This window comes from Channa argus, chromosome 2, assembly GCF_033026475.1.
Source record: "Channa argus isolate prfri chromosome 2, Channa argus male v1.0, whole genome shotgun sequence".
Lineage (NCBI taxonomy): Eukaryota > Metazoa > Chordata > Actinopteri > Anabantiformes > Channidae > Channa > Channa argus.
This window is the reverse complement of record NC_090198.1, coordinates 1,009,188-1,153,366: the sequence shown is the minus strand read 5'-3', so window position 1 is coordinate 1,153,366 and position 144,179 is coordinate 1,009,188. Positions and strand designations below refer to the sequence as shown.

Below are 144,179 nucleotides of genomic sequence, written 5' to 3'. Positions count from 1 at the left end.
AGGACGGTGAAGGATATGCCAATCATCAAAATCCCAGATTTCTATTTCATACTCTTGATATGCTGGTTAACCCTCTACCCCCTCATGCCAAGTGTGATAAAAACTTATTACAATCAGTAACACAATTGGCAAAGTGGAGAAGATTGGGGGTGGTATCACTCAAAGCCCTACATTTCTGAATGTGGTCTGTCCTTATCGGGGCTTCCTGAATTATTTCTCTCCCAGTACAATGTCTAACCTACTGCATACAATATCTCATATGAAAGCATCAACTATTCCACTTGACATTATTCCAACAAACGTTTTACTGGAAGTGTTAAACTGCATAGCACCATACCTGCTTATCATATTTACTACTGGTTGTGTCCCTGATTATTTCAAAGTTCCCTGCATACAGCCCATTTTGAAGAAAACTGTTTGTAACTGCTGTTAACAGCAGTTATAATGTTTATTGTTTTGGTTAAAAAATAAATAATTTGTGTGTAAAAAGGGGAATTTCTATGATTAAGAACAAATGTATTTTGTTATTATAAGTGAACTTCCAGAGCACAACTTTGCAATGCTAAAACTTATCACAAATACTCAACCCGTTATAATCCCTGAACCGGCCATAAAGAGTCCACTGCCGATGTTCCTAAAAAGAACAGCAGTATTTGCTGAAGCAATAGCAGAGTCTATCAATGTAAGCCGCCTCCCATTATCAGAACCTTTATTTTCAGTGGAGATCCTCTAAGATACACAGACTGGAAGATGTCTTTTTAAATGTGATAGACAAGAAGAACATTCCACTGAATGAGAAAGTCTATAACCTTTGCAAGTATGTAGAGGGTCCTGCATGGAAAGCTATAGAAGGTTATTTTCTGTTAGGTACTGACACAGCTTATGCATGGAATATCCTAGCAGAAAGGTATTTAAGCTCCTTTGTGATCGCAGGGGATTTTAGGGATAAGCTCGCTTTTTGGCCAAGGATGGGACCCAATGATTGTTTTGAACTAAGAGAGTTTGTGGATTTTCTCCGTGGCTGTTGTACAGCATTGTTACAGATCAAAGGTCTTGAAATCCAGAAATTGAAGAAACCAATGAAATGTTTCGTTCCCAAGTTTCAAGCAGTGTGTTGACTTTCTTACATTAGTAGCTACAATGGCTTGTAATCCAGTCACGCCATTACACGCCCTGAAGTCCAGTCATGGTGAGAAGCCAAGGAGAGTAAAACCTCAAAGTGTGGGTTCATGTGTACTGTTAAACAGCACAGAAGAAACTCTGGAAGTGAAAGGGTGTGTTTTTTGTGTTTGGTATTCACACATGTTCGAAATTCATGGATAAGTCAATTACAGAATTACCCCCAGCATGTCAACAATGACGCTAAACAATTTCATATATCTGTGGCAAACTGCATTCAGAGTACAGATCCAAGTCAGTGGAGATATGTAACCTCTGAAGACAATCCTGCAGATCATGCGTCAAGAGGTCTTACAGCAAAAGAACTCAATACATCCAACTGGTTTATAGCTCCAGCTTTTCTTCAGCCGGATGAACTTCCCAGCATAGATGTTAAGGTGTGAGACATTTCAGTTGAAGACCCAGAAGAAGTTCACAAGACTGTGTACACAAGACTTTGACCATGGAAGACTCGTTGAATAATCACTTTCTAAGATTCTTCAACTGGACCAAATTAGTCAAAGCTATTGCTAGACTCAAATAGCTGAAAGGCTTGACATAAAAAACCAATGAAGCCACAAGTCTACAAGAGAGAAAGGATGCAGAACTTACCATCATTGTCATACTTAGGTGTGTATTTAATGTTCTGCTGACCTAGAAAGAGAGACGGCACCAGGGAGTTAGGAAAGCGTGAATGTTTATTTAGGGGAAGGTATAGTAGATTGGGTCGGGGGACAAGGGGAGCGCTGCCAGGAGGCGATGTCCGGGGAAAGGAGAGGCTGGTCCAAGGAGCTTGATGCCCGGTGCTGGGGGGGGAGCGATGGGGCGGCAAGTCACAGGTGGAGGTGGAATGGTGATCGTGGGGGAAGGAGACGAGGAACCAAGGGGATCGCTGAACACAGCAGGGCGGCCGGAGGATCTGAGGGCAGGGAGACAAAGAGCAGGTTAGCAGTTTTTCACTAACGGGTCTTTTTCTAAGAGAGTACAAAGGAGGTTACTGAGACGATCTGGCGACTTGTGGCATGAAGGAGACCGGTATATGAGCTGCTGTTATTAGGATGAGTGATTGCCTGCAGGTGTGGCCGCCGCTGCGGTCCAGGTGCTCTAGGAGAAAATACACAACAGACAGGGAGAGAGAGAGAGAAGGATGGAAGGGTGGATGCTGTGACAATCATAGGGATTGTCCAAAGTGCATTTTTCTCTGTAGAATTAAAAAACTTGCAGAATAACGTTGAAATGAATTCTAAGGATAAGAGTAGCAACCTTTACAGAATCCTTTCTGGCACAATAGCAGCTTCCTCAGATTGGGGGGTGAGTATCACACATCAAGCATCCAGTGGTTTTACCAAAGATTAGTCACATATCAAAGTTGCTGATTGAGCATTATCATTAGCGAGTGCAACACCAAGATCGTGGCATAACACGTAACAAATTAAGATCAAGTGGTATTATGGTACTTGGTGGCAGTCATGCTGAGTCATCTTGCATTCACAAGTGTGTTAAGTGTAGAAAGTTTAGAAGACCTACAGAAACACAAAAATGTCAGACTTAGTACTTGAACGGATGGACGGTTTTTGCCCATTTTACGTCAAGAAGGGAAGGAAAGAGTTGAAATGATATGGTTTACTATTTACTTGTTTGTGTTCTCCTGCAGTACACATAGAGCTGCTGATTTTCCTACAAGGAAATGTTTGACAACTTCGATTTGATCAGGGTACAAACATTGTTGGTGCAAGGCGTCAGTTCTTGAAAGATGTAAAGGAGATGGACCAAGAATACCTAAAACAACTAGGCCGGGGGTCTCATACTCGCAGCCTGGGGGCCAATTGCGGCCCTCAAGATGATATTTTGTGGCCCGCAGGACAATATGAAAGTTTAATGTTAGTGTGGCCCGCAAGTTTTATATGAATGGCACTTTACTGAGTTGTGTGCGGAAGGTTCCCTTTTGTGCAAGCTGGAGCTGAACGAACCTACCAATCACCGTGGACTATATGGCTCCCGAGGGCGGGCCATCAGCCGGGGTTGATGCAAGCCGAGAAACATTGCACAGTTATGGATGCACCTATGTAACATCACATGACCGTCATAAAATTACTACTTGTTACGGTGTTTGAAATAAGTATGTTTGACTTTGAACAGGACAAAGTCAACGTTACTGGCGTTAACGACCAACACAGATGCTCCGTTGACGATGTCACCGAGGGGAGTGGACCTCCGATGGGGACACTCAGCCAGCTTCCGCCTGCTGTCCCGCTTCTGACTCATCGGGGGCTTACCCGCCTTCGTTATATAGTCAAAGGAACATCGGTGTTGGGTAGGACGTACAGCTGAATCCATGGGGTTATTATCGAAAATAAAAGCCAGTGAATAACGCCTCCATGGCTGCATCCCATTGTTTTATATAATAAATATATAATGGTGTCCCACTGTCCCAGCTGATAATGAACAGTTCCCCAGTTTACCCTTTTTTGCGCTTGCTATCCTGGTACTTTCTACCATCTACAAATGTTATTATGTTCATGTCATCATGAAAGACATGATCCCTTCTTCTTTTATACAAGATGCCCCTCCTGTGCTTTTGTGCAAAAAACTTTTCTCTAACTTGAACTTCAGTAAGTCCAAGTACAGGTGTCAAACTTATTGACGATCATCTTCAAGCCATACTGAGGGTCTAAACTGCTTCCTCCCACAAGCCAAATGTGGCTCAGCTATGTGAGAAGAAGCGCTGCCAGGTCTCTGGCAGCAAGAATTAGGCAAGAGAAGCCATGCTCAGAAGAACCATTCATGTTTTTGTTCAGAAGAACCCACTGAAGTTAACGAACTGTTAGTAGTGAAGTTTGAGAAGATTAGATTTTTTTTTAATAAAGCTTTTTTTGTGGAATACCCGATATGTCCAGCCTCACCCAGACACCGCCTCTTGCGGGCCCCAGGTAATTTGAGTTTGACACCCCTGATCTAGGCTGTGAATTTGTCATGAACACTCCATCTGCAAGTCATATGGGTGGAGCTTGGGAAAGATAAATTAGGACAATAAGAAATGCGCTAATGTTCTTTCTAGATTAGTCGTCCCGCAATCTGGATTTTCCACCATTGCGAGCTTACCTTTATGAGATTAGGGCAATCATAAACTGCAGACCTTTAATGGCACACTTACTCATTGAGCAGGGCCACAACCTCTTACACCTAATCACCTAATTCTGACAATGAAGTCTTCTATTGTCTTGCCATCACCTGGAGAAATTGTAAGAGAAGATTTTTATCATCGCAAAAGATGGCGTAAGGTACAATACTTACTGGATGGAAGCCATAGTTCTGTTGAGCCTACTATTCCCTTAATTTTGAGCAACAATGACTTCATGAACTTCTATGTACCACAGGCCTATAAGGTAGCTGTAATTAAACCACTACTTAAAAAACCCTGTCTTGATCCAGGTGTTTTAGCCAATTACAGACCAATATCTAATCTCCCCTTTATTTCTAAAATAATTGAAAAAGTAGTTGCAAAACAATTATGTGATCACCTTCATAGGAATAATTTGTATGAAGACTTTCAGTCAGGATTTAGAGTTCATCATAGTACAGAAACAGCACTGGTAAAAGTCACCAACGATCTTCTCATGGCCTCAGATACTGGACTCATCTCTATACTTGTTCTGTTAGATCTTAGTGCTGCATTCGATACTATTGATCACAACATTTTATTACAGAGACTGGAACATGAAATTGGGATTAAAGGAACTGCACTAGGTTGGTTCTTATCTGTCTGATAGATTTCAATTTGTTCATGTTAATAATGAATCCTCCATGCACACAAAGGTTAGCTATGGAGTTCCACAAGGCTCTGTGTTAGGACCAATACTTTTTACTTTATATATGTCTCCTTTAGGCAACATTATTAGAAAACACTCCATACATTTCCATTGCTATGCTGATGATACCCAGCTATATCTATATATGGAACTAGATGAAAATAATCAGTTAATCCAGCTTCAAGCCTACAAGACATAAAGGCCTGGATGTCCCACAATTGTTTACTTCTAAACTCAGACAAAAATGAAGTCATAGTATTTGGGCAAAAAAATCTCAGAAAAATGATGTCCAACCATATTGTTACTCTAGATGGCATAAGTCTGGCCTCCAGTACTACTGCAAGGAACCTTGGAGTTATTTTTGACCAGGATTTGTCCTTTAACTCACATATAAAACAAATCTGTAGAACAGCCTTCTTCCACTACATTTACATTTAGTCATTTTATCGCTTTTATCCAAAGCGACTTACAAGTGAGGTACAAGGCAGCAAAAATCCAAGTCAAGGAGAAAACATCAAAGCAAAGTCCTATCAGAAAAGTTTTCACAATTTACAAGATGCAAGTGAAAGAAAGAGCAGAAAGATTTATTTATTTATTTATTTAAGAGATTTAAGTGCATAGGAAGATGCGGAAGAGTTCTGTTTTCAGCAGTTTTTTCAATATTGCGAGAGAGTCTGCTGAGCGTGCAGAGTTTGGTAGCTCGTTTCACCATCGTGGGATCATTGCGCTAAAAACTTTTGCTTGCTGTCTTCTGTGCGGTGCTGGGACCACCAGACGTCGTTCACATTGCCAAAATTAGGAGCATCCTGTCTCAAAGTGGTGGCGAAAAAGTGGTCCATGCATTTGTTACCTCTAGGTTGGACTACTGTAGTTCCCTACTTTCAAGATGCCCCAGTAACTAAAGAGCCTGCAATTAATCCAAAATGCTGCAGCAAGAGTGCTGACTGGATCTAGCAAGAGAGATCATATTTCACCTTCACTAGCTTCTCTCCATTGGCTTCCCATTAAATCTAGAATAGAATTTAAAACCCTGCTTCTTACATATAAAGCTCTGAATGGTCAGGGTCCATCATATAGAGAAGACCTCATAGCACAATATCATCCCAGTAGACCAATTCAATCTCAGAATGCAGGCCTACTTGTGGTTCCCAGAATTTCCAAAAGTAGAATGGGAGGTAGAGCCTTTAGCTATCAAGCTCCTCTCTTGTGGAACCAGCTCCCAGTTCAGATTCGGGAAGCAGACACCCTCTCTACTTTTAAGTCTAGGTTCAAAACGTTCCTCTTTAATAAAGCATACAGTTAGTTATAGTTATGCTGCCATAGGCTTAAACTGCTGGGGGACCCACCCCCAAATGCACTGAGCTCCTTTCCTCCTCTTGACCCTCTCTCCTCTCCTCTCACCCCGCAATTGTCACCATTGTATGACATTAACTCTGTGTTTTCTCCTGTAGTTGTCTTTCTCCTTCTCTGTCCCCTTCTCTCTGTCCCTTTCTGTAGGTGTCCCCAGCTTTGAAGCTGTGTGTCTTCCAGCGTGCAGCTACTGGTCCTACCAACCTGCCCGATGTTTTGTTGTTGCTTTTTGTTGCTCTGTTCCTTTCTCTCTTCACTTTCCACTCACCCCAACCAGTCAAGGCAGATGGTCGTCCACCCTGACCCTGGTTCTGCTGGAGGTTTCTTCCATTAAGGGAGTTTTTCCTCTCCACTGTTGCCTATGGCTTGCTCCAGGGGGAATTGCTGGGTTCTCTCTATACATCTTTATAATCTTGACTTTATTCTGTAAAGTGTCCTGAGATTACTTTGTTGTGAATTGGCGCTACATAAAAAAAGTTGAATTGAAGTTGAATTTAACATACAGGGAAAAAAACAGACACAACAGCTACTCAACCAACAAGTGCATACAAGATGGACAGGATACGGACTAGACAGAACTAAATGTAGTGTTCACCCAGGGACCAGAGAAGACTGTAACTAACATTAACACAAAGGTAAAGGGATAAATTAACAAGGACTAATGAAAAGAACTAAACAAACTGACAGACAAGGATAAATAATAATCAAACTAAGTGTAAGGCAGGTAGAAAAGCGTTATATAAGTGCAGATCAGAGAGTGAAGGGGGCTGAACCCCGGACTGGAAGCCGGACTGGAGGGCGACGGCTGAACCTTTTTGGGGTATTCGACGCCAGGGCTGGAACCAAAATTGGAAGAGGACAAGTGGCTGTGACCTCTGCAAAAGAACCGCAACAGGACAGATTCCAAAACAGGGAACAGGCATAGCAGAGATGAGTGTCCAAAGGGGGAAGATCCAGGAGTGTGAGCAACAGGTGGCTACGAACAAAGAACCTAGGGGATACAGAGAATACAGAATAAACTGTCTGGAAGCATTGGGGAGTGCTGGGTATAACAGGACAGGGGAACAAGTGAAACAAATCCGGAAAACGAAGCCTAAGAGGAAGTGGCAACAAAATAAAAACCTAGGACAGAAAATACAGCTGGGAAAAACAGGGACAACTAAACACAAGGTACAGGACTGTGACAAAGACAGGTTACTATTAAGTGTGACAACATGCTACACTTGTGATACCGAGTTGTCGTGTTCAGCCGAAGATACTGTTTCAAGTTACGTTGCTGTAATAATGTTTTCCAAGGACTGGGACAGAGTACGACTTGTTAAGCTGAAGTTTATTTTCTCCCCATACGTTAATGCAGCATATGTTAATGTAGGTTAGTCACCTGCATCTTCTATCTTATATTTTATATTTGTTTATGTCAAAGAAGTATTTTGTTTTATATTTGTGTGTTATTTATATTTTGAACTTTTAGCTCTCACGGCATACTGAACATATCATCATGTATATGAAGGATAACATATGATCCTTCTGTCCTGGACAGCTACGCCCCATTTCCAAACTGCCATTTGTCTCTAAAATTCTAGAAAAATTGGTGACACAGCAGTTGCTGACAGTTTTGGAAACAAATAACAGTTTTGAAAAGTTCCAATCAGGTTTTCACAAAAACCACAGCACAGAGACAGCTCTTCTACGTGTCACAAATGACCTTTTAATTAATTCTGGCTTATGCTCTGTCCTAGTGTTGTTGGATTTAAGTGCTGCATCTGACACAGTACATCATAATATTCTGTTGGATAGACTGAGGCACTGGGTGGGTATATTGGGCACAGCGTTAAACTAGTTTGATTCATATTTATCTAATAGGACATCTTGTGTCTCCATTCACAATTATATGTCATCCCCTCCCCCTCGGAGTATGGTCAGAATCAGTCAGAACAAGGATCGATACTTGGCCCAATTCTTTTCTCTATCTACATGCTTCTACTGGGTGATGTTATACGCAGACATATTTAATTTCACTGTTAAGCTGATATATATATGATATAGCTGACACTATATATATATATATAAAGATATAGTAGGATGAAGCTATTATGAGAATCAGAAATTCTCATAATAGGACCTCAAAATATTTCCAGTAATATACTGCCATCCTTAGGGCCTCTATTAAAATTTGTTAAGCCAGTTGCCAGGAATCTTGGTGTTTTAAATGGTAAATGTTCTGCACTTATAAAGCGCTTTTCTACCTATTGGCACTCAAAGCGCTTTACACTGCTTCTTATTCACCCATTCACACTCACAATCACACACACACTCACACACCGATGGGGGAGCTGCTATGCAGCTGGCCAACACTCACCGGGAGCAACTAAGTTGGGGTTCAGTGTCTTGCTCAAGGACACTTCGACATGTGACCGGAGGAGCCGGGGATTGAACCAACAACTGTGAGATTGGTGGACAACCGCTCCACCTGCGCCACAGTCTCGTTCACCCGTTTACTTGACTGCAACTTGAGTTTTGAGCGTTACATAACTAAACTAGTTTGGTCCTGCTTTTATCATCTTAAGAACATTGCAGAAATCCGACCTATATTCAATTTTAATAATGCTGAGACTAATATTCATGCTTTTATCTCCTCTCGTCTAGATTATTGCAATAGCCTATTTTCCTCACTTCACTATTACTCATTGTTTTGCATCTCTACATTGGCTCCCTGTTCATCTTAGGATAAATTTTAAGATTTTGCTGATTACTTATAAAGCAGTCCATGGTTTAGTGCCATCCTATATTTCTAATCTTTTAATTCAATATGTGTCATTGCTAAACTTTAGATCATCAGACAGTGGATTCTTTTCTGTTCCAACTTCCTGATTTAAAAACCAAGTGTGGATAGAGCATTTTCAATCATGGCTCAGACTGTGGAATGTCCTGCCTGAGGAAATCAGGCTCTCTGACTCAGTGTCATCTTTTAAGTCTCGTCTGAAAATGCATTTTTATCGAATTGCCTTTTCTGAGATGTGAGATTCTTGTTTTAGTATAAATAGCATATTCTATCTATGTCACTTGATGTAGTTTTACTTTCTGATTGATTTTATATTTAACCTGATTTTATTCTCCTTATCTATATTTTCCTTTCAATGTACAAGCACTTTATACTTTGTTTGATAAGTGCTTTAAAAATAAAGCTATTTTTATTATTATTATTACTATTAAAAAGCCTGCAATTAATCCAAAATGCTGCAGCAAAAGTGCTGACTGAAATTAGATCATATTTCACCTACACTAGAAGTTGAATTAAATCATTGACAAGCAACTCTGATCTGTCTTCAAGGCTATAGTAAATGCTCCACTATTTGCATGTATGTTTATGTTAAACCCTAAGCATATTTTTAGGCCTCTAGTCGAAATTGCATACCCATAATTAAATGAGTAAATCTCTGCAACCACATGGGCTATTTGAATACTTACAGCGTCATAGTAAAGGGAACACTTGTGAGATTTGTTAAGATGCATAACTATTAGGATATATGTTACTGGTGCAGGGCGACTGTGGCACAGGAGGTAGAGTGGTCGTCCACCAATCCCCCAGTCGTTGGTTCGATCCTCAGCTCCTCCGGTCACATGTCGATATGTCCTTGAGCAAGACACTGATTCCCAACTTAGTTGCTCCCAGTGAGTGTTGGCCAGCTGCATAGCAGCTCCCCCATCAGTGTGTGTGTGTGTGTGTGTGCGTATGAGTGAATGAGAAGCAGTACAGTGTAAAGCACTTTCAGTACCAATAGAGTAGCAATAGGTAGAAGAGTGCTAAATAAGTGAAGAACATTTAAAATTAGTGTGGCACATATACTAGTAGCTACTGTATAAGCAGCATCTCCCTGTTTGACTCTGTCCCAAGGTTCAATGGGCTTTTAGAGCTGTACTGGGTTTGTATCTCTAAGGAGATCGGAAAATGTGTTTTGGCTGCACTTTCTTCTTGTAAGAACTCAGGTCTTGATGTGGCTGCTTAAGCTTAGATTAGTGTCAAATTTAAATAAAATATCTGTCTTGATACAGTTAGGTTCAAAAGTTTGCATACCCGTATTTTGAATTGGCAAAAAGAGTAAAACAAATAGCAAGTATAAATGTTCCTTTATCAAACATTAATCCAAAGTGATTTTAAGAAATGTGTCAAGGAGGATGCAAACTCTTGCAGATATAATTTTCATAATCATTCATTTATTAGCATCACTAGTTTTTTTTTTTTTACCAAGGGCAATATGAGAATAACTTTTTTCAAAGCCAGAGCGCAGAATCTCTGACACTAAAAAAGTTACTTAGATCAGATTTTCTCATAGAAGTGTAAACAAACCAAATTATTATTTTTCATCAGGTCTAGCCCACGTACGGTGAGCTTGGCCAGCTGCATAGCAGCTCCCCCATAGGTGTGTTAGCGTGTGTGTGATTGCAAGTGCGAATGTGTGAATTAGTAGCAGTGTAAAGCGCCTTGAGTACAGAACATTAGGTTGGAACAGTAATTGATTTATTGAACAATATCAATCCCTCTAAAAGTTAGTAATGTTGGAAATACATTTAATTTAACATAAACAACTTTGCAAGACACGTTTTTAAAACATTATTATTTAAAAAATCTGTCGCAAAACCAAAGCAGATCAAAGCATCCGGTTCATCCAGAAAGCATCACAAGTGCTTTTTCCCAGTGCTAAACTCTTTGATGAAGCAGCTTTAGCACCAATTACAGCCTCAAGTCTTTTTGAATATAATGTTACGAGCTTGGCACAAATATTTTTGGGCAGTTTCTCCAATTCTACTCTGCAGTGCCTCTCAAGCCCTTCAGGTTGGATGGGGAGTGTTGGTGCAAACCCATTTTCAGATGTCTCCAGAGATGTTCAATTGGGTTCAAGTCTGGGCTCTGGCTGGGTCACTCAAGGACATCACAGTGTTGTCCCATAGCAACTCCTTTGTTATCGTGGTTCTGTTCTTAGGGTTGTTGACCTATTGAAAGATGAATCGTTGCGCCAGTCTGAGGTCCAGAGTGCTCTGGAATAGGTTTTTATCAAGGATGTCTCTGTACATTTCTGCATTCATCTTTCCCTCGATCCTGACTAGTGTCCTAGTTCCTGCTGCTGAAAAACCATTCTGTCCACCATGCGTTACTGTAGGAATAGTATTGGCCAGGTGGTGAGGTGCCTGGTTTCCTCCAGACATGAAACTTGGCATTCAGGCCAAAGAGTTCAATCTTTGTTTCATCAGACCAGAAAGATTTGTTTCCAGTGGTCTGAAAGTCCTTAAGGCGGGCAGTCATGGGCCTTTTACTGAGGACTGGTTTCCGTCTGGCCACTCTACAGTACAGGGCTGACTGGTGGAGTGTTGCAGAGATGGTTGTTCTTCTGGATGGTTCTCTTCTCTCTACAGAGAAAGGCTGGAGCTCTTGACTAAGGCCCTTCTCTCTGGATCGCTAAGTTTGGACGGCCAGCCCACGCTGGGAAAAGTACTGGTGGTTACAAACTTCTACCATTTCCGGATAATAGAGGACACTATCCTCCTTGGGACCTTTGATTCTGCAGAAATTTTTCTGTACCCTTCCCCAGATCTGTGCCTCAATACAATCCTGTCTCGTAGGTCTACAAACTGTTCCTTGGACTTCATGGCTTGACAGGATAGACAGGTGTCTGCTTTTCCAAATCCTGCCCAATCAACTGAGTTTCTCATGGGTGGACTCCAATCAAGTTGTAGAAACAACTCAAGGATGGTAACAGGAAACGGGATGCGCCTGAGCTCAATTTTGAGTGTCACAGCAAAGGCCTTGATTTCGAACTAACTATTTTCACATTGTCATTATGGGGTATTGTTTGCAGAATTTCGAGGAAAATAATGAATTTGATTCCTTTTGAAATAAGGCTGTAAAATAGCAAAATGTAAAGAAAAGTTAAGCACTTTAAATACTTTGTGGATCCACTGCATATCCCAAAAAACTTGCATCTGTAATTACAGCGAAAGGTGGTGGTTCTACAAAGTGTTGACTCAGGGGGGGCTGAGTCACACTTTTCAGATATTTATTTGTAAAAAAAGTTTGAAAACCATTTATCATTTTCCTTCCACTTCACAATTATGTGCCACTTTGTGTTTGTCTATCAAACAAAATCCCAATAAAATACATTTACATTTGTGGTAACGTGACATAATGTGGAAAACTGTTTCACTGTGTTAGATTACAATCAGCCCTTTTGGCCAAGCATGTTTTGCTTATATAGAGGTGATCAGAGAAAGAGGTGAAAAGAAAAGAAAAATTTGGGATTTCATGCTCCAGGAGGTATGAATGACACCTTCTAACAATAACCTACCTCATTGTTCTTCTTTGTGTTGCATTTTTTATGGCTTCAGTCATCATTGACATATTCATTTTTAACAGTTTTAGTGTAAACCACACAGTCAGCAGCTTCTCCTTTTTTCTTTCTTTTCTATCATGTTTTGATATACAGAAGCTGAAAAACCCATCTGTTTTGATATAGTGATCACTTCACAAACTGCATTGCAATGACTGGTTTGCTGGTTGCAAACAAAAAATTAACACCTTGATTTCTCATTTATTATTTTTAAGATAACAGTTTGAATTAGTTGCTGTACCATTTTACAAACCTTTTTACTGCATATGCTTTAAGACATCCATATAACAAATCAATCAAAATGCGGGGAAAGGTGTGTATAGGTATTTACTGTAATGAAAAATGACAGGTTCAACCATTAACCTGTAAACAGCAAAGACATGGAGCAGGTTGTGAGTTCATGGACCGCCACTGTCATCATCCTCATACAGGACTTCATCAATGAGCACATCATTGTCACTCACAGGGATCTCCTGACACAGCTGCTCTTTGAAGGCTAAAGCAATGGTGTAGGGCTTTCCTTTTGGGTGTTTCATGCAGCGGTCCAAGTAGGTGTCGTAGAAGCCCTTCCCTCGTCCTAGCCGCTTCCCTAAGCCGTCAAAACCCAGCCCAGGCACCAGGATAAGGTCCAGACCTCCTGGATATGGAGAGGAGATAGGGTAGACACTGGTTAAGGTCTTGCAAATGCTAACCGTGCCTGTAAATTTAAAAGCAATGTGCTAATTCCATCCAAGATGGGCTTATTATCTTATCTATATCTATCTATATAGAGAAAGTGCATATTTCAGCAATTTACTAGAACTATATATATTCCCTTCATATCAACCCATGAATTCATTTTTAAAATTATATATTAGCTTTTTTGTTGCTAATATATAAGCACTATACACTAATAATGTGCCTTATGTCCTTTTTCTGAATTTTAAGAAAACAGTTCATAACCTTGTCAATTGTCAATACCCTTTCCTCCAGCTTTACCAAAAAGAGCTGAAAATCGTGACCCCAGAGCTGTAATATAAACTGAACTAGAAATTTGTTGAACTGTTGTACTTGCTTGCCTCCATCTAGTGCTTCCTCTCTGGTGTTGTCATCTTCAGCAGGCTGCCGAATGTTCCAAGATGTCAGAGGCAGTGTCTCCATGTCCTGCAGACTGCTGAGCTGCAACATGTCCATATGGATCCTGCTGCTCTTATATCTGGGGATGAAGCAATCTTTTCCCCGTTTAAATATGTCTTTGATGATTTGCTCAGTGCGCACTTCATCATCCATGGTGAGAAACACTGCAATCCGCTTACAGGACACATACTTGGGATGTCTAAAAAGCTGGCATAAAACAGGGAAAGCAAAAGTTTGAATTTGTGACAGGAGTACAGCAGCACAAGTCAAAGCAAATATAAAAATAAATGACTTAGTTCAACATGAAGCTATAAGAAAAAAATCTGTAACACCTGTAACCAATAGTAGATTGTGTAATGAGTGGACTCATTTGAAATATCAACACAAGAAATGGGCGAATCATTTATTAGTCCTATTGGCCTCGCTGTACGCACTTTAGAGACGCTCCCTAACTTAAGATTAAGACTGGATACACTCAAGTCGTCTTTTTTTTAAATAACTCCGCTTTAAATACAAATCTTGAGGTACAGAAAGCACTTGAGCAGCATTAGAAACGTTTCTGTCTGTAATGAACATCAACTCTGACGAGGATTAGTTTGCTACCTCAAAGTCAAGGATTAACTTTTCCCAGTGTCTGAATATCCAACAGCAAGGTGCCTACACCACCTGTGCCTCCCACAGCTGAAGAAGTGACAGCAGGAAAAGCAACGTTTGGTGGCTGGTTACTGTTTCACTGACGCCTCCAGCCGCCGTCAGGGTTCACTCACCTTCTCTGACACGACTACAGATTGTCGTCGTTTCTCCTCGGCGCTCAGCGCTGCGACCCGTCGCTTGATTTCTTTCCTCAGGGCTTGTTTCGCTGCTCGTACAGCAGCCATCCCGCCTTTACTGACGGTGAATTAAGACGAGTAATGAGCATGAGGTGGAGCCATGACAGCTCCAGCTGTTAGACTGGAGTCTGCACTTTGACACATGGGACAAAAACCCAAACACAGAAAACGCTCTGTTTCTTTTTTATTAGTTGGCGGATCAGAAACCAGCGAAGAAGCTACACAGCGCCACCTGCTGAACGGGAGTGTGAACCGGGGGATCGGGCTCAAACGTTATGTGTCTCCCACATCAGGTCAGGTCAACACAAGTTATTTTTTTTTCATATTTTTTATTAATAAGAATATACAGCATACTCCATCACACATGTGGTTCTGTCAGGTCTGTCGAAGGTCTGCTTCAAAGCCATCAGGTGGTATTAACTGGTGTATTACATTATACAAAGTTACGAGGATGTAATGTGTCAATTCGATGTTTAAGCTTTACCTTAATCTTTGAGAGGTCAGATTTTACATTTGGACTTATCGGTGGGGACATGTATAACACTGTCGAATGTCAAGACAATCTTTTGAAAACTTGTAAAATACATTTCTTGTTAAACATGTTTTAAGCCTCCTACAGAGCTGTTTCTATTTCAGTTGATGACTGTGTTCAAATGATTTCCTTGGTATAACTGCTTAACCATACTCCTTTCTCCTTTGGTGTCTGTTGTAAATGAAGTATACCACATTTAGCCTACAAGGAACTAACAGCTTGGTTATTTGTTTAATGTGGAGATAGAGAAAATCCACACTATGTCTTTTTAAATAGGTCACTCACCTCACATACCTGTAGTTTTAAATACAGATCTCATTGGGCAACTGTGGTGCAGGAGGTAGAGCGTCAATTCACAACAAAGTCATCTCAAGGCACTTTACAGAATAAAGTCAAGACTATAACTATAACTAATACTCTGAGAGGACTGCAGGGGTAAAGGCAAACTGATTTTGAATAACCTAAAGTTTGTCTGTTACAGGCCAACTCTTCTGTGGCAAACCAACTGCTATAGAGAACTAGCTGATTACTGACATAATGAATAAAATGCAACACCAAATTGATGTATTGATCAGTAAACAAGTTTATAGCCAGTAAACTCTTTAGCTTTAGATTTCTGGGCAGGCTTTGTGTCATTTCTGAAAAGGGACATTGGCCAGGTTTAAATTACACGGCCTGGTTACTTTTATTTGTATTTGTATTTATTTCTTTATTTCCATTTTTCCCATAAAACCCATACAAGTGTATCTTGATCAACATTTACTTATAAAAGCCGTTTTTCTTTATCAATGTGACTTATTTTCAGTTGTCAGGACTTGCTCCCTTCCCCCAGCCAGCTGTTTACTGAAAACAACCCCCCGCCCTTAAAAATGATTGACGTGCCTTTCAGCCAATGAACTCCGGCATGTGAGGTGGTTTAGGTAACAACCAGCCAATGGTGGCTCGCTGTGGGCTGTTATACTGTGGATTGACGCTTATGATGTCGGATGTTGTCTTTATAGAAACGAAGAAAAAGAAGTGCAGAGAGCGGATTTGGGACAATTATTGAGGTCGGTCAATTCCAACTGTCACTCCAATTAAAACTATTTTTTTTTATCTCTTCCGACTGATAGGTGTGTTGTTTCTGTGTGGAGCGTGTGTGGGGATATGTTAGCACACCGATGCTGGTATTGGAACAAAAGGGAACAGGGAAGCAGGAAATGAGAGGTTTGTGTTGCAGGAGATTTAACTGTAGAGCTCAACATGTGTCTTCTCTGCTGGAAAAGTTTCCAGGGTCGGACACTCATTTTCTGTCTCCTTCAAAATCATCTACCATGTCAATATTTGGCCTCATAAATTAGTGGTAGCTCAACAGTTTACGTTAAAAACGTCCAACACGAGTTTAGCTGTGTTTAGTTTAGCAGTTTAACAGTGAGTTAACCAGAGATACTAAGTAACTAAGTACATTTACTCAATTACTGTACATTATATACACTTTTGAACTTGTAGGCTACTTTACTGGATTATTTCAATTTTATGTTACTTTTATTTTGCTCCACTGTAGTTCACATACTATGCTGTACTACTATACTTCTCACTCCATCACATTATTTAGAGAGTTTTAGTTACGTTGAAGATGCTGATTGTTAGTTCAACATATAATCAGTTAATAAATGCTGATGTTTCAGCTGCACCTTTACATGCTGCTGGGTTTTGTTCCATACACATTCACACATCCCTTGTAGAAGTAAGCTCATTATTATCTAAACCGAAAAAGGAAACTGATAATCAGATCTGCCAGGTCCAATTAACCCATTCTACTGCATCAGGACAAGTCACAAGCAAACCTCTGCAGAATTAATTAATTGGATTCTAAAGCAGCTCCAGGCAGATGGCAGTAATACTTCTTGTGAGGTAATTTCGCCCCTCAATTAGAAAGTGTAAATCTAGTTCAGGACATTTCACCATTATTAGTTTTAATTAATTGTGTCATTATTAGACAACTGCTTTGTCTATACAGTGTGTTGTGTAATATAATATAACAAACGAGTGATTGTCCGATACATCAGTTTAACAGCAGTTAATTGAAAACAATGCAAGAAAGTACAGATTAGAGAATTGTTCAGAAAATGTTTACACAGTGTGTGAGAATGAAAGGAAAGGTGTTCAAGACAGTGGTGAGACCTTCTGCTTAGAGACAGTGGCACTGAAGAAAAGACAGGAGGCAGAGCTGGAGGTAGCAGAGCTTAAGATGTTGAGGTTCTCTTTGGGAGAGACGAGAATGGACAGGATCAGGAATGAGGACATCAGAGGGACAGCTCATGTTAGATGTGTTGGAGATAAAGTCAGAGAGGCCAGATTGAGGTGGTTTGGACATGTTCAGAGGAGAAACTGTGAATATATCGGATGAAGGATGCTGAGGTTGGAGCTGCCAGGCAGGAGGTCTAGAGGAAGAGCAAAGAGGAGATTTATGGATGTAGTGAGGGAGGACATGAAGTTAGTTGGTGTGAGAGAAGAGGATGCAGAGGACAGAGTTAGATGGAGGCACGATTCGCTGTGGCGACTCCTGAAAGGGAACAGCTGAAAGGAAAAGAAGAAGCTGTGCATAAGTTGCACAATGTTTCTTCATCCCTACAGCTCCTCAGATTAATGTGAGGCTCATGAGGCCTGACCCCATATACGCAAATACTGCACTGAATTCCCAAATAAGTAGTTAAAACCTTGCTCCACTTTGACCATCTACAACTTTATATTAACAAATGAATATTGTTACAGTACTGCTACTGCACTGTCAGTAGGAAACTAAAGTTGTTTCCATCAGACAGGCTGCACTGGATTCTCCTGCAGAAAACTGCACAAAGTGTGTGAGTGTTTTCATACATAATCACACCACACAGAGTGTTATACTGTACATGTAGGAGATTGAGTAGCACCAAGCCAAATTCTACATGCTCACCACTGTATTAGCATGAAAACAGCCTATGCTGGCCATATTTGTACAAACCCCATTTCCTGTAGACTTTTGAGTATATTAGTCACTCCAATAAATTTCTTCCATCAAATATCTAAACCACAGTCCCAGATGTCATTGAGTGAGAGATGGGGTCCTCCCTGGACAGATTTGCCAGCCTATCACAGAGCTGATGAGTAGACACAGAGAAACTATTCTCCCTGAGTCCAACAACATGCAGGTTATTGGACTGTGGGAGAAAACTGCTGTTTTACCTGGTGTTTACCACTATTCATCAGTGCACTGCATTGAATCTGAAACCATCATCTCACCGTGTGAATCCAGGTTTGCTGATCAAACTTCTCCAGTAGCATCACGTCTTTCAATAGTGCTGACCTGTACCCTTGAACTTCTGTCTTCCCACAGAAGGGAACATGGCCCAGGAGACCAACCAGAGGCAGGATCCTCTGCTCTGTTCCACAGGCTGTGGTTTCTATGGCAGCCCCAGGAACAATGGCATGTGTTCAGTGTGCTACAAAGACTTTCTCCAGAGACAAAACAGCAATGGATGTGTTGGCCCACCAGGTAGGAGTTACAAAACACAGCCTGTCTGTGTGCCAACAGTCACTCATGATATATTGTATGTAAACAGAGTAAATCTCTTCATTTTGACTTTGAAACTGCACTTATATAATAACCGGTGGTTTAACTCCTCAGCTTTCTGCAGTGATGTACATGTGAACCACAGCAGCCAGTGACATCACTTTTCTTTTAAATTGAAGATTTTTTTTTTAGGTAAAGTCATGAAACAGCAGGTGAGAGAAAGGAGGCTATTCAATGATTTGTTTTGTCTATGAAATGGTAAAAAGTAGTGAAAAATAAAAATTCTAGTGAGCAAGGTGATGGAAATTGCATTCGGAGGGACAGAAATACTATTCCATTAATGGATTTATCTTACCTTTGGTAAGTTTTAAAATAACTAACTTTAATTAATTAAATTAAATACCCGAAGCTCTGATTTGCTATAGCTTTGCACAGCACTCTGAAGTAGTGCTGGTGAAATTATGGTGATTCAGAGCCTTTGGAACAGTGTTGATCAAAAATGTCCCCATCATGTGTTTTGGCAAAAACATGTGTGAGTGGTTTGTCTTGGTAATGTGTTTTGTTCTTGGACAACAACTGAGGTCTTCAGGATGATTGAGTAAGTTAATAGTGACTGTATGGAGATTGGTAATTTTCTAAATTAATCAAATTTATAACAAAATTATCTTTTTATTTATTGAATTTAAATTGTGACTCCATCACACATTATTATATCAAACATAAAAACCAAAAAAACCATGTGAAATATGTTTTTTCATTCAGGTTCATCTAGTGAAAGCAGCATTGGAGAGTGTTTCCTAGCACAGTGCTCTAACAGTACTACAGTCACATCCCCAGCAGACGCAGAGTCTGGACCCTGCAGGTACTGCTTCAGATATAATATTATTGGCTGTCAGTGACTTTCTCTACTGGTCTCTCTTGTCAGAGAAATACGTTAAGAGGTAAAACCCAAAGTTAGTGTGGAACAGACTATGTATTCAAATGAAATATCCACAACTGAGCAACAAACAATCCATTTCTTGATAGTGTATTAACATTCAATACGTTTTTATTCTTCCTAATTATTTCATTCATGCTCTGTTTTGTTAGTGGACTAACAACAGCCTCAGCAACCACAAAAGAAGAGAGGACCTCAGGAGCAACGACCAATGTGACAGTGGACTCTTTACACAGTATGATTTTTTTATATTCTCAACAAACCGAACACCAATCATCAAAGTTTTAAGCCTGTTTCACTTATGAATTTCGGACAATGTCATGTATCAGCCTTGGACCTGGTCCGAAGTTATGTTTCACACATGTAATACACAGCAGGAGATCACTCAAGTAAGAAGTGTCCTTACATTTACATTTACATTTAATCATTTAACAGACGCTTTTATCCAAAGCGACTTACAACACACACATAATACGGACACGATAATGTCGGGAGCGTTTCATTAGGGCATTCTCACATACAGCCCCTCCAGAGAAAGCCAGGAGACTGTCAGAATTCCAGGGCATGTGTTAAAGGAGCTTTAATGTTTGGATGGATCTTACTGCTCCGTCAGCTGATGTAAAATGAAAACATACAAGATAGTGGTAAACACTTTTCTCCCCATCAACCTCATAACAAGACCAGTAGTTTGTGTGCAGGTTGCATGGTTCCATGCAAACATACCTTTGTCCTTTTATGTTTCTACTTTGAGGTATTGTGCAAGTCAGCTAATTAATAACTAAGCTGAACTAAACTTTTCACATTATGCAGCTGCTAAATCAAATGGAGCAAAGGGATTAGCCTGCTCGCATTGATATTTCAGATTTTTAGAAATAGTCAAAGGAAATGGTATGGTATTATAATACTCCTATGGCTCTCACTCGGGCATAAAGTTCATTGCTCAACCAATAAACGCTGATGAAGTGCTGGGGCTGACACAAATTGTATGATTGGATTTGAATTGGATCAGCCATGTCCTATTTGTGACATTTTTCTTTGTTTATCCACCAGTTACCCAACTTGAGGATCATTAAAACAAGAGTTGTGTTAACATGGACTTAAATATTACACTAATAAGATTAAGAGCAAAATCTGAATAAAACCTCATGTAACTATGCAAATCAGAACACACTGGCATAATCAGAATGAATTTTAAACCTGAGTGAGAGCTGTGGTTTGTCCCTTGTTGGAATAATATAATCTTCCTGGGCATGTTTCCACATGCTGGGGGGTAACATAGGTGACATGGCAAGTTTCTTTTCCTTTAATTCTTTTTTTCTTCCTTGATGAGACTTAATGGTTACAAATTTAAAGAGATTCCACCTTGGTCTTCTTTTATTACATTTCCAGCATACTAAATACTTAGCAGTGGGCAGAACCACATTTTGCATATCATTAAAGTTCTATTGTGATTAATACATAATTGTGCACATAAACACACATCCTGTCAGATTAGTGTCTGTGTAAACAGTTAAGTTAAAATGTGTAGTCTGAATGATTTCAATCTTATTAAAGAAATATTGTCCTTGTAACCACAACTAATGAAACATACTACAGCTAATGGGACTATAATGCTTAAAAGCTGCATTATTTAAAGAATTATTGAAAGAATCTTTGCCTTAACATGCAAGACATAATTTAAACATGACAAATGTAAAAGAGAAAAGGTCTTCACCACATTCTGTCCAGTAGGAAATATTATCAACTTGTTAAAGACAGCGTCTGATGATGTTTGAGGGAAGCAAACTCATCGCTCTGATGCTGAATAGTCAGTGTCCAGGAACCAGAACCTGGACACTGAACACTGAACACTAGAGGACAGTGACATCTTGTGGCTTTATGACCTGTTTCTCTGTGTGTCTGTGTTATTAATCTAGTCTTTTAGGTTCATGCATGTCAGACAGAGCAAAGCCTTAGTCAATGAGCAGGGGGGGTCAGTGTTTGGCAGGTAGCTTAGTTTCCTCCACCAGGACGGTAATGCTGGTGAAGAAGCCTTAGAGAGGTAACTGATGAGCCATAAGGAGCAAGCCAGAGTGCAGCCATCTACTTTGGGTAATAAACTATGCTTTGTTTTTTTTGTTCAGTGACAAAGAGGCTTGGTAATTTCAGATAAAAAGGATATGAAATGATACACGAAATGTCTTTACAGTAAGCAGTAACCCTCCAAATGTGCTTTTCCTTTACCATATTTACATTCAGAACTACCAGTTTATCTTTGCTTTAATCTAAAAGGAGGATAATACAGAATGGACCTGACACACCTTGAGTCGACACATATTCAGTGTAGATGTAGTGTCACTTCATTGCTGGCTGGTTGTTGTGTGAGTGTAATTATGTGACTGATGTGTTTGTTCTTCAGCATCAAGGTCTGAAGTATCAGTGGACACACCTGCAGAGACGGAGGAGAAACCTAAAGCCAAGAAAAACCGCTGTTTCATGTGCCGCAAAAAAGTTGGTCTTACAGGTATGAGACAGTCTGCAGAAAGAACTGGATCAAACACTTCCACTGGAATCATTAAAGAAGGGGGGTTTCAGTGCCCTGTTTTACCACTTGGTGTAGGCATCTACGTGATGGAGATGTGTATCTTGCTCTTTAGTGTTGTTCCACACATAACCAAAGTTCCCTTTCACACATAGCTTATCAACCACTTACTCTGCCCAGGATCATTAGGAGATAAAGTGACACCCAGGACACCTCGGCAATCAGAAAACCACATTTATATCTGTCAATTCACCAAACCTGCATGTCTTGGACAGTGTTGTGTTAGTGTAAATATACACTAAACTACTGAGCTTCATCTTTAATTACAAAATACATGATTAGAAAAGTTAAACCACATATAGAAAATTACATATTTTGGTCTCCAGTGATCATTTGCATCATTTGTGTTTATTAGAAGTTTGAGGCCATCATTGGGTTAGCTGTTTTATAATCCTTATAGACCTATTTCAAGGTCTGGGGGTGTCTGTAGATCAGCTGGTAACTCTGGGTAAGACACTGAACCTCCAACAGCCCTTTCTCATCCCAAGATGCCCGGTAAAAATTGGGGAGGGTTGTGTCAGGAAGGACTGTGCCAAATCAACATGGTGACCCTAAACTTACGGGATAAGCCGAAAGGACCAAAAAAAAAAAAAAGACTTTTGCCTTTTTTGCGCAAAATTTCTGAATTTTACATTTGCAATAAATATGCAGAGGGACTGTTTGAAATGTGGTCCCTGCAATTGTCACAGGAGATGTATTACTGCCAGCATTCATCACCAATCAACCACCACCCCCTGCTATAAAATCTGTTTCTTCTTCTGATCCTGTCTGTCGAGAAGAGAGTGAGAAGTTGATCATTGGTTGAGACAGAGTAGTTCCTAAAGTAGACCTCCCCTTCACTTTGCACATGAATTCTTTCGGAAATGCTGTGTTGATGTTTTCTTAAGTAATCTGCTAGTTTATTATAATACGGTTTCTTCTTCTTTAGACTTAGGCTGACTTTTATGTCTTTCTCTGTCCTGGTGAAGATATACTGTTTCATATTCTATGATATTCAAGTCTGGACTGTATTGTTGACTGACTTCACATTCACTTAAGTAACCAGGTTGCTAAGAGGAATCCGCTTTCTCAGGCAATCGAGCAACAGAGTTTACATGCACTTACTGTAAGAAACCTGGTTACTGGAAATGCACGTATGCAGGCAGCAAAAGAGTAACGTGATTTCTCATCCACCTCTGATTTATTTTGAAAGCACAGCTCACAGGTTATAACTTTATAGTGACAAGAAATGCTGCTTCTTGACTTCTTTCTTTTTTTAGCTGCTGCAGCATGACAACACTGGGACAGAGGAACAAAGAGGGGAGAGAGATCCACAGCTGATCCACAGCACAAACTGTGTGAATTTAAAAAAAATCTCTGACAGAAATCTACCTGGGGAAATCAGGTTTCACTAATCCCCTACTCTGATTTTCGAAACCAGCTTTCCCTTCACATGACAGTTAAGAAAACTGCCTTCCTGAGAAAGCTGACTATACCCTGGTTACTTAAGTCGCACTGCATCATTTCCTTAATTCACTATCACCAACACAACTGATTGAAATGCAGCTTTAACTAAGACAAACTCTCCACCACGTTTCACCAAAGAATACAAGCACTCGTTTGGACCCGATCATTTCAAATGTTCAAACTTCCACTCATCACTACATACACTCTGAATGCTCTGCATTTCTATAGTGCCTTTCTACCTTTTTGCTACCCAACAAGCTTTATACTGCTTTTCATTCACCCATTTACACACTTAAACACTGATGTGGGAGCTGCAATGTGGCTAACTTTTATTATTAGGTGAATAACATCTGGGCAGAGTGGGGTTGCCAAGCAACAGTGCCTAGCCTAAGACACTGTGCACCTGAGCACTGGGCACTGGCTGCTGTTAGCTGCTGTCCACTGTGTGCTCACCACAGTTCATTGTTCATTTACTTGTTCAGTACTGCACACCGATTGAACAGGAGGGTCATCTTGAAAATGGATAGTTTCCAGGTGGTGAGGGCTTATTTACACTGCTTTACACAGTCTGTGCTGCAGTGCTCCTGCAGCTCTCTAACTGCCATCCACTGCTGAGCTCTGGGTGTGTATCTATAGCTTACTCGCTTTAATAGCTCGGTGAGTGAGTGTTATTTCAACAATGCATACTTAGAGGCAAGCAGCAGCGATCCTAGAGTCTGTTGGGGCCCTAGCAAACCTTTATGCAACATAAAACCACTATCTTTAAGATATAGAAATTACAATAATATACTTACCACACTACACACAGTTGTACATCATTGATTTATAGTACACTTTTCCAAATTTTACTACAGAAAAAGTATTGTCCATGTTAACTGATTATTTGCAGCCTGCTAGCTGAGCGAACCAGTTAACTTCTGGTGACTCCAGCAAAGCTGGACACAAAGCTAACGCTGTTTGCTTTATTATATTTAATTGTTATTATCTCTACTGCTCCACTTACCACTATCTTGCATTTTCTTCCCCTGTTCTTCTTTTTTCTCCAATTTTTTTTGCTCCCAGAATTAGAAGATGCTGGTTTCATTTTTTCATTAGACCTGTTTGTCATGTGCTACTTACAGAGTAATAAGAGGCGGGGTCCTCTGAGGGAGGTCTCCGACTGGTAGTGTCGTTGCAAACTTTGTACACATTCAGTGTTTTTACTGTCCTTAATATTAAGACTTTGTGTTGCAGGCTTTTATTGCAGATGTGGAGGAGTTTTCTGCAGCACACACCGGTACTCAGATGTTCACAACTGCACCTTTGACTACAAAGCTGATGCTGCAGAAAAGATCCAAAAAGAAAACCCTGTTATCGTTGGAGAGAAGATCCAGAGGATCTAAAAGCAATCACAGCAGAAGATTAACCGCTTCAGTTCCCAGTGTCATTGTTTTGTCATCTTCTGAAGAACCCACACTATTACTCTACTTAAAACAGCATGCCTCTCATAAACATAGACACCTTTTTAAAATTGTACTTTTATTCTTTTATGATATTTTTCAAGTTGTTAATGTTTGCGTATGTGAATTCTTCAGTAGTTTTTAACTAAATTAATCAGAAATTATCAGAAATCAGAAATGCAAAAGTAAAAAAATAAATGTTGAGGGTTTTTCTAAGGGCTATGCTATTTATGCATAATCTAAAAAATGCATGTAATATCAACATCTCTCATCTCTGTATGTATCCTGATCTCATAAAATTTGTAAGAAAACAGTTGTAAGTGAGCTTCGACAGAGCTGTGTGTGTGTGTGTGTGTGTGTGTGTGTGTGATGAGTGATCACTTTGCTCTTTATAAGAATATAGTTATGGGTACACGAATGGAGGGCTGAAAGTTTTTTTGGTTTATTTATCACAGGTGTTTGTCTGTTCACTGTGTTTAATAATTATGGATATTTGTGGACTAGAAGCTAAGATTAAATGTACAAGGATTGATATGGAGACTCCAGTTAAATATGCTATTATTGGGGACCTTATTTTGAGTCACTATGACATAAAGGGCATTTTAAAATTCTAGTATTGTTATATAGTGATCACAAATTTTTCCCGGGCCACTTTGGTGGAGACTGAGCCATTTTGTCTTGAGTCTTTCAGCGTGGTTTTTAGGAATGTTTATATATTTAAGAAATTAATCTTTCAAACCTAGTGATGTTAACAATATTTGTACTTGATTAGTTTGAAATTTTCTGCAATGACTTGCTAGATTAAACAAATGCAAATGAGTTTTTCCTACATAAACCTCCAGAACAGCATCAGTGCTCCTTGTTAATTGTATGTTTGAAAGTTTGGGGAAAGATAATGGTCGGGTTTTAATACTGAAATAAAATAATATTCCACAGATACATGTTTAGTTACATTGGATGAAAATAATCCTACTACGTTAACAAAAGTCTTTTGTTGCCTGAATCGAACCACAGAGAGGATTGTGGATGTGAATCCCAGTCCTTGTATTTCTGTTATATGCTCAGCAGATCATCTAACCTCCCTCTGGAACCTCAACTGTCGGCTGACCTTACATATTGCGAAACACATTTGTGCTGCCTTCAAATCTTTATTCTTGTTTGTATGATAAAGTTGAAGCGCTTTCATAAAACCAATCAATGTTGACAAATGCAATGTTGAGACCCAGTTTGCCTTAAACCTTATTATGATAAATTAAGATAGATGATTTTTGGACACCTACAGTATGAAAATCTAAAGTTGTGTGTGTGTTGATTGGTCTTTTGTTTTAATTCAAACACAAAAAAACCTTTGGTTTAGTACAAATATGTATCACATGTGTCCATTAATTGACTATGTTTGCTGTCAACTACTGTATATGTCACTGATTGATTTTAGTTTAAAATGCATTAGCATCAGCCCATTTCTTTTAATTAAAGTTTGTTTTAGTTTATCCGTCATTAACTAAAATAATGTCTTTTCTAACACATATTAACCCTCTTGTTTGGGTTTCTGGGTTTTTTTATTCCCCCTCTCCATCTTCCATCCATGCTGGAATGCTGCTGAGTCATTTCGCATGCTGGATTGCATTAAAGCCCTGAGGTCTGCATTGGGGTGGATACTGTGGGCAGCACGTGATTGGCCGTGCAGGGGGAGGCGGGCCTGTCCAAAGTTAAACATCTGGAAGCTCTTACTGCTGCTGCTCAGTCACTCAGTAACTCGCTAAGGCTGATTGCTATACAACTGCTAAAGACAAAATGTCCTTTATAAAAGTAGATGAAACTTCGGATTTCTCTTTCCACAACCTCCCTTATGGAATATTCTCCACTCCTGATGATGTAAGTGCACTTTCCTTTATTATTCTGGGTTTGTAAAGAGAAAAAACTGAGCATTGCTTCATTAAGACACTGGGAGAACGTTTGGTCATGATTCTCAAAAAGAGAATTTCAGGTCAATGATAAAAATTGTATTCTTTTTAGAATAGTCATAATTTGCTGATGGTTGAAATAAAATCCTCCTATTAAATGTCTGGCATTACCCTTTAAATAATCCAGCTTCAACTAAGTGCACCATTTATATGTGTTATAATGAGGCAATTGGAGCAGCTAAAAGTACAGTAAAAGTCTGAGGAGGAGATCAAATTTTGTGTGTGATGAGATAGAGCTGGACTTTGAGATACAGCTGTTTTCTTAATGGTTTTAAAATGTAAGCATTGTTACTTCAGTACGTCCTTATCAGGACCGGGGCGAATGTGCCGCAGGAAGGTAAAGCGGTTGTTGGTTCAATGCCTTAAGCAAGGCACTGAACCCCAGCTTAGGTGCCAGCTGCATAGCAGCTCCTCCATTAGTGTCAGAGTGTGTGTGATTGTGAGTGCGAATGGGTGAATAACAAGCAGTGTAAAGTGATTTGACTACCAAAAGGTAGAAAAGGCCCATATACTTATCAGAACCCAAACCTCAGCTGGTTACAACATTTTTCTGAGGTATAAAATAAACATGTTTCACATTGTAGCCATGATGGCAGAGTCTGGAGCATGATAACATGAGGTGTAACACTTGAGGTGTGTTGAGGGATACAGTATGTCCAGGTGTGCTGGCAGCCAGTGCAACTTGGGTGCCTTTCCACCTTTCATTTCAAAATCCTCAAATGTTATATCCCTTACCAAAATAATTTATGAAGTATAATTATTAAATCAAATCAATCAAATTGAAATTATTATCAGAGGGAAAATATGTTTCATCCTGGCAACTGAGTAAAATAAGTAGTGACTTGAATTATTGAACTACTAAAGACAAAACTCTACTGCAGACGATTTGTGTAAGACTTCGTGTAAGAGTGTGCTTTATTTCCCCAGCCCAAACATCGTATTGGTGTTGCCATTGGAGACCAGATACTGGACCTCAGTGTGATCAAGTCTTTGTTTCGAGGACCTGTGCTTTCCAAACATCAGGATGTCTTTGACCAGGTTAGTTTAATCACCAGGAATTATCTGAAAAACAGCTCCACAACACACTTTACCCGTTTAGTAGGATACACAAGTACAGTGCAACATCATAGTGGTGTAATCATTGTACAATATCAAACACAGTATATTATGCAGTATATATTGCTATAGTGCTATCACAACTGGGCTAAGTGAATCTGCTCCTTACTGCAGTTGTGTGCACATTTTGCACACACTAACGTCTGTACATGCAAAACATTATTAATATGTCATAAAGGCATGGTGGTCTCTCAGACCTGCTACTTATGTCATTTTATGTTCTGGAAATATGTCAGCTGATAGTAAGAAGGGATGCTTCATGTATCATATGTCAATTCTTATCCGTTTCCTTACAAGCCCACACTGAATGCTTGCATGGCTCTTGGTTATGAAGCTTGGAGGGAAGCTAGAAGGACCTTACAAGTGCTGCTATCAGCCAATGAGAGCACACTGAGAGATGATGTCAGCCTTCGGAGCAGGTCAGTCTGTTTAGAGCCGAGTAGTGAAAAAACGTACCCAGTCTTCAGTTGTCTCTTGGCCATATTGCTGCTGTTGTATTTACTATAGTAAAGTATAGTGGTTTTGTGGTTATCCATAATAACTTATCTGCCATGTTTGCTAGTTATTGGTCACTTTTAACAACCGTGTTACTTTGACTACTTTGCTGGAATTTTACCTGCAAGTCGACTTTTCATCCAAGTTGGTTTGCACTCACCCTTCTGTTTAACTTACAGAAAAAGGGACATTTCCTCTCACTGTATTTACTGCTGTCATGCACATATATGGATGAGTTAATAAACCTAAAGCTGGACTTCTCTGCTGTTCAGTTATTGTCATTTGAATAGGTGATTTTGTATTTTCTATTGGCCTCTGAGCCACACAAAAGATTTTTTAGATGCAAAGTCACATGGTGGAGAGAAAAAGAGAAAAACCCTTAAATTTGAAATCTTGAACTTAGTCTCATTTCTCGGGTCATTTTATTTCATCCAAGACTTCTTTTTTTTTTTTTTTTTTTTGTCCCCCACAGAGCATTTGTCCATCAGAGCACAGCCACCATGCATCTTCCTGCAGACATTGGTGAGCCTCTCCCAATATCAGGGCTGTTCAGCTTGTGTAGGCTGATTTATAACCGTAAGGCACATCAGCACCAGGGGGCAGTGTTTATTCACACATTTCTGTACCTTCTAACTTGCTTCAGGTTTGTGCTGATAGATCTCAGCCAAAAGGGCAAAGGCAGTAGATGTAACTATTTCAGTCTTCAGCTCCTCTTCTAAACTCTTCTAACTCTTTTTCACAGGCGATTACACTGACTTCTACTCTTCTAGAGACCACGCCACTAATGTTGGTATCATGTTCCGGGGGAAGGAGAATGCTCTGATGCCAAACTGGTACACATCCATAAAACTGACACATTCCTAGTGTTTTGTGTGCATCTAAACACTGAAACATGGCTGCAGAAGCATCCTATATATATGTAGCTAACTTTTGCAAACTTTGCTTCAGCAAGTTTGAATCTTTGACACTAAGAAATTGTTGCTCTTGCAAGGCTGTACTTCAATCCCTGGGCAGGACTGGGACGTCCTATATGGTGCTTTTGGTGTTTCTGCCTGAGCTCATTGCCAATACAGCAAAACAACAGTGAATGAAACTAAGTCAGGCTTTGCAGCCTGTGTGGTTACTGTTGGGGTTTGTGTTTTGCAGGTTGAGGCTTCCAGTCGGGTACCACGGCAGAGCATCATCAATAGTAGTTTCTGGGACTAAGATCCACCGTCCATCAGGCCAGATGAGACCTGACCCAAGTAAGAGCCTGCATGTATATTCACCATTGTTTGGTTCTGATGTCTTAACATTTTGCTCACTGAAACATTGTGAAAGGATGAACAAATTAATACAGTACCAACCATATGAATGCTCCCTTAATTGACATCACATTGGCAGAGTGGACCCTCCTCATACTTGGCTCTGAATGCATGTATCAAGAAAATGTTTATCAAACAAATTAATAAGTCCTTACTCAAATTTGTGCACCTGATATTACCAGGAGAAGAAGATTACAACTAACCTGGAGAAAACCAAAATGCTCTTGAGAATAGTGGACCACCGCTCTACCTTCCTGCACCACAGGCACCCTGTACTGTAGCGTCACTGAAAGGACATGAGATTTGTAACTTAGGGGGGCAGATCACTGATACTAGATCTAACTCTAACCCTCAGCTTGTTCTTAAACCTACAGGAACTGATTTTATGTCTACTTAGATGTGGCAAAAAAGTTGTCAACACAACATTGACATATCATTGATATGCAGATATGCTAACAGCTAATCACTAATTTATTTTTCTTTGTTTTTACATTTCACAAAGATTTGGGTTTTCGTTTTGACATGAAAAACATCCGCTGCATTTATATTATAGTATTTTAGTAAGTCAGACTCCTGTTTATAAATTATAAAGTGGTGTAAAAATCAAAACTAGACAGTACAAGTTATTAGAATTAACATAAAATGGACAAAACTTACAATTTACATTGAGATAACTACAGATAACAAGCAGGGAGAGCTGCAGATTTGTGTGGCGATTCTTTGTACATGAACAACCCCCATTTGCATCAGATGAATTATTACAAAAGTAGAGCTATATCTACTTTAAATCGGCCTCAATCAATACTTCCCCTGGCCAAGACACTGCATGCCCATCAGCCCATCCCCATCCCCCAGGAAGGGCATCCAGTGTAAAAACTGTGCTAAATCAACATGTGGATTATTGATCTGCTATGGTGACACTGAACCTATGGGTGTTACCAGCTGGCTGGGTGTGTTAGTCGAGCAAAATTCAGGATTGAATGTGACGGGTGTGAATGGATGGAATATGGTGGTGGGTGGGTGTTGAAAAAGATCAGCAAATCAGGAGGTGGGAGGTAGACTGAGGACAATCCCAGACTCCAGAAAAGACAGAAAAAGCTTCAAAATGGCTGCATTCTATGCCTTTTTAGAGACTCCGCCCATTTGCCACAGCAACAGGCAACCAGCCTTCCAAATCCACCCACCAGCTACCTGCTCATTTGAATCAAACTTTTTGAAAAAGAAATTCACTGGACAGTCAACACCATTTGCATTAGCCTGCATTAGCACTGCACCAGCTCCAACTTTACTGGCATCCACAAATAACTTCAAAGGTTGATTCAACTGTGGATCTAACAAAACAGGGGCAGAACACACCAGTGACTTCCCAGACTCAAATGCTCTCTGACATTCAGGGGATCCGTTGAATTTAACTTTTGTACTGAGAAGGGCAACGGGAGGTGCTACTACCGTGGACAAAGTTATACTAAATTCTCTGGAGTAACCCACCATACCCAGGAAGTGGTCAGAGTAGGAAACTGATTAATAGCTAGCACCTTAGCTTTAACAGGTTGAACCTGACTTTGACCTGATGTGCCTCCCAGGTGCCACTTTAGATAACAACATCATCCAAATACACTGAGCGTCCAGCTAACCCAGACACTGCTTTATTCATCAAGTACTGGAAAGTAGCCGGAACGCTGCATAATCCAGATGGTATGACTGTGTATGAGTATTTCTGTAGATTTAATAAAGGAAGCTATTTCTCTAGCTCTAGGTGTAGCAAATCAAACATACAGTGCATCCAGAAAGTCTCCACAGCGTTTAACTTTTTTCACATTTTATGTTACAGCCTTATTTTGAACTAGATTATTAGATTATTACTAGATTTCATCCTGAGTTTCCCAGTTCCTGGCCCTGAAAATCTTTCCCACAGCATGATGCTGCCCCTGCGCTTTAATGTAGGGATGGTATTGGCCAGGTAGTCAGTGGTACTTGGTATCCTCAAGACATGACACTTGGCATTCAGGCCACAAAGTTCAGAATTTGAATCATCAGACCATAGAATTTGTTTCTCATGGTCCTTCGGGCAGCCTGTCATGTGCCTTTTACTGAGGAGTTGCTTCCGTCTGGCCCCTCTATCATACAGGCCTGATTGGTGGAGTGCTGCAGAGATGGTTGTTCTTTTGGAAGGTTCTTCTCTCTACACAGAGAAACACTTGACCATCAGGTTCTTGGTCATCTCGCTGACTAAGGTCTTGCTCTCTCAATCGCTCACTTTGGCCAGCTGCAGATATTATTCTGTACCTATCCCCAGATTTGTTCTTCGATACAATCCTGTCTCAGAGGCCTACAAACAATTCCTTGGACTAATTGGCTTGGTTTGTGCTCTGACATGCACTGTGAACTGTTAAGCCCTTTTTCAATAGATTTGATGTGCCTCATATCCATCCCCCCAAGGAGCTCACGTCTCTCCCCTGCATGACTCAATCACCACTCCTGTCTCTGCAGCAATGACCATCTCAGCAGACCAGGCGAGGAGAGAGCTATGCAGGCTTCACCCCATAAAAGCTGGAGGTCCTGATGATCCTTCACATTTTCAACCTGCAGCTGGAGAGGCTGCCTGTGGGATGGAACACATCATCCCAGGTGCCAGCACTGAAAGTGACCCATGGAATACACAGTGTCCCAAGGGAATACAGACCTATGGATTTAACTTCCTACATCAGACGGGTCCTTGACTTCCTCCAGCTCCTGGTAAAAGCATCTTTGGATCACCTCCAGTTTGCCTATCAGCCTCAGCTGGTGGTGGAGGACGCGCTCATCCACCTGCTACACCACATCTACACCCACGTCGACAAGCCTGGGGATTTTTAAGGACCTGTAACTATGTCCATCTGCAGAACAGTTTGTCTAACACTGTGACCTGCAGCACAGGTGCTCCCCAAGGGACAGTTCTATCTCCCTTTATCTTCACCTCGTATACCTCTGACGTCATGTACAACTCAGAATCCTGCCACATTCAGAGGTAACTTGATGTATACAGCTTGGATATTACAGAGTATAGAGACAGTTTTGTTAACTGGTGTGATCACAATCATCTCCACATTGACATCAGGAACTGGTGGTGGTCTTCAGGAAGTCTGGGACTCCTGTCAATCCCCTCTCCATATGGGAAGAGGGGGTGGATGTAGTTTCAGAGTACATATACCTGGGTGTCCACGTGGACAGTAAACTAGACTGGTCAGTTAATGCAGCATCAATATACAGGAAAACACAGAGCAGGTTGTATTTTCTAAGGAGACAAAGGTCCTTCAACATTTGCAGCACCATGCTGTGGATGTTTTATGAGTCTGTGGTAGCCAGCTCCATCTTCCATGCTGTGGTTTGCTGGGGCAGCAATATAAAGGTGGTGGACAGCAACAGACTGGACAAAGTAATAAGGAGGGCTGGTTCTGTTCTGGGGGAGAAACTGGACCCTCCTCATGTTGTGGCTGAGAGGAGAATGTTGTCCAAACCCGTCTCAATACCGGACAATCAGTCCCATCCACTCCACTGTGTGCTGGCTGCACAGAGGAGCAATTTCTGCCAGCGACTGATCAGTCAAGTTCTCCACAGAACAACACAGGAGATCCTTTCTCCCTGTGGCCATAAAACCCTTCAACTAACCCGACTTCTGTAAAAGTGAGGGGAACCAAAAAGGCAAAATGGACAAATAGTATGGTTTTATTGTCACAGATGTCTACGGACAGAAGGCACCAGAGCTCAATTTTGAGTGTCATGGCAAAGGCCCTGAATACTTATGTACATGTGATTTCTTTCTTTTTTTATTATTAATACATTTGCAAACATTTCAAACAAACTTCTTTCACTTTATCATTATGGGGTATGGTTTTTAGAATTTTGAAGGGAAAATAATAAATTTGATTCATTATTTAATTCAAGGCTGTAACATAACAAAATGTCGGAAAAAGTTAAGCGCTGTGAATACTTTCTGGATGCACTGTAAACTGTGGCACCATTAACTCCTAAATGTATTAGTTTGCCTTATGTCAACCAGGATTCTTCCTCCAAGTGTGAAGTGAAAACCCGTTAGGGGATTGATTATTAGAGCAAATTGTACAGTAATTAAAAAATACAGCTGATGACAAACATGTTTGTCTTTTCCCTTCTCTTAGTGAAACCTCCGGTGTTTGGCCCATCCAAGCAGTTGGACATTGAGCTGGAGATGGTGATATCAGTGTTTATTTAATCTTATCACATGTTTGTAATGTTTGATACATGCTAAAATACCATAATTTCTCAGTTGCCTTCCATCAGTCAGTGTTACATTCATCATCACACAATGGAAAACATCACTATATCATAGCTGTTGTATTGAACTGCTTTTTTTTTTTATTGCTAGGCTTTCTTTGTTGGAGGTGGGAATAAGATTGGGGAGCCCATTCCTATCAACAAAGCCCATGAACACATTTTTGGCATGGTGCTCATGAATGACTGGAGTGGTAAGAGCTTTGCACAAGACATCACACTAACATCATCTTTGCTGATTGAGGATGGTTTTATGGTTCCCTCACATCCTGGCTAAGCTTGGACTGTATGCAGTGGTAGGAAATCACCAAAAATTTCCTGCAAGTTTCTTTAAACATGCAACAAAAGCACATTATATTGTTATTTAAACTGCTGCTCCGCAAATTAATACATCGTCAGTGGTAGAAGTGAAGTACATACAGAAGGTTAGAGGAGGTTTTTGTTGTACAAAAAAAGTGTTAAGAAATCAAATATGTATTTCAGGATAGATACTAATATTGTCTGTGTGACTGGTCTGATATTTGAAGCCAAGGTTCACATCAACATCTCTAATTAGCAGTGGCATTTCACTTAGAAGTACACTTGTTTATTAATTTAGCTTATAACTATACGGAGTCACATCAGATTTATTCGGACTGAAATGGCAGAGGGAATCATCCTCACCATGAGCAGGAATATGTAGGATTACAGTATATTCATTTGGAAAGCTCTGGCAAGAGCATAGGTGGTAGTGTTCCTCTTTCCACTAAACCAAAGTAACTCATTTCTTATTTGTTGAGTAAATGGCAATGAAAAAAAACTTTTATTCCGAAAAGAAATTTATAATAACAACAAAGTAAAAAGTCCACTCCAAGCCGCGGACTGCTTTACGTGTGATCAGTAACATCTTAAAATCAGTTCTAAAATTGACTGGTAGCCAGTGAAGGGAGGTGAAAATAGGGCTCATGTGTCATTTTGTAAAGTTGTTTAAATCTAACAGCTGCTTTTTATACTACTGTAACTACTGGAATATTTTTTTGTTTAGTTTTTTCTTGGCCAAAATCTGAATACACTGAATTATAGTAGTCAAGGCAATGATATACATTTATGTAGTTTGACTTTCTCAAGGTTAGTATGAGCAACACATTCTCATTCCCCAGTGTCAGAGTTACCTCAGTGTTACCATTGGATGCCCCAGGAGCAACACTATTTGAAACCACAGCAACGATGGTGCTTATGTGTCAGACCTAGTTGTGGAAACGTCAGAGTTTGGTTGATTCTAGCACCAACACAGCTTGGTTAGGTTTGGGACTACAAATTAAGGATAAAGTTAAATTAAAACATAAAATACTCAGTATAAACAATTTTACATACCTCCTTACTATAACAAATGTGTGGAATGTAGTGAAACAATCATTATTAAACCACACAACATCTCGCTCTGGAGTTGAGCCTTTGTATCCCGTAGGAAGGTCCTGTGTTGGACCATAGAAGCATTAGGACCAACTCCCTAAGTGGACTCTAGGCTTTATATTGCTATAGGTGTCAAACATTGATGCCTTGAAGTTTAGATCCCTTTAAATAGAAGAAACCACCTGCAAAGTCGGGCTAATGGTTGGTGGCCATCTGCCTTGACTGGTTGTGGGGAGTGGAAAGTGGAGAGAGGAAAGAAAAGAGCAACAAAACGCAACAACAAAACAACATATGATCTCTTTTGCTAATTCCAGTCAGTACTCCTGCTGCACATTTTGAATGAATTTAAAGCTTTTTAGGGAGGTAGTGCAGTTCTTAAAAAATGCAACCGCAAGGGGGCACAAGCCAGTGTCTTCTTGTGCCAGTCCCAAGTCTGGATAAATGCAGAGGGTTGTGGCAGGAAGGGCATCCGACGTAAAACACATGCCAAATCAAACATGCGAATCGTGACAAAGACTTCCATACCGGATCGGTCGGGGCCCGGGTTAACAACGACCGCCACCGGTGCTGTTGACCTACAGGGTACCGGTGGAAATTGGACTACTGTTGGTCGAAGACGAAGAAGAAGAGGAGGAAGGTGTGTTCGTAGGCAGAGAGAGAAGAGGAAAGCTAAGAATGTAGGACTGACAGTAGGGACTTTGAATGTTGGTACTATGACAGGGAAGGCTAGGGAGTTGATCGACATGATGCAGAGAAGGAAGGTGGACATACTGTGTGTCCAGGAGACCAGGTGGAAAGGTAGCAAGGCTAGAAGCTTAGGAGCAGGGTTCAAGTTGTTTTACCATGGGTCAGATAGGAAGAGAAATGGAGTAGGAGTTATATTGAAAGAGGATTTTGTGAGGAATGTTCTAGAGGTGAAAAGAGTATCAGACAGGTTGATGAGCCTGAAGCTGGAAGTTGAAGGGGTGATGTTCAATGTTGTGAGTGGTTATGCCCCACAGGTAGGATGTGAGTTAGAAGAGAAGGAGAAATTCTGGAGTGAGTTAGATGAAGTGATGCAGAGCATCCCCAGAAGTGAGAGAGTTGTCATTGGTGCAGATTTCAATGGGCATGTAGGTGAAGGGAACAGAGGTGATGAGACTGTTATGGGCAGGTTTGGTGTTCAGGACAGGAACGCAGAAGGTCAGATGGTGGTTGACTTTGCAAAGAGAATGGAAATGGCTGTAGTAAACACTTTCTTTCAGAAGAGGCAGGAACATAGGGTGACGTACAAGAGCGGAGGGAGAAGCACTCAGGTAGACTACATCTTATGTAGACGTTGTAATCTGAAAGAGATCAGTGACTGTAAAGCATTGGTAGGGGAGAGTGTAGCCAGACAACACAGGATGGTGGTGTGCAAAATGATGCTGGTGGTGAGGAAGATAAGGAGGACTAAGGCAGAGCAGAGGACGAAGTGGTGGAAGTTGAAAAAGGAAGAATGTCGTTTAGTTTTCAGGGAGGAGCTGAGACAGACTCTGGGTGGTTTGGAGGTGCTTCCAGATGACTGGACTACTACAGCTAATTTGATCAGGGAGACAGGTAGGAGGGTACTCGGTGTGTCATCTGGAAAGAGGAAAGCGGACAAGGAGACTTGGTGGTGGAACGAGGCAGTTCAGGAGTGTATACAGAGAAAGAGGTTAGCTAAGAAGAAGTGGGACACTGAGAGGACTGAAGAGAGTAGACAGGAGTACAGGGAGATACAGCGTAAGGTGAAGATAGAGGTGGCAAAGGCCAAACAAAGAGCATATGAGGACTTGTATGATGGGTTGGACACTAAAGAGGGAGAGGTGGATTTGTACAGGTTGGCCAGACAAAGAGATAGAGATGGAAAGGATGTGCAGCAGGTTAGGGTGATTAAAGATAAGGATGGAAATGTATTGACAGGTGCCAGGAGTGTGATGGGAAGATGGAAGGAGAACTTTGAAGAGTTGATGAACGAGGAAAATGAAAGGGAACGAAGAGTAGAAGAGGTGACTGTTGTGAAGCAGGAAGTAGCAAAGATTAGTAAGAGTGAAGTGAGGAGGACATTGAAGAGGATGAAGAGTGGAAAGGCAGTTGGTCCTGATGACATACCTGTGGAGGTATGGAAGTGTCTAGGAGAGGTGGCAGTAGAGTTTTTGACTAGTTTGTTTAACAAGATCTTGGAGAGTGAGAGGATGCCAGAGGACTGGAGGAAAAGTGTACTGGTACCAATTTTTAAGAACAAGGAAGATGCGCAGAGCTGTGGCAACTACAGAGGAATAAAGCTGATGAGTCACACAATGAAGTTGTGGGAAAGAGTAGTGGAAGCTCGGCTAAGGGCAGAGGTGAACATTTGTGAGCAGCAATATGGTTTCATGCCTAGAAAGAGTACAACAGATGCAGTATTTGCTTTGAGGACGCTGATGGAGAAGTACAGAGAGGGTCATAGGGAGTTGCATTGTGTCTTCGTAGATTTAGAAAAAGCGTATGACAGGGTGCCGAGAGAGGAGCTGTGGTATTGTATGAGGACGTCTGGAGTGGCATAGAAGTATGTTAGAGTGGTGCAGGACATGTATGAGAGCTGTAAGACAGTGGTGAGGTGTGCTGTAGGTGTGACAGAGGAGTTCAAGGTGGAGGTGGGTCTGCATCAAGGATCGGCTTTGAGCCCCTTCTTGTTTGCTCTGGTGATGGACAGACTGACAGATGAGGTTAGACAAGAATCTCCCTGGACTATGATGTTTGCAGATGACATTGTTATTTGTAGTGAGAGCAGGGAGCAGGTGGAGGAAAATCTAGAGAAGTGGAGGTCTGCTCTGGAAAACAGAGGAATGAAGCTTAGCCGCAGCAAGACAGAATACATGTGTGTGAATGAGAGGGACCCAGGTGGAACGGTGAGGTTACAGGGAGCAGAGGTGAAGAAGGTGCAGGACTTTAAGTATTTAGGGTCAACGGTTCAGAGCAACGGTGAGTGTGGAAAAGAGGTGAAGAGGCGAGTGCAGGCAGGTTGGAACAGGTGGAGAAAAGTGTCAGGTGTGTTGTGTGATAAAAGAGTATCAGCGAGAATGAAAGGAAAGGTGTTCAAGACGGTGGTGAGACCAGCAATGTTGTTCGGCTTAGAGACTGTTGCACTGAAGAAAAGACAGGAGGCAGAGCTGGAGGTTGCAGAGCTTAAGATGTTGAGGTTCTCTTTGGGAGTGACGAGGATGGACAGGATCAGGAATGAGTACATCAGAGGGACAGCTCATGTTAGATGTTTTGGAGATAAAGTCAGAGAGGCCAGATTGAGGTGGTTTGGACATGTTCAGAGGAGAAACTGTGAATATATCGGTAGAAGGATGCTGAGGTTGGAGCTGCCAGGCAGGAGGTCTAGAGGAAGACCAAAGAGGAGATTTATGGATGTAGTGAGGGAGGACATGAAGTTAGTTGGTGTGAGTGAAGAGGATGCAGAGGACAGAGTTAGATGGAGGCACATGATTCGCTGTGGCGACCCCTGAAAGGGAGCAGCCGAAAGGAAAAGAAGAAGAAGTGCAGTTCTTAAAAAGGCAATAAAGTGAGGTAGTGCATTTCTGAAAAAAAATTAGTGTGCTAATTCAAAATGTGACTCGTAAGCAGTTGTGTCCAAGTAAACAGTTGTGTCTGTGTAACAGTTATGTTATGTTATGTTGATGGTTGCAACTCCTGTCAGCTGTTTAGGAGTCTGATGGCAGAGGGGAAGAAAGAGTTCTTCAGTCTTGAGGTTCTGCATTTCACACTTCTGTACCTCCGTCCTGAGGGTAGAAGTGTGAACAGTCCGTGCTGGGGGTGGGAAGGGTCTTTGAGTATGGAAGCAGCTCTCCTGTGGACTCTGTGGTGGTAGATGCTCTGCAGAGAGGGCAGTGGAGTCCTGGTGATCTTCTGTGCAGTCTTCAACACTCTCTGCAGGCGTTTGCGATCCATGTCAGTAGTGCTGCCGTACCACACCGTGATGCAGTTGGTCAGGACACTCTCAATGACGCAGCTGTAGAAGTTGGTGAGGATCTTAGGCGACATGCCAAACTTCCTCAGCCTCCTCAAAAAATACAGCCACTGTTGGGCCTCCTTGACCAGCTGCGTGACATGAGGTGTCCAAGTGAGGTCCTCAGTGATGTGGACACCCAGGTATTTAAAGCTGCTCACCCTCTCCACTTCAAGCTCTCGGATGAACAGTGGCTGATGCGTTCTCCTCTCCTTTCGCATGTCCACTATCATTTCCTTCGTCTTATCCGTGTTGAGGGTCAGGTTGTTGTCTCCACACCATGACACCAGACTGGCCACCTCCCTCCTGTAAGCTGCCTCGTCACCACCAGCAATGCGTCCTATTACTGCGGTGTCGTCCTCGAAATTCAGGATGATGTTGTCCTTGTGAGAGGCGACACAGTTCATTTGAACCCATCTTTCTCAACCCTTTCAGATTAAGACTAGCCAAATCATTAGGCCTACTCAGTATGCAACAGCATGTTTGCTAAAAAATTGCGGGACCCTATCATCTATCTATCAGATAGATAAGATTTAAACCAACCTAGTGCAGTTCCTGTAATCCCAATTTCATGTTCCAGTCTCTGTAATAAAATGTTATGATCAATGGTATCAAATGCAGCACTAAGCCAAGTCAACTTTATTTATAAAGGACTTTAAAAAAACAGCAAAAACTGACCAAAGTGCTTAACAATTTAAAATGGTAAAGCCAAAATAAAATACATATAATAAAGGATAAAAAGAATAAAAATACAATAAAATAGTACAGTCCCTACTCATACTGGGGCAAAAGCCAGGGAGAAAAAGTGAGTTTTCAGCTAAAAATAGACAGTGGGGAGGCCTGTCTAACTTGCAAAGGAAGTGCATTCTGCAAATTGGGGCCTGCAACAGTAAATGCTCTGTCTCCCCTGAGCTTCTGCCGAGTCCTCAGCACGTCCAGGAGCAGTTGGTCAGCAGACCTGAGCGACCTGAAGGGGGAGTGCACATATAGCAACTCAGAGAGGGAGGGCAGAGCAAGATCATTTAAGGACTTAAAAACAAGCTAAATAATTTTAAAAATGAACTCTAAGATGGACAGGCAGCCAGCGCAGCGATGCTAAAACTGGGGTGATGTTGCATTTTGTACCAGCTGAAGACAGGACAGGGACAAGTGAGAGACACCAAAATACAGAGAATTACAGTAATCCAGCCAAGTTGTGATAAAAGCATAGATTAGTGTCTCAAAGTGCTTTAACACCCAAATTAGTGACAGTAGGTTTAACAAATTGTGTCAAAGCGCCCAGGTCTACAAGAGGGGGCCCACTGCTGGTACCTGGAGTAAAGACAATAACCTCTGTCTTTTTTTCATTACAATGGAGGAAATTAAGGGCCATCCAGGCTCGTAATTTCTCAAGACACTCCATCAGCGAGCTTATGCAATAGACATCCTTCTATCTCAGTGGCACATATATCAGAGTGTCATCTGCATAACAGTGGAAAGGACAGTTATGCTTTCTAAGAATGGAGCCAAAGGGGAGCAGATAGAGGGAAAAAAGTAGAGGCCCAATAATTGAGCCCTGTGGAACCCCCTATAACAGAGGAACAGAAGAGGACTGGACATTATCAATTTGTACACAAAAAGTTCTCTCTGCCAAGTATGACCTAAACTTCTCCAGAGCAGTGCCACGGATGCCTATCCATTGCTCTAAATGAGAAATCAACTGTGTCAAAGGCAGCAGTAAGATCCTGTAGCACCAAGACCACAGTCTCCCCAGCATCTGTAGCTAAGAGGATGTCATTACAAACCCTCAAGCAAAGCACTGTATTCATACTAGGTTAAAAAATACAGCATTTGTTCATTTCGTTCCACTGTTATGGTCAATATGGTCACTTATACATGTCAGTTTATATTTCTAGTTGCTTGATTCAATATGTAATTTACTGACTATAGTGTCTGAAACTTGTGTGCCCTGCCACAGCCTGACTAGCTGTGATTTATGAAGTCATTTAGAAGGGACAATGTGGGGCATTTCAACACAAGAATTTCTTGTATTTTTTTTAATCAGTCCTTTGGCAGAGAGCATATGTGAGTGTGTGTGTTTGTAGCAGCAGCTATTACTGCTTTATGACCCGCGACAAACTGCAAGAAGAAATAAAACAGCCGTATTCTCATTAATGACTGAGTCTACGCTTACAGCTCCTCTGATTAGTGCAGAGCACAAACAGCAAAGTTCACACTCATAGTTTGTTTATGAAATTGCACTTACAGGGGAAAAAAGTACAGAGCTCATATTATCCTTTAAGTTGTAAATTAACTGTTGTGATGATGGGTGTCGATATGAAACAACAATGATTTAAATTGTGGGCTGAATTTAGTGGTAGTGGATACGATTTAGGTTTTTCAATTGTTTATTTACTTTATGGTAATCAGTACATGTCCTTAGGATGGTCCTGTTCTATTAAGTGTGATTGGGTCGGGATATCTGAAAACAGAGATGGATAACTTATTATTTTAACTAATTCTTCGCATTTCACATTGTCCAAGTGACCAACAACAATGTCCAAATTTTCCAAGGTTTCTCAATTTTTCAAACAACCTTGTGTAATGGACTGTCATCAGCCAGCAATTCCCCATCAGCACATTCTAAATAAGCTGGACCGGGGTGAGTGGAAACTGCTACCATGCTAGTTTTACCACCTGAGAACTCTTTTGCTCTGCCACTTCTAGTTCGGGGGAATGATAAGGCTTCAGGAGGTTTACATGGCATAGCTGGGTTTTCATCTTGCGTTTTTCCATTAAATAATTTAAATCCGAAAGCTCACACACCATTGGAAAAGGGCCACAGAACTTTGCCTGGAAAGGTGAATTTGCTAAAGGCAAAAGAGCAACGACGCAATCACCTTGGTCAAAATGTAGGGTTACAAAATCAATAAGACTTAGAAGGGGTTTCTTCTTCAGACAGCCAGCCTGCAAACAGGCTAGTGCGCCTCACACTCTCTGTCCAAACACTAAAACATTCTTGCTAAACCCTGGGCTTTCCTGAACAACTTCATCAGCAGCTAACAGCAATCATCGCTGCCCATCTCCACAGTCATCAGACAAGTCTGTGAAATAAGCACACAACAGGGATTTAAGAGTTTGAAATTGCTCAAGTCTCCCTGACTCTGTGCATGAAATGCAATTGAACAATTATGCTTTACATGCAGTTGTTTAAGCACCTGGGAAAACATACAGGGAGTGAAGTCGGAACCTTGACCAGACTGGATAACTTCAGGAATTCTCTATATGGAAATAAACTAGGTCAGAGCTTTGATCACTGCCGAATAGTAATAGTAATAATAGTGTGGATTGGATAAGCAGCTTGGTACCTTGTAGCCTGATGTATTACAGTCAACAGATAAGTATTTCCAGGTTTGGAATAGAGCAGAGGTCCCACACAGTCCATAAGTAACACTGAGCATAATTCTGCATGTCTGACACTGGTAAAACGTTGTTAAACAACTCAGTTAAGAAAGAATCTACTTTTCGTTCTGACGCTGAAGTGCTTCTCTAAGAGAAACCCCTCATCAGGCCACACCTTACCTCCTGCCAAATCAATCCCCAAAATCCTATGCACGTCTGACACCATCTGATACATTAGCCTGCACAAGACCACAGATAAGACTTACTTTGTGCACTGGGACAGATAATGGAACCTGTCCTATTCCTAGAATGATAACACAGTCTCCAGTACCAGCTTCATGTGAGAATGGGAGCAAAGACTCAAGAATAAATGAATCCTCTGCACCAGTATCTCTTAGAATTTGAATGGGAATTTGGTTCCTACTTTGCACCAGAGACACTTACTCAACTGATATGAAAGCAAAGAATATGACCTCACTGCCCTCATAGAAGAGACATATGTACAGTGGACTTCACTCTTTAAGTCATAAGTCCTCCTGTGTGTCAGAACATACTCGTCTGCCAAAATTGCTGCCTCACTTTGTGTTCTAACCTTCCATTCATTAATGAATTTCTAAATTGTTCTAGAACTACAAGGTTGCAGAGATCTTCATAGGTGCTGACTTTAGATAATGAACACCAACGGTTAAACTGGGAAACCAAATCACGAGCAAACTCAGCGTGAGTCTTATTTTCCAATTTTTTCCTAGAACGAATACGTTATTAATATGCGTTTAGAGAAAAACAGCCAGTTTGACTGTTAGATAGTTTTTACTATCTAACAGTCCAAATGGCTGTTAAAGGCCTCTTGTGCTTTTTGGAGACATTGAAGCGACATAGTTCTAAATCAAGGCCACTCACTAGCATATGCAATTCACTCAAACAGGAAAAGGAAGGTGTCAGGATCTGATTTGTAAACAAAGATTAACCAATTCAAAATGAGTGACTGATTTCTTTAACTTCCTGGCCATCATCCACCTCAACACCACCCGACAGCTTACCTTCTTTGACTAGCTCTAAGCAGTAATGTTGCACATCCAATCTGACACATGGGGTTTTATGTTTTATTGGTTCCATTTCCACTTCCTTTTCATAACTCAGATGCTTTAACTCTAATTGTTAGTTCTTTTTGCATTAGTTATTTTTGCTGCTCACATGATAATGTTCCTGCGGTAGCTAATAAACCTTACACCAAAGCACTGACTGGCTGTCTGCCAAGAACCCATTTGCAATTAAACTATGTCTTAAATATAGTAAGCTTTTACACTCTCTAATAGCTTCTTATCTGGAATTTCAACTTCATAATGTTCAGCAAACTTCATAATCTCTGCCTTGGTGCACTGGTGTATTAAAGACTCTCCACTAAAGAAGTCATCCTCACAAATAAAATATTCCAACAGGAGCAAAACAGGGGCATTTCCTTTTTGGTTGCGCTTTTGCATTTGTACATGATAGGGACAACTATGGGCCACCGTAAAAACTTGCTGAGGGATATTCAACCAAATGTTAAATGTGCTGTATATACTGATTACCATAAATTTTAACCCTGTAGTGTACATATAAGTCTGAGCCTGTGTTCAGAACCCAAAATGAATTAAACCCTGTGCACCAAATTCCTGGGCTTTGCTAATAATTGTGTGTCAGTGGTCCTAAGCTTCTTTTAAAAGAAAAATCTCAAAACTCCAGTAAGTAATTTCTTATTTTACTTGCATCTTTTTTAATTGAATCATAATTGATTTAAGTTGAGTTGCTGCTGAGTTGCAGTTACAGTACACGATACCGGCTAATGACATTATAGAGGTAGAGAAGAGTAATTGCCTATAAGCTACACCAGTCCCAGTAAGGCTGTAGTAGATTCTTGGGCCATGTTTTGTTGCTCAGAAGGTAGCTTTCCTCTTCTTAACTAGATTTTATTGGTTCAGATATCTCATAATGTGTCTACAATAATGGTGCACAGATGCTTCCGTTCAGCAGTCACCAGCTTTTTTTGGTTTATTTTCTCTCTGCAGCACTGTTTTATTCCGTGACATTTCTGCTGAATGTGCAACTTGAAAGTGAGCTGACATTGCTTTCATTTTGTACTTGACTGCTGAAGCCCTCAGGAGATTGGTCTGTGCGCAGCTTACAAAAGGCTCTTATGATTTTTTTGCCATCCAAAATTTTTTTCATATCAATGCACATAAGTTACACTTCTTTCTTTCTGTTCCTGTCTTGCACAGTGGCTTACTTGTTAAGTAATTCGTTGATAGGCTCACGGTGGTTGAGAGATGAAGCTGAGAGCAGACTGACCTCTATGACCCTCTTCTGTTTGCCCACCTCTATAATGTCTGGCTGGCCATAACCAGTTTGTCAGTCTGTATCTGGGAGTCCCACAAGATCTTGGCTGTCTCAAACAACTTTGGAGGTGTGTCCCATTTTGACTTTGGGACTTACCTGTACTCAGGACAGATGTTTCTGTATACTATATATGTTTTTGGAGTGAATGAAGTACCATCTCAAAATGCTCCAGTTTGACTCCACTACCCACTTTATCACCTTTCTGACACTTTCAACTTACAAAGTGAGAAATTATTGTAAAAGTAAAATTCATGGCCACTGTATTATTTAACATTTTATTGCACAGGTTTCATGGCATTACATTATGAAACACACACACACACACACACATATATATATATATATATATATATATATATATATATATATATATATATATATATATACACACACACACACACATAAGTGTGTGTGTGTAAGGATGATCAGTGGAAACAGGATGTACCAGAGATTCATTTTGAGTGTCATGGCAAAGGTATTTTTAATAAATTTAGAAAGATTTCAAACTTGTAGAATTTTAAGGAAAATAATGAATTTGATCCATTTTGGAATAAGGCTGTAAAATTACAAAACACTTTCTGGATGCACTGTATTTATACTAGGTTGAACAATACAGTGTTTGTTGCACTGTTTGATGCACTGTAGGATCAAGTTGGCAGTCTATTCCTTCAAGCTCAGGTCCTCTACCGCTGTACCTCTATCTTCCACAACTCTTCTTTAAGCTTTTGACATTTGCTATCACTTGGGATTGCACCCTCCTGCACCTGTAGTCCAGCTTTGTCCAGCCACGGGTTGGATTGTTCAATATAAGCTACTCCTTCTATCTGCTGGTGGTACTCTGATGCTCACTAGTCCTTGGCCTCCTTTCTCCTGCTTAGTAAACCGATTCAGGATGCTGGATTTTGATTGAATTAAAAGGAGGTTCCATGTCTTGATGTCCATGGCCTAAATTTCCTTTTTTTGCCAGCAATTTATGCTTATGCTTTATGTTTATGTTCCTAGGAGTAGCTTTACAGTGCCAAGTAGTTAATGGCAACACAGGTGGTGCTTGTGTGGCTCATCGAGCAAAATGACGCGAACTGTTTATTGTTCTGATAAATCATCTGTCTTTTCCTGCAGTAGCTGCATTAGACTTAGGAGAGACAGGACTGCAGAGCAGCTTTCTCCATCAGACATTTGTTTCTCTTTGAGTGTGGGTTCTTTTTTGGCAAAGTTATGAAAGCTTGATTTTGTGCACATTTTCATTTGACCATGTTTTACATGTTTACAATTCTAGTTTTTATCCATGATATCAAACTTATTGGATTTCCTGTTACTGCCTGATTGTAGCAAGACTTTTTTAAAAAACCAAAACATCTCAACGTTTGCTGTGATGCTTTTATTTATTCTCAGCCAGAGACATCCAAGCATGGGAGTATGTTCCACTGGGTCCTTTCTTGGGCAAAAACTTTGGGACAACAATCTCACCCTGGGTTGTTCCCATGGAGGCGCTGTTACCCTTTGTGGAGCCCAACCCCATTCAGGTTAGTACAACGTTCGCTTTTTACACTAAAATAAAAAGGAGCATCTATGTTCCAAGTTAATGTCCCGAGTCACAGGATACAGAGCAACTGTGAGAAACCGATCACATAAACTGTTTGCAGGCCTCACATTATTTTTCAGAATGAACATGTGAGTCCTTTGCAGTGGGTAGTACAGGGGTAGCAATCCCTGGTTCTTGAGAGCTACTGACCCAATCGTTAACCATCTGTCCCAGCCCCATCCACTGCTGATTACCCGCATTTAATTCATAACAGAATTCAATTTTTTTACACTTATTCAGTCTCTGTAGCTCAGAATAAAGAGACTCTGCGATGATAATTGGTCCTTTATAAGAAAAATTATCCACACACTTCCACATCCATATTTCTATTTCTATTTTTTATGATACTAATTGAAACAGTCAGAGTGACGTTAGGAGCTCCTCTCTGCCCTATGATAGCAGAAAGAATTAGATATTAGTATTAGATATTAGTGTGTGGGTTTCTTGATTAGACAAAAATTAAAATTGTTCTTGATGAGACCATCTTAATAATCCAGTCCACCGTTTTATCTCTTATTGTATCATATACTTCAGTCACTGTTCTGCTGATGCCACATAAAAAACTCCTCTTCTATAAGAAAAACCAGGCTTCAGGCTTCACAGGCTAGTTGATAATTCGCCTTATGGTACCAGCTAACCAGGACAATGTTAAATTCAGTGAAGCCAGATAACTTTAAAAGAGCCTAACTAAGTTGAACTGGCTCGGTATAGACCCAGGGTTAGCCAGTAGGTTCTGGGTCAGTACATGCCAGTCACAAAGCTGCATCTATACTATATAGAAGGTTCGATTTGGGACAAATATAGTGTTAACAGATGGAATCAGCACAGTACTCTGTACTGGTGCCGGCCTGAACTTGATTTAAGGTTTAAACTGGTATCTGATATTCTGTATGACAAAGATAGTTAAGATGCCTGTTTTTCTGTACATAAAAGTCAGCATGGCCTTTCCTCTGGTGCCACCTATAGGACAAATGTTACATTTTTGACACACTTGTGTTCAGGATTATCTCACGTTTTGGTTTTGATGTGTAATGAACAATAGACCCTCCTTTGGCCCCTCAAGAGCCCCAGTCTTTCCTCTTCACTTTGTTTATTTCTCTCTTCCTCCTGCAGGATCCAGTCCCCCTTCCCTACCTGCAACATAATGATGCTTACACCTTCAACATTCACCTGCTTGTGTCACTAAAAGGTACTGTACACATATTGCCAACAAATTGTATTTATTTCACTGTGTACTGACGTGCAGTGGTTAAACACACACTCCACTAAAGACATATTTATTCATGTATGTCTCAATGTCCTATCACTTTTCTGATAGGACTTTTTTTAGGATTTTTGTTGCCTCACTTGTAACTCGCTTTGGATAAAAGTGTCTGCTAAATGACTAAATATAATTTCTTCCATCTGCCCTGGGAATAACTTTTTCTGTTTGCTCTTTAAGGGCAGGGCATAGCAGAAGCATCAACCATCTGTAAATCAAACTTTAAGGTGAGGATCTTCTGTGCAAACTGTTATTTTTACAACTACAGCATATTTCATCTCTGAGCCTGTTCTTAAAACTGCTGTACCAAAGCAAGTATTATTGTTGGACCACAGCTTTTTCTTGTCTTGCTCTGCTGATCTTAATTTATCTTCTTTCTTGTACAGTAATGTTCAACACACCAGCTGGTAGTGTCTGTCTCTTTCCCCTGGTGTTAGTTGTGTCACCTTGGTTTTTGTTCTTCAGTAAAGCCACAGTGGTCACACCTGACCATTTTAGAAGAATTAATTAACAGGGCCTGGTGGATCAGTGGTAGAGCATACGTCTTCGATTCAGAAGGCAATGGGTTTGAATCCCACCCCACCAGGTGTGCCCCCACCCAGCCCTGGTGCCGGTCCCGAGCCCTGCTAAAATGGGGGGGTTGTGGCAGGAAGGGCACATGTTCCACTGTGGCCAATAAATTAATTAATAGTTACACCGTTTTGCTTTGAACAGTCCATCCATTATATCCTCTTCAGGGTCGCAGGGCTAATCCCAGCTGTCATTGGGCAAGAGGCAGGGTACACTCTGGACAATCCTCCAGTCTATCTCAATGCCAACACAGAGAGACATACACAGACAGGAATTAATTCACACGTACGAGCAATTTAGAGTCAACAATTAACCAAACATGCATGTGTTTGAACTGTGGGAAGAAACCTACCCAAGCACAGGGAGAACATGCAAACTCCACACAGAAGGGCCACAGGCAGCTGGTGACACAATCCCATGACCTTCTAGCCATCAGACAGTCGTGTTAACCACTCCACCACCGTGCTACTGTAAATAGTCAAGTTTTAGTTTATTACTTTATTTGTCTAACTGGTTAATCAGCTTATCTTTTCAGCAGTACATAACACTGGGAGCAATTTAGTTTGTTTCAACAACTTGTAGTTGACTTATCGATGACTGACATCAGTAGAAGAATAATACCTGGTGTAGGTTTATACACATGCCTTTATCCTTTTTCCAGACCACTATGAATCTGTATACACTGTCTCTGTTCACTCACATTCCCTCTGTGCCAATCTCTGTATCTTTCTCTGTTTCTAGTACATGTACTGGACCATGAAGCAGCAGCTTGCCCATCACACAGTGAATGGATGCAATGTCAGACCAGGAGACCTGCTGGCATCTGGTACTATCAGTGGACCTGTAAGTGTCTGCACAAGGATAGTTTTTTCATTGTTCATGTGTGTATGTAAAAGTCCAGTAGATTCTGATGAGGCACTGTGGTGAAGACGGTACAAACATTTCATGCTTACAGCGTAAACTGAGTAAATTCATTCATTTAACTTGATTTTATGTGTGATTATTGCTTTCTATTTACGCCTATTTCCTTTTCTTTTTGGGTGTAAATCACTTTATATATATTGAAAAGAAGAAGCCATAAAATCAATACACAGTTGGTTTCATTTTGTCTGTACTGTGTCCCAACAGGATCCAGAGAGTTTTGGCTCCATGCTGGAGCTGTCATGGAGAGGATCCAAAAGTATCGACCTGGGACAAGGAGAAACCAGAACTTTCCTCGAGGATGGAGATGAAGTCACCATTACAGGTCAGACTCAGATGAGCAGCCATTCACTGATAATATATGTAGTGATACTTCTGACTTTTCACATATATTATATATATAAAAAAAAAGGCCATTGTGGAGTTATTATTTTTATTATTTAGAAGTATTGATCTTTTTGCTTCAATGTTCAGATAGAACAGGAATAAAATTATGAAGCAAATACTACAAAATTTAAGTACTAGTGAGATCTGGTTTTGCTTATCTTAGTCATCATCACGTTCATCTTTCAGTTGTCTGTTTGTTGCTTGATGAACTGTGAACATAAGCAGACAAGGATGATGATGATGATGATGATGATGATGATGATGATGATGAACATTCTGAGTTTTAATCCTTTATGTTTAAAACACAAAAATTTTGGATCTTATAATTTTGTCCAGTTACTCAAATACATTTTATTAGACTCTTTCTAAGGGGAAATTAGAGAGGTCGTTTTTTACTTCCATACTCCTGCTTTCTAATGCTGGGTTTCAGTTGAATCTGTGAACTAGTACATCATTATGACATCATCAGAGATTCTTTTCTCAGACTTTGAAATTCTCCATTCACAGAAGCAGTTTGGACCCACTCGTGATGAGCAAACGTAATGTTAAAATAAGCTACAGTTACCATTTGGTTGTAGCTCCTCTCTATTGCCCTTCCTGCACCGCAGTCACTTGAAGAATGACTTGAGAAATGGCTGTTACAGCCAGTAAATGTATACTTAACTTTGTTAGAACTCCTAAAAGTCAGGACTTCTGTTTTTTTTTTTTTCAATATTATTTTGACAACAGTGTCCATAATAAATATTGTATATATTTATATTTATAGTAATGTCCACTCTCTCCCTTGGTCCAGGTTACTGTCAGGGAGATGGATACAGGGTGGGCTTTGGATCCTGCATTGGAACCATCCTTCCTGCCCTGCAGCACTGAAACACACACTATTACTCATGAACGTTTGTTTGTGAAGCACTGAACAGACACACACACACACAACTACAGTAACTCACCTTGAAATTTACTATTCATGAATGAAAACGTACAACCAGCAGCTTTCTGTCAAAAAGACATTTCCTGCTCTAGTGAATCATTGAAGAGCTACTTTTAGATTCAGTCCGTGCAGACTCCAGGCTCTGTAGAGTTTCACACTGTCCTTGGTATTGGTCATTTTTATGTACGACTCCACTAGCAGAGGGATTGTCCCACATCACATCCCAGTTTGACCACTGGACCAGGATCAGTGTTGTTGATGTTTTTGTGTGTGTTCTGATTTATAATGAAGTCATTCATTTCTAATGTCACTGTGTTTGTGCAGTTTTTGTTCCCTGTTCATTCACTGTGCCATTCGATGTCTGTTCCCTTTAGTCACAGCTTTATTCAGTATAATTTTTCTGCTTTGATACAAATAGTAATTATGTATCACTAATTACTGCAACAGTGAAGCTGGCTCCCTGCAGGCTGTGAAGGTCAGTGGGGGCAGAGATGAAAACAGGAAGAAAACCTGTTGCGGAATCTTCAGACCAGCTCACTGAGGCTGCCACTCTGGCTGCTTTAAACATCTAATTTCTTACTGATGATCAACAGATGAAATACACACACACACACAAACACACAAACACACAAACACACATTGCACTCCTTAGCCGCTTAACCCACACTAATGTCCTCACAACAATTTAACAACACCTTGTCCACAAAATGTAACAAAGGCTCACACACTTGGGATCATGAAGAGCTGATGCCAACATTTAAATCCGCTTGTTTGTCAGCGTGTGTTTGTTAATGTTCTTGAGTTTCTGAGCCTATTCTCAGCAGTCGTGGTCTGCAGCTCTTCTATTTTAGTTCACTCTAACCATTTACATCAGTAAAGGAGGAGTAGTAGGAGCAGTAGAAAGAGTTCTGATAAACTCACTGTCCAACCCCAATACAGCAGGAAAAGTTAGCAGGTCGTGAAGTTGGCAGCTAACGACCCAGATAGAGAGCTTAAAAAAGAAGGGTGAACCCTGAATGTAAATATGAATTATCCAAGTGAACGTTAATATCACTGTAAAGTCATTTACACATTGCTACTTCTTGGAAGCTGAGCTGATTAGACAGCTTTTCAAAGAGTCACATGTAAATGCGACTAAGAAGCTTTAGCAACAGATAGGAAACAACCTGCACAAGCTTCCTGAACAAATCAGCTGGTGGTTTTACGGTGGGCAGAAGGTCAGCATGGCAAAGATGTAATGCTGTCTATGATGGACCTGATGGACAGGTGATGTTGACTGAGGTCACATGAGGACAGCACAGTCTGCTCTGTTCACTGATGTGGTTTGAAGCTCAGAACTATTTAGAAAGTGACATTCTCTTTTATTCCGGAATGTACAGCATGTAGTGGATCGGCTGCCTGGGCAAGTTTAAGAAATGATGCCCCGGGAGTGACTCTGCACTGGGTCTGACAGATATCCTCTTGAAGACCTGTTCTTTTGTAGATCTGCTGATGCAGAAGTAATATAATACCAACTCATTTGCTGGTATTGATTTCCCTTACAATGACAAAGAGATGCATGTGCTGTTCACTGAGCTGTGTCATACAGTACATACTCAAGTATTGTCAGACCCATTTAGAGTGAGAGAGATTTAGATGGCAGAAAAAAATCAAGGTGGAGCAAACAAGCTTTCATTGACTGAAAGTTGACATTAGCCTGATGCTGATCTTCACTTTGGGAACATAAATTAACAAGAAGTTAAGAGTGTGTGTGTGTATTATTTCTTCAGTGGGAGGAAACCAGAAATATGTAGACTTCCTAAAATGTTACTCTGAACACGGTTTGAGGTCAAAAACTACAGGGAAATGAATGACAGTGGAAATGGAAGGTTGTATAGGGCTCTCAGCCGGATTAGTCAAAGCTCTGTGATGGAAAACTGGCAGGCAGATTATTAACCAGTGGAAGCAGTGACAGACTTCACTAAACTTGATAACATGTCCACATCAGAGCTTTCTGTTCAGTTCAGTTTCAAAGATTAGGCAGAAAACAAGGCAGCACTATGCTGCGATGGTTTTCACTGTTACCTCACAGCTGAAAGAACGTGGATTTAAATGTGTCAGCTGGCTGTGGACTTTACATGTTCTCTGGGTTTCTCCCTCACAGTATAAAGTTAAGTGTTAAGTTAATTTGTGACTCTAAATTACATAAATCAGTGGCTCCGCTGGTAATATAATCATATTTTGTAGGGTGTTTGTGCAAAGCGTGGCCAAACATGCCCTGAGCACCAAACAGCCTTCAGTCTTGGTTATTGCCATCCAAGTAAAATACTTTGGTCATTTTCCACATTAGCCTGAATACCCTCTAACCTCATCATCTATTCCACCTGCACCCCCACCACCCCACTCCCCCATCCCTGGCTGGGAGTCACGTTCCTGGCTGTTTTACAGCTTTGGAAAACCTGTTTCTGTATAATTACTCCAACCCTTTCTGCACTTCAAGACCCACAGGAATTTTAGACGTCATCCCTCCAGTCTCCCCCCCACCCCCACCCGCTCCCTGTGACTTGCTGTGGAGAATTTAGAGGACAATTTCACACCTGAGAGGGAGCCATGTGACAGATATCTGAAATAACAGCAGCAAGGCTCCTGAACTGTGGTTATGTTAGTAATGTCACAGGTTTTCTCAGCCTGCGTCATGTGCAGTGTGGATATTTATAGTGTATATTCAAATAGAGCAAATCAGTAAATCCGTGTGCTGACACACTACACAACATAAATTATCAGTCATAAGTTGCACAAATGCCAACATAAACTGTAGCAACCATTTCATTCTCCCTGCTTCTCATATTTAGCACACAGCTTGGAAATTGATGTAAAATGATGACGGAGACCATGGTAACACTGAATTACCTTAGTTTTTATTGATTTTACACGTAAATTAAAATAATTCAATTTAATACATAACCCTAATAGTTATAGTAGTTATGAATAATAGAAGATACCATGGAGATGAACTCCTGCAGTTTTACAATCTGCCTGCTAAGAGCTTCAGTAAGAAGGAAGCACTGATTTTAATTTCCCTGTAGCATTAATGGCTGGTGGTAAATGGTAAATGGTAAAGCGCTTTACATTGTTGATTTCCATTCACCCATTCACACCCACAGTCACACACAGATGCTGGTGGCTGCCATGCAAGGTGCTCACCTGACCTACTGGAGGCAACTTGGGGTTCAGTCTCTTGCCCAAGGATACTTTGACATGTAGCCACTGACTCTGTCCTGGACGACTGTCTTACCAACTGAGATGCTTTACCGTGACAGATAAGGATTCAGCGGTAAATAAAATCAGCTACTGTATCATCTGCAACTGAAAGACAGAGAGAAACTTTAGTTTGAACATACATGCTGGAATTTCTACAGTATAGCCTTGACTATACATGACCCTTATTTTACCTTGCATAGAAATTTATCCATTACCAGTATACCACTAATTACCACTATGATTTACAGTGCCTATAAAAAGTATTCACCCTCTTGATTGTTTCAGATTATTGAAATTATAAATCAATCATGCTCAATATAAGTTAGTGACTTTGACAAAAAAAGTTCAGAAAAATACCTCATTAATACAGGTTTCTACAAAGTAATGTCAATTAAATAAAAATATGTAAGTTGAAATAAGTGTTTGTATAAATATTCCCCCCCTTTAAAATGACTGACCTAATCCAACAGAGATCCACCCATTTGTTGCAAGTAGTCCCACAATTAGTGAAATGGGGATCACCCAGCCTGTTCTCATCCCCGCGGTGTCAAAAAGCGTTGCTTTGCACAGTCCCTTCTGCGTTACAAGGTGACGCGTTACCCATTCATGTTGGTGACTGACGCTCTGAGCTTTCAGTGTGTTTAATTAGAAACCCTGGCACTTCGATATTTGACGCCTAAGTCAATGACGTAAAATTTGAAGTGAAAACGTCTCACAGGGAGGTGGATAGCTTTGTGGATGGTACAACAAGAGACAGGACTTTTTCACAGGAGACCAGGGTTCGACTCTGTTGTGCACTTTATTGATGATTGTTTCACAACATGGCACATCTGGTTATTACTGTATAGTAACGACACGTGTGTGTCTTTTTCACTGTTTGTAGAATTTTATTTTTTGTAATTTTTCTTCTAACTTAATCTTACCCTGACGTTTTTGTGCCTAACTCTAACCATTGTTGTTTCTTAACATACCATTACCCTGATTATTACAAGTTTTTTTCCTAAACCCTAATAAAGTTTTTTTGCGTATATAAAGTTCTTCCTGTGACGAAGGTAATGCTCCTGAAGTCTCCTAATACTGAGGCCACAGTGCACCTGCTGTGTCAATACTGGACGCAGTTGTTCCCAGGATGTCAAATCTGGGGCACCTACAGTTTCCAATAGAAATGCCAAAGGGTACCTGTGGCAAAAAAGCATCACAATTTGACGCCATAGCCCACTCACTGGTTAATCAGTATTTCTGGCTGCCATTTCAACATGAAGACAAAAGAACACTCCAAGCAACTCAGAGAACAGGTCATTAAAAAGCATAAGACAAGGGACTGAACATCCCCCAGAGTTCAGTGAAATACATTATCAAGGAATGGGGCACATGTCCTAATGTCAAAAAGTCCCTTCTGCGTTACATGCAGACGTTTAAGGTACCTGTGAATACCAGTGACCAGTGAAAAACGTCATCAAGAAATGGAAGGAATTTGGCACATGTCCTAAACTGCCTAGAACAGTCCATCGTGACAAAATGCGTGACTGTGCAAGAGAGAGAGAGATGTGACACCAACATGCCAATGACTACTTCAGGGAGATGGGAGAGACAGGCAACAACTGTTGCCTGGGTTTTTTGACAGTCAAAGCTTCATTCTGAGAGCGAAGTCGTCTACTAGGATGATATGGTGCTATGAAGTCTTCTATATATGATGGAGCCTGACCATTCAGAGCTTTATATGTAAGAAGCAGAGTTTTAAATTTTATTTAAATTCTATCGTATTGGCCTGGTGTTGAGCGGAGCCTGGTTTCCTCCAGACTTGAAACTTGGCATTCAGGCCAAAGACGTCAGTCTTTGTTTCACCAGAGCAGAAAGATTTGTACTGAATGGTCTGAGAGTCCTTCAGGCGGGCAGTCATGTGCCTCTTACTGAGGAGCCATTTCCGTCTGGCCACTCTACCATACAGGCAGGATCTGCAGAGATGGTTGTTCTTCTGGAAGGTTCTCCTCTCTCCACAGAGAAACACTAGAGCTCTTTCAGAGTGAACATTAGGTTCTAGGATCCTCCAGAGCTCAATTTAGAGTGTCACGAATGCTGTACATGTGATTTTTTTCCTTTTTTAATTTTTAATAAATTAGCAAAGATTTCAAACAAACTTCTTTAACATGGTTTACCATTTGATCCATTTTGGAATAAGGCTGTAACATAACAAAATACTTTCTGGATGCACTGTATGTACTTGCTCTCAGGTTTAATGGACGCACAAGTGCACACACACACACACACACACACACACAGAAACACTGAAAGTCTGGTTCCATAACTTTAACATTTATTTCCTGGAGAGTCACAGTACCAACCCAACATAACCCAAAGCAAACCCTAATCTGAAAGAATACCTTGAAACAAATTTTCACAAATGTAGCACCATATGTTCCAATTGGAAAATGACTAAAATTATCCTTAAAACCAAGTCATCACATTGAAATTTTAGGATTTCCTTATAGGGACCAGCATCATGTCCCCACAATTGGTTGTGTAGCCACATTTAAGTCCCCATAAAGTGAGTAATACCTGGTACACACACACACACACACACGTTCATCTATGACTCCAGACTGTCTCAATTGCTTTTTGTCCGGTTACACTTTTGCTAGTTGGTAGATTAGAAATGCTGGACACTTACATTTCATAATTCTGTAAAATCTGAGTCATAATTCCCAGGTTGGACCCTGAATACTCACTGCAAATTCCGAATAAGGGCTGACTTACTGTAGTTTGAGACTTTGAGCTCATCCTCAGGAGATGCATTACTGCTTATTTGCGATCTGTGGGTATATTTCTGGTCCAATGTTTGGAAAATCTAAAACAATATTTATTGTCCCGACTGGTCCTGTTGCCATGTTCTGAGATTTAAATTATTAATAAAATTATGGGAGTGTGCAAATGATCTTTCTTCTTTTTCTTGTAGTTGTATTTTTCCCTCTCTGTCCCTTCCTGCAGGTGTCCCCAGGCTTCGAAGATGTACTTTTTCCAGTGTGCAGCTACTGGTCAAACCAACCTGCTGGATATTTTGCTGTTGCTTTTTTCTGTTCTCTCTTCACTTTTCACTCTCTCCAACCTGTCAAGACAGATGGCTGCCAACCCTGAAGTCATCCATAGAAAGTCTGTAAGACCAACATGAATGTAAGTGGCACCATGGTATTCAGTCAACAAAATAATTACCAACATGAGCAAGGTAACACGATACAGAAGGCAACAAACAGAAAGCACCAGTCATTGAACAACAAAAACATAACCCCAAATCAAAAACTGCTGCTCAACCTGAATGTAATAGTCCAACAATAAAGCAGCAGTAGGAAGCAGTTTTAGGCCGTGGGAAAAAACTAAGAATGTATGAAAAGCAGAGCAGATCCAGAGGTTAGGTACACTGCACTAAGGAACTGAGGATGAGCATGGAATTTGTGACATGGCAAACCTGTCTCCTAAAAATTAGCTTTCTAAAAATCTAAACAGGAAATATTCTGCACTTATATAGCACTTTTCTACCTATTGGCACTCAAAGCGCTTTACACTGCTTCTTATTCACCCATTCACACTCACACTCACTGGAGTTCAGTGTCTTGCTCAAGGACACATCACCATGTGACCGGAGGAGCCGGAGATCAAACCAACAACTGTGAGATTGGTGGACAACCTGCTCTACCTTCCTGCACCACAGTCGCCTCAAATGCTTCTTTTACTTACAGAAAATGAGTCCCAAAAATTCCACTATAGCAGATACATTAGTAAAAAAGCTGTAAACAAATTTAAAGAAATTAGTCTTTCATCATTTGCTTCATCATATGTTAATACAATGGAAAGTAGCCCCCTTAACGTTACTCCTGCACAAGTTGATTATCTTGTTGATAATTCTGCAGCCTCACTATGTACAATACTCGATAGTGTTGCCCCTCTGAAAAAGAAGGCAGTAAACCATAAGAGGCGATCTCCATGGTATAGTTCACAAACACGCAACTTAGAACAGGCAACACAAAAGTTAGAAAGGAAGTGGCGTTCCAGAAATTAAAAAAAAAAACAGATAGATCTTCATGTACAGCAGTGCTAGAGTCATCGATAAGGCCCCACTCCCTGTTAGACTGCTTTTTACCCATATATCTCTCTGAGCTAACTTCAATTATTACCTCATCTAAACCAACAACCTGTCTGCTTTACACTTAGTAGATACGTTTGTGTTAGATATCATCAATCTATCTTTAGAAACAGGCTATGTACCACAGGCCTATAAGGTAGCTGTAATTAAACCATTACTTAAAAAACCCTGTATTGACCCAGGTGTTTTAGCCAATTACAGACCAATATCTAATCTCCCCTTTATTTCTAAAATAATTGAAAAAGTAGTTGCAAAACAATTATGTGATCACCTTCATAGGAATCATTTGTATGAAGACTTTCAGTCAGGATTTAGAGTTCATCATAGTACAGAAACAGCACTGGTAAAAGTCACCAACGATCTTCTCATGGCATCAGATACTGGACTCATCTCTATACTTGTTCTGTTAGATCTTAGTGCTGCATTCGATACTATTGATCACAACATTTTATTACAGAGACTGGAACATGAAATTGGGATTAAAGGAACTGCACTAGGTTGGTTCTTATCTGTCTGATAGATTTCAATTTGTTCATGTTAATAATGAATCCTCCATGCACACAAAGGTTAGCTATGGAGTTCCACAAGGCTCTGTGTTAGGACCAATACTTTTTACTTAATATATGTCTCCTTTAGGCAACATTATTAGAAAACATTCCATAAATTTCCATTGCTATGCTGATGATACCCAGCTATATTTATCTATGGAACCAGATAAAAATAATCAGTTAATCAAGCTTCAAGCCTACAAGACATAAAGACCTGGATGTCCCACAATGTTTTACTTTTAAACTCAGACAAAACTGAAGTCATAGTATTTGGACCCAAAAATCTCAGAGATATGATGTCCAACCATATTTTTACTCTAGATGACATAAGTCTGGCCTCCAGTACTACTGCAAGGAACCTTTGAGTTATTTTTGACCAGGATTTGTCCTTCATCTCACATATACAACAAATCTCTAGAACCTTCTTCCACCTATGGAACATTGCCAAAATTAGGAGCATCCTGTCTCAAAGTGATGTCAAAAAACTAGTCCATGCATTTGTTACCTCTAGGTTGGACTACTGTAATTCCCTACTTTCAGGATGCCCCAGTAACTCCCTAAAGAGCCTGCAATTAATCCAAAATTTTTCTTTTCTCTCTTCACTTTCCACTCACCTCAACCGGTCGAGGCAGATGGCCGTCCACCCTGAGCCTGGTTTTGCTGGAGGTTTCTTCTGTATAAGGGAGTTTTTCCTCTCCACTGTTGCCTATGTCTTGCTCCAAGGGGAATTGTTGGGTTCTCTCTATACATCTTTATAGTCTTGACTTTATTCTGTAAAGTGCCTTGAGATGACTTTATTGTGAATCGGTGCCATATAAATAAAGTCAAATTGAATTGAATTGGTTGGGAAGAGGTGATCAGTGAAAGAAAGCGCAGGCTTGAGATCAGTTCAAGAGTCCTGTGTCTGGTTAGATTCAGGCAAGAAACCACTTAGGTTAAAAGATTGTGGATGTGTTTTAAATCAAATAAACATAAAGTTACAGTTTCCTCGACTAAACCAACCCCTGTGCTTCCTCTGACCTACACCAGCTGCTGTAACCTAAACAAAACTATAAAATGCTTTAATGCAACTAACTGATGAAAATAAATGGAAAAGTAAAAAATTAGCTTTTAATTTCAACCATATGTAAATTACAATCACACCATGTTAAGAAGAATTCTGATCACTTTTAACACTGGGCTTTGTTCTCTGTCCTCGTTTAATTATTTTCTACACTAATGACATTTGCAGATGATACAGAGGTGGTCAGCCTGCAAAACAATAATCACACATCTAATGTAGTGGATAGCTTTTCAAAATTGTGCCATGAATCATTTCTTGATTTGAATGTATCTGATGCCGATGATGCTGCAGTGATATTGGGCGTCATGTACCAGGTTCTATCAACACTATGATAAATTACCCACATCAGATTTGTGACATCACATCTGTGGCATCATTGTGATAGTACTTGTGCGAGAATGTCACACTTTGTGCATGGGAACAAAATGTGTGATGTGAATCTAATCCTAAAGCTCCACATCACAGGGTTTGCTCAAAAATAAAAATATCTAACACAGTCAGCAAAGGTTTATCAGAGCAGGAGAACAGTGTGCTTTGAAAAAGATGTGAGAAACATTTGTATGTTAGTTGTGTATCTTCTATTTTAACTCCCAAATCATGCAGTGAATCACATTTCATCAGCGTTTTGCTCTCACAAACTGTGGAAGCTTTCTTACAAGGTGGAGATGGGAAGCACAACCTGTGACAGACCAGCGCTTCAGAAAATGAGAATTGATTTGGATGTTTTTAAATGTTGTCTAACAATGCTTTCCTTTAATTCTTTTAGCCATCTTTAATTTCTCTCAACAACCTGACAATAAACTCTCCAAACAATACATTATTATGTCCTAAATCATACAACTAACAGCAAAACAAATCCAAATAAACCATTCACGCATTCTTCAACCTTCACTTAGACTGAAAAGACGAAACTTTGACTCAAATATTAACACACAAAGGTAAATGATAATAACCCAACTTACTGGCTTCATATCAAATAACACTATAACACATTTACCCTGAGATCCATCAAAGTTTAATCTAAACTCTATAAGATTGAAAAACGATACTTGCTCTCTCTTTAGGTGGAGCTCCTGAAGTTTTCACAAACTAAAATAACACTGTAAAGTGTTAAAGTAGTTCGTCATAGTGTCCAAAACAATCTAGTGGGGCAGCTGTAGCTAAGTCAGTAAAGCAGCTCATGAACTAACTCCTAGTCCCTCCACTCTTGCTCCTAATGGATCAGACGAACATCTTACATGACATCGTCAATGTGTGATTGTGTGAATGTGGAGCGACATTGTAAGGTGATTTGAATAAATCACACTATTAGGCCTAAAAAAACATCAGATTTTCATACAAATCATAAAACTAGATTAAGAGAACCCAGCAATTAAACGTAGCAAAAACAGTATGTTTTGGGGGAAATTACCCATTTAGCTGCAAAGTGTGCAGCTAAATGAATATTGCATAGTTGTTATCAGTACACTTCATATAACTGGATGCATAATGAATGTTGCACTGTGCCCCCATAGTATGCTCAACATGACAGGCAGGCCAACCTTTGCATAGAGGCAGACAGGAGGCTGTCAGCACAGAGCCAAGGTTAAAGACAAGAGAGAAACAGGACACAATTTAACTGTCAAAGTAAATCAAATCACTGTTTTACATTCCCAAGACGTAGAGTCGGCCTCATTACCATACTATACTGTATGTACTTTGAACTTGACCTTCAAAGCCCTGCAAATTGTTGAACGTGAACAATACACCCTTGACTCTAAGCTCGACTAGAGATTTTCATCTCTGTACCATTTACCCTATTATGCAAGACAGAAGTTGATTAAAAAAGGCCTTGGGGCCTTCAGATGGTTCCCCGTGGATAAGCTCTGACTGATATTTCATCAGGCTTTGGTAAAACCCAATTCCCCAAACATCTAAAATCAGGTGGGATTAGATAACAATTACATTTATGTTTAGTTATAAAGAAGACAATAGACAGGTACTTTTAATTCATCGTCATCTTTATTGTACTGTAGTACAGTCGTTTTTAGCTCTAAAGCACCTCAACAGTAACAAATTGGTGATCTGCAGTTCCTGTCATTCCTTCACTGACGCACCAGCTACTTCCCCTCAGTGCTTGTTAGGAGGCCTACAGGACAGACTCCTTTACTTTTTGTATACACTTAACCCAGCTGCATAGCAGTTACAATATAAGTTACAATGTGGCTCATTCACAGCTCCACTGTGCTTCCACCATCCACTGAAAGCATTTAGGAAAAGGAGTGTTTACATTTGGTAACAGATGCTTTCTGGCTGCACTTTAATCAGTTTAACCCTTGTGAGTCTTGAGCTGCTTTTAATGTCATTTTAAAATTCTACCTTAATATACCACATAAAAAAAAAGATTATGACCACCTCTAACTTTGCCCACTGAGGGCCCTGTCTGGGTGGCAGTAAAGTTGGTGCTTTGAGTTTTTGTAAGCAAATATATTCTCCTTTAGTGTTTCTGTGAAAAAGGATTTTCCCTTATACAAAAATACAGGAGGAACTTGAGAGAACCCTGTGGCATTCTCTAACTTTCTTGTGGTTAGATTCTTGTTTTGGATACAAATGAAATTCACAAGTTGCCCAGATCTGTCATAACCTTCTCTACAGGGGGAAACACACTTGTGTGAATGAAGAACGATTGTGGCTTCATTTGTATAAATTTGTAGTTTACATTAGAAGTCAGAAAACCTCTCTCTCCCTGTCTCTTCCTATCTCCCTCTGTTCTAACACCTGACAGAGTAATGTCGCTTGGAGCTTTAGGATTTTCTAATATCTGACTGTGACTGTCGTCATAGTCACCTCCTCTTATAGTCGTCATGGAGATGTTTTTTCGGAAAAACGTTTTTTAGTGTCTAACATCATGCATCCTGAAGGATTCTCACCTTGTTCTGTCACAGTACAGCTGCTCTAATCACACCTCACTGACACCTGTAAGCTACTGTCATGTTCTTATTGCTGTGGGTCCCCTACTGCCACGAACTGATATTAAGTATGCAAATTTCAGATATCAGGGAAGAGCAATGACAATATAAATAACAGCCATGTAGACACGAGTAGTCATGGACAAGCCTTTTTTTTTTTTTTTGGAAAGCATACGCATACACGTGTACAAACAGTTAAAGTGAAGTGCAAAGATTTTGACGTCCTGTGCAGGGAGGAGAGAGGTCTGATGGCGCTCAGAGACTGCAAGACATCAAGTTCAACTCTGTGCTGCTTTAAATGTTTGGTCAGATTTGATGAGCAACCAGTCTTGCAGATAATTAGTTTCCCCACTTGTACTGCCCTCTCTTTTCCAACGTGGACATCACTTTTCTTTGTTTGCTGCAGTCCATCTTTCACGTTGTGTTGTACGTTGTAGCATTATCCATGCATGCTAACTTGCATTTAAACAATTGAACATGCTGCAGGTTTGGTTAGGAGTACCTGGGGCTTTTTCATATTTGGTTCCCAACTTTATTTGTATGAGTAAGACTCGTGGAGAAAAGTAGGACAAGCTTAAGACAAATATATGAAGATGTTCCTGCATGAGGCCCATTGTGTATCTCTGGGGTCCAATAAGCACATTATTGTGGAGCTTCTTGTGTACATCCATGTTTACTTAGGACTTTTCTTGTCCACATGTCTTAATGGGAGTAGTTCAGTGGAACGGTGGAAAACCTCTGACAGGATGTGAACAATGCTGCCTCCATGTTGGCCTCCATCCCCACGTGCAGGAGAGTGTCACATTTATGAAGCGACTGCTCCACAGCAGATCTTGAAAAGCTTTTTGAACATTTTGTCACACCTGACTTTGCCCCTTAAATGTCATTAAAATGAGTTTGTCAGATAATGCCATAGCTCAGTTGGTAAGGCAGTCATCCACGGACCACAGGGTCAGTGGTTTGATCTCCGGTCCCGGCTATATGTCGAAGTGTCTCTGGGCCAAACACTGAACCCCTAACAGCCCATTCCCCCTCCCCAACTGTACAGTGCTGGTCCAAGCACGGTAGAAATTGGGGGAGGGTTGCGTCAGGAAGTGCATTGGGCGTAAAAACTGTGCCAAATCAACATGCAGACAATGATCCACTGTGGCGAACCTGAACTCATGGGATAAGCCCAAAGGACAAATAAACAAACAAATAAATAAAAATAAATAATAATAATCATAATATTAATGATAATAATAATAATCTGAGCAGTCTGGAGATGACTGTTAGTACAGTAAAATATGTGCAAAAGGAAACAACTTGTAATTTTAAACTCTGTGACCCTTTCTTAGAGAAAATAAGTGAGGTTTAAGCAGACTGCAGACTGCTACCCTTCTCTTCTGTTACTCCTCATCTGTCTTTTTCACCTATCTTATACACACACTCACCCAATTTGTAGTAATACACTGGTTTTTGTATTAATTAATAAATTAATTAATTGGAAATCATTTGCCAAAATGTTGTCAGGTATATCCATTAACAGATCAGACTTAGGGATATGCGTTGCTCCAAGATAAATACCACTGGAGCATAAAAATATTGGGGAGGACAAAGAAATTGTAAATGTTCTGCACTTATATGGCGCTTTTTTACTTATTGGCACTCAAAGCTCTTTATACGGCTTCTTGTTCACCCATTCACACTCACAATCACACACACACTCACTCACTCACACACCAATGGGGGAGCTGGCTAACGCTCACCAGGAGCAACTAAGTTGGGGTTCGGTGTCTTGCTCAAGGACACTTTGACGTGACCGGAGGAGCCGGGGATCGAACCAACAAATTGGGGGATTGGTGGACGACCGCTCTGCCTCCTGCTCCACAGACACCCCAAAAAGTTGCATTGGACACCAGAACATGATGCAGGCATGCAGAGTTCACAATTATCCTCTTTCTTTTCCAGTCTGCAGTGCTGCTGAACTGTGTAGGAGGCTTTACCAGATTGTTTTACAGCATATTAAATAAGGTGATTTCATCTCCACTGCTCAATTTTGAAGTCAAGCGTGTCAGTAAACTGCTGACTTCCACATTTACCCCTGCTGACACCTTCACTGATTTCCCGGATATCTGAGACCACTGGAAAGGATTACGCACACCTATTTAACCCAGCTGACTTAAAAAGAAGTATAATGTGCTTTTTTCCCATCCAAAAATGGTAATTTTTCCAAGGAAGATAAGTTGAAGGGACTTCGGGACTGATGTGTAACTCAGCATTGTGCTAAATGGCTCTTCCGTGGTTTGCTTTAAGCATAGGCACTTAATAACATGCAACTGGCATCATACAGTAAGTGATAAATGCTGTCTATGCAGATACATAAGTCAGACAGATTCAATTAACAGCAACAACAAAACCTTAGCTTGTTCTAAACTAATGGCTTTAGCAATGCAGACAAGGCCTATTAATGCATGGAGGCAACCATGTGTAATAGGTGTAGTTCACACTGCTGTGGGCTTCAACATACAGAACATGACATAGAGGGGAAGCCTGTTTACTGTGTTGTCTCTGTGACAGGGAAGGACATGCTGAAGCTGTAGTAACACATATTCAAGCATGTGTATTAATAAACTGTAAAGGCTAAATGGTTATAGATTGTCTGAGCGTTAATGCTACATAGGTTTACTCAGACACTGAATCTCAAGCAAGTGCAAGTCAAAACGAGGTCCTTTTATAAAGTCTAGACTCTTTAAAAAAACATACAAAAGTTCCCTATGTGGCTTACAATGAAACCAACTGCAAAGGCCTCTCTACGTTTTAGTGATTCAAAGGGACACTCCAGTGATTTAGTATGAAGTGACGTGGGGATGATGTATCTTTGTACTCCAACCCTCAAGGTAGCATCTCACTGGTTACTTTGACAATAAGTCAATTTCTCCATTAGCTTTTAGATCATTGCACAAAATAAGCTCTGTGACAAACAGAAGTTTGTGATATTTACACATTTTGTTCAGCATTATAATCTTCACAGATCACGTTCAATTCTTCTTACCCAACTAGTATCTATTCCTATCTAGTGATCCTGTGTTATAAGCACAACAAAGCTGTTAAGGCTGACTAGTGAGTGTATGGAGACTGTCCTCCTGTGACAGACAACTACGTAGGTGGGTCGTTGGTACAAGCAAATGAACAACTACCATGATCCTTTTAAATTGGGGTGGAGTGGCTGTGGCAAATATAACAAAGTCACCCAGTGACCAAACTAGACCCCAGCACCGACAAGCAAGTTGTATTTCATGCTTTATAGTTCAAAATGTTTAAAATTATGGGTATTTATCCTAACCTGCCAAAACCGAAGTCGAAGATGATTTCAAAATGTTTGTCCAAACCCAGCCCAAATCCTCGAGTACTGACGGGTCAGACTCAGTTCAGGAATCCAGCCTCTAATTCTGACAGGAAGGTGGTGTGGGTGAATGGGTCAGCGGTTTGTTTCTTTGTTGTCACATGAGTCATGTGACATGTATCATGTGACAATTTAGTCAATTCATGAAAAAGGATTTTATTTTAATAATGGTGTTTATTTAATACTTAACCCAAACCCTGATGTCCCTGATACACAAACCACTATGTTCGCACTGTTTTAACCCAGTGGAACATTGTGTAAAACTAGCTGCTGCATGTGTCATGGTGCCCGCCCTGCTACGTATAGGTTCTGTTTCAATGATTCAGTGGTCCTGTGCGTCATTTTAGTGGGACAAACCACCTGTAAGGCTATAATGTTCGTATTTTTGATGATAATATATAATGTTCCTGACAGCCTCTTTGGTCTCAGAGGTTGTCACTTGTCAGCAAAAGCCTTGTAAGGATATATTTAAAAATTAATTTTATGTGGTAAAACATGAAAATCTATTCTTTGTGTTAATCACAGAGCTTATTTCAACTATTTAAGCAAAAACCCAGTCAAACCCAGTGATTTCTGCAGAACTCTACTGCAGTACTTTCAGGACTGCTCTCATCATCCAGCCTTTTGCACGTGGTACCGGCCCTAATTTTAAAGTGTTCCTCAATCCTCTCCACAACATGTCAGTTAAATGTCATCAACCAGTTCAGACATTGTGCTAACAGCAAGTCATAGAGTAAATAATTAAAAATTAAACCAGATGGATAATATAAACAGAAACATACAGTGATTTTTGTTTACATGTAGTAAATAGTCACAGGATCTGTAATTTTTCATTGTGTAACATCTTGAAGGTTTTGATTGTTAAAAGCAAAAACTGCAGTAGTTACAGTACACATTTTTATTATATTGTAAACTTATTATGTTTCACCTTTTCAGAAACAACAGATGAAACTATAATTTAAACAGAGGTGTAAAGCAGCTAGTTCAGATGCAACACAGGAACTTGGCTGTCTGACAGTTGTCTAAAGACTGATTATTACTCCCTCTGACTAGCTGATTAAGACATGGAATATCACTGGAGTGCCCTTTTTTTTAACATGATTTCTTCATCTTTTAGAAATCATTGAGTTTTAGTAAACTTTCTGTTGTCTCAATTTAGCCATTAAATGATGATAACCCTGGAAAACTGCGGATCCCTCGAGGCTTATGCTAATACGTAATCACACAATGTGTGGAGGTTAAACACTGTCTCTAGTTGTAGACTCTCCTCAGCTGAGCCAATGTTAACATGGCGTTACGCTTATTTTTTTCACTGAAGTACTAGTACTGTATACAGTACGTAGGGCATAGTCAACAGATAAGGGCTAATTTGATCAAACACACAAATCTCTTCAAATGCATTGAACAGCTTTAGGATGCATAATGTTAATGCATTTTAGGATCATTGTGATTTATATCAACTTCAGTCTGAATGAAAAGCAAAACTACAATGATCCAAGCTGTAATTTGGCCAAAGTATTGCTTTACGTTAGACCAAGTTAGAGATATGGCACAAACTTTCCAAGACTGTGACTTCTCTTCTTCATGTTCTTCCTTAACTAATAGACATTCCAGTCTCTACAGACATAAAGGGAAAGTGCAGTCAAGGACAGCGTCCCACGACCATATTGATTATTTGTTGGTCCAGCAGGAATGTAAGGCAGCCCTGGGGCTCCTGAAGACATCTCTAGTTAGATAAAAAAGACAGGTTTATGTGCTTTAGGGTGCAGTTGTACTTGTGTCAATCCATCAATGGCTTAGGTGGTACAAAGATCCCAGCAGCCCCCCACCTCCCTCCTTCGAATATATTAATCCTTCTAGACGTATAAGATGTCTTCTTTGTACTTTTCAACTGTGAACCAAAAGGTTTTATAGAGTGTTTGGTACGTTTACTGCTCCTGGAACTATATGGAATACTCAACTCTGTCGAAACATTTTAGGGAATGGTTCAGGCTTGCAACACAACAGAACCTTTTTAGAATGTGTATTCAAGCAAAAGACGTTCAGTAACAGGACCTGTACTGTTAGGTGCTTCTTTGTGGATTTTAAGATTACTGAAATGCCCAAAACATATTTTATAGATCTAGATTTTATAGGTTTCAAACAGCAGCACTGCCTCACTCCACAATCTTTGAAGAACCATCCTTTTCTGGATGGAGACATTGCTGGTTTTGTTATGCAGTGGCCTGGAGAAACCCCCATAGACATGGTGTGTAGATTGCCTGTCTGAATGTCTTAGTCGTCCAGGTGCTGCTCCTCCCATGTGGAGGTGGGGATTGCACTGTAGGGGTCCATGATCACCTTGGCACAGCGGATGATCATGGCCACCAGCAAGAGGCAGAGGAAAGCGATGCAGGCAAGCGTCAGACCCTGGTCCACATCCACAAAGGCTGGCTCCGCTGTGCCCTCCACCTCCATGACTGTTTTTGTCTGCTGCTCCTGTCCTCAGGCACGCCCCCACACTCTCTCATCATCCTGAGGACCTGCTGGCGAATCACAGACAAGGGAAGAAGGGAGATACGTTAAGTCATTTAGAGGGTAGAAGGATGTGCAAGGACAGCAAATAAAGCCTGGATGTCAAATGTCCAAAACGCCTGAGGTTACAATCCTACGTCTTTATCTTAGGCTGTTGTCCCAGAACACCATTGGTTCAGGTCTTCATGAGAATTGGCCCTCACAACAGTTCAGCAGTGGATTCAGCAAGATGTAGCACTGTCCATCACAGCAGAGGTTGAAATCACAAATTACTTCACTGATCCGACTACTGTAGCAATTGTAACTGTTATTATAGAGAATTTGAAATAACATCATGTCATCTGAACTGTTGCAGGACTGTATGGACTAAGCCCTTCTACAGTGGGTGGTTTTGTTTGGCTCAAAGTTTAAATTGTTTAAAAAAAAACAGGGATAAACCTTTAAATGGTATTTTACAACATACAACATAGGTGACCGTCCAGTCAGTTCAGTGGTGCAATTATTCTGTTAATAGCCGAACATGTTGCATTCGGACTAGTACAAATCAACTACTGCACAAAACTTGCTTGTATGTCTAATTGTAATTTATATGAATTTGCATTAAATATTTTTTTGTTTGTTGGTTTTGTCCTTTCGGCTTATCCTGTGAGTTCGCCACAGTGGGTCATTGTCTGCATGTTGATTTGGCACAGTTTTTGCACCGGATGCCCTTCCTGACGCAACCCTCCCCAATTTCTACCAGGTTTTGGACCAGCACTGTGTGGCTGGGGATGGGAATGGGCTGTTGGGGATGTCAGTGTCTTGCCCAGGGACACAGAGCGGCATGCGAACCTGTGGTCAGTAGGCCACTGCCGCCACTTGCATTAAATATTATATTGACGAAATAAAAATCTTTGTTTCACCTTTTTTGCCATTTCAAATTAGGCGAATACACACTTTCACACCCAACTGTAAATGGACCAGGTTGTAGCCAAAGTTAGTTTCGTGGCCTGTTCCCTTTGTAGAAACCATCCTCAGCTTACTGTCTTTCTCTTCAGTTCTCTCCGCTGCTGTTACTACTACTGCTGCATATTTAAGATATGAGACGAAAAGAACTTAGAATTTATACCCTAAAAATGTAAGTATCTATACAGAATTTCTTTGTATACAAAAATGCTAAAAATATAAATAACCTAAAATTCAACTGCCGTTTCTTCAGATCTTGCATTATTCATTCATTCTTCGATGAGATTTTACTGAATAAACAGCGCAATGACCTGGACTGGATGGGACTAAAGAGGTTTTATATTAACCTGCAATCAAATGCAATACAAACCCAAATACTAAAATACTTAAAATACTTGATTAGATGAATAGGATAAAAGACATGTTTATAGACCTTTATAAAAGTATCTGTGTGCAACAATTCAAGAAACAGGTTCAAGTGTACAAGACTCTTAAGAGAATAGTAGAATTAATCTGACAAAATAAATAATAGCACCATAAATATTCTGAATGCGTGCAAAGCTGAGGAATTAAAAGCCTTGTTGTTTCACAGTGATTTGTCTTGACCAGAGTGCTCCATAAATCCATCCCCTGCTGCAAAGCGATAAGCCACATTGAATCACTAAAGGAAGGAGCACACAAAAATGGTCAGAGGTGCTTTAATCTTCACCATTGCAGTTAACTCAGTTTATCCTCCTTCTTTGTTCTGGACTACAAAAGAAAGGAAAATGTAGCAATGGCTGGATGGAGCATGGCAGGGATTAACCTGAGAGGCCCTCTGTGATTTGGAAATGAATGACCATGATCTTTCCTAACACTTTACAAAATAGTTTTTGTTGCCAATCATAGTTTACTGTCTCAGTAATCACATTACTGAGACAGGAACAGTAACTAAATAAGAGTTGAACTCCAAACCACAGAGAATCAGGTAGAATCTCCCCCTCACTAAAGCTGTGCTAATGTGTCAGCTGTTCATGGATGTGACCTCTGGAGGCAGTAATAATTCTATTAATTCAAGTCCCACCAACAGTCCTACAGTGCTCCAGACCTGGGACAACATCCTCCCGCTTGCCACATGATTCTTCTACGTCAGCCCAGCTACGTCTGCTGCTACGTCAGCCCAGGTTCAGATGTTGGCTGCTATCACACCTGCAGGTTCCAACGGTCAGCTGATCCCACACCTCCCACAGAATCTGGCTCATGACATGCCACCAGAGTCTCCAGGCCAAAGCCATGTCTTCATGCTGCTCCACATCGACATCACCCTCATCCAGTCTGTTTCTGAATCAGCTGACCCAAGTTAAACCATAGTTGGCTGACATCATGCTTGCTCCAGCCCATGGCTTGCCAACGCCACACCTACTCTGTTCATTCCTATCCATGACACAAGTAATAAAAAACTAACTCAAAAACAAAATTTATTTTGATTACAAGTGGTTTGTATTACAATGAGAAATCGTAATGCACTTTTGTGGAAACAAACTACAATTAGACATTTTGGTGGAAGACTTTGATATACAGTCATTTTTAATTTTATGTTTTTTTTGTGTAAAAAATAATAAAAATCATGTGATTGTTGTGGGTGTTAGTATTAGGCAAATACAATCTCAGACAAACAACGCATAACCTTTTTCCCTGTGATTATTTATTTATTTATTGAACAAAAATTTTGCCAAAAGGAAAAAAACATGTGGGCAGAACTAGGTGCCCCTTACTGCTTCTATAGGATTTAAAAGAAATTATTGCAGACAGTGCCTGCTAATCATCAGCCTTTGATTAACTGATCGTCAGCAAGTCTGCAAACACCTATAAAAGCAGAAGCTTTGTCAGTTTGCTGGTCTGGAGCATTCAGGTTTGTGTTAACACAAAGGCAAAATCAATACTCTTAGAGAGGCAACTCTTGGTCCACATCAACTTGAAAAGTTATAAAACCATTTCCGAACAATTTGGAGTTCAGTTTTCTGCAGAGAAAAATATTATTCACAAATAGATATAGTTCAAGACAGTTGTTAATCTTCCCAGGACTTGATGTCCCAGCACATTCAGCCCAAGGTCACACTGAGAAAAGCTCATAGAAATACTAAAAAAAAAAACAAGAGCTCCATCTCAGAGCCTACAGGCCTCACTGAGCATATTAAATGTTAAAGTCCATGACAGCAAAATGAGAAGAACACTGAACAAGTGGTTGGTAGGGTTGTCAGGAGAAAGTGTCTGCTGTCCACAAAACAGCATGTGAACAAACCACAAGACCAGAGGATTCTTGAGGTAAATGCAAGGCCATCTGCTAAAGCTTGGTTGAAATTGGACCACGTACCAAGACATTAATCTGAAGCAACAATTCCCGAAACCTCAATGAACTGAAGCAATGTTGTAGAGTACAATGGGCTAAAATTCCTCAACAATGATGACTGTCTTTACATACACTGAAGAAACCGGGTACTCTGATGGTGATGACAGCGCAGGGGGAGAGACACATGTAGCTGATCAACAATCTGAATTTTAAAAAAATCCAAAATTCAAAAATTCAAAAAAATCCAAAATTCATTTTCCTTAAATAATTGAATAAAAGTGTGAGAGTCGTATTGTGCAAAGTCAATTGAAGCATTTTTTGATTAAAATGAAGAAAACCATCATCACATGTTAAAATGTGATACAGTATATTTGTGACTGTGTTGCAGCCTCACACGATGCATCTAAAAACTACCAATGTATCAAATTACTATGTTTAATGTGACAGACAAATCAAAGAGTAGCTGGTGAACACAGTGGCACATTCAGCGGTTAGACGTCTTTTCTAAGAGGCTGTTGGAGGCTAAACCAGCAAGCAACGTTGAACTTCTCCATTTTACTTAATGCGTACGTTTGTCACTGCTTGAAGACGTTTAAATTCTACTTCAGAAATAGAAGTAGATAGCAGTTGGTAGCAGCACTTACTTCTACACATTGGTGCCAAGCCACCATGTGGCAACACAAGCAAAGCATGTCATGCTGTATTTGAAATGAAATCTCCTGTAAATTTGCTGATGCAGGAATCCAAGCCAAGGTGAGATTGAGATTGTGAAGTAGAAAGTTAATTTGCAGCTCCAAGCTAGAGAAGGGACAGATACTAGGTGCTGTGGGTAAAGATAAATGCAGACTGTCTGTGTTATCACTTAAGTCTTACTATATGGTGACACCCAACCAACGTCCCTACAGTAATTGACTACAGTGATTAACAAGCTGCAAAAGTGCTCTACCTGAAATATGCACACAGAAGATGGAAAGGAAGAGGAAAAGCTACAAATAATGCACAGCTGTGGAAGTGTTGTCTCTGGTGTAATTGTCACAACCTACTCTAAATTGATTGAAACTGTACTAAGGGCTGTCACTTACAAAGCATATCCCAAGCAATAATAATAATACCACAACTCATGAGTAAAGGACTCAAATAAAAATAAATACGTAAAATGTGCTAAAAATAACAAATGGTGTTTGTGGGCTCATTTGAGAAGAGTATCATCAGTGTGAAGTTTGTGAATATGTTTTCCACATGCCTGCATAGGTTTCCTCCCACAGTCAGCTTAGCTACAGTCCTTGTCTGGTCGCATTACATTAAACATTTCAATCAACCACAACATTAAAAACCAGCAGGTTGTAGCTGATTGATTTGTGAGGTTTGACAAAAGTTTCTGTTGTGTTCTGTGCATAACAAAACACAGTTGTAAATTGGTTTAATGCACAGATCTGCAGAACTGCTGAAAGTTTAGAGGAGATCTTTGGAGCATAAACTTTTGATAAATAACTAAATGGACATTTACTGACATAAAATGTCATTAAAATCCAGTGCAGCCAGGCTCTTCGAGTGCTGCCCCTCCCCATCCAATTCTCTTGTGATCCACAGCAGTGAAAATCTCTGGCCAGCACCCCAATTAATCACAGCCTACCTGCCAGCCTGGGGAATGTAAAAGAAATACAGTGGAGGAAGAAATCCAGGAGGAAAGGGAGGCACATGACAGAAAGACTTAGGGTCGGGAAGACAAAAAGGTGAAAAGCTGAAAGTGAAATGTGAAAATGTGCCCATCTGTGATTTGAAACACTTGAGAAAGAGAGAGATTGATTCAAGATTCAAAAATGCTCTTTATCCCAGAGGGACCGTGCACAGGGTGTGTAAGTTGACTAGAAGAGTTTAAGAGGCTGATGGAAACCAACACACACACACACACACACACACGCAGACCAAACTAAACATAGATATTAAAGCAAAAATATTTGATGCAATGGAATGGAATAATTTCCAAGAGCGTTTTTAGAAAACACATACAAATTGTTAAAATTCAAGTCGATTCTCAAAACATCTTTGTCAACATATGTACAGTGTTTAGAATTTACTGTCAAGTAGCACAGTAAGAATTACATGGGTGCTACTACGAACAAAGGCCGAACTATAGGCATCATACAACTGATCCGTTAATTAGATCTTCACTTTAACACTTCAATTTAACCAAACACAAACCTCAAACATCTTAATACATGAGGAATGAATTACAACTGATGAATTGTTAATGATATGAGTGAATCAGTTGCTATGATATGCAAAGATTTCACACAGATGGTTGTGTTATTAACTGCAAATAGACCATGTCGAGTATATTGTGTTTGGTGAGAGGAAATGTGTGTGTCAAAATGTAACCTGAACAGTCCGTATTAATGGCTGCCAGGGAGCTTTCTGCAAGAACATGAAGTTGCTTGTTGTCATGTGGCAGCTTTTGCAATTTCCGTATTTGTAACGCAAAATGTCCCTCTGACTATAGAAATGAAATCAGCTTTTGGTCAGAGGTATTGGCCAGAGTTGGAGATGTTACCCTCACACTTGTGTTCAGTGTATCAGAGGTTGTTTGTACCTGTTATCTCATGCAAATCAACGAACAATTTGTTCAAATACAGTATCTGTTGAAACTGTGATTTGTTTAGGGTTAGGCACTAAATCTAGATGTAATGTGGTCAGTACCTTTACAACATGTAGTCAAATTACAATCTCCTATGTCAAAGTGCTGAGCTTTGTGTCTCATACCTATCTGTTGTTTTTGGCTGCACATTTAACAAATCAGTCGGACATATGTTGCAGGAGGACAGTCTCACATGATAAATGTGAGGACAGTGACTGGGTTTTGCCTCCTCAGGAGAGTTTCCCAGCCTTAAAAAGGACTGTTGAGCACTTCAACACATCTGTATTTTACACCGCTGGCAGTGGAGTTTCATAGTTGATGCTGAGGTTCCCTGTCATGCAACAGATGGACAGGAGCTCAGTGCTAGTTGACAAATACACTGCATGGATGTGTTGCAGTAGTTGTTGCCGTACTGCATGTGGTCCTTAGTCTGGTGTTGCTCAGCAAGTGCAATTCAGCAATTATGGGGTCACTTCTGATGCCTTCCCTCACTCCATACTGAGTGCGAATATTAATGTAGAAGGTTCATAGTGAGAGCACACATCTGCTGTATTGGTGTTCTGTAGGGGCAGATTGGGAGGAAAGAAAAACGGAGGCAGAACTGTTGTCACTGCCCCTCCCCCATCCCCTGCCCACTCTGTTTGCTCTGAAATGAGCAGGCCTCTCACTCTCCCTCGCTCTTTTTCTTCTTCAGGCTAAACTTGGGTGAAGTGGGAACTAGGGAGAACCGAATGACAAAGCTGCCTCTGTAATTCTCACAAATGAGTCTTCAGTGGAAAGGCTAGAGAACTTGAGTTCAGCAGGAGCACAGCGCACATAATGGACCTACAAGCAGGTCTGCAGCCCTGCAGCCTCCACATGCTTCACCATCTGGTACATCACTAAACTCACTGGTGCCAACCTACACTGAAATACACACCCTATTTACTATATTATGGTTGTGTCATTAAAGGACCAGTGGTACTGATAGGGTGCATGGTATGGAGACAATCTGGGAATAAGGTAAGTAAGCAGGCTTTTCATGATGTCAAAGCAAACTCTGATATCAAAAATAAACAAATGTTTATTTCCTTGTACAAGAGGCATCAGCAAAGGATTCAGGCTCAAGCACTTTCTTGATTTTTGCTGAACTTCCTCTCATGTCTAGACTCCACCTTACATTTACTAGTTTCTGTGATAATGATCAGGCAGTTCGTGCTTACTGAAGGAAAACAGGTAAGAATCAAGCCAATATTTACACTAGTTTTACCTGTCATTTAACTGAAGGGTGCATGAACCTGCACCTTTCACATGTGGAGAAAAATAGCAAGTACCTCCCATCTTCATGACCACAGTACCTAATGTAGTACACTGTAAGAACAGCATCAGCAGAGCTGGGGCATTTTAAGTATTGCTTTGGTTTGTATGGCTGTTTGCACTGACAAACATTTAAAGCCCACTGAGAGCCTAAAAAGATTTACAGATTTAGTAACATGCTCACCTGGTATCCAGGAAATGCCCCAGTTTGAACAAAGACCTATGTCGCAACAGAACAGTTGGGTGACCACTGAGCTACTTAGTCCAACTCCTGCCACTGATAAGGGACCACGGCCTGCTGGACAAATGCACAACTAACTAAACAACTAAACAACTAAGATCCAAACACAGATATGTTTTACAAGGAACCTAACTGCACCTGGATTATGTTTTCTATGTTTTTTTTTTAATTATGGGAAGATTTTGACCAATAACATAAAAGGAAGAGCACAAATACTCTCAGACAATAATAACATAAAAAAAGTGGGGACCAGTCAAAATGTGCTCACTCAACAATAGTATAAAATAAAACTTAAACTGTTTCTGACACTGCTGGCCATAAAAGTAAACACACACACACACACACACACACACAGAGGAGTGGAGCAGTGACCAGTGGGTGTGACGTACAGCCTCCATCAATTCAGCTTCACACTGGAGAAACTATTTTCCAGGAAGTCTCCTCGTAGCAGTACTCACCGGATAAAATACTCTATATGAGTCTAGAAAGGCTTTGAATGTAATAAAAATACTAACTTGGACAGATTTGAAATTTCTTTACTTCACTGTGAATGTTTCACTACATCTTTATCTATTAATGCAAAGAACCAACCTGATATTTGAATAAGTCTTCAAATGCATCAATCCAGAAGGTATTTTCTTGTATCTTTTTAAATGGCTTCAGTAACTGATATGTTAATAATGTTATTATGGTTCAGGAACAAGGTGCCTCTTTGGATGGATTTGTGTTTTGTCACTGACATGTCACATAATGTTATTTCATCTTTTTAAACAGCAATCAGCTGGATACGGGTCAATGTGGGAAAACTGTGCTGTTAGCGATGACGGACAGGTGTCAGAATAGATGCATTTCAGTTTGCTGTGTATGAGAGTGCATGTTGACCTCTGTCTGACATTAACACCATCTGTCATTTCGGCTGAAACCATGTGTAGATAAAATAAAGGTCTTGGACAACACTGGACCTGGTCCCATGCTGCGAGATTTACAGTAATGTTGTTTTTAAGTGATGCAGGAACAAACTTATGGTGGTAATCACATCTAAGTCCTAAAGGAGTCACACTGTGTGTCTGCCAGCACTGTTAAATGTAACACTCGTCTCCGACGACCCTGGACATCGCCCCTCAAAGTACCAATAAAAACCAGGTGCCAGTCACCGTAGGTGTTGTGAATGTCATTTACAAAGAACACTGTGGGCTATTTGTAAGGTTATATTGTATCACGTCTGCTACTGCTATAACAAACACTAACACTATGGCAGTAACTTGTACTATATATCTACTGCTGAGACAGTTATTCTAAGAAAATGGCCGCATTTGTCTTCTCAACAAGTGCCCCCAAACAGCTCCAGGTAACAACGCGAGACCTGTAGCTGCCTTTGGAACTGAGAAAGTCAGTTGGTGACACTAGGGTCTAACTCAACCACTAACGTCTGACTTATGTCTAGTACACGTAACTGCTTCTTCTATTATAATTTACATTGCTGTTGCCATAATATCACTGCTCCTGCTGCAGTACTATTTCTATGCATACAGTATTTTTATACAGACATTTGGTTCAGGATGAATTAATCTAGTTGTGGTGAGAAGAAACTGCTTTTAATTGTTGATAGGAATTTGGGAACCAACAGTATTGTCACATCTTAAATCATACGCTTTGTTGACTTGCTCTCACACATAGATCGTCTACACTCCACTTTCTGCCAGATTGTCAACATTAAAACTGCTGACTGTGTGCGTGGGACACAGTTTCTGGATGTGGTGTTGTAGTATTGTTCCGATGTAATATTTCAGTGTGGGCAGCACGGTGGTGGTGTGGTTAGTGCTGTGTGCTGCCACCTCACAGCTACAATGTTGTGGGTTTGCATCCGTGACTGTTCGTGGTCTTTCTGTGCTCCAGTTTCCTCCCACAGTCCAAAGACATGCATGTTAGGTTCATTGGTGACTCCACAATTCCCTGTATTTGTGAATGTGAGTGTGAATGGTTGTCTGTCTGTGTATGTCTCTCTGTGTTGGCCTTGAGATAGACTGGAGACCTGTCAAGGGTGGACCCCACCTCTCGCCCTATGACAGCTGGGTTAGGCTCCACGACCCTGCACAGGATAAGTGGTTGCAGATAATACAGTAGATAGTAATAATCCAAAAAACTGATCAGTGGACATTATATAATATTTATCTTTATTATTCATTTGAGTAAACTCATACTTCAAGGTTTATTCACCTCTTTCCAGTTTGAGGATCAGATGTGTCTGAACTTTAGATAGAGAAAACAAGTATAGTCATTTGAGATATTATCTTATTTAATACATTTTTGCTGCAGCAAGATTATTTTATTCCTAATGAATCCACTCATGTAGTAAATATCACTTTTAAGGGAAACAATGATGCTGGGTCTTTAACTGATAGATAAATGTCTGTTATGGTGGTGCCTGCCTTTGGTCCTGGACCTCAGTCAGCTCAGTGTCATTAGTGAAAATGTTTGCTCACATGTCTGTGTAGAGCAAAGAAAACTGAGCAGTTTTTTGGCTTTGGAAAAATCTGGACTGAAAACTGACAATCTGAAGATCACTTCCCACACAGCTGTGAAATGTGCAGTTATGTCATCGCTGTTTTCTCATAGTTTCACAGCAAAAGAATTCACGTGTGAATACACTTGTGCCAATAGATGTTCATGTTTTCTTTTAGCTTTTGTTGATTGTGTCACTGACATCAGCTATAGGAGCGATGTCACTTTGAGCATGTAGCCTCACAGACTCGTACCAAATTCCTGGCTCTTGTTCACCCTCAGGCCATAGCCTGTGATCAGGAGTGGCAAGTTAAATAATGATTTATTTAGTGGGTCTGAAAGGTGGAGAAGCTCTGCCATAGACAACCAGTGCAGTAGTGACAAGTCATATAATATGTATAGAATATTCATCAAACTCGACCTCATCCATCATGTCATACGTGGGCCACTAGCTGGATGAGATCCCAGTCAGAGCAACATAACAAACTTGATGGATTGCGAGATGCACACTGAGTTCATTTCAAAGGAAGAAATGATTATATTTTTAATAAAGGAGTGAATTTCCTGCCCTATTCCCTATATTCTATATTCCCCATTATTAAAATAATAGCTCTGTTTGTTTTAGTTTTACTTCTGCTGACATCATGATATATGGTGAATACTAAATTCCTTTTCACTGGAATATTTTAGCAGGGAGGATTTTCTCCACAACATACTTTACTACATACAGATAATGGGCCTCTGTGCCAGCCGCCTCAACCAGGATTAACACTTTTATCGTTGCAGTAATATAGTGGTTGGATTTCTGAATGTGAATTGGGGTTTGCCTGAGGCAGGGTTTGCAGCTGGACGTCTTTCAACAACTCATGTACATACAGTATGTGTAATTAATACAACTAAAACTGACTAAATGATGTGTGTTGTTTTTAAATGTATGTTAACATCTCTGGGTTCATTCTAAATGTGAAATATTTCAAATATGTTTTTAGTGGAGGTATGTCCACAACTTCTGTTAATGTGAAGAGGTGCTCTTGACACTCTGACACAGACTCGCAGTCTGAGATATTTACTTCTAAAGGTTTTTTCATTGAGGTTCACCCTTCTGACCAATCACATAAGATCAAACCGTTAAACTTGATTCCCAGCAGTTGCATATTGTAGCTTTAACAAACATTAGCTTAAGCATTAAGCCCACTCAGAAGCCACATTAGTTACCACATAGGCTGAAACTGACGCTCACGGCCCAAAATAACAAATTTATTTTGCAACTACGGCAAGAGTCAAACTCTTTCAATCAGTCGCTACACAGTTGACGACAAAATACATCTAACAATATCCCAATATCACAAGGTGATTTTACTAGAGAGAAAACCCCCCACTGCCCTGTGCATCTGCCCTTTTTGAAAAAGAAAGTTTTTTTGATTTATTCCTGTCTGTAGTTCTTCTTGTACCCAGCTGTCTTTGACCTGCAAGACCTACAGTGAGTATCTAGACTGGAATATTTCAGACACTCAATATGGTATTAGAATTAGTACTGTATTCCCTACTCAATGAAAAAAAAACTAAAACGTTTTAACATAATGCATCAGATTTTATTCTTTTTTTTTTTTTTTTGTTTGAAGACAGAAAAGCTGAACACTGTAAATAAGTGAATAATAATTGATGAATTTTGTGAGAGTTGCACACATATTAGAGATTCATCATTTTCTCAATAACTAATAATAATCTGTCAGGGGATGTTTGTTTTCACTTTTTCACAGGTACATTTTTAGAAAATGTCTGGAATCAATGAAAAACATTTTTGCAAAAAGGTGGTGGTGAAGGTCAAGTGAATCCCGATTTCATTTAGTGTTTCTAAGCAACTAAGAAATTCTATAACCCAGGTGTGGCCAAACTACTGTGGGCCGTGTCTTGTTGACTTCATTAGACTTCAATTCCAATTAGAAATGATGTTAGTGACAATAACTACTTTACTAAAGATGTGTATTGTGCTTTGTATGCAGGAGATAACAGACAGTTTTGGACTTTTCCTTGTTGACATTGTTGTAATTTACCAATCAGCTGAGTTATGGTTCAAGAGTTTTGTCTTTGAAATCTAAAATAACTATTTCTTAAAGAAAAGTCAAGGCCTTGTTGAAAAAATTAGCTTATGAGAAGGATATACTTGTATGAAATAATGTATAATATCTTTTCAGAAAAAAAAAACAGTAACCCACTTATTGGAATTCAACTTTACTTTAAAGCAAAAGTAAAACTTCTGGCACAAGCTCACCTGCTGTCAAAGTGCATGTACGAGGAAACACAACAGGTTTTCCAAAACCTCGATGACGCTCACTGATGTCTCCACCATGCACTAGCCCCCACTTGCACAGTTCTACAGGGGTTTGGGAAAGTCTGTGTTTTTTGACTTCGTATACATATATGACATTTGTTTTTTTTACGACACTGAACAAGAGCAGACTTTGGTTCAACATAAAAAACAGTCACCTCTATTTGCTGAGAATATTATTAATGCTCACAAGGAGATTTTAGGAGCTTTGCTGCAGCACCATATTCAAAAAGGACAGAGGATATTGTCTAGTATGCACTACGTCAGTGTACGAATCAGTGTCTGAGAATTCATTCGGACTCTCCTTGTCACCTGTTTGCTAACATCCATCTATCTGTAACTAATCATCCTGTTCAGAGTCATTGGGAGCTGGAGCCTATCCCAGCTGTCATTTGGCGAGAAGCGGGCTCCACCCCGGACAGGTCCCCAGTCTGTCTCAGGGCCAACCCAGAAACAAATACACAGACAGAGAACCAGTCGCAATCTCATTCACACCTATGAACATTTTAGAGTCACCAACCTAACATGTATGTCTTTGGACTGTACCCGAAGGAAACCCACACAAGCATGGGGGGAACATGCAAACTCCACACAGAGAGGCTGCAGTTGGCAGGTGGTTTCGATTTGGGGTCGTTTTACCTGTGAGGCAGCAGCGCTAACCACTCTGCCACTGTGCTGCCCATCAATGAACTCACGGATTCTGAAAATAATAATCAGCTGCAGCTCTCACTGAATATATAGCATTCTTTATTATTATTGCTCATTATAAACCATTCCAACCAATTCAGTGTTTAATGTGTTTGTGGAGGCCCCGGTGCAGCCTAGCAATCATCAGTTGTTGAAGATATACCTCACAAGCAGTCCAGGATTTTACTTGGATTTTGGCGAAACTTAACTCAAGGAACAACAGCCCAGAAAAGGGAAATTCCACTTACTGTGTGTTTATACGATTTCACGCATCACTACACTAAGTTAAGAACCTCAAAACCCATGTGATCATTATACACACATTTCTTTCTGCTAGAACCTCCTCACACACACCCTCAGAACATTACTGACTGTTATCTAGCACAGCCTTGATCACAATATGCAGTAACAAATGGGAAACTGTTGCCCGTGTAGTGCAGACAAAGAAAGAGAGCAAGCCAGAGAGAAGAACCTGAAGGCTTCTTACCTGCTTCCCTCACATCCTGCACCGCTGCTGAAGGTAAGACGGCTCCTGGTCTGCACTGAGGAACCGCCACGAAAGAGAGAAAGGAGAGAGAGAGGGGGAAGTGAGGAGTTAAGACAAGGTGACAAGTTAATGGAAAGGCTGCATGGGTGGGGGGGGCAGATGGGAGGAAGGGGCCAGATGGATAGAGAACATGGGGAAAAGAGTCACTGTGCTGCTGCTGCATCCTCTGTCTGCATAGTGAGCCCCACAAATGGAGCAGAGCAGAGTGCTGCACACATGCCTGCTCCTGCTCCCCTCTCACTCGCTGTGTGTGCGCCGCTGCCTGTGTGTGTTCGCAAGAAGGAGGCAGCAAGTGTGTGTGGCAACACATCAGATGTGAGATATCCCACTAAAACAAGTCTTTCTGGTCGAGTATCTTTATATAATAGAGAGATTATGGTAATTATAGCTTTGGTAAAGATTAAACCTTTATTAAAGGATTGGTATATTATGTTGTCAGGAGCTAAAATAAATCATGGAAACAACAAACTACTGATGAATTCATCAAATTAACAAATGCCGTTTATTGCATTCCTCTTTGCCATTGAACTTAATGGTTGACTAAAAACACAATAACAAAAATAAGCCATGCTGCACTGGGTGAATTGTTTCTTCATTACCATGAACTCACAGACTGAAGTTTATTTAAACGCCATCATGTAGAGAATATTTGTGACTTTTTTTAGGCAACAACAGTCACCATTTCAAGACAATTTGAATTAGAAGCAGATTTAAGAATCTGGGGTTCCTCTTACACAGAGAGAGGCTGAGTACACTGAACTGACACACTCACAAACTACATTATAAGCTGTATTTAAGTGCCATGCAAATGTAAATATAGCTAAGGAAGTGAACAGGTATATGGCAAACTGCATCCAGTTTGCACGGATCAAATCTCCATAGCCTAGTTATGTTCTACTATATATTTATCTTTTGATATAAATGATAAAACATAAAAATTGATATAAATTTATCTTTTGATATAAATGATACATTTTAGGGTTTTTTTCTGTGGTATAAAATGATACCTGTGTGGCTGATTATTTGCGCTTGAATATACCAGACTTTGTCGTATTTGTTTTTTTTTTTTTTTACATGCAGTAACAACAAGGTGGCTGATTAAAAGCCGAGTGGCTGCTAAATTTTAAAATACACCAGCTACTTCGTAATCCGTGTAAGTGTAAACACATTAGGAGAGATATTAACCAGCTTCAGTGATTCCTTTAAGCCTTTAGCTGTTAGTCTAGGCAATTATTTATGCAGTTATCCTCACTGATCATTCTGCATTGTGCTGTTAGAGTCATCATAGCGAGGCTCCCACATCTAAGCAGAGTATCCACAGAACTAACCCATCTAGCGTCTGCTATACTGTCATGCTTTTATTTCTTATTGCCCTCGTTATGTGTGGTGTTTGGTTTCAGCCATAAATGATGAGTTGAAGAACTGCCTTAATATTTTAAGTTAAAAAAAATGCAATCCAGTCTTGAAAAAAACATTTCTTGTGTAAACTGTTGTCTCAATTGGGTTGATTTAAATGTGTTAGTTTATTGAATGAATTAGTAGTTGTTTAAAGTAGAATATCTATGTCAGCCTCATTAAAAGGTTTGTGTAAACTTGTAAAAACCTTTATTATAATTTATTCAATAAACATTCTTCATAGCTCTGTAACCATAAAGGTCCATTTGAAATGTTAACTATTTTATTTATTAATTATTTTATTAATTTAATTAACCTATTCTGCAGCTACCTTCATGAACTTGTGACTTTTAAAGTCACACAATACCAAAGTCAGTACAAAAGCATCATGTTAAACTGGTTCCACTCACAAATCAACTCTACATGTGGGGGTAGGGGATACATTTAACACCAACCATCATCATTCATGGTTCACATCATTTTATATTTTGACATAACAATAACTTCCTTTAACATTATTAGAGGTAGATAGTGGGCTTCGACCTTGAACTTGTTCACATTATTCTGTTAATTAAAAAGCACTGATTCTATAAACTTTCTGCGTTGGAATTTGCAGTACATTTAATCCCTCCCCTGCAAGTGCTTTCAACCTGATTTAACACCAGCAACCCAGAACTTAAGTTCATTTTGTATCTGCAGTTGAAAAGCTCTACTAGATAAAAATCAGATGATTTTTTTGAGGCAGATTTATATGTTTGTCACAAGACCGGAGAGAAAGAGGGAGAATCTTGAGGACTGCTTCAACAGAAGCTAGGTGAACATAACAGCCTGGGACAGAGTCAGGTTAGGGGCAGGAAGCACCACAATGCATGAGTAATCAGGGTACCAAAAAGCAGCTGATGACTTTCAGCCGACCCCCCCATGGCAGTATGGAACCTTAACGTAGAACAGCAGGGTGGTTCATTGGTATAATATTCCTGGGCAGTGTAAAAATTGGATTACAATTAACCACTGACATAATAAGCAGGTGCAGTCAAAATTTCAGTGTAAAAAAGTTCATGTACCCATCTTCCAAGATAGATTTTCATATTATGATCATATCATTTTTCTGTTTTTAGGTTATATTCCATTCCTGACTCACAGGTATCTACCATTTATCAAGCACCACTGAAAATTTGTTGTACATTGATTTATTAACAATTATGAAAGCCCAGTAATGGAAAGTAACACACTCTCTCTACTACATTAATTATTTTTTATGTTTTTGCGTTACATTTTTGGTGATTTTTGCAGATTAAACGTCTACTACTCCATTTATACTTTTTTATCAGTAGCATTTACTGACAAATTATGGTTTACTTAGTTAGTTTAATATGGCCTACATTTAGTGGAAGTTAAGCAGCTAAATGACCTGATTTCTGCCCAATAAAATGATTATGAATGATGAGGAAAACACGTTTTAAGTCGAACCTAACAACCCAAACACAAACGGCGAACTGCAGTCAAACACTCGCACAGTACAACATTAATTTATTCAAGCAAGCTCAAAATCTCGCGGTGCTACCATTCAGACATCTTGCATTTTATTAAGTCTAGTCTGGGGGGATTTTTTTCCCGTTAAATATACTGAGCACATTCCATAAACATTCCATTTTTTTAAGAATCCAGCTCATTTTCCTCCACGTTATCGGATGCGAGGCGGCTGCACCGAGCCTTGCGTGCCAATCCCGCGGAGTTTAGCTCGTCTCTCACGGGGGCTCTAGTCGTATTGTGCGTCACCTCCATCGCTGCCGTTTTGTTATTTTTCTCTGTTGAGGAAACATGGCAACTCCCGCCGCTGTCAACCCGTCCGGTAAGTCCGAGTCCACACTCTTGGTCGAGACAGAACCAGATGTTTGTTAGTGTCACGCAGGAGCTTAAAGGGAGCTGGCTTTGCTGTAGTTGCTGAATTTGGCAGAAACGGGGACAGGCCGCCGAAGCCTGGCTCCAGCATCCATCCCCCTTCCCCCACCGACCCGCCGCTCACAACGCTGCTATTCTTCACTGCTCTGCGGCCGGTTAATATGGGCGAATGTCAAAACGACTTTCGGGCTGTGGGTGCTTCTAGGATTTTATGGGCCTCAGTTCTCACGTTTTTGTTCCGTTTTTTCTGGGCAAAGCTTCTTTAAGCGTAAAGCCGTAGTTTCGCTTGTCCCTTTGCTTCGCTCAGCGTCATACAAAAGGGCAGCAGATCGTTTCCGCGCACCGTTGCCCTTCATGTTATTTCTGACATTTGAGAGACTCTAACACGTGTAGTGATTTACAGTTTTCCTCTGTTTCCTGTTTATTCATTATTGTCAGAAAGATATGTTCGCCCTGCTACGTCCGCTTTCATGTACATAGCGAATCGTGCCTAATGTCAAAAGCCGTGTAATAAGGTTATGACTGCGCACCGGAGAAAACCAGCCACACACTTCATGCTGCATCTAATTTTAGTCCGAATCTCCGTCTCTGCCTTTCACTCAGTCCGTAATATACAATGGTGTGAGTCACTCATAAAAGCGTAGATGGATTTGAAATGCGTGGTTTTTGGTGGATGTCACGTTTGTCGATTGACTAGAATTGGATTTTATTATGTGACGGTTCCCTTTGTAGGAAGATAAAGTGTAAATTGGTAAATGTCGTCTTGTTGCCCTGATGATCTCCTGATTCTGCTCGAAGGACAGTAACATTTGAATTAGTTTTCCCACAACTTCTACATTAGACAATGTGACTACAGTAAATGGAGTCAAACAAAAAACAGCCCAATATAACTTGGTAGCAAGTACTGCTCTATTAAATTTGGGCAAAATAAAACCACACATATCTGTCCAATTTGGGACAGAATTTATTCTGATGAGAGTTTTTCTGAACACCTGAGACCTTTGTATGAAAAGAGGTCGGCCATACTCTACCCCACTTGTGTGTTACTTCATTGGCAATGTAAATTAAAAGGAAAAATAAATAAAGAACTGGCTACTTATTAGCACCTTGGCTGCATACAGAGTGATGGGGTGAGGTGGTGTTAGAATGAACAATGAACAGATGAGAAAATAACCCTATCGGATAATAAAAAGCCAAAACAAATCCCTTCCTCTTTCTGTTTTTAACAGCAAAATGCTCAGTAATTGTGGACTTTTACAGGGCAGGGACAAGGCAACTGCCTTTTATTATCATCCCCTGCATGTTATGCTTGTTCTAGTGTAAAGACGTGTTAGGAAGTGAGATGCGAGCTATGTGCAGCTCCTCTACCTAATCATGACAACTAGTTCAATGCCCTGTGTTAAAATAACTCAAAAGAGCAGCATTGGTGGGGCTGTGCTGTACTGGTGAGACAATGAAATATGGTCCATGAAGTTCGTCCATTCTTTTGGAGGAACACATTTATATGGCAAGACACAGCACAGAGCTTTAGAATTGGCAACAGCCAGGACTGTACATTTTTGGAAAGTGAGCACAACAGCAACAGCTTTGTTGTAGAGATCCTAAGTTGAACAGTAGACGTTCATGTTACAAAGTAATCCCAGATGAATATGTGCTTCCACAGATTTAAATTGTTGCAGAACAAGTTAAAGCTTAACCAAATTAGTTTTTTTTTTTGCTGTGTTGTTTTGCTCCCTGCATTACAGATCCACTTCTGCGTCAAACGTTTTCCTCTTTCAGATGAATGAGAAAGACAATCACTCATACAGAGTGAATGTCTTTCTAATAGCTGCTGCTTTAGACAAATTTCGTTTTTTACCTGACATGACTGTACAGCTAAGTGTTGAGTTCAGATACTCAGGGGTTTAGGAATGCTGCAGTGTTGTTTGCTCATTACCCAGATCCACTTGTTCAGTCAATCAGAGACTGGAAGATACTCATGCAATATGGCCTTCCCCACTACACCTTTATCTGCCACCCCACTAAGATTGTATCTGTCAGCTCCTGTTTGTCTGAGCACACCTGATGCAGGTAATCGGCAGTTGGTAGTGCAGGGTTAGTTAAAAACAAGCAGAGCAAGGGTCCTTGTGGGCCAGGATTACGTTATGAAAGAAAAAACAAGAAGCAATTTGTGTAGAAAGTAAGTTTTTTTTTATTATTGGAACACAAATGTTTAGTTTCTCTATTGTTCAATGTGCCAATCTATTTAGCAAAGCTTTGCTAATCTGTTGTTTTGTTAGTTTTTATTATGCTATTTTTAAAAGGAGAATGTTTGGAGCCTCCACTGGCTCCTCATTTATCACCTGATGAAGAGCAAGATGTGGCTTAAAACCGAAATTAGTGGTATCAACTAAACATTTCTCATTACTTAATGTATATTAAAGTCTATTAAACTTGTAGTGTCTAGTTTTAAAACTAGACACTACAGGTTTAATAAACTTTAATATTCAGATCACTGTACAACTAGAGTTGTTCTTAATTAAGTAAATAATAAATGTTCTGCACTTATATAGCACTTTTCTACCTATTGGCACTCAAAGCACTTTACACTGCTTCTCATTCACCCATTCACACTCACAATCACACACACACTCATGTCTCTATTATGTGTATGAGATGTGCAGCACACTGCTGTGTCAGGAGGATTTAAAGTGAGCGAATGGGCTTGTTGATGATTTAAGTCCTGTGATAGAAACTTTTAGGCTACATGGCTCAATGTGCTGTGAGCAAAACACTGTGCGCTGACTGTGCTCAGATTGTGACGATGCTTCTCACTACGGCGATCTGCTGTGTTGGATGTGTGAAATGCAAATCCGGAAAATGTCGAGGGCTGATTTCTCTTGACATTGTCTGGAGTTTATATGTGAAACAGGATTGAGTGTAAATTCATAAATTTCATTCGTCAGCACGGGCAGAGCTGACTTTATCGTTTGACGTTTATGCTTGTTTTTTATGCTTTAATGTCCAGCTGAGTGTCTCTCTTCAGCTGGGATCTGTCTCCTCACTGCTGCTGTTGCAGCAGCTGCTGTTGTGCGCTGTGAGTGTGTGTGTGTTCAGGAGCTGCCCCACCCTTCGTTAGACAGAGGGACAGACAGCTGAGGAACTGCATCAAAAACACCCAAACTCTAACTTCACATCTCTTAATCTCACTCTCAAATGCAAACTTCAAGTGCAAATAGAACCTTGAGAAGTGCTCAACATTCCCATTGAGAGTCACTCGCAGTTTGAGCTCTACACAATGAGGCAACAGTTCATAACAGAATCTGCGTTAATGGCATAAAATCATATGCATTATCATAGTTTTTACTTATGAATTGTATGTCCTTGAATAATATGTAAAAAAAAATCTCCTGATCTTGTGTTAACTAGAGACCTTATTACAGACATTTAATCAAAAGTCCCTTAGACTTTGAACAAGGGAATTGGAAATGCAAAAATACTAAATATTTTTAGGGTTTCAGTAACCAAAAATAACCATATCTTCTTCTTATCCTTTCAGGTGTCTCCTTTCAGGAGTCGCCACAGCGAATCATGTGCCTCCATCTAACTCTGTCCTCTGCATCCTCTTCACTCACACCAACTAACTTCATGTCCTCCCTCACTACATCCATAAATCTCCTCTTTGTTCTTCCTCTAGACCTCCTGCCTGGCAGCTCCAACCTCAGCATCCTTCTACCGATATATTCACAGTTTCTCCTCTGAACATGTCCAAACCACCTCAATCTGGCCTCTCTGACTTTATCTCCAACACATCTAACATGAGCTGTCCCTCTTATGTCCTCATTCCTGATCCTGTCCATCCTCGTCACTCCCAAAGAGAACCTCAACATCTTAAGCTCTGCTACCTCCAGCTCTGCCTCCTGTCTTTTCTTCAGCATCGCTGGTCTCACCACCGTCTTGAACATCTTTCCTTTCATTCTCGCTGATACTCTTTTATCACACAACACACCTGACACTTTTCTCCACCCGTTCCAACCTGCCTGCACTCGCCTCTTCGCCTTTTTTCCACACTCCGCGTTGCTCTGAACCGTTGACCCTAAGTACTTAAAGTCCTGCACCATCTTCACTCTGGTCAGGTCAATAGCACTGGTGGCAATTGTTGTTAACCCGGGCCCCGACCTGTCCGTTATGAAATTCATTTTCGGTGTGAAAGTCATGATTTGCATGTTTAATTTGGCCTGTGTTTTACGTCGTATGCCCTTCTTGAAACAACCCACCGCATTTATCCAGACTTAGGACTGGCACAGGAAGACTCTGGCTTGTGTCCTTTTGTGGTTGCATTTGTCCCCATGCAGTTGCACCTTATAATTAATATAAAAATGACTAATTTCTTATGGGCAGCATAGTGACAGAGAGCTTCCCCACAGCTGAAAGGTCATTAGTTTTAAACTTGACTGGGGCCTTTCTGTGTGGAGTTTGCATGTTCTCCCTTGTGCTAGTCATGCATTGTCCAGAGATCTTGTTTGTTTTCTGGATATGACTATCTACTAGAAGCTGTTGCTGGCATCTACAATTAAATAAATCTTTACGTACTTAAATGGTTACATTTCAATGGATTGCTACCTATGCTGTAACACACGGGTTCTACTTACAGTTGGCACTTTAATGTTTTGATTAAAAGGATGGATGCATTTTACATTAGACTGTAATGTTGCATATACACTGTTACTAAAAGGTTAATTGATACTTGTTTTATTCGTATTAATACTATAAGAATATCAGTACAGTGTGTATGAGCAGTGCACTGTTTCAGGTGTGCATGCTGTTTTTCTCAAGCAGTTTGGAAGTGAATACGATCTTTCCCAACATAAACACAAAGTTGATGCACAAAGCGAATACAGCATCATTAATTTACTAAATGTAGCCAACAGTCAAAGTGAGCTCAAACACACTCCAGAACCTAATCGTAAAAGATGTTTAAACTTATACAAACCAAGGGAACCAACACATCAAATTTGCCATTGCAGCTTGCTGACAGACATGCTGACTTTAAGGAGAAAGGTTAGCGAATGGGATTAATAACTTGACTAGATAGCAGCTTCTTGTAAACATTATTGCCATCAGTAACTAGTTGGTTAAGCATGTTTTCTGTAGCTAATATCGAAAAAGTTATTTTTGGTATTGTGACAACTCTGTTGGACTTAGGGCTGCACAATAATTTGTAATTGTTTCAGCATCCTAATCCAACAATCTTTTTGCTGCTTGATGTATAAGGAAAACTCACACGGTTCTCACTTTTATTACTAATTTTCAACAGGAGTGTTTAACTTTAACTGGGTGTTTAACTGTCTCCTCTTCAAATTCCTGAAGCGCTTGTTATTTTAGTATTACATCCTAACTTCAGGAAGCCGTATGCTGTTTAACACAAAGCAACTATTATTCACCACCCTCTCATGCTACACAGGGATTAAAAGCTGCTAAAATGAATGCACTCATTCAATTACAGTCTGCTAAAGCTATTAGCTAACACTGGAACACTGTAACGCAACAGCGACAACTGTATTTGACTGGAGAGTGAATTGTGAGAACAGATACAATGTAATCAAAAAGAGTGACATGTCAAAAGATCACATAGTAAATAAAAAGTCATGAGGTCTTTTTTTGTTGTTTTAACCATTTCTAATTCATTTCAATTAGAGCCACTTAGAATAAGACTTTATCTCACAATGGGGAAATTCCACTTTTAATTTTACTCTTAAGTAATCTGGTAAAACTTTCTTATTTTCATGTCAAAACATACATTGCAGGGGAAAAACATATTGCAGTGTTATTTTTTTTTAATACTGCGCAGCCCTTAATAGACTAATGTCTATGGCATCATCCTCTGCTGCTAATGAGAACAGTTTGGACAGATGGCTATTGCTGGTAAAGGAACTGGTAATTGCTGCTAAATGGCTGCTTTCAATCTGAAAGTTAACAAGAATTCTACAAATTCTTGTACACAAAGATCAGTAGAGTCTCCATTGATGCAAAATGTAAATTGTTTTTGTTTATGTCGTTTTCTCTCTCTTTCCTAAACGCACTAATAATATAAGTAACAAAATATAAAATCAACCCCAACATTTACATTTTAAAACTGCAAAGTTATAACAGAGATCCTCGATGTTCGGTTTTGTCTATTTTCTTCGTCTACCGCAGCCTTTGCTTCTAGTAGACTGTTCCACAGAGCCCAGTACAGTGTTGGAGAGCGGGCTTTCGCAAGTATAAACAGATTGATGGCTGCAGACTACACACTCACTGCAGAGGAGTTATAGGTGCGGTGCATCCAGAATCCCTATTAAAGGACTGTCGGTGGCTACAATCACCTCGTGGCAAAGATGACAAAGAGATGCTCATGGTCAATTTCAAAAAAGAAAAAAAAAAAACGTCTTTTGCCTCCTGTTGTTAGCCTATTTTAATTTGCATAAAACATGTTTGTGAACACCTTGGAATAATCTGGGTTCCTGCATTAATTTGTTATAAAATGTGATTTGGTCTTTATAGTGATCGGCTTTAATGTTTTAGTGTGATGACATATGTCACTTTCTTCAAAAGACACTGTGTTTCTTTATGATGAAGTGTAATAATTTGAATTGGAAATGTAAAACGGTGCCTGTTCAGACCGTTAGGAGAACATCAGCAGTGTGTTTGTGTGCTGCTCCTGCCAGGCTGAATGACTACACTGATTGCCAGATGAGGCTTCATCACATTATGCAAGTTTGGAGCTGTGCGTAACTCATACCCACTTCATGAATGAATGATGGAAGGCTTCTCCTTGGAAGAGTGTTTGTGTTTCTCGGGAATCAAAGCTGGAGGGAGGTGGGTTAGGAGGACTGCAAGCTCTATCAAATATTAACAATGTTACTCTGTGCACTGAGCCATACTGGCTGGTTTGTTTGGCCTATCCATTGCATCTTGCTTAATGAGAGAGGGATGGAATAGTGTGGGGAGATGGAGGGGTAGCAGTGAAGCAAACAGAATAAATTTTGTGATGAGCAAGGTGGAAAACAATTCAGTGGCAGTGGGAAAGAAAAGTAAATGTGAGAAAAAGGAAGATGTTGGGCTGCTTCTCACAATGCAAATAATTTATATGAATTTAACTAATATTTAAATTTTGAGTGGTGCAAAGCGATGGATTTAGAGTTTATCCTTTTGTGGTAGTTGAATTTTACTCAGATTTTAGGTAAACTTATATTAAATATAAGGAAGCATCCACTCCCCTAATTGTACATGCGCACTTGTATAATGCTGATTGTAAACTAGTTACACATGCATGGCAGAAAGATCTGTGTTCTGCAGGAACAATGTACCTGATGAAATAAGGTTTCTCAAATCCCCTACCCTAATTACAGTACCCAGGTTCCTCAGGTTCCAGGTTCTTTGAATTGCCTGTAATCACATTCATTGTGTGTAACCCTGAAGCCGGTGTTAATATATAACATTATCATCATCGATTTGCACAGGCTAAAAAAACAAAATAAAAGAAAATAATGTCCAAATGAGGTCCACTGAGTGTTTGAGGTTTAAATATTTGAACCCTTGTATAAGTCGACCCTCTGCTGGGTCTTTGTGAGAAAAGAATAAAAGTATCATAATAATTATCTAAGTAAAATTGTAAGTGTAACGGTATATCTTTCTTACAGATGGGGGAAGATGCTAACAGTTTGCTTGTTTAATGTGTATGTTTCAGAGATGGGCAGTGAGTTACCAGGGACAGTAGCAATGCCAGGAGCTGTTGGTGCTGGCCAAGTGAGGATGGGAGGAGCTGTTCCAGGCCGCGGGGGCAAGAGGAGATCAGGGGGGTGAGTATCTTCACTACTGACCTGCAGTGAAATCTGAATGGATGGCTCTCAAACGCTAACTAAGCTGAAACCAAGTATAATCCAACAGTCCCACAGTAAACATTACTTCAGGAAACTAAAAACAGTTTTCAGTGAAAAATAATAATTTCATAAAATAGGTACTGAAACAAATATTAAGTCAAGGTATCGGGATAAAAACATATTTACCAATAATCAGTCTAGTCTAAAGTAGCGATGCTCTGATTTGTCGACCATTAATCGGTTTTGGCTAATATTCAGCTTTTCTGGCCTTATTTTTGTGAATAATAACCATTTGAAAAGGCCAGAAAAAAAATCAGCCATGCTTCGCATTAATTACTTTGACTTTTATCGCCAATATATTCTAATATTGTTTTCCATACATTGTTTTACTCTTTTAAATGTGATTTAATAGGGAGTACTTTTATTTCATAGTAAAGATGTGCACAGCACATTGATTTACTCAGCTTTGCTCCTTGTCTTGCAACTCCCTCTCTCTCAAGGCTGTTTCATATATGTACTCTGGACAACGTTAGGAGCATTCAACCTCAGACATTGTCTGATGTGCCCTGTTGAGAAGCATCTTCACGTGTGAAAATTTCTGTGCACAATCAGCACGATCTACTAAAAAAGGTTCTGAACCGGCAGTTGAGTGGTCAATCGGAAACGTCATCAACGCTGGCCAAGATGCCAGGTGGCCTAAATCTCCTGCATAGTTTCTGTGCCTTCTGGTTTCTCTCTGGTTTTATTTAATAATGCAGCCAATTTAGGAGCAGTGAGACATCGGTGTCTCGAGGACGACACTAGTAAGTATTTGTGTTACGAATGTGCAGGAAAAAAGGATCTGTTCAGAATCCAAGCCATACAAGCTCATGTATGAAGCAGACTGAAGGTAGTATCATGGCTTGTGCTGCATGGATGCTTCTGAAACCGTGATCTCACGGATCTTTATTATTGATAACACTGGCAGATCAAATGCTGATGTCGACAAAGGAGAGACAAAGTGAAAAGCTAAGAGTTGGCCATTTGAACCTGCTTTGCCTTTAGCTTTGAGGAACAGGTGTTGTGACCCTGGCACTCCAGTAAAGTAAAGTCCAGTTCATTCTTTACATTAAAGTGGTAATTTTCTAGCCTGGCTAAACATGTATGACATAATTTCCATTACTGGCTGAAGTGAAGTGAAGGCAGGTGTTTTTTATCACACACTATTTCCACCAATTCTATTATTTTTACCATCTAGCCGGCAGAATAGAGTTCTTGTTGTTTAGTTGTGTGGACAAACTCAAGGTACCATATAACCCCATTAATACATCTTCTAAAAACCAGGTTCAGATTATCATTCTCAGGTTCAGACTATCAAACAGGAAGTGGGAGGTCTGAAAATTCTTCATAGCAGGGGGGGAATTAGGCTGAGGGGAGTAGAGGGGAGTTTTCTGATTTTGCTGGGAAATAATCTCAACAGTGCTCGTACTAACATTAAATGTTAACCTTCCCGAATGGGATAAATTAGGCTAACATACCTAAGACATTTATATCTTTTTTTATAGAAAAGAACTAATAGATTTTCTTAATTGATTGTTAATGAGGAGTTGTTTGTCTATGTAGGAGTGGCTCTAGGTATATGAGGCCTGGAATAAAACCTTTTTTTTAAAGCTGCAGTTCAAAGATAGACCTGCTGCTAGCAGCCCTGTAGCAGTGGTTCTAGCTTGGTTCTTCTTTTCTGTTGAGTTCAGTTTTCTTATTTTGTTTGACCAGTTTTAGATTTATATTTTTGCTGTATATCATTTTCCAAACATTCATAAAATAACTGTAATGATTAACTGTAAATAAATCCCACACTGAGTGAAGTGTCTCCTGCCTCACTGCATGTTTGTCCTCCACCACTCGGCCAAACCTTTACAGGTAGCATCACTCATTTGATGAGTGAACACTGCTGGACTGACACAGCGTAGTCAGCTGGGGCTGGTCACCTCAATGACCATTTGCATCTTGGCATTGATATGTTCTTCCAGTCTGTTATGCAGCATTAAAGTTTTTGTGTCGAACGGAGAGGGAGTGTGTGATGAAGATGGAGCATCGGCAGGAAAAAGAGTAAAAGCATTAGAAAGCTTCATAACAGAATAGCTATGTGAGTGATTAAGTTTGTATTGGATGAGGATTTCGTGTGTGTGTGTGTGTGTGTGTGAAGCCTAGAAAAATTAGCAATTTATGATTATAGTATCCTACGCAATGAGTTAGTTTTCCTCCTGTCCAACTGACATCAAAGAACTAGTGGCGCAGACCATGAAAAGACCAGATGTTGCATCTGCTCACATTGTCTTTTGTCTGAGCTGACAAGTGGCACTTTATCATAATCCAAAAATGCCAGCTGGCGAGAATATACATTCTGAGCTTACGTTAGAAAAAGAGGAAGTTGAAGACCTGTTTATACAAATTGTAAACAAGGCAGCTTTAACTTACCATTATCACACCAGTCTCGCTCAGCACACACATGCAAATGTTGCACCACATCATGTTGTATATCATATACCTCATTCCTGTCCTTATCACTTGTCCATATTTCTAGGTGTCGTGGCCTTTAGTTCTTTATGTGCCCAGTATTACCTTGTTACAAAAGATTCTCCAGTTTATTAAAGAAAGATTTCAAATTAAAATACATGCAGAAAGGTCGTCTTGACTAAGGCTGCAACTAAAGATTGTTATTAATTATTTAGTCAAAAAAATTATAGCACAAAATCCTGGTCACGATTATCCAGAACCCAGAGTGACATCTTAAATTGTCGTTTTGTCCAAAGATTTTTATTTTACTGTTATAGAAGACAAAGAAACTAATGAACATAAGGGCAGGTCAACACTTGTGACTTATGAATTAACCATTGTGCAAATACAAAGTAAGAAAAGCATAAAAGCAATTAGAACCCAGCACACATGCTATACAGTGGTGACATTAGACCAGCGCTCAAAACCACTTTTTTCTTGTAGCAACTAAACTCTATGTTCTGAAAAGTGGAATGCAGTTGTCCCATCAGGCAAGCAACAAATTCATGCGATGATCTACATTGTTGTAATTCATACTGATACAATCCTATTTTATTGCTGCATGTATGTTTTAGCTTAGTGTCCCAGTTTGTGATTTTAGCTGAAACACACATCAGGCGACTTTATTTTTCATTTAATGCTGACTTAACCAAGTTTACAAACTTCACAAAGCACTAATAAGGTGGATCTGACCTACAAACGTTTGCCCTGGTTTGCCTAACGGAAACCTTACATCACCTTCTACAACTTTTACAGGCATAAGCTGCCAGTCAAACGTCTACTGTGTAAATGTGGCAGAAATTTTTGTGGAGTAGCTTCACATCTTGCTGATCGTTTAGTGCTTATTGATGCTGTTGCTAGGAAAGCAGAACTGAAAGGTGTGAGAGCAAACCTAGAGACACAGACTTCAAACCTTTCCCCTGTGAAAGATCAATCTCTGCCGTAATTGAAGTAAGCTGCTTGGACTTTAGGTTGTTTTATATTAAACTGTTCCAGCAGTATAGCTGTGGCGTGGTTAACGATAATGAGTATTAAACTAGGGCGACTGTGGCGCAGGATGGTAGAGATGCCATCCACCTCCTGTCACAAGTGTCCTTGACCAAGACACTGTTTGCAACAATGAAAACGAATTATATTCTTTTCCTGTTTAAATTGCCTCTTTAAATTCACGAAATCACAATATAGGCTCCATTTAATTCAGATTTCGATTTCCTGTATGTATCTTAATACTCTCGTGGATGTCGTCAGTATTTTAAGTTGCAAAACCTAATATTGTGTCAATCAGGCTCTGCAGTATTTTAATCAGTTAGCTTTTAAATATAAGGGGAAAACTACTGATGTTACATCAATGTGTCAGATATGCATTTAATCAACGTTTTGTTTTGTTTTTTGTTTTTTGTTTTTTTACCATTAATCTCATTGACTGGTTTTATCAGGAAAGCTCAATTCCTGTCACTGTGTGTCATCACTGTACTGAGTCTGCTGTGACACACTAACATCATCCTGTTTCTAAATGTGTTCTGTCCGAGCTCTTAGCAAGAATTAACTTTTTTAATTTTTTCATTTAGTAAAATCAGTTTTTGATGGGTGCAGCGTAATTCTTAATACAGTTAAACCTACAAACATTCATAAATCAAAAAAGCTTCTGGTTGACTGAGAGTGGATGAAATTACATTTCCCAGGTTATTTCTGTCTGTATGTGTCATTGTTCCATGACTGTTTGTGAAAAAGCAGCTCTGCAACTGTCCTCACTGTGACGTGGTTTGAGATAAAAAGCTGACAAGAGAAGAATGAGGTATTCTAACCTCTTGGTGCAGAAACCTCACAAGTAATCCACTGTGCAGAATGGTACTTTGGGTAGAATGCACAGAAGCGTGGAGAGAAGAGAATGAAGAAACAGGGTATGGATCCTACAGCGTTGTTTTCTGCTTCTCAGCTTATTAAATCCACCATTCTTTGATTCACTTACAGTCAAGTTTGGTGTTGATTTTCTTACTGAACTGTATTGGGAAAATCTTGCATCCTGGTAATTGTTATTATACTGCAGTGTTCATTTTACAGTATCAACACATTATTAATAATCTTCTTCTCCGGTGATAAATCAAACTGTTTTTTAGTGCCTGGTTTATTACATGCTACCTTCTGACTTGCTTTCCTTAGATGCTCTGTCAGCTTTTGAAGTCATTGTAGTGACACCATAGCTACTCTGGTCATAGACCAGGGGTGGCCAACCAGTCAGAGACTAAGAGACACATTTTTTACTGTGTTACCACAAAGAGCCACATCATACACATTGGCACACATGAACATCACCCCATCTCTTCCTCACACACACACACACACAAACACACCGGCTCAGCCAGATCTATTGTAAATGTCACACACCAACGTGATAATGATGAATGAAATTGACTCCTACAGTACTAAGACCACAGGCCAGTCATTTTCAACAATGAACATTGTGTGCACTGTCTCAGACACAAACCCCCAACCAAGTTCAACCAAACCCACAAACAAAAATACAATAATTTAGAAAAATGTTTTTCTTTTACTATGCGTGTTGCTTAGTGGGACTTCTGGCATTCCTTGCCTTGAACAATCCTCTTCAAATCTGGCTTGTATTCCGTTGTTGCCACTCAAAGCAATTCTTTCACATGGGTGTCATTAGGAACAGATCGATGCTTTGATTTCACGTGTTTCAGGGTAGAAAACAGACTCGCAGACGTATGTTGACCCAAACATTCACAGATCTTAAGCGCAGCCCGTTTGACATTAGGGTATTTTTCCATTGGCACACTTTTCCAGATCTCAATGGTCCCTTCCCTTAAAGCAGGTTTCAGTTGGTCCTCCTCACAAAGATCGATCATCTCCAAATCAGCCGCAGCCTCATCTGTGGCTTTCAAACAGTCCGTCTCCGCATTAAGTCGACGAGGAACTTAATCTCTGGCCTTGTCAGTTGAAGATCACTGAAGCTTTCGTGCAGGTTTTCAACCAGTGATGCACACAGATTTTTTACTCAAATGATCTTGCTCCTACTGGGAAGCTTTACGGTATTTTCATCTCACGCACATGTGTGTTTGACGAAAATACTGTATTGAACTCAAGCGAAGCGAACACGACATGAACGCAAGAGCCGCATGAAACCAGGCAAACAGCCGCATGCAGGTCGGGAGCCTGTGTTAAACGTCTACTAAGTAGACGGTTCAAACTTTATACCACAATGATTTCTGACTCGCTGGTGACATTGAGAGAAAAGATGGGTAGGTCTTTTCCTGGGTACATCAGCACTGTACCCAGTAGGCATCAACTGCCGGTCAGACACATCTATCTGCTTCTTTATTTGTCAGCACCAAACCAGCTGCAGCAAAGCCAAGAAGGAAGTACTCTGTTACTCTAAACAGATGTGTGTTGTCATGGCATTGCTCTGTCAGCCTAATGGAGGTAGCAACTGTCTTTCCTGTTTTTCAGAATGGACTTTGATGATGAAGATGGCGAGGGACCTAGCAAATTTTCAAGGTGAGAACACAGGAAATGTCAGAAAAATGATATAACTAGTTTACAAAGATCATACAGTTCCTGTTTCAGGGTATCTGCGGGTATGAAAAATGTGCGTTATATGTAAAAATTGCTAAATCTCAGTCTTCTCTGCAATCTTTGAATAAAAAATGTCAGTATTACAGTAAGCACTAGTTTTACATTGGTGCTAAATTGGTCTAAGATGTGTTTAATGCTGCAATTAAAAAGTCTCAAACTTGTCTTGACAACTCTGCAGATACCCCATTCGTATAACACAGTCTGTTGCGTGAACACCTCATGACTTACTTTATCTTTTCCTCCATCGAAACCAAAGGCCCCTATTATGTATTCTTTTTTTTTTTTTAATAGAGAGACTCAGATCTGATCTTTTTCTATCTCTTTTTCTGTGTAATGTGTGACCCTGTAAGTGTTTTATTTCTGAGCCGGTAAAACAGCAGCAGATTTGTTTCTGCTAAATTGAGCAGTGAGCTTCCCTCTGCTGGACACATGAGGAATCAATCTCTTAATAATCGACCAACACATTTAGCTGGCTACAGGAAATCTTTATATTACTAATCAGAAAAATGTTTTCTTTGTATTTGCTCTATATGATACTAATAATTATAATAGGGTCATGTTTATAAAACTCTATTATATATCACCAAATTAGAGAAAATCAACAGTAATTAATTAGTCTTATCTTAATTTAAACATTTTATAATTTAAATTAAACAGTAGTTTCAAACTGATTGATTTGACAGTCTGAAAGGATTATACCCTTCTGCCTGTGATGCTGAACGTTTGTTTGTTACATAGAATTGCTTGGTTTTCCAAATAATCATAATATTGCATATTGTAGTCTAAATAACAGCCTAATAGTAAATGTATTAATGAAAAGAACTGTACATTAAATCAGTAGGACATGGAGACAAGACATTTCTCTACCTCCTCTTAGGCCCAAGCAGAGTTAGATAATGCTATTCCAGCCTTCATCCCTTTTAATAACTACCATCGTGCAGCCTGAGCTGATCTACACACTTTGTCATTGACTGAGGTTACTTGGCTTCTACTCATGTCACCCTTTTCTTTATCCTCATGGTTCATGTTTATAGTTAGACCATTATTGATGTAGGATTTATGTTTAAGTATAAGTGAGTATAAATCCTTACTAGTTGACTTGAATAAAGACACCAGCATGTATGAACCGTAGCCCTCTGCAATACACAGCTGCACTTATTTCACACAGGATGATGAATTACTGAAAGAATTGCATGTCTCTCAACTTCTCTGGCTGCTGTTCACACCTCCATGCTACTAAAACCAAAAATGTGGTTGTAAAAAAATCATACCTAAATTCATGAATAGTTGTACATTTTGAGATCTTACAGACTAATGAGAAATGACATAAATTCAGTGGATTTATTCTTAGATGATTTATCCAGTATAAGCTTGTTTATCTTCACAAGCAGGTTTTTTTTTTCTCGTCTAACTGAATACGTTTTTATACACTTTAGTCAGGGGTATCAAACTCAAATTACCTGGGGGCCGCAGGATGCAGAGTCTGGGTGAGGCTGGAATCAGGTATTCCACAAAAAAGCTTTGGTAAAAAAATCTAATCTTCTCAAACATCACTAGTTCTTTAACTTCAGTGGGTTCTTATGAACGTGAAAAACACCAAAAAGGCACATGGTCCGCTTGAACATTCTGGAATGCTCAGGGGAGCCGGGGGTCAATTCTCTCAAAAATTGCCCAAGCTTGTCTGCTTTTCCACTCACCTCCCCTGAACTTGGCTTTGAGGTCAGAGTTGCACTGCAGGTCAGTGAGCTCCATTTGAAGCACAGGAGGGGCATCTTGCACATTAAAGAAGAAGAGGTCCTGTCTTTTATGATGACATGAATATCATAACATTTGCAGATGGTAGAAAGTACCAGGATAAGGAGCGCAAAAAACTGCTACTGCTAACGTCGGTAACATTGACTTTGTCCAGCTCGAAGTCAAACATGTTAATTTCAAACACAGTAAGAAGTAGTAATTCTAAGACGGTCATGTGATGTTACACGGGCGCCTCAATAGTTGTGCAAGGTCTCTCGGCTTGCATCAAGCCCCCGGGCGGCCATCATAGGTTCGTTCAGCTCCAGCTTGCACAAAAAAGGAACCTTCCACGCACAACTCGGTAAAGTGCCATTCATATCAAACTTGTGGGCCACACTAACATTAAATTTTAATATAGTCCTGCGGGCCACAAAATATTGTCCCCCGGGCCGCAAGTTTGAGACCTCTGACATAGGTCATTTTATGATGATGCTAACCTAAAGACAAACCCATAAGTCTCTATGGAATAAGCATTGTTTGCTTGTTATTAGCTACAATCAGGACGGTACAGTTTGTTTCAGTTTTACTGCAGAGCTGCAAAGGTTAATGTGTGACTCAACAGCTGAGAAGGAGAAGAGAGGACTTGTTAAAGTGGTGACTGCTTCAGCAGGTTAGTACAAAACTGCAAAGGCTACGCTGATGCTAAAGTAAACAACTAAATAAGTTGAACTACTATTCAGAGATCTGAAGATATCTGGCAGCTACATGCAAAAAAACAAACGAAAAAACAAACAAACAAAAATTTAATATATAAAAATATAAATATATATACGTGTGTGTGTGTGTGTGTGTGTGTGTGTGTATATAATGAAAGCAAAAAAAAACAGTGTCAGTTGAGGATAGGAAAGACTTGATCACTAATTTTTATAGTTTTATAGCAAGAATATTTGTAGAGCAAGACCACTGCAGTCTATTAAAAGAAAAAAAAATGGGTAAACAGAAAACTGCTGTGATAGAAATTTGTCTCTCTTCCTCAGTCAAGTGTTATTAAATCTTGACAGAACCCATCTCAGTCTAATACATGCCGGCAAGGAGAAGAACACATGGACGTTGGTGTCTTCTGACCTGTATCTCTCAAACCCCTTTTGTTTATACTCAAACCCAAAGCAGGAACCACCCTCACAAAACATGACTGGAGAAACCAGGTGCACGCAGTTGACAGTCATCACTCTTGTCCCTTTCTAGGTTATCTAATGATGTCAGTTGTGCAGCAATAAAACCCTTTTATTGCACCTTCTTGTAGATCTTGTGACCCCAGGACCCACTATCTACTACATTGTTATGGGCCTTGTAACGTAATGTAGTGCCTACTGTGATCTTAAGCAGTCCTCTAAACACAACCCACCCTGTGACTTCTTGTCCTCTTTGTGACCTCTTCAATAGCCCATCTCGGTTGACTGTTTGCTACTTATTTAACCATATGACTAAATTTACAGTATTCCCCCACAGTGCCTACTTTACTTACTTTACTGGTGTAAAGCTGATATCAACTGATGTGACGTTGCCAAGAATATTGGTTATTATGTTTGGGAGTTACATTTATTTTGTACTATAACCAAACAAAATTAAAACAATTACTTAAATTACTCATTTGGACAGAATACTTTTTTTTTTTTAATCACTGAAAAGGTCAAGGCCATCCTGACATCATGTTTTTGTTTTGCAGTTTTGCCCATGTTGTTACCATCAAACATCTGCTGATATGGATCAGTATGTTACAACCATTGCATGTGAGATGTGAATAGCGGAGCTGCTACATATAAAAACATTGTTTCACATACTGTGTTCTCTCTTCTCTGTAGGTATGATGATGATCAGATTTCTGGTGGTGATAAGGAGAGATATGCCAGGTAGGCCTAGGCAGCTGGGGCCATAGAGGATTTTCTATTGACTCAGGGATCAACAGACTGTACAACCTGTACACCTCACAGCTACTCTGATGTCATCAAATCGAAACAATTGGTGTCTAAAAAAAAGGATGTCCAGGGGAACTTTCTCTTAGTATTTAGAACTATGACCAGAGGTCCTTTTTTGTGTGTCTGCACTGCATGTATAACCAATGAAAACAGCTCTTAGAACCCAGTTTTGAATGAACTTTTGGGCTCCTAGCTCTGAGTAGCAACTTAGAAACCATCAGTTATGTATATGTATGCTGATTGGTTGACAAATTAATTAAGAATTTAATCGAAACTCAAATCTAACTTCCATACTGAATCGGTCAGGGTTAACAATGGCTGCCACTGGTGCTGTTGACCTGCACACCGCGGGTAGAAATTGGGCTACTGTTGGTCGAAGAAGGAGAGGAGGAAGGCGTGTTCGTAGGCAGAGAGAGATGACGAAAGCCAAGAATGTAGGACTGACAGTAGTGACTTTGAATGTTGGGACTATGACAGGGAAGGCTAGAGAGTTGATTGACATGATGCAGAGAAGGAAGGTGGATATATTGTGTCTAGGAAACCAGGTGGAAAGGTAGCAAGGCTAGAAGCTTAGGAGCAGGGTTCAAGTTGTTCTATCATGGGTCAGATAGGAAGAGAAATGGAGTAGGAGTTATATTAAAAGAGGAGTTTGTGAGGAATGTTCTAGAGGTGAAAAGAGTATCAGACAGGTTGATGAGTCTGAAGCTGGAAATTGAAGGAGTGATGTTTGTGAGTGGTTATGCCCCACAAGTAGGATGTCAGTTAGAAATTCTGGAGTGAGTTAGATGAAGTGATGCAGAGCATCCCCAGAGGTGAGACAGTGGTGATTGGTGCAGATTTCAATGGACATGTAGGTGAAGGGAACAGAGGTAATGAGAATGTGATGGGCAGATTTGGTCTTCAGAACAGGAACACAGAAGGACAGATGGTGGTAGACTTTGCAATGAGGATGGAAATGGCTGTAGTGAACACTTTCTTCCAGAGGAGGCAGGAACATAGGGTGACATATAAGAGTGGAGGTAGAAGCACTCAGGTGGACGACATCTTATGTAGACGTTGTAATCTGAAAGAGATCAGTGACTGTAAAGTATTGGTAGGGGAGAGACAACACAGGATGGTGGTGTGTAAAATGACTCTGGTGGTGAGGAAGATGAAGAGGAAGAAGGCACAGCAGAGGACAAAGTGGTGGAAGTTGAAAAAGGAAAAATGTTGTGTAGTTTTCAAGTAGGAGTAGACACAGGCTCTGGGTGGTCAGTAGGTCTTTCCAGGTGACTAGACAACAATAGTTAATGTGATCAGGGAGACAGGTAGGGGGGTACTCAATGTATCATCAGGAAAAAAGAAAGTGGACAAGGAGACTTGGTGGTGGAATGAGGAAGTTCCTGAGTGTATACAGAGAAAGAGGTGACTGGTGTGGAGCAGGAAGTAGCAAAGATTAGTAAGAGTGTAGTGAGGAGCGCGTTGAAGAGGATGAAGAGTGGAAAGGCAGTTGGTCCTGATGACAAACCTGTGGAGGTATGGAAGTGTCTAGGAGAGGTGGCAGTAGAGTTTCTGACTAGTTTGTTTAACAAGATCTTGGAGAGTGAGAGGATGCTGAGGACTGGAGGAGAAGTGTACTGGTACCAATTTTTAAGAACAAGGGAGAGGAGCAGAGCTGTGGCAGCTACAGAGGAATAAAGCTGATGAGCCAAACAATGAAGTTGTGGGAAAGAGTAGTGGAAGCTCGGCTAAGAGCAGAGGTGAGTATTTGTAAGCAGTAATATGGTTTCATGCCTAGAAAGAGAACAACAGATGCAGTATTTGCTTTGAGGATGCTGATGGAGAAGTACAGAGAAGGTCAGAGGGAGTTGCATTGTGTCTTTGTAGATTTAGAGAAAGCGTATGACATGGTGCAGAGAGAGGAGCTGTGGTGTTGTATGAGGACGTCTGGAGTGGCAGAGAAGTATGTTAGAGAGGTGCAGGACATGTATGAGAGCTGTAAGACAGTGGTGAGGTGCTGTAGGTGTGACAGAGGAGTTCAAGGTGGAGGTGGGTCTGCATCAAGGATCGGCTTTGAGCCCCTTCTTGTTTGCTCTGGTGATGGACAGGCTGACAGATGAGGTTAGACAGGAATCTCCATGGACTATGATGTTTGCAGATGACATTGTGATTTGTAGTGAGAGCAGGGAGCAGGTGAAGGAAAATCTAGAGAGGTGGAGGTCTGCTCTGCAAAACAGAGGAATGAAGCTTAGCCGCAGCAAGACAGAATACATGTGTATCAATGAGAGGGACCCAGGTGGAACAGTGAGGTTACAGGGAGCAGAGGTGAAGAAGGTGCAGGACTTTAAGTACTTAGGGTCAACGGTTCAGAGCAACGGAGAGTGTGGAGAAGAGGTGAAGAGGCGAGTAGCAGGTTGGAACAGGTGGAGAAAAGTGTCAGGTGTGTTGTGTGATTAAAGAGTATCAGCGAGAATGAAAGTAAAGATGTTCAAGACGGTGGTGAGACCAGAGATGTTGTTCGGCTTAGAGACGGTGGCTCTGAAGAAAAGACAGGAGGCAGAGCTGGAGGTAGCAGAGCTTAAGATGTTGAGGTTCTCTTTGGGAGTGACGAGGATGGACAGGACCAGGAATGAGGACATCAGAGGGACAGCTCATGTTAGATGCTTTGGAGATAAAGTCAGAGAGGCCAGATTGAGGTGGTTTGGACATGTTCAGAGGAGAAACTGTGAATATATCGGTAGAAGGATGCTGAGGTTGGAGCTGCCAGGCAGGAGGTCTAGAGGAAGAACAAAGAGGAGATTTATGGATGTAGTGAGAGAGGACATGAAGTTAGTTGGTGTGAGAGAAGAGGACGCAGAGGACAGAGTTAGATGGAGACACATGATTCGCTGTGGCGACTCCTGAAAGGGAGCAGCCCAAAGGAAAAGAAAAATTGAGATTCATATCTGCTATAATTTTCATCCAATGACTATGTGTTTATTAAGTTTTTATTTATTTAATTACTTTTTTTATTTTTTATTTCTTGATCATAATTAGTTTTAGAAGACTAAAGCTAGTGTCAGTGTTGAAATATGACATGTTTTAATGGCATTTTCCAAAAGGTAAAGTTGATCAGATATTACAAAATCAGATTAGTCTTAATTAATAATAAGTCTTAAAAAGTCCTTAAAACTAAGTCCCTTACTTATATTTACATATATAAAATACTTTTATTTTGCTGATTACCATTTTATGAATGTTGTTAGTCTTTGTCAGTATGTTTTCTATCAGATGTCTTGCTACAGAAGCAATTCCACTGAAGTGGAATCCTTAAACATCTTACATTTAGAAATTGGGGAGGTTTGCATCAGGAAGGACATCCGATGTAAAAACTGTGCCAAAAGTTGGCTGAGTTAGCAAAATAGCTAAAATCATGTTATTCTGGTATCAGATATCCAGTAGTCACAATTGAAATTCTGTGTCTGCACAGTAAATGACATTTGTGACCTTATGCTTAACCCGCTCCATTCTGCCTGATGAAGCTGTTCACACAGCTTTAAAGCTTCATAGTATTCTTCCCCCTGATAAGAATAGCATTAGAGGAGAAGCATAATTTTAGGGCTCTTAATTTATTTTATTTTACCATAGAAAATATTTCTCATTGAATCCAGTGTGAGTATATAAACCTGTCGGTGAGTCCTGTATCGGACTGAGTCAGTAAAACACGAGTAGCACTCTCTCTGTCTGAAAGAGGTGTTTCCCCCGGTTGCTTTAAAAGACCCTGCTAACTAATCAGCTCAGCGCCTTCAGATGTCTCTGAGGAAAACTCACATTGAGAAATGACATGAAAAAAAGATGAGCAGTTGATATGCAGCTGACAAGCAATATTATACTCAAGTATTGCACATGTGTACTTTAACTATTTAACTATACAGTCACCTGCCCCTTTTTAAGTACATGTTGCTAGTACTAGTTTGGACCCCTTTTGTCTTCAGAACTGAATGATGGATTTAACAAGGTCCTGGAAATTGTGATCTATATTGACATGATCATGCAGTTATGTTATCATGCTGTAAGTAGCCATCAGGAGATGGGTTATGTATTCATAAAGGGATGGACATATTCATGCTCACTTGGTACTGAGAGGCCCAAAGTGTTTCAAAAAATGTCCCCTACACTTTAATTACACTACCACCATCAGCCTGTATCATTGATAATGGATCCATTACACCAAATTCTGACGCTATCATGCATCAGAAATCAATCAGCTCAGACTAGATAATATATTTTAATATTTACATCCTCCACTTGCTTTTCGTAGCTGACAGGAGTGGCACCTTGTGTGATCTGCTGCTGCAGTAGTCAGTGTGCCTCAGGGTTTGATGTGTTTTCTGTTCAGGATTCTCTTCTGCCTACCTTTTGTTGTAACGAGTCATTATTTGAGTTACTGTTGGCTTTGTATCAGGTCGAACCAGTCTGGCCATTTTCCTTTGACCTCTAGCATCAATGTGGCATTTTCACAGTGAAATTAGTTTTATGAATTTTCTCTTTTTCAGACCATTCTCTGTAAATGATAAAGTGGCCGATGACTACCTGACGCTGTATTTCTTGTTGTAGATTATACTAGCATAGAGTAATGTTTAATTTTCAAAATCCTTCTTTTAGCATTTGAATTTAGACTAAGAGGCCCAGTTTGGGGAAATGGACAAAACCTGTTGTAAAGCATGGTCAAAAGACTGGAGAGGTACTACAGAGAAACCATGATCAGTCCCATCACAGCTGTTGATCATTTGTTCAAACAAGGCTGGCTTCTTGTAACCAGTCTGTATCTTTCAAGTTTCTAACGGCTGTTTTGTCTGTTTTAGAGAGAACCATAGTGAGATTGAGCGACGCCGGCGCAACAAAATGACACAGTACATCACTGAGCTGTCAGACATGGTCCCTACCTGCAGTGCTCTGGCCCGAAAACCTGATAAACTGACAATCCTGCGTATGGCTGTATCCCATATGAAATCCATGAGGGGCACTGGCAACACATCAACTGATGGGGCCTACAAACCCTCCTTTCTCACTGAACAGGTACAGTACCATCATGCTTTGTACACAATCAACCACAACATTAACACTGGTGGTCCTCATAATGTCATGGAAGACTAGGGTCAGCACGGACCCTCTGAGCAGTCTGCAGCTACACATAAGTAAATGGACAAGTATTGGCGTAAAAAAATTACCACTTCAAATCTTTTAGTCAGGTAAATAAGCAGATTATCTATATTTTACCTAAAGTTTAAAGGTAGAAGTGCTTCACTAAGAACAATGCATTTTAAACAATACAGATTAAGGTAAGTATTGAAAAAATGTACAGTAAATAACAAAAATTGGTGTGAAATTGGTGGAGTGAATTAAAAAAATTATAGTAAAAAAACTATATTGGTGCAAGAGTTTGCATCTCTCTTGATAAATTAAGCATCCACTTGCATGTGCATTTAATATTATGTTGATGAACAAAAACCCAACTGTATATCTTCAGTAAGTTAAATAATGGATGATGGATAACTGAAAGACTCAAAACTCTATCATGAGGTACTCACCATATCATATATAGTACAAATTCTGGGAATCTAAAAACACAGTGAACGTGTTTCCTTTTTGATTTTATGTAACTTAAACAGATACAATGAGTAAATGAGTAAAAAAATTGATTGATTGATAGATAGATATGAAAAAATATACAACGATCATACTTTAAGTCATACCTTCACATAGCCCTTGATTCTAGTGTGCAAGTTTTTTTGTGATTCAGAATAAGAGGTTACCCTAAAAGTAACTACATAGAAAAGTTACTCAGCATAGCAAAGGCTTTTTTTTTGTCAATTCTGAGTATTCACAGATAGTTCGGAGTGTATGTATTTCTGTCCTACATGTGGTACATCTGTCCCAGGGCAACCACCTGTGAATTGCTGCTGTCCTCTAACCTTTCTTCTTTTCCGGTATTGCTTCACAACAAAAGCGCAATATTAGCAGGTCCGCAAGCTTTTTTCAAAGGGTGACCTGGATTCAACATTTCCTGCATTAAAACTGAATGTACTGTGGAGAAGTCAGTAACTGAAGTTGCCTGAAGGCTTTTACTGTGCACCCTGGAAATATTTTAAACTGGGCAGATTACTACCCGCTAATTTAATGAGGGCTTTGAGATACACATTGTAATAAATAAGGGGTTGATGTCCTCATTTGTCATGATTATTAGGTTGTAAGAGTGCTTCGGAATAATTATCAGACTTGTTTGTAGTGATGAATAATTAGTGAATGGTATACAACACAGTTATAAAATACCAGTAGAGTACCTCCTACAGTATGTTTGTAGCACTTTACGCTCAGTAATGTAGAACTTTATGAAATGTAATAGAAAATGTAGTTCTTCTGTTTCTACAGAACACATTTCCAGGTTTTAGTCAGTTTTCATTTTCGCTGCTCTGTGTGTGTGCCTGCATGTATGTTTCCCATCTCTGTAGGAGCTCAAGCATCTGATTCTGGAGGCGGCAGATGGGTTCCTGTTTGTGGTCGCTGCAGAGACGGGCCGGGTGATCTACGTTTCTGACTCGGTGACGCCGGTGCTGAACCACCCCCAATCTGAGTGGTTTGGCAGCACACTGTATGAACAGGTCCACCCTGATGATGTGGACAAGCTGAGGGAACAGCTCAGCACGTCAGAAAACTCCATGACAGGTAGAGTAAGCAGCGTCACTAAGAATTCTCTTTCAGCAGAACATTTTACTTTAATGGGGGAAACGCTGGCTGTTTTTGTGTTGCATTATTCTTAAGCTGTGCTGCTGACTGTGCATCATGCATTTTTTTTAGCACAGAAAAAAAACACAGGGGAAACAAATTTAATGTCTATGAACTAAGATGCACAATCTTAGCAGCCTGGAGCCATGACACCTACTTAGGATACAATACTTTAAAATGTTATCAGTTACACTTTCCTTTTCCTTCCAAAAGGGCTTCAAGTGAAAACACTACGGTTACTCTTAAATGTGTAAGGGTTTAAATGAAATGTTCTCATATTATTTATATATATTCTATTCTATCCTTTATCGTTACCCACACTACATTAAATTATACAGAGTACAGTTGATTCAGTTGTTTTGTTCTTTTGTATGGCAATCAGTTATGGAAAAACATATCCTGTATCAAATGAGGCCTGATTTCCCTACATGACTCATGGTCTTAGAAGCTTATCTGAGTTGAAAGTCTAAATAGTGTCTGTTATCAGATATGATTATAAATATTTATTGCTGATATATGTCTAATAATATTCATCTTTTAATATATAAATATTAGAAAATAATTTATGCAGATTCTTTATATTGCATTGTCAGTGGTTATGATAACTCCAATATGTAAAACCAATTTATAATGTGTTCTGTGGCTTTTGATGTCCAGATGGCATCACCCGGAGAGGGTTTTCATCATTAGGAGTTCAGATGATGTCATTTGGGGGAGCTCTGGAAAAGCAGGATGACCATGGTTACTAACTCCATAGCAACAAGAAAACATAATCTGAACTGAAGGTTCCTCCAAGTGATACCATCTGGAGGCATTTTTCAACTACAAATAGAGATATACTGTATTTTAGTGTAGAGACATCAGAGCTAAGTTTAATGGCATCCTTTAAGAAGCAAGTCTGTAAGTAACTGATGATGTCAGGAGGTTAGAAAACCCTGTGTTACAGGGGTCTCAAACACAGGCCCATTGAAAATGACTTCCAGAGTGAGCAACTTGAAAATACACCAGTGAACATGTTTTTCAGAGTCTGCACTCTGAACCTTAAACATTCATCGTTCCTTTTCTCCTTTCATACGTCCTCCATATTTAGTTGAGAGGCATATAGCAGTTACATAATAATTCATGAAATAGGAATCAAAGGCAGAGAACCTATGTCAAAGGAAGCATGTAATGTAGCTGCATTTCCCGATTTGTTGAGGCCCTAAACATCTGGATAAATCAACCTTTGTGTAAGATTTGCTCTTTTTTTTTAAAATTTATAATTATTATTATTATTTTTTTATCTCTACTGAACAATGCCAGTGCAGAAAAAAATTAATGGACGACCCGTTTAATAACATGATTTAAGGCTTGTGTAACTACAATAAACTCTGGCAAAGGCCACATCAGTTTTAAGCAGAGATGATAAATTCTGTATTTTTATTCCCCTTTTTTCAATTTTACACATCAGGGTTATTGCATCTTAAGGACAGTTATGACTGCAGATTGCAAAAAGCCTAAAATGCTTAACTGCCCACTAGAGGGCAAAGTTGTCTTGGTATTCTCTTTCTCTACATGTTACCGTGGTGGCTTTGCAGTATTTCAGTGGAAGTCTCCAAGCTTGTGTCTCCGTCGGTCCATCTGACCCCACGGGCCCTCTGAACCTCCGTAGCCAGCAGAGCCTTGTAATTTATAGCACATAATCTCCATGTAGAACTGTGACAGATGACCATAGACAAATGAGCATGCACAAATACCCAAGCCCTCACACTGCCTTTGAAGTCGCAGCATTTCTCAGAGCAGAGTTTCAGTCTGGAACTAAAGCAGTATGTTTTGGATGCTTTTCCTCCTTCTGCTGCTGCTCACAATTGGAACTTTATGTGCCTATTGCATGACTGGATGTGTTTCCAGCTTGTTGACGTGGAAGGACTGAATAACATTAATCAGCTTGAAGTGGAACAAGTTATTGTTTGCTGCATGCCAGTTGGTGTCAGTAATTCACTGTGGAAGTAGTTTGTGATCCATTTACTTTGGGGGGGCAGGAGCATTAATAGTGTGGTAATCTGTGTATTTCTTCAGATCCCTTAGATTTTTTTTTTTTTTTTTTTTTTAAGAGTTTCAGAACTCAAAATAGACTCTGGCCCTGGCTCAGTGTAAAGTACAGCTTTTCCATCATGACACATTAAAACCTCTGACATTATTTTGGTAGATTAGTGAGGTAGGCATGTTTTATTGCTTTAAAGCATGTTTGCCTGTGGGAAATAAAGTCTTGAAGACTGCATCTGGGTGTTGTTCAACAAAGAATGACTCCAGCACATAGCTCATCCTAAAACCGCATTATCATTTTCACATGTGTATGACTTAAACAAACAAGGTATAGTGTCTTATTAAATGAGCTTTAGAGGCATTGGTAGGTAGATCTTGGAGGTTTGGAAACGGCTGTTTGCCCCTGCTTATATCCTTATTGTATGCAATTTCAACCACATCCTCTTTCCAACTCTGTGCTAATAAGTTTTTCTTATTTTCTTAGACACTTAAGAAAACAGGCCAGAACAGAAGCCCACTGCCCAAAATAACAAATTTTGCTAAAATCACTTGTTTTTTTTACCATAATGCATCAGATTTAATTCCTTTTTTCATTCTGTTCAATCACAGAAAAGCGGAACACTGTAAATCCTAAAGTGAAACTACAGTGTGTTTTCCCTTCTGAAAAAAGGGGTTGAGCATACTGTATACTAAGGTGTAGAGGTGCTTCAAAGCTACATATAGGAGGAAAGTTTCTGTCATGCTAGTGGTGCTGGAGTCTCTTTTTGTTGTCTACAATTTAGGGAAGAATGGATGAATGCCACTACCCTAGTGTTTCAACTTAAGTTTTGCTGTGTGCCTTTCAGCTTCTTCCAAATGTAGTAAACAGACAAAATGAACACATGGAAAAACATCTATGTCTTGCTACAAAGCTGGATGAGTAGACAAATGGCAGAGCAGTGTGCAGACCATCAGAGAGAACAGAAGCATAGCTTGGTGGGATGGGGCACATTTTTGGCTTTGTTACTGTAAGCCTGTCTGGTTATTGTCAAATCATAGCAGTGAACATATCTTCATAGCTTTCTAAAATTCCAAACCGCAATGGCTGTGGAAGCAACAGAGACTGAGATACCTTTAGAACTTAGCACAGTGCACTATAAACAATGGATCCTACATTTTCCACAGTGGAACTCCATAGCCCACTAGTTTGAGCCATTAATAATCTGTGACTGCTGAACGTTCCTGTCTTTAAATAGACATTACAACACAGAAATGCCCCACAAAGACCAAACATTGTTAACAACTTTTTATTTAAACAAATTAAAGGATCCCTAATAATGGTGGAAAAATAATTTCCTATTTATCCCAAATGTTATGGGAAATTCCTTCATAGGATATGTCCTGTAGACATTGCATGAAAGTAGCATGTGTGTTACAACACCAGCTATAAGTTATATCAAAGTGTGTTAGCGGTTGGGATGCTTGTGCCATCTTCCAGTCTATGTGGTATGTACAGTACCTGTGCCTGCTACTGTACAGTGGTTACCTACATACCTAGTAGTATGTAACTTACCAGCCCACTTTTTCCACTCGCACACGCAGCCATCGGCAGTTATCTTATTTTAAACTTGCACACTTTTAAATAGTTTAAGTGTGCTCATCAGCAGTTTTGTGTTGCTGAATCCAAAATCTCTAAATTCAGAAGCAGGCAGACTTACTCTAGACTCTAGAGTAATACTCCACACGTGTGGAGCAAAAACAGCAGGTAAAGGTAGAGCTGATTTTACTGACAGCTGCTTTATCCACAATAAGTATTATTATTTGATTAAATTTGGTTTTAAGAATCTCCAGCTGCAATGTAACTAAAATCTTAAATGGTAAATGTTCTGTGCTTTTCTACCTATTGCCACTCAAAGTACTTACAGTACTTTCTCATTCACACATTCACACTCACAATCACACACACACACACACACACACCGATGGGGGAGCTGCTATGCAGCTGGCCAACACTCACCGGGAGCAACTAAGTTGGGGTTCAGTGTCTTGCTCAAGGACACTTCGACATGGGACCGGAGGAGCCGGGGATTGAACCAATAACTGCGGGATTGGTGGATGAAGACTCTACCTTCCTGCACCACAGTGGCCACTGAAGCTGTCAGAACATTGTAGTAGAGTAAAGATAAAAGTAATAGAATATGAATATGCTGCGGTAAAGTCAACATTTTTGTTAAGTACAATTGTTATGTAGTATATGGACTTAGTTCCTTGCCAACCCTACTTTACACAATTTTATATTAGAGATAACAAGTGTTACTCAGTTGTTCCTAACCTTTCTTGTTCCAGCTAGTTCTTGTTATTTGTAAATACAGCCGTATAAAATTCAAGAGTTTTAGATTTGGCTAATTGGTATGACGAGTGAAAGCTGACTAATGGAAAGTGCACAGTGTTACTCACTAACCTTTGACTATCAACAATATCATCATATAGTCGTCTGATGTCAGAACTGATGTCATGATCTGCCAGTGGCCTGTTATAAAATCAACTATACAGCTTTTCAATCGGTCAATAAACATAAAATAATTGCAGGAATGCTAAGAATTTTGGAATATAGCCCAAAGTAGGTTTTGCTGACGTTTTTATTTTTATTTTACAAAACTTCTAAAAATTGAATTGCAAATTATATTTTATACAAACTTATCTTGTTCATTCTTTTATATATCACCAATACAGACTGTTTGTTTATTTATAGAAAATAATCACAAATTATATTGCACTCTTTATTGTTTGGGAAATATTAACCATAGACCAGTTTGTTTAATGAACAGTTCTGATACAGTTTAACAGCCAACACGCTTGGTCACGCAGATAGAAAATAGCTTAAGTAAAAAGATTGGAATGTGCCTGTTACGCATTGTTTTTTCTTGTTTGGGCAAATAATTGATGACATACAGGAATTTGGTCTGTTATGTGTTTATCGTGGTCGTCCACCTTCTCTCGTCTATTTGCATCATCACTGGTGTGTGTTAGCGTGCAAAGTTCCAGTTAGATTCATATTTGTGAGAAACCGAGAATTCTTTTTACATCTGGAAAGGATCAGTCCTTTTGTCGTGGTGATGTACTAACAACACCAAGTTGAGGGGTCTCATCTACCTTTTCTGTTTCGTCCTGTACACCCTCACCCTTTCACCATAGTTCATTACAGCACCACATCGGATATTTCGAAAGTTTGAATGAATATCATAAAATGATAGCGACGCAACAGGACATTACCCTATATTGATGCTGATTGGACATGCTCATTGCATCTGAACGGGTACAGAGTTTGGGTACAGAGACAACAACCTGGAGTTGTCCACAGCAAGTTCTGGACAAATGCTGAGCAGTTGCTATTATGATGAGTGTATTTTTCCTTATGGCTCTTTCTTCGACTGGCATAATGAAAAATGACAACAGTTGTATTCATAGGCTTTATCCCTCCTGTAAACAAGTACATACAGTATTAGCCCCATGGTTGACAAATGGAAAAATGACAATAAGTGACCGATACTACTTATTACAGACTGTTAGCAGTGTAGTGTGTGTACATTTTTATTTTATTTTTGGGTAATAGATGAAAATCGACTGACATGCTGTGGTGTTAAATATGTATTTTGCATTTGGAGTTTACAGAACATAGTATATATGTTAAGAGCTACCTGAGCCACTGTTTCTTGTTGTTTCAGATTTTATTTTGAATGAATTCCTCAGAGGACATGTGCCCTGATCTGTATATAAACAGAGATTTCAATGCTATGCTGCAATGTGGTCTCAGTCTTTTGGACCCTAGTATATGTTGTTGTTGAGTTTAACATTTTCTGCTTTAATCATTACTCTAAAAATATAGACTATATACATCCACTCAACTGATTAAAAATGAAAGTGAAAGTAGGAACTACTACATTTGTGCTTTAAATTGTAAAGGTCTTTGTGTACTCGTGGTGGCCCTGTTTTAATTTGAGCTGCTGTTTGTGTCTTAATAGGGCGGATTCTGGACCTGAAAACAGGAACAGTGAAAAAGGAGGGACAGCAGTCCTCCATGCGGATGTGCATGGGCTCCCGGCGATCTTTCATCTGTCGGATGAGGTGTGTGACTGTGTTTGTCTTTTTATTTCCGTTTGTTGAATTGGTGAAGGTCTAAAAAAAACTACTCATGCAGTTCATCCAGTTCTAGGATCCACTGTTCTGTGTTATAATGAATTCATCCATTATCTTAAATGCTCATCCTGTTCAGGGTCACAGGGAGCGTATCTCTACTGTCCCTTGGAGAGGGGACAGGACCGTCTGGCCAGTCTATCACCGAGACATAACAGAGAGATATTCTCTGTTTTGTCTCTGTGATATACTCTAGAGTCACCAATTAACCTAACATGCATGTCTCACTAGTAGTGGCCGGGCAGTTAATCTGGTCAGTCTGGCCGATATTTGGCCGATATTTGGACTTACTCTACCCATTCAGCAAAAATGTCTGCAGACATATCTGCAGCCTACACTGCCAGCATCTCAGTCAGCAATGTGTAAAGTGTGTCTATTTTAGGATTTGAATATACAGTAAAGTAGTTCTATCAGTCATTCTATTGTTGTGCCAATAATATTGTCTACCAATAATATTTTTAAAATAGAAATAAATTCTTATCTGATTCTTAAGTTAAACATATTTCTCTCTAACTTTTTATTATTAAATTGTATTTATGTGATGCAAGGAATCAGGAATGAAATCAGGACATTTAATAGCCTGTTTAAAGCAATAAGGTGTGGTGCATACTGCATGAACTGATTGTATTTGTGGTCAAAGGTCAAGGTCGCTGTGACTTCACGTCTGTCCTCTCCTCCTTCTCTTGGACTCATGGATAAACTGATTATCAAATGAGTCTGGACAGACGTGTGTAAACTGCAACTTGACAGGTTAATAAAGTCCAGTGACAAATTCTATTCTACTGGTTTTAAAATAAAATTTTCAGATAAATTTTGTTTGTGAAAAAAGCGGCATTTGTCTTTATGATAAATTATTAAAATGCATAAAATAGGTGGAGTTGCAGAAATCATGATTATACTCCAGAGATGTAAATTAATCATGCCGTTATTATTTTGTCAGTAACAGATTTACATAATCACTCAGTAAAATTCAATACATGTGGCTAAAATGAAGAATTTTGTAGGCAAAGGTCACAATTGTTTTGTAACAGTACATGCGAATCAGCTGACATGCAGACAATCTGCAAAAGGACACAGCGGTGAACAGCAGGGATTCCTGTGATATGGCAGGTGGTCTGCAGGAGGGAGCTTACAAAGTAACAAGCATTATACATTTACAATGACAGCAAAGGCCGAGTTCTTTCTTTGTGCTACTGCGTCCACAGGAAACATTCGAGACTCCTGCTGAGCTGTTTCTAATTAGTCTCACAGACATTTTTACAGCAGTTTCATATTTGATTGATTGTGGTGTTCACGATACTATTCCCTCTATTAATCATAATATGCTGTTGTGTGCAATTTGACTCAGAGCCAGTGGGGGAAACTAGATGGAAAATATAAAACTAAGGTTGCACAAAAACTAGGTTTTCACACCTACACAAATGATTGTTCTGTTGTCGTTTTTTTTAATGTGTGCTTTCAGTTTGGATTGACACAAATGAGTACATTGGTTTTAGGTGGTTAAAGTTGTGGGACTAAATGTTGTCAGGAGCCTTGTCATTTTTTCAGAGAGGCAAATCTGAGGATGTCTCTGACTGAAGGTAACCACCTGGTACACCTGCTGATAATAAATTGACTGACTCTTATTTGAATGATGAAAATCATTCAGCTATTCACCAAGAACAGACACAATTAATTGTTGGTGAACAGTTGAAGTTGCTTACTTCAAATGTTACACACAAACGTTCACTGGCTTTACTATTCATATCAAATAACATTTGTCAGCTACAAAATACCTGCATACATACACATTCATGCAGCAGGCAATAATGATCAATAATAACTCTATGTGAAGTTATGTATGTGTAACTGTCATGGTTACCACTCCCTGTAACATCTTTGGCTTCGATAGTTTTGCTGATTCCGTCTGAATATTGCAAATCATTATGCAGTGTTTTGCTTTAATTAATCTCTTGGTTCAAAAGCACTACATGATATAGCATTGTCTGAATAGTATGTTCCATCACTGCAGCCCCTTTATTTCTTGTCAAGTAGAGTGAGATCCACCCCAACCTTATCTGCACATCCAGCAGCCCTATAGAACCAAGTTAATTTATTTTGTGGCAAGTCTCAAGCACAATAGTCTTTTATTTTAGCTACATTACTACCACCTGGTGGTTTGAATTCTTCGGCTGATAAGAGTAATTTGTAGCGTCCTTAGGGACTTTTAAAAGGTTATTATTTTTATTGACCCACCACAGAGGTAGAAACTTTTTAAAGCACTCATAAAAAACTAATGGACCTAGTAGTCAGAGTGATTTGTCAACTATAGCACTATTTCACTTTCCATCCTGTGCATTCCACAAATATCCCCATATTTTAATCTGATATTTTTTAGAACACTCTAATTTCTGCACAGTAAAGGTTCAGTACCCTGCAGGGCACGCCGCTAAACTCAGAGCCTCTCAGAGGCTGGGGTTGAGAAAGATGCTCCATCCTAAGGTCCAACTACAAACTTTAAATCTGCAGCCACTTTAAGAGGTGGACATGGAATTACTTCAGCTGCTGTATTAGAAACTACATTACATACATACATAAACTACATTGTGACAGTCTAAACAGAGTTTGTTTGGACAGAAGAACCTTATTCATTCAGATTTTTTAAATGGGTCACAAACACACAGTTTATTGACTATTCAGGTAATGGGAGAGATCTTCTTCTGGAACCGCGGGTTATAACTTGGACAGCTTTGACACTGCTCACACACCATGCACCTTAATACAACGCAGAATACAGTTTAAATTCAGATGTTTATCGACCTTGGCCTATTTCACACCACATAAACCACAAGTCTTTCTGTCCTGATACAGTAAGTTTAATATTTTTGTTCTTGTGAAACTGATGGTTGACTTATGTCTTCATACGTCATGGGTAAGTAGACTTAGAAGCTTTACCATTTATATTCTAGAAGGTATTGTCATACATTGGACGTCCCATGTCTGCTCCATAGCTTGTGAACTTTTAAACACCCGGTTTACGCTAAATGTGTCTCTTTCTTTGTACTTGCACAACAGTCCACATTACTTATTGGCTACAAACGCAGCTGCTTCATGTTTAGTTGGACAAAATAACATACCTTTTGCCATTTTTCTTTTAACATGCTGTGGTTGTGTCTGTGCCAGAGTGTGTGAAATTACCAGGGTCTGCTGAAGCCTTATTTTGTCCGGATATATCACAAAGAGCTGTGAGCAGCACAAGAGCCACTCTGTGTTGTGTTCTTAGGAATTTGTTGGACAGTCATATTCTTCTGTTCTGTTGCTGTTCCAGGCCCTGCATGATTCAAACAACATGCTGGGACAGTCAGGAAGGGACTGCATGAAAACAATTAAACATAGCAACTTCTGTTATACATACATAAAGAGGGCCAAGGGGAACACGGCATGATCTGCACACTGACATTTCAGCGAAGCCATCATTAGATTCAGCCAGGATTTTTTTTTTTTTGGCCATAGTACAAAAAGTGTCTATAAACCTGTCATGTAAGATTTCTCAATCATGCATTAGGGATGATTTACAGCAAACCTTGCTTGCAGTCTCACTTGAGTTTGTGATTGCAAATGTCTAGTGCTAACATGTTATTAACATATTCTAATGTACTTTTTAAAATTGGGAGTGAAAATCTTAAGTCAATTGTCAGAAAAAGAATCCAGTTTGTCACGTTGTTCATAATTTCCGAAGAAACAAAAAATTAGCTGGTTCCATGCTCCATGCTTCCAGCTGTGTTGTCATGTGTAGCAGGGTATAACATTTAAAAAGTTATATATGTGTGATATATATTAAATTTGATTTCAAAAATGGATTTTAGTGCTTCCCCAGCTGTCAATCATACAGTAACCACAGCAATAAAATATGCAACAAAACCAAAGAAATGTACTGTTTCAGTAAGCATTGCTGTGTGATGTGTTTCTTTATCAATATGACACATATGGGCCTATTGACTGGACAGCCGTTAATGTTAAATACATGTTTTGTTTGTTTGATGTATGTACAGTATATAATAAATCAGACATGAATTTAGATATTTGTAGACAGGAAAAAAAAGATTTAGAATCAGCTAGAACACTAAAAAAGGGATTTAGTATTTAGCCATAATGCCTAGTCCTAGTAATACTGTGTCTAATTTCAGCACATTGTATTGAGTATCTTGATTATTTCATCTATGCCTGTTTTAATTCCCAATATCACCTTTAGACATACAATTCCTTATACAAGTATTTCCTGCGTTCAGCTGACAATCAGCCAGTGTGTGCATGTTTGCTGTTTGCCTGGAAGGGTTTTGGCCTTTTTTTTTTTTGAGATCCAGTTAATGATATTTTCCTGGAAAGTTTCCTGGAAAGTTCTTCAATGCAGATTCACAGTCTTGGAGAAGTATGGAAAATGGCAAGTAGTGGCTTGTACTGTAAGGTTGTTAATTTGCTGTAGTCATGATTAAGCACTGGAAATGTACTTTTGGCTGACATCCTTACATCAGCTCTCAGCTGAAACTGTAGCTCTGCTCAGGGACAGTTTGAACTTGAAATTGTACCAAGTGATGTTTCTGTATTTCACAAATAAGCGTAATTTACACTGAACTTACTAATGTATTTGAGTAAACTTTCAAATTCAAATAAGCTTTTCTCAGACTGAGAAATGTTTTGCTTTATTTTTACTCTTCAGTACATTGCAAGGCACCTCTCTGCAGTAATTTTCTAACTTACACTTTTACACTCTGCTCTTCCTTCTCTACTTTGGAATGTCCCCTCCCTCACATTGATGGGGCTCTCACACACCCATACACATGCATTGAAGCACTGAAGAGGTTATTGTATATTTTACTTGAGTTGAACACAGTTCTTATAAACACTGCATGCAACACAATCTGCTTGTAGTGGAAACAGTTTAAAAAATTTATCAAACAGCTGTTGAGCAAGCAGCACTTGCAGAAATGTGATGCTTTTGCCGCTGAAGTCCTCCATTTATATATGTGAATGTTTACCTAGTCTTATGGTGCTTCCTGTGCTACAGAACTAATTTAAATCAATTGCAGTGAGTGCTAATTTCTTACAGCCAATTTTATTTAACAGCTGAGTCAGTTTTTCAAGCAGTTGTATAGTATGTGTAATTTCCAGACACTGGTGTCTTTGTGTATTTTGCATTTGTGTAGGTGTGGCAGTGCTCCCCTGGATCACATTTCCCTGAACCGTCTGTCTAACATGAGGAAAAGATACAGGTAAAGTACAGGAACATCTGCTGTGGTTGTGATACACTAGATTTTCTTTTGTCTCAGTCTCCTTCTCTGTTTTAGCCAAATCCCATTTCATCTGACATCTGTGACATTTCATCCTGCTCTTCTTCTCTTCCAGTCATCCTTCAATATTATGCTAAAGATGCAGCCCTGTTTCTGTCACTTTCCAAAACCTTATTTTGTGCGCCCACAACCTCGCTCCCTCACATCCTCTCTCCCTCTCAGTGAATCCAGATACCAAAAAGTTAGAAAAGAGAGAACAGAGGAGTTGATAAAATAATTCATTAAAGTGTTTCATTCACTTATTATGAAAAGACCTTATTGCCCAGTTTGCAGTTTACACAGACATAGGAATATCTGCATAAACTATTTAGGACTTCATCAAACGAAGAATTAAATGTTACATTGTTGTAGCACCTGCAGAAGAACCAGGTTAAATACACAGAAGCAGATTATGTTGTTGTTGTTATTATTATTATTATTATTATTATTATTATTATTATTATTATTATTATTATTATTATTATTATAAGCAGGTTTGTTATTTGTTAGGCACAAAGTCACTACACAGTGGCCTTACAGTCCCCTTCAGAAGTATTGAAACAACATTAATTCTTACGTGTTGCTGTACACTGAGAAAGATATTTGTGTTTAAGATGAAAAGGCCAATATGAGAAGAAAATGCAGAATTGATTTAATTGTGATTGTATCTAGACATTTTAAAGAGCATAGAGGAAATGTTAGGACTTGTTGTGTGTAATGGCCATTCAGCACGAACGTTACAGTAAAGATTGTTGTCTTAACTTTTCTGCTATACAGGAAGTTCACTGAGGTGTTTTTTCCCCTGTTGTTTAGGAAAATCTCAGTTTACCCCGTACAAACTCAAACACCAAGATGTCCTTTTCAGATTTACACACTCCGGAGACATTTGTAAATGCTTAGTTTTGGGATGAGAACACGGCTTGAGATGTAGAGAAGTAAAGAGAGAAGGAGAACATTTAAACATGTAATCAAATGAATGTCAGCACACCCGAAATGTCTGAACCTATGTTTTTGTCTAACATGCTGCTGTGTCTGTGTGTCTGTGCTTGATGAACAGGAATGGCCTTGGACCGTCTAAAGAAGGAGAGGCTCAGTACTCCGTGGTGCATTGTACTGGCTACATCAAAGCCTGGCCACCTGCAGGTTTGTACACATTCTCAGCTCAGTGCTCTTATCTCTTATCCTGGCTTAACCCAAACTTCACCTCACTGCAGAGTCCCTGCCCAGAGTAAGTGTGGAATGGTCTAACCCAAAGCAGCTGTGGGCTCTGGATCAGGACCTGCATACAACCTTAGATCCTCAGCAGCCTGTGTGGTTCTGATATCCCATCCAGGCTGAGAGTGAAGCGGCATGTTTCAGAGCAGCTTTTTGGATGCATGTGTTCTCTTTAGATGTAAGACCCCCATGAGTCTTTGTTCCGTTACTGTGCAAAGCAAACACATCATCTCTTTGTCCGTGTGTAAATTTGACTGCTGGAGTATTTTTGCAGTCTGTCTTTTGGCTGATGAATTTCTCAGCGGACAGTAGGGAAAACACTCCACAGGCTTAGTATTACAGCAAACATCCCTAACAGGAACTTCCCGGGAACTCCAGGTGTTCTTACCTTATCTTCCTATCTTCTCCTGTTTTTGTACATTTAGGAAGTAGTTCATATGCTCTGCAAATGCGCATTTTGTGCCCTGATTTAAGTCTTTCCAGCTAGAAATCATATAAATAATGTTGCCTTTAAATATAATTTCACGATGTAAAATGCAAGCACTCCAGCACTGAGTAAAACACACCAACTCCCACTCTGCTTGCCTATTGTGATCCCATCCATACCCTGACTTAAGGTCATACTGTACTCGTACATGTTTTAAACATGTCTGTAAAAGATAGTCGTAGTTTGCTGCTGCTCAATGAACAACTGTTGTGGTCAGTCAGAAAACGCATTCCAATACTGACATTGTTGTATTGTAGTAAAAAAAAAAATGTCCAAAGACATATTTTACAGTACTAATGTAACCAGCCCAAAAAGAAAAATAATTCCAGCCAAGACACATTAAAGATTCCTTTAAAGCAAAATTCCAGCCATACACACATATACACCAGCCAGCCTCAACATTAACACTAGCTTGAGATTTAACGCTTAGCATGAATTTTTTGATGTATAAACCTTCCTGCTTGTCAGTGTATTCTGTTAAAAGATTCAAAGCCACATTTAACTAATCCCAGTACAAATATCTAAATTCATGTCGGATTTATTATATACTGTACATACATCTGTACCCCTGATCTATCTTATCGTCCAGAAAAAACAGCTCAGTATTTCCTAATTTGCATGAGCACATAGGCTTTAACTTATTTTGCCTTATTTAGGTTCAAGACTGATCATAGAAGTACACAACATATTTTTGTAACCTGTTACCTGCTACATTGTATGTCTACTATATCTACTTTAAGAACCAACCTCGATTCCTTTTCTAATTGAATAGTATTTTAAAAATCCCCATACTGACTCTAAAATCAACAATAAAATGTACCTCATCAGTACAATTAGTATATTTGCCTGTAGCATAGTCGTCTGTTGTTGTCCAAAAACAATTTAAAAAAATTTGCCAGACACACTGCTCCACTGGGTGTTGTTATATTTAAAATGCATAGTAGAAAGATGTTTTAGCCAAAATCTCCTTAGTCACCAAACTTCCTCTAGAAACCTTGTGTATAGTATATGCAGGTGATTAGAAAACTTCCAGAAACATTTGTAAAGAATGTCTGTGTTTTATCACGTGTTTGAAGAAACCCAGTGTCACACAATGAAGTAGTGTGTCTGGCTATTTGAAATTGTTTTTTGGAAAACAACAAGGCTAATAACTGACAACAAACTGCATGTGACAAAATCAACAACATTTATTGTTTTAGTGTATGGAGATTGTAGAAAATTCCATTAATTCAGAAAATACACAAAGTTATCCTCAGCCTAATGCTGGTATTTCACTAGAACGCTTGCAGTGGATATGAGGCACATAAGTTGTGAGAGCACACAAAGCCTCGGATGAACTCTTTGACTTCAGCATACACTTGCACGTGCACACACATACGCAGTGCACTGTGCAGCACTTACAGAGTCAAAGATTGGAATTCACCCCCTCAGCCTCAAACCCGGTGCCAGGATAGCTTCTGTGAATAAGAGGAGTGATGGAACGAACATCAAGTCATCAAAACACAACAACATTTCTTATTAGAATCTTTAAAGCGACCCAGAATAGTTTCAGGGTTAACACGAAGACACAAGCCATATGTGTTATGGAATCACTGACACATGTTTTACTTCCTTGCACTAAAAATAGTGCTGTGGAATGTTCTGGAGACAATTCTGCTGGCAAACTGTCATCAAGCGAGACACGCTCACACACACTTATAAATTGCAGCTGGATAACAGAAAAACATGCGCTGCAAACACGGACACACTGCACTTTGTGTATACATGTAATGGCTAACTGAGCTGTATTAGAGGATAGGAATGCATCCACAAGTGAGGACAGTCAATCATTTTGTATGTGGACAGGAGCTCAGGGTCATATCTTTTACATCTGTGGTGAGCCGCAATTGTCCAGGCCTTGCATACATACAGTCACGACAAAATGTAATGGAACCCTTTGCAATTTGCTGGTTCTCTTCATAAATTGGTGATGAAATGTGATCTGAGCTTCACAAACGAACACATTATTTCTAAGTTGAAAACACACGATGACACGATCTGTCGTGATTTTCCTAAACACCCCCCATAAACATAAAATTGATATTGCTACACAGTGTTTATATTCAGTGTTAGAGTTTTGGTTAACAAATACTAAAGGCACTTCCTTCATTGTAAGGGTTATGTGTTAAGTCTAAGGGTCAGCCATAGCCAGAAGCAGCATGTTCATATGTCCATCTGTCCATCTGGTCCTTTGTTTATCCGTCTGTGCATCCATATCCATTCCACAGGTGAATTTGCCAAAAACTTCCACTTGGGCTTAAAGATGAACTGATTAGATTTCATTGGTGGGGGTGTAAATGTGTATGTAACTGTGACCTTGTGTCAGTCCGTTCTTCTGAACACAATATTGTAGTAACACCTTCAGGGACCTTTAAATTGGGATAAACTCATTGTCGTTTGATGGTCAGGGGTTAAAGGATAAGATCACTAGGGCCTCATGTCCCTTACATTCTTCTGAATGCATGGATGCAAACTGCAACTTGACTCATATATGGAAGCATATGAGCGCGATGCAATAATTCTAGTTTTTATTTTGAAAAAATGTAATAACTTACATTTATATGAAGTAACTTTTATCCTGTGTATTAATTTTCTTGGTACGTAAGCTAAAGGCAGGGATTTGCATTATATCATTTATGCACGTATCCATGTGTTTGTATAAGACTCACGTGTAAAATCATTGTTCAATAGCATTATAAAAAAAAAACAAATGCTACAGCAGACTTTCAACCTTTAATGCGGAGGTAAGAATATAAAAATAATAACCACAGGAGGTACAGCACATTATTCCCAAATTAATGGGTTGGTGTTCAGTCCGCAGCTTGTCCAGTCCATATGTTGAAGTGTCCAACATTGAATCCCAAACAGCTCCCATTTGTTACTCCAGTTCTTGTAAGTTGCGTTTGATAAAAGCGTTGCTAAAAGAATTGCTATAATTAAATATAGCAATGGTTTTTACTAATTTATTAATTTTAATTATGGATAGTGTTGAATTGTTAATATTTGACCTTCAGTGCAAAACAAACTGGAAACATTATTATAGCAAAATTAACCTTTGTTTCTCTCTTCTCTTTTACTGAAAAACTGCTTTAGACGACCAAGTTTCAACATTTGTTTGAACGAATTATTTCAGCAGAGTCTGGCATTAGGGTTGACATCTTACTTGCAGTGTGGAAGATTAATGGTGAAAGCATTATTTATAAATCATTGTAGAGGAGCAATGACCATGTCACCCAGTAGATTGCCTCTCACTGCTGCAAGGTTCAAGTGGCAAATGGAAAAACAAGTGTTTACACTTCATGAGAAATTCCTATTGAAATGTGCTTCGTTGTTTCTGCTCTCTGTATTTACAAAAGGATGATGCATTATGATGTTCTTAAAACTAGTACGGTTAACATTGTTTTTGCACCAGAGAATTATTGTATTTTTGTTACAGCAGATAGTGGATTGGAAGAGTAAATGAATATATTGTTATTTTGAATGAGAAAAACTCAATTTGGGGAGAAGTTATGGTTTTATATTATTTTTTACTCATTTTTGTCAATATGAAGAGGTTAAATGATGCAAACGCTTTCTGTAGTTTTGTACTGTAGTACGGTAGTTTTCATAAATATTTCCTATATGCTGAAAGACACACGTCTTGGGCAAATAGTCAAATATTCTTTTATGTTCTTTATTACAATTAATGCTTTCGATAAGAACCATATACTAAAACTCTATTGAGATAATTACTTAGACACATTAGTTTGTTAATGTATAGCATTTAGTGTCATTTTATGAAGCAGTATTCCCTCATGCTAAAGATAATCAATTAAAGATAATCATTGAAAGGAATAAATATTGACAATGAATTAAAGAAAGTGAAGAAAGTGAAATGTGGATGTTCCTCAGACATACAAATTTATCCACGAGAGATCGGCTCTATATTAAGGCATTAATGCATTAATAGAATCAGAACTCAAACATGCCAATAAAATCCACATGTAAACTATAACTGCAATAACTGATTTTTCAACATTTTTCTATATTTTAAGTGGTAGGATAATCAGAGCTGACTCATACACTTGCATCCGGACAGCTGATGGACACAAGCTCATATATTTTTCTGACATTAGGAAGGAAGCTACAGTATGCGATATTTTTCAGAATGTCTACAAAAAGTACTGTACCACTGAGCTGCAGGAGAGGCAGACCTGAAGTAATAAACCAAAGAGTGAGTCTGTTGTGTGCCGTTTATAAAATGTCAAATTCGCAGAGAGACTGAAAACAATAATGGACCAAATCATAAATTTAATCAGTCTAATTTTATCCCTGGCAGGTCTGGGATGGATAATACATAAAAGAGTACAGTCTCATAAGATTCTAAAAATAGTTCAATGTTATACTTTCTTTGGAGAATGATGCATTAATTGGTGTTTTATTTCTGCAGAACAGAACAACAGTTTTGATACATTATATTAATAATAGTTTAAAACGTTGTGGCAGTGGCTCCGTTGGTAGAGTGGCCTTCTACCGGGTCGGAGCTTGGACGTATGCTCCCCGGTCTTCTCGACCACGTCAAAGTGTCCCTGGGCAAGACACTGAACCCCCTACAGCCCATCCACATCCAGCTTTGCTTTGCTTTTCCCAAGCCCAGTAGAAATGGGGGTGGGTTGCGTCAGGAAGGGGACATGGCGTACAAACTGTGCCAAATCAACATGTGAACGAATGATCTGCTGTGGTGACCCTGAACTCACCGGATAAGCTGAAAGGACAAAAAATGTCTTAATAGTAGATAACATTTTATACAGTGTTTTGTATAGGCTTTACTTTTTGTGCATTTTTCTGTTTTAAATTTATTACAAAATGGGGGGAAATAACATTTTTGCCCGTCGCTCTGCACAGTATGTCTTGTTGAAAATAGATTTTTACATTAATTCCCCTTAATATTGCATTTTTTGTAAACAAATTTACAATGCACTAGAATATGCAAAGTGAAGGGATCTGATCCCCAGCTTCATTTCAGCGTTGCTCCTGGTGAGTCAGGCCTGTACCTCCAAAAACCACTGTAATTGTACTACTACATGCAAGTGTGTGTAGAAAGGCAAGATTTAAAAGAATATGAGTACTAATAACATACAGCTACAGTATATAAGTGTGGATCATTTATCATTTTGCTGGTCCATTTTTAAAAGTTAACTGTTAGGTTTGGCTGGCACTGGATTACTTGGAGTTTGTTGCATAAGCCACCACCAAAGTACATCGAACTACCTTCCATTATTTTATGTACTGTTGTGGATTGTACTCAGTATTTAATTCATTGAAGACAAGGGAATTTTATAAATATTTGTAATCAGGTGAAACTAACTCTTACTTAGGTAGGAACAAAATATGTCATTCTTACAGAAAGATTCTTACAAATGAGAGTCTTGGAGACTTGGGAAGACTCAGTATATTAAAAGTGATCTCTTTAATTTAAAAAAATCTAATTGTTTACTGATGAAATAGAATAACAGTTCCATTGTTTACACTAATTGAAGGTCCAATATTAATAGTAAATGACATTTTTTCTCTTTTCCTTAGGTATGACTATTCCAGACGAAGACACTGAGGCAGGTCAGACTGGGAAATACTGCCTAGTGGCCATCGGAAGACTGCAGGTGTGTGTGGTGGCACAGCCAGTTGAATCTTGCTTTGAGAGATGAGTCGAAAGAATCTTAAATAAAGAGATGGTTTTAAACAGATTTGAATGCCATACACACAGAATACACACTGGATGAAAATATTCCAGTTACACAGTTCTATTTAAATTTTATGATTGATGTACCCAAACTTTGTTACATAAACTACTGATTTCACGTTCTGACATAATTACCTTTTAATGTAATGCACCTCAGTACGACTCCAAAACCCACTAATGTTTAACTTAAAACCTCATGGCAGTACTGAATGGATTACATTAGATTGTACAGGTGTACCTAACAAAGTGGTCAGTGAGTATAGCAACTTCATTAAGTAGTGGTTTTGTTGCTGCAAAGACGGATAGAAGCAGAGCTTGAAAGAATAATAAAATAAAAAGGCCATAATTCAAAAGCAGAAATTAAATAATCCTTGCTGACAGTTGAAGGATTCGAGATCACAATTTAGTTCTTGTTCTCCATCATGGTCGCTGTAATCCATACCGTAATTTATTGCTAAAACTATTATGAAGTGGGCACAAATAACCAGAAAGCCTGCAGTTTCCACACAAAATAATAATAAATGTTTGTTTATTAATTAAATTTTTAGTCAGTCTCACGTTGCTGAGTCTTGGACAGAAATTGCAGTAGTGAACGATTTCAACAAATCAAATCAATCAGGTTTAATTTAAATAACCTTAAATACCTTCACAATTTATACAACACCTTCAATCCTTAAAACTTAGAATCAAATGAAAAAAGTAAAAATCCCAACAAAGCCTAGGGGGAGTATAAAGTGGAAGAAAGCTAAGGAAGAGCACCCTTCACCTCACGTGGACATACACAATATATAGGATTTGACAAAAGGATCAGCTAGAACAGAAACGTCTTGAGTACAGTGTTGGATAAGCATAAATGTGTCTGTGTCTTCCTCAGGTGACCAGCTCTCCGGTCTCTATGGATATGAATGGCCTGTCAGTGCCCACAGAGTTCCTGTCACGTCACAACTCAGATGGTGTCATCACGTTTGTCGACCCACGCTGCATCAACGTCATCGGTTATCAGCCACAGGTTAGATAAGATTAAAAGAACTGTGCTTTTTCTTTTTTTTTTTGGAAAATTTGAAATGGAGAGTGTTATCTGTATTACGTAAAGAAATTTGCAACATTTTCATATTAAGAGTAAATTGCTGACAATGATCTGGCCTGACTGTTAAGTAGTACATTATTGAACTGCTGAGAGTGTTTTGCTTAATAAAACCCAATTTTCAAGAGGTTGGGACAAAGTGTAAAACCTAAATAAAAACAGAATGCAATGATTTGCAAATCTCATGAACCCATATTTTATTCACATTAGAACATAAAACACATATCAGATGTTGAAACTATGCCATTTTATCATTTCATGGAAAATATTACCTAATTTTGAATTTGATTACATGATTACGACCTGGTGGTTTTAATATTACAAATGACATGTTTTTATAAAAAATGTAACAAACTAAAGAAATGCAGATGTATCATTATGGGTTAACAACCTGTCCGCAAAGAAAATGGTTAAAACCAGTTCCACCTTTACCGGCAGTGATCTTTTGCCACAAATACCATAATCCAACGTTCAGTGATAAAGATTTTTTACTGAGGCTCTGTGCCAATACCCCACACTATATTGTCATAAGAACTCCTTGTGTTCTGCATGAGGACCATATTCCATGTTACATGTAGTACTTTGCATTATCAGCTATCAGCAAGCAACATAACTTGTTGATAGTAAAAATAAACAGTCCAAGATGAAAAACATTAGTTGCCTACAATGGAATGTTAAAAACATTGCTACAGTGAATCAGATTTTACCTTTGTTCCCTGATTCCCTCATTACTCAACAGGAAATTACTGAATCAGGGATTTACATTTCTGGTACATTACAGTTCATAACAAATACATGTGCATCCTGTTTGACTTCAAAGGATATTTCGGTCATTATCTAAATAAATCTTACTGTCCAAAATCACCCAACAGGCAAATCACTGTAAGTCCATAAACTATTAAAAACATATTAGCCAGACACACCGCTGCACTAGGTGACCAAAACCCCTGCAAAGTCTTCGTAATTCCACCTTAAATGTCGCACATGCCCAGTTCATCAGCTGAATAACAAATACCAAATCGGAGCATACAGTGCCATGTTTTTTAAAATTAATAAAGTCCCTGATTTTTGAATGAAGAAATATGCTGTCCAGTCCAGCGGTGTGGCTGGCAAATGTGTTTTTAATAGTTTTTCAACACACAAGCAAATCTTGGGTTTAGGCTGACAATTAACCACATGTGTTTGTTTTGTAATTGTGGACAATATCATTCATTATGAATATTGGTCAAAAAAATGACCAAAATTATCCTTATCTGCAAACACTTTACCTTAATTTTTAAATACAATTTATGTGATTGCATGTTTATCAGTTGCATTTTACAATTTGCAGTGAAAGGCAATGTTTGCACTTTTGTTAATTTTGATATAAAAGCTTGTATTTTGTATCTTTGACTCAGTTATTACTGCAGTAGTCTACATGTGACAGCTTTTCATTAATGAATGTCTTTCTGTCTTAGATGCAATATCTGTTGGTATATTTGTAGTTGTCCACCACTAATTTATTGGAGAAAATGATTATGTGGACATAAAGTCCTTACATTGGAATATGTAGTAAGAAATATCTGTATTTGTTTGTGGTGTTTTTTGTTTTGTTGTTTTGTTTTTTTAGTTTATATGGCATTTAACTGACTTTTACTTTGTGCTGTCTTATAGGACCTGCTGGGAAAAGATATTCTGGAGTTCTGCCATCCTGAGGACCAGAGTCATCTGAGAGAAAGCTTCCAACAGGTATCACTGGAATGAAAGTGTCAGCTGTCAGTGCTTTTTATTAGGTTTAATAGAACAGATTGTGGGGTTAACTAGAGGAGCAAGAAGGCAAACTTCATAAAGATATTTTATGATCCACAGTGATAAACTCAACATGGCTATAACTATTTCATATTACTTCAGAACTATTTTATTGGAAAATGCCATGTTCATAATTACAAAACGTTCGCACTTCACTTCTTGTCTCCTTATAATAAGAACTCTCACTTCCTCCCATACATGCATTGATCAGCCACAACATTAATAACACTTGGTGCTTTTAATATAAAAATATGATATGTTTTTTTTATAAAACAAATTCTAAGCTAATATATTCTGATGTATTATTATGGTCTAACCACCTGTCAGCACTCAGTGACTGTATATGTTTTGGTAAATGTTCTGCACTTATATAGCGCTTTTCTACCTACTGGCACTCAAAGCGCTTTACACTGCTTTTTATTCAGCCATTCACACACACACTCACACACACTCTCACACTGATGGGGGAGCTGCTATGCAGCTGGCCAACACTCACCGGGAGCAACTAAGTTGGGGTTCAGTGTCTTGCTCAAGGACATTTCGAAATGTGTGACAGGAGGATCCGGGGATTAAATCAACAGCTGTGGGATTGATGGACAACCGATCTACCTCCTGCACCACAGTCGTTTTGCCATAATTACCTAATTAGTATTTTTTAAAATTGTATTTTGTAATTAACCTTCTTAATTATTTTGTTAGCTGAATTATTTTACTCTTGAACTTAAAATGTTAATTATTTAAATAGTACTTTCACTTGAATAAATGAGTTGTACTGGTACTATTAACTGAGTTGCTTAAGCCAAACCCTGGATGTTGGCATTTTTCGGTTGATGAGCTAAGTGATTGATAACCATTTTCCCATCCATCCAACCATCCAAAGTCCACATGAAGGAGTACAGCAGGGGTGCAGTGATTCTTCGTCCCACTCTCAGATGTACTTTGGCTGCAAATATACTTTTGCTAGGAGCATGTAATGAGGTTATTATGAAGATTTGTTTTGGTCTTCCATCAAGTTGAATAGCAAACGTGGATGGTCTGAAAAAAGTGGCCCACTAACAGAAAACTTCAACAAGCAAATCAGTTGTTTCCTTCACTGCCAAAACCGATCCACAGTGGTAGATCTGTCACCTTGGATGTATGTAAGAAGCCCAGTACTGAAAGACTCCCTTCAGTTTTTTTCTATTAAAGTAACGATACATTTTATAAAGACATGCAAGTGATAGCGTATAATGACTACACATCTGTGCATGCAAACAAAAGTCAGGTATTCACTCTCTGTCACTCTCGGCGGCTTAATGATAGATTTCACAACACCAGGAATGTTTTCCTTCTCTTCTCACTGTGGAAAAATCTGGCTCTTATCCAGCTCATACATACTCCCACTCAAATAAATGTAGACACACAATCCATCAACAGATGCTGCACCTTGAAGGATGTGCAGATACCACAGATCTTTTAGACTCCATGCCTTGGCAGCTTGTAGCTGTTATAATGGCAGCACAAGCTGGGGATTGTCATCATTTTTGACATGTCAGTGTATGTTTCCAAGTATTTAGCCTTTCGTAATTGATTCTAGTCAACTTCAATTCTCTTATATTGTTTAAGTGATTTAAACAACGACCTGTTTCTCACAGTCTTTTATAGATAATCCATCTTCACAAACATTCAGCAATCCATGTTTTTATGGCCAGTTGTCAGCATACATAACTTACATTTTCTTTGCCTTCATTCATGTTTCTGGCTGCTACTGATAAAGACTCAAAAAAATTGAAACATGTTGTTTGATGGCTGTCTAAAACTAAAAACCAATACAAAGGAACTGTAGTTATGAAAATAATAAAAAAAGAACATAAAAAATTCACTTATACAGGTATTTCTATATACTAATGTGCTGTGATGGTTGGTAGTGTTTGCACACAGTGACATGACACAACGCAGCACTTGGTCTTCATTGTTGCAAGTTCTTTGTTGTTGGCCTAGTGTGTGACAGCCCTTACATCCATTTCACACTAAGACTAGAAGCAGCAGGAGTGTGTGGCCAAGAGCATTGTAGTGGTACCAGCAGCCAGACACGCAGTGAACCATGACTCAATATGGATCTTTAAGCATTTGCTAATTAAACTGAAAAAAAAAAAAAATATATATATATATATATATATATATATATATATATATATATATATATATATATATATATATATATATATATATATATATATATATATATATATATATATATATATAAAAATATATATATATATATATATATAAATATAAAAATATATAAAAATATATAAAAATATATAAAAAGTAGACTTGGCAAGAGCATAACAAACTTTGTTCTCTCCTTGAAACTGTCATGTGAACACACCTGAAATAACCAACTACAAATCAGAGGAAAATTGTAGGTGGCTGTTTAAAACCCTGCAATAGAAAAATAAGGCTATATTAGAAAGAATGTAAAGCAGTTGTGTTCTTTATTTGCAGGTGGTGAAATTGAAGGGTCAGGTTCTGTCAGTGATGTATCGTTTCCGAATGAAGAACAGGGAGTGGATGCTGATCCGAACCAGCAGCTTCACCTTCCAGAACCCGTACTCTGATGAGATAGAATACATCATCTGCACCAACACCAATGTCAAGTAAGGTCTTTATACACCCCTACACGGACATACATTTTAAATGTATTTAAAATGATGTACACGGGGAATGATGTGTGATTGAGCCCTCTTTCACATCTGACTTCCAAACAATGTCTGGATCATCGAAGACTGAATCACGGGAGAAACTCTGCTTGATTTCAGTGAAAGCAGTGTGTTCCATGCACTTAGTTTACTAGGGGGGCTCGCACAATAAAGTCTGGATAATTTCAGCAATGTGTCGCTCTGACATACACGGACACAGTATAAAGTCCGGAGAATTTCAGTATTCTAGTTCATGTGTGAAAGAGGCTTGACAGTATTACCGCACAAAATCAGTAGCACAGTACCAAAAAAGAAACAGATGTTTGTAAAGGAACATTCTAGGAGGATTTTTTCTGTGAAGGTTCTCAGTCTTCCAGATTTGGTTATCCAAAGGTTGAGTCATGTCATATTGCTGCTCACAAATGTTCACCTCTGCCCTTAGCCGAGCTTCCACTACTCTTTCCCACAACTTCATTGTGTGTCTCATCAGCTTTATTCCTCTGTAGTTGCCACAGCTCTGCTCATCTCCCTTGTTCTTAAAAATGGGCATCAGTACACTTCTCCTCCAGTCCTCAGCATCCTCTCACTCTCCAAGATCTTGTTAAACAAACAACTCTTCAAAGTTCTCCTTCCATCTTCCCATCACACTCCTGGCACCTGTCAATACATTTCCATCCTTATCTTTAATCACACTAACCTGCTGCACATCCTTTCCATCTCTATCTCTTTGTCTGGCCAACCTGTACAAATCCACCTCTCCCTCTTTAGTGTCCAACCTAACATACAAGTCCTCATATGCTCTTTGTTTGTTCTTTGCCACCTCTACCTTCACCTTACGCTGTATCTCCCTGTACTCCTGTCTACTCTCTTCAGTTCTCTTAGTGTCCCACTTCTTCTTAGCTAACCTCTTTCTCTGTATACACTCCTGAACTTCCTCATTCCACCACCAAGTCTCCTTGTCCACTTTCCTCTTTCCAGATGACACACCGAGTACCCTCCTACCTGTCTCCCTGATCACATTAGCTGTAGTGGTCCAGTCATCTGGAAGCACCTCATGACCACCCAGAGCCTGTGTCAACTCCTCCCTGAACACTACACAACATACTTCCTTTTTTCAACTTCCACCACTTTGTCCTCTGCTCTGCCTTAGTCCTCTTCATCTTCTTCACCACCAGCATCATTTTACACACCACCATCCCGTGTTTTCTGGCTACACTCTCCCCTACCAATACTTTACAGTCACTTTCACATTACAACGTCTGTGAGTGTTTCTACCTCCACTCTTATACGTCACCCTATGTTCCTGCCTCTTCTGGAAGAAAGTGTTCATTACAGCCATTTCCATCCTCTTTGCAAAGTCTACGACCATCTGTCCTTCTGCATTACTGTCCTGAAGACCAAACCTGCCCATCACAGTCTCATCACCTCTGTTCCCTTCACCTACATGTCCATTGAAATCTGCACCAACATTCCTTAAAAACTCTTCTTTCAGGATAACTCCTCCATTTCTCTTCCTATCCAATTTATGGTAAAACAACTTGAACCCTGTTTCTAAGCTTCTAGCCTTGCTACCTTTCCACCTGATCTCCTGGACACACAGTATGTCCACCTTCCTTCCCCGATCATGTTAACCAACTCTCTAGCCTTCCCTGTCATAGTCCATTCCAGTCGCATTCTTGTCTCTCCACAATGGCTGGTTGTCATTCTTCAATTAAAAAGGGGAGTTGAGTGGATGTAGGACAGGCAGCGAAATTCAGGCACAACAGTAAGAACAACGACTCTCGGATCCTTTCGTACCTACCTGCGAGATGTTAAAAAGAAGCAAATTGATCGTGAAGGAAACTTGACTAGATATATTTTAAAAATGTGCGTGTAATGTTTTGGAATACATATATATATATTGTGTAATGTTTATTTATCATGTTAATTAAGGCAGTCGACCACGGACCACTGGGTCAGTGGTTCGATCCCCGGTCCCGGCTATATGTCGAAGTGTCTCTGGGCCAGACACTGATCCCCTAACACCCCATTCCCCTTCCCAGCTGTGCAGTGCCGGTCCAAGCCCGGTAGAAATTGGGGAGGGTTGCATCAGGAAGGGCATCTGGCATAAAAACTGTGCCAAATCAACATGCGGACAATGATCCGCTGTGGCGACACTAAACTCATGGGATAAGCCGAAAGGACAAAAAAAAAAAAGAAGAAGAAAAAAAAAACATTTATCCTGTTAGTTATTTTATTATAATGAATCTGAAATCAGGACTGTACGTGTGAGTTAGAGATGATGATCATGATGTGTTGTGCAGGCAGCTTCAGCAGCAGCAGCAGGCAGAGCTGGAGGTTCACCAGAGGGATGGACTCACTGCCTACGATCTTTCCCAGGTAAACCACTACTACCACTTTATTGGCCCACTTAGCAGTTGGAAAAATGAAATATTATTTCGAAGTAAAAAAACCTCGAATTGACCTTTTAATAACAACATCATAAAGAAATTAGTCTATTGGCAAAATCATCAGGAATGAAGGACAATAAAATAAAAATTAACTAAAGTAAGGCTAATGAAAACTGTTGGGATGGAACGGCAGTTAGTAAGATATTACTTCTACTTTTTGACTTTTTGCCACATTTACGTTATAGATGAACTGGCCCAAATCAGATCTTTCTTCCATTCAAGTGACTTGAATCAGATTGTTTTCACAGAGGTGAATGCGATGTTGTTGTGTTGTGAGCACATGACTCACATTTCACAATGTTCTCACACTGGATACACGTCACTTACAAACATGATTGTAGACCTTGAACAAAAAAAAGGTTGGATCTGGAAAAAAGTTGTGATTGGAGGATTAAGGCACGTAACTTGAATGTAGCCTATGTCTTTTTTTGAGACTAAAGTCAGGTCATTCCAAACCCCTCTCCACATTCACCCCCACCCTTAGGTGCCAGTGGCCAGCGTTAGCAGTGGTGTCCATGAGGCAGGGAAGAACATTGACAAGACAGAAGCCCTGTTCTCCCAGGAGAGAGACCCACGCTTTGCTGAGATGTATACCAGCATTTCTGGATGTATGACACACACCCACACACTCACTCACTCACTCACTCACTTATACAACCTTATATCCATTGGTGTTGATTTGTATTTTACTTGATTACCTCCTTTCTCTTATGGTGTGTGTGTGTGTGTAGCGGGAGATAAAAAGATGATGGTTCCCTCCTCTACAGCTGGTGGACAGCAGCTCTACACTCAGAGTTCTCCCTTTCAGCAGGGACACTCTGGTAAAAACTTCAGGTATGTCAGAAATGTGTGTTACTATGTCTCTGGGTTGTAACTTACTGAGTTACAGTGAACAAAGCACTGTGGAGTAAAACTAAAGCCTGTCGCACCTTCAGATTCTCTTTCCTTTGTGCTTTTGTGTGCTCAGCTCCTCTGTGATCCATGTCCCTGGTGTGAACGACATCCAGCCATCAGGCTCATCCAATCAGAATCTAGCTCAGATCTCCAGACAGCTAAACACAGGCCAGGTGGCATGGTCAGGCAATCGACCTCCCTTCTCTGGTCAGGTAATAAACACAAGAAAACACTCTTACACACACAAGGTTTTCATCAGCGAAGTGAAACGCCTGGATCATTAATAAAATCAGCAGTCTCCATGGTTCCCATGATTGCCAAACTCATTTTCTCTGCTCCTACTGAACCCCAGACTGCTATTCCTGGTGCCCGTTAACAGATGGACTAGTTTCCATGCTTGTGTGAGTGTCTGTGTATGTGCTTGTTTTTCACAGTCTTGCCAGGGGAAGACACGCAACATATGTTTCATAGCAGGCTCATCTGTCTTCCACACACACTGCTGCACTTGTCAGGTCATTCCAATAGATAGTTCACTTAACTACAAATGCATCACAATAACTAGAGCCAGGTAATACGAGGATAAAAGATGCTGGGATGTGTTCACCATGTCTAAAGACGGCAGGCAGATTTCTAGGTGTTCTGGAGAACCTGCAATTCATTATTGACTTAATTGGAAAAGCCAATTTGCAAACAAATTAAAGGGCGGCACAGTGGTGGAAATGGTGGGTGCTGCCGCCTCACAACTAGTCCCCGGTTCAAGTCCCAAGCCAGCTGCAGCCTTTCTGTTAATGTGAGCGTGAATGGTTGTCTGTTGGACTGAGATAAACCAGTGACCTGTCCAGGGGGGGATCCCGCCTCTAAATGACAACAGGGATAGGCTCATGCCCTCTAAAAACCTGAACGGAATAAGCAATTAAAATGATGGATGGTCAAAGAACCTTTGAAAGCAAATGTTCTGTACATGTCATATCTAAGAAAAAGCCTACATTTCTTTTAAAAGCATTATTTAAAAAATGACATGAGTACGGAAGCTGTGAGCTGTGTATGTTATACTACACTGAACATTGAGTTGACTCTACAGTAACAAACCTGATAAGCTGTGTATTTTGCCTGTGTTTTCCAGTCCAGTAAAGCCCAGTCCAGTCCATTTGGTATTGGTTCTGGGCACAGCTACCAGACTGACCCGGCTTCCTACAGTCCTTTGTCATCCCCGGCCACTTCTTCACCCAGCGGCAACACCTATTCAGGCCTGACGAACCGCAGCACAGCATTTGGTGAGCTTCCCTCCTCAATTACTGATTGGAATAAACCTATTGTACCTACGGCAAAGGTTGTGTTTAGGAGAGAATCTCATAAGGTGGCTACTGGCACTAATCACTTCATCATTAACGAAAGCTATTTTATGACTTTAACATTGCTGTGGAAGTCATGAAATCAGTTCCGTTATTAAATAAACCTTGGTCTGCTGTTTTGCTTCACTTGGAGTCATTCATTTAGATGAGAAATAAAAATGAAATCTATATGAGTGGATCATCTCACTAACATTCCACATGAAATGATAATAGAAATGAATCACTTTTAACAGGGTCTGGCAGTGCTTCTGCACTTACATTTGTATATACTGTAGGTAAATAAGCAAACCTGTAACACTGTGAACAGAGTAATCTGCTGATTCTAAATCTGTGATATTTGTGTATCTGCTCTAGTGACAGAAGTTGGATTAAAATAAAAGCTGTTTAATCCACCACAAAAAATAAACCCATCATGGATAATAGTAAAAGCAAATAGTCTGAAGACAGTTGACTCTTCTACAGAAACACTAAAGCAAGAAAATGTATTGCACAGCTTGCTTTTCTTTTGTCGACAGGTAATAGTGCAAACCCAGAATTGATCGGCGCCAGTCTGCGTCTCACATTCATGCCCCTTATTTAGTGGGCAGTCACTTCGCTATATCCAACAATCAATAGTATTTCACGAGATCACTGAACACAAATCAACAAATTCTGTGCTGTGCTCGCGAGTGACCCCACCATTACTGATAGAAAACAGAGATGGAAACGAAAAGAAAAACCTTCTCATTGGACCAGATTTGTTAGTCCGCGTGTGAAAGCAATCAGGGTTATTAAATACTGATTAGCATTACATGCCACTCTATCATTAGACATAAACAAACTTAGGCTCCGTGAATTTTTCCAGACAAGTCCGATGAAGATCATCAATCAGTGAAAACGTGAAACACACAAGTACATGTGGAACCCCTGATAATTCTATAGCTCCCTTAGTATGGCACCAATACACTTTGAAAACAAGATTATATTTTGTTCAAAAGTTAACATTTCTGTTATTGCACCTGCGACTGTGGCGCAGGGAGGTAGAGCGGTTTTCCACCAATCTCACAGTTGTTGGTTCAATCCCCACCTCCTCCGGTCACATATCGAAGTGTCCTTGAATAAGACACTGAACCCCAACTTAGTTGCTCCCATCGGTGTGTGAATGTGTGTGTGATTGTGAGTGTGAATGGGTGAATAAGAACCAGTGTAAAGCGCTTTGAGTGCCAATAGGTAGAAAAGTGCTATATAAGTGCAGAATATTTACCTCTATTTTTATCTTTTGAATTATTTAATTTGTAAGTACATTTGTTATTCATAATGGAGTTTAAAGAGTGGATCGGCCAATAACAACCCAGCACCAATAAATACCCAGTATCATTGAGTGGGTCCTTCAGTATTTCCCTCTAAGGAGAAGCCCACTGTCACTGCGACACCCAGAATCGTGGCAATTTCACGAATTAGCAATTCAAGTTACAGATCGAACACAACTTATCATCTAAGTTTTCAATCAGAATAACTGTTGTATACATCTTGTGATAACTCAGTTTTCCTGTTACAGCTATTAATCAGATTGATTAAGATCTTTCAAAATAAAGGCGCAGTGCCAGTCAAAGCATTTCAGCTGACTGAGCAGCCACAGAGCTGGAGTGGCAAAAGTACACAACAACACAAAAGGCTGAGAATGTGTGAGTCAGTGATGGCTCATCAGCCAGCTGCTCTGAACCAGGGTTTGTTGTCCACATGGCCGTAGGAGTAAAGCATGACCAGCATGCAACAACTGCTTGATGGACTTTTAATGGACACACACATTAGCCAAATGGACTATTTCTTTCTACCGCCTCTCTTCTTCCTCCTCTTAGGCTGATTTTCGGACTTATAATATATTTTGCCATCGCTTTTTATTTATTCAACATCCTGACTCCCAAATGTCAGACCTTTTTGAAAAATGTGACGTCCAGCTAGTTTGTGAATTGATGTGCTTTTCAGTATTCTTTTATGGTACCCTGTTGTTTTTCCATGTTTTTGTCTCTTTCTCTGTGTCTTACCGTCTTCTGGACCTCTCCTGTTTTGCAGACTGTTAATATGAGTCCACTCTATGTGTTTCCAGATGTGTCAGGGGAGAGCAGTCAGAGTGGAGCCCAGTTTCCAGGTCGTCCCAGTGAGGTCTGGTCTCAGTGGCAGAACCAGCATCACTCCCAGCAGACTGGGGAGCAGCACACACACCCCAACCCCACCCAGACAGAAGTCTTCCAGGTAACACACACAATCAGACAAAGACAGTGCAGTGTTCAGATGTCTTCCAGGCTCTGGCTGCTGACCAGTGAACACGGATATGTGATATGTCTGATGAGAGCTGCTTGTCCTAAGCACACATCTGACCCCTGAACCCCCTCATCTTTGTGTCTCTGCAGGACATGTTACCCATGGCTGGAGATCCCACCCAGGGAACTGCCAACTACAACATCGAGGACTTCGCTGACCTTGGCATGTTCCCACCTTTCTCTGAGTAACACCCCCCTCTCAGCATCATGCTTCCTCTCAGAACTGGACTCATGTTTGCATTCACTTCTCTTGTTCTATCTCATGTTTCTATGTTGCTGGATCACCAACACAGCTGATGTGCAGCACTCTGAATGTCTGTAGTTGTCATTCACACAGAGACAAACAACACAGTCCAGTAATGTTTGGGCTCCGGTGCCCACAGTACATCTGTACGAACATATACATACCTCATCATGGCAAAGAGGAACCTTGTTAGCTCTTTGTCTGTCATCACAATGATGGACATTGTCTCGCCGTTCTTTGAACTGGTCACTGAGGCTGCTCTCTGCATCAACATCACTTTGACCAGAGGAGACTATAGCTAGATTTGGCTACTGGTGCTTATTTTCAGGATGAGTAACAAACATTTGCATCAAGGTTATTCTGCTGTCAACAAGTGCAGGGTGATTAGATTATCTACTTTGACTGCTCCTCATCTGTGGCATAGGATTAATGTTTCAGCTCCAGCTGAAACACACTGGAATAAATCAGGCCTGAATACTTGTTTAGTGACCTAACAGGATACATGGCACTGAGTTTTACTGCACTCTATCTTGCCCTTTGTGTTACTGAAGTTGTTAAGAGACTTAGTAACACTATGATAATTAATCATTACTTATCTTTTGAGGAATGTAGGCGTTTACTTCTCCAAAAACATTTCCCAAATTTGTCTGCACTCTTGCTCAACTTGGCTTGTGAATGAGGAGAAAACATTTTTTAAACATTGTTGAAACATTGTTTTTGTTTTTTTAAATAGCAGATGCTGAGAGTATGTGGGTATTGAACTTGGTCTGCTACTCAGTAACTGTAACACATTCACAGGGATCATGTAGTGTGAGCGCACAGGTTAATCCATGGCCACACAGTGCACACAGCAGTGTGCTAATAACATAGAGTGGGCTCATATGTTAGAGCTCCCAGAACCAGTGTAACAGTATGATGTGACACAGAGGCTGTTTTAGTGTTAGTGGGGGATGTTATCAGTGCTACAACGCAGTGCAACACAGTCATCCCCTTGAATATTAATGTGCTTTATGTGTGTTTGTCAATGACTGACAGAACATGGAGCAAAGTGAACTTACTAACCTATGAGTCAGCTGAGAACTGTAGGAAAAGCTCTCATCCCTGAATCTCCTTGTTTATGTGGCCCTGGTGCAGACAGGGTGTCACTTACAGTATAGTAGCACTGATAGACCAGTCAGTGAGCAGTTAGCTGCAGGTCAGTACCTACAGCGACTGTGCAGAGCATTGCCCAGATAGTAGCCGTTTCCACAGGCACCACAGTATGATTCCTGTACAGCTCCATCTGCCTGGTGCAGCCTCTTGCCCAACAGCAGCAGGAGAGGACATGCAGCTCATCTCCCCCCTTTGCTATCTTCATTCGCTCCATCAACCCTCTTATGTAAACTGTATGTAGTGATGTCCGCAGCTCTAGAGAAAACTCTGACACGGAAGGATTCTATGTAGAAATTAAAACACAAAAAAGGAAAAACTCATTGCAGACAGTTGCTAAGCTAAGGCTTAAAGTGCACTTCATGGAGCTAACTGCTAATCTCACCAGCCTGCTTTACAAGGGAAAAACCGCCATACCGTCCAAGCAAAGCGCAGTATTAACTAGTGTACTCGGTGTTCTTCAGCTCTCACTACTTGACTTTATTACTTTATAATCTTTTCAGCTATTAAGAGACTGAATAATACTTTGTAGTGGGGGCGATTTTACAAGATAGAGCGTATGATGTCTATGACAGGAGGAGGGGGAACCTTGAACAGACATCAGTCCTTTTGCTAAAGATCTCCGATTGATGTTTTTTTTGTAAATATGATTTTTATGTCGACTTGTGTTACTTTCACATGGTACATGTTTTTTGTGTAGGTTTTAATGATATTGTGTGCAATGTGAGTACATATTTAACTATTGGTATTTAGTTAGGCTGTTAATTGTACACTGAGTTCTAGACTTGTATAAATGGTGTAAATGTGACCCATTATTTTTGTGTAACAAATTGTGATTGTGACAATAAATTCTTATTGGTTACATGGCTTCCATCTAAAGTTGTAGTCTGCCATTGTTCAGACATGTCTCACATTAGCAACAGTTTTTTTTAGGATGACCTTCATTTTGAAATCTGGATTAAACAATAGTCAGATCAAGTATCACCAAAAATAAAAATACTAATAGGTTTTTCTGACGGTACCCATCTTTTCTGCTACTTCACATTTCAGAGGCAGGCTTTAGAACTTTAGTCCACTACATTCAAGTGGTAACTATAACCAGCTACTTTAGTGGCTAATGACAGAAATGGATTA

The 144,179-nt window shown here is 39.7% G+C and overlaps 5 protein-coding genes across 14 annotated transcripts; 3 read left to right on the top strand and 2 right to left on the bottom strand.

Annotated features, from left to right (window-relative positions):
* Window positions 1–13,009: 13,009 nt before the first annotated feature.
* mthfs (5,10-methenyltetrahydrofolate synthetase (5-formyltetrahydrofolate cyclo-ligase)) lies at window positions 13,010–14,724 on the bottom strand. 2 transcript variants are annotated; one of them, XM_067493791.1, is made up of 3 exons: window positions 14,584–14,724; window positions 13,759–14,023; window positions 13,010–13,337 (listed from the first exon to the last, which is right to left on the bottom strand). In XM_067493791.1, the coding sequence occupies exons 1-3, from the start codon at window positions 14,692–14,694 to the stop codon at window positions 13,099–13,101; spliced, it is 615 nt and encodes a 204-aa protein (XP_067349892.1). In that variant the 5' UTR covers window positions 14,695–14,724; the 3' UTR covers window positions 13,010–13,098. The 2 variants fall into 2 exon arrangements, with proteins under 2 accessions (XP_067349892.1, XP_067349902.1); XM_067493801.1 differs by lacking the exon at window positions 14,584–14,724 and adding an exon at window positions 14,420–14,545.
* A 64-nt stretch (window positions 14,725–14,788) lies between these two features.
* Window positions 14,789–26,050, top strand: zfand6 (zinc finger, AN1-type domain 6). Of its 4 annotated transcripts, none has more exons than XM_067493759.1 (7): window positions 14,808–14,939; window positions 16,291–16,384; window positions 18,534–18,692; window positions 19,473–19,572; window positions 19,800–19,882; window positions 22,046–22,150; window positions 24,908–26,050. In XM_067493759.1, exons 1-7 carry the CDS (start codon window positions 14,922–14,924, stop codon window positions 25,054–25,056), a joined length of 708 nt encoding a protein of 235 aa, XP_067349860.1. In that variant the 5' UTR covers window positions 14,808–14,921; the 3' UTR covers window positions 25,057–26,050. The 4 variants fall into 4 exon arrangements, with proteins under 4 accessions (XP_067349851.1, XP_067349860.1, XP_067349878.1 ...); XM_067493777.1 differs by lacking the exon at window positions 16,291–16,384 and adding an exon at window positions 16,180–16,227 and having other exon boundaries at window positions 14,837–14,939; XM_067493750.1 differs by lacking the exon at window positions 16,291–16,384 and having other exon boundaries at window positions 14,789–14,939.
* Window positions 26,051–26,829: 779 nt separating this feature from the next.
* On the top strand, window positions 26,830–51,379 carry fah (fumarylacetoacetate hydrolase (fumarylacetoacetase)). 3 transcript variants are annotated; one of them, XM_067493738.1, is made up of 15 exons: window positions 26,830–26,988; window positions 28,005–28,115; window positions 28,491–28,612; window positions 29,161–29,264; window positions 29,431–29,521; window positions 29,835–29,932; window positions 34,150–34,202; window positions 34,377–34,476; window positions 46,818–46,948; window positions 48,121–48,196; window positions 48,449–48,495; window positions 49,580–49,681; window positions 49,967–50,084; window positions 50,654–50,685; window positions 50,940–51,379. In XM_067493738.1, the coding sequence occupies exons 1-14, from the start codon at window positions 26,908–26,910 to the stop codon at window positions 50,674–50,676; spliced, it is 1,257 nt and encodes a 418-aa protein (XP_067349839.1). In that variant the 5' UTR covers window positions 26,830–26,907; the 3' UTR covers window positions 50,677–50,685; window positions 50,940–51,379. The 3 variants fall into 3 exon arrangements, with proteins under 3 accessions (XP_067349839.1, XP_067349830.1, XP_067349821.1); XM_067493729.1 differs by lacking the exon at window positions 50,654–50,685 and having other exon boundaries at window positions 29,161–29,210; XM_067493720.1 differs by lacking the exon at window positions 50,654–50,685.
* A 10,686-nt stretch (window positions 51,380–62,065) lies between these two features.
* Window positions 62,066–82,642, bottom strand: LOC137122613 (cortexin domain-containing 1 protein-like). 2 transcript variants are annotated; one of them, XM_067496121.1, is made up of 2 exons: window positions 82,359–82,642; window positions 62,066–68,918 (listed from the first exon to the last, which is right to left on the bottom strand). In XM_067496121.1, the coding sequence occupies exon 2, from the start codon at window positions 68,848–68,850 to the stop codon at window positions 68,668–68,670; it is 183 nt and encodes a 60-aa protein (XP_067352222.1). In that variant the 5' UTR covers window positions 68,851–68,918; window positions 82,359–82,642; the 3' UTR covers window positions 62,066–68,667. The 2 variants fall into 2 exon arrangements, with proteins under 2 accessions (XP_067352222.1, XP_067352223.1); XM_067496122.1 differs by having other exon boundaries at window positions 62,066–68,915.
* Window positions 82,643–85,351: 2,709 nt separating this feature from the next.
* Window positions 85,352–143,918, top strand: arnt2 (aryl-hydrocarbon receptor nuclear translocator 2). Of its 3 annotated transcripts, XM_067493676.1 has the most exons (20): window positions 85,352–85,665; window positions 93,424–93,535; window positions 99,560–99,607; window positions 103,282–103,329; window positions 108,219–108,432; window positions 109,866–110,079; window positions 116,166–116,268; window positions 121,521–121,586; window positions 122,701–122,786; window positions 128,947–129,023; window positions 129,978–130,112; window positions 131,841–131,915; window positions 134,463–134,614; window positions 136,960–137,035; window positions 137,591–137,714; window positions 137,838–137,940; window positions 138,074–138,212; window positions 139,124–139,274; window positions 141,439–141,584; window positions 141,743–143,918. In XM_067493676.1, the coding sequence occupies exons 1-20, from the start codon at window positions 85,635–85,637 to the stop codon at window positions 141,839–141,841; spliced, it is 2,199 nt and encodes a 732-aa protein (XP_067349777.1). In that variant the 5' UTR covers window positions 85,352–85,634; the 3' UTR covers window positions 141,842–143,918. The 3 variants fall into 3 exon arrangements, with proteins under 3 accessions (XP_067349777.1, XP_067349786.1, XP_067349796.1); XM_067493685.1 differs by lacking the exon at window positions 103,282–103,329 and having other exon boundaries at window positions 85,353–85,665; XM_067493695.1 differs by lacking the exons at window positions 85,352–85,665; window positions 93,424–93,535; window positions 99,560–99,607 and adding an exon at window positions 103,167–103,189.
* The last annotated feature ends 261 nt before the right edge of the window (window positions 143,919–144,179 follow it).

What these genes read in the sequence shown, in the direction of transcription:
- mthfs (XM_067493791.1), bottom strand. Translation starts at nt 14,694, where the DNA reads ATGGCTGCTGTACGAGCAGCGAAACAAGCCCTGAGGAAAGAAATCAAG. An exon ending in CTGTAGTCGTGTCAGAGAAG is followed by an intron (nt 14,024 to 14,583) that starts GTGAGTGAACCC and finishes GTTTTATGCCAG; the next exon opens with CTTTTTAGACATCCCAAGTA. An exon ending in AGAGGAAGCACTAGATGGAG is followed by an intron (nt 13,338 to 13,758) that starts GCAAGCAAGTAC and finishes CTCCATATCCAG; the next exon opens with GAGGTCTGGACCTTATCCTG.
- zfand6 (XM_067493750.1), top strand. Translation starts at nt 14,789, where the DNA reads ATGGGACAAAAACCCAAACACAGAAAACGCTCTGTTTCTTTTTTATTA. An exon ending in TTATGTGTCTCCCACATCAG is followed by an intron (nt 14,940 to 18,533) that starts GTCAGGTCAACA and finishes GTCTTCCCACAG; the next exon opens with AAGGGAACATGGCCCAGGAG. An exon ending in CAAAAAAGTTGGTCTTACAG is followed by an intron (nt 22,151 to 24,907) that starts GTATGAGACAGT and finishes TTTGTGTTGCAG; the next exon opens with GCTTTTATTGCAGATGTGGA.
- fah (XM_067493720.1), top strand. Translation starts at nt 26,908, where the DNA reads ATGTCCTTTATAAAAGTAGATGAAACTTCGGATTTCTCTTTCCACAAC. An exon ending in GATGTCAGCCTTCGGAGCAG is followed by an intron (nt 28,613 to 29,160) that starts GTCAGTCTGTTT and finishes TGTCCCCCACAG; the next exon opens with AGCATTTGTCCATCAGAGCA. An exon ending in CTGGTACTATCAGTGGACCT is followed by an intron (nt 49,682 to 49,966) that starts GTAAGTGTCTGC and finishes GTGTCCCAACAG; the next exon opens with GATCCAGAGAGTTTTGGCTC.
- LOC137122613 (XM_067496121.1), bottom strand. Translation starts at nt 68,850, where the DNA reads ATGGAGGTGGAGGGCACAGCGGAGCCAGCCTTTGTGGATGTGGACCAG.
- arnt2 (XM_067493676.1), top strand. Translation starts at nt 85,635, where the DNA reads ATGGCAACTCCCGCCGCTGTCAACCCGTCCG. An exon ending in TCTTTCATCTGTCGGATGAG is followed by an intron (nt 116,269 to 121,520) that starts GTGTGTGACTGT and finishes GCATTTGTGTAG; the next exon opens with GTGTGGCAGTGCTCCCCTGG. An exon ending in GAACCGCAGCACAGCATTTG is followed by an intron (nt 139,275 to 141,438) that starts GTGAGCTTCCCT and finishes ATGTGTTTCCAG; the next exon opens with ATGTGTCAGGGGAGAGCAGT.